Raw genomic sequence first — 144,179 nt, 5'->3', positions numbered from 1 at the left:
TACCTTTATTTTATTTATTACCTTTATTTTACTGAGAGGAAAATGATACTCTGAAAGAAGGAATGACTAACCTTTTTTGCTGGTTTGTTTTTCTTTTTTAAAAAAACAGTATCATAAATATTGCTTTGTAGGAGCCTTTTTTTTTTTTTTTTTTTTTAACCTGCGAAACACGAGCAATTCCCCACGTCATTAGATATTCTTCTACGGCATCATTTTTAATGACTGGTATTTTAGTGTAAGGATATGCCACAATTTATTTAACCAATCCTCGGAAAGCATTTTAACCTAAAATAGAAGTATTACCAATTCTAAGTAGTAAAAGTAAAAACAAAAACAAAAAGCTATGAATCATGGAAACTTCTCTTCAAGAAAATGAGTATTTTGTTGCCTTGGTACAAAGACTTAAAGCTGGCCCCCCAGTGTCGCCTGGCAGAGCCCCTGGAGTTTTGCTTTGACAGCAGATGCTCAGTACCTAGGTGAGCATGATCTGCATCTAAAAGGAAACCACGAGGTTCCCAGGCATCCCTCTTTGTCTTCTCTCCTCTCAGTCCCTCCACAATCTCATTCACCCTGCAGCTTGATTTACCCTAAAAAACTAACAGCACATACCAATTCTCTACAATTGGTGTGATGTACGTCCCTTCTTCACCTGGCCCGGCCCACCTCTCACCTCAGCTCGCTTCCAGAGTCCTGTACTCCAGCCCCTGTCATCTTCCCACGCCCTCAGGTCACTTTGCAAGCGCTGATGGCTTTGCTGGCAGCCTATCCCCCACATCTCACATGCCTGTCTTTCAAAACTCAGCTCAGATATTGCTTCACCTGAAGGCCTTCCATGACGTTACACCAACCCCGACCTGGAGTGGGCCGACGCCCGCACCCACCTCTGCACTGTGCACACCCTGTGCTCTCTCCAGGACTCATCACATGAAGTCATAATGCTCTTTCCCTGCCCTTCTCACCCACTCATTTGTAAATCCTTGAGGGTACCACGATCCTCAGCATCTTGTGCATGTCTGTGTTCAAGAAATGTTTAGTGAAGGAACTCAAACTGCTCTTTTAAATTTCTCACCCTATTTCATTCTTTGGCTCCCTACTGCCCTGAGTGCAAACATCCTGCCTGGTTTTCAGTATCCCAGTGGGCCCATCCCCAAATCCTCTTCCCCTCCACTCCTGGCACACATCCTCCCTCAGCCGGGCAATCTGCACGTCATCCTGACCCCTAGCCTCCTCATTCCTACCGCTAAGCGGCTATCACAGCCCGGGTTGCTCTCCTCATAGACACATCCAAGGGCAAATTCAAGACCTTTCTCCTACTTGAAGTTTTCCATGATGACTCTTTTCAATTTGTTTGTTTAGTGATAATACAAGCCTTCTTTAAGATGGTCTGATTTCAAATACTTGCTTAGTAATCTTTGATTTGTGTCCTGACATTTTGGTCATAAACCACACTCTATTCACCTGGCCCTCTCTTACTCTTACTGAGATTTCCTTTGAATCAGCACAGTGTTATTTTCTAATTTCACTTTATTTTGTAAATATATAAGGTCCAAATAAACGTAATTTCGGACTCACTTGTTGCTCCACGGGTTTATCAGATCGTCCCGTATAATCACGTCTTCCCCTGGAGGATGAATCTTCCTTGTACATTCTGTTATCGCTCCACAAAACTCTTAGAATAGTGTTATGCCCATAATCAACAATAAATTATTACCTTATTCATTGATTTTAGGTAGTTAAAACATTTTGCTAAATGTTTTAGAAAAGAATCATTCAATATTATAAAATAATAATAATTAATTATATTCTGTTATAAAAGGTTATAAAGGAAAAGTTCATCCTACCCCACTAACAGGATTTATACTTATTCTAAATCAATGGAGGCCAAAATAATGAGGTTTTACTTTATTTCACAGAGTCTTACAGTAGGAGGGGAAAGTCAAAACTACTTAATCCAATACGCCCATTCAACAGTCTTCCCCTCCATCAGCTCCACCATGAAGCTTTGCAGCAAAACCCACCGTGACAAGGAGAGCCCTACGTTCTGAAGGCAGCTCGGTTAGAAAGCGCTTCCTCGTGCTGTTTCCCTGCAACCTCCTCCACTTGTCCTAGTTTTGCCCTCTGGGGACCAAACAGAACAAGTGCACTTCTTCCACAAGACGGCACTTCTAGGATTTAGAGACAGTTATGATGGCCTCTCCCATCCCTCCCCCATCACCTTCTCTAGACTAAATCTCCAGACTCCTCATATGGTGCCATTGTTTCCATTTCTTTGCCATCTGTGTGTTTTTTCCTGAATATGATCCAGTTTGTCCACATTCTTCAAAGGGTGAGCCTGCATTACTCTTGATTAGGGGTTGCACATTCAGATACTTCCAGGGACCAGACCCGAACTAAAGGCAAACGTGTGGCTATGGCCCAGCGTCACGACAGGAGTGGTGGGAGCTGGACTTAAGCCCTGAGTTAAGGCTTTCCTATTCAAAACTCTAAACCCACCTGCTGGCCAAATAAGATTGGGACACGAGAGCCATATTTGCCCTTCCGGGCCACCGGGTATCTGAGGAAGGTAAAGCTGACTTTCACCTCCCTGACAGTAAAGAGGCAGCTGACATTATATTACACTAGCTATTACATGTGTGTGTGTGTATCTATAATATATACATGTTGTATGTAATATATATTTCATATAGAATAGCTATATATTATAATTATAACTTGTATATTATGCATTACATAATTTATATATTATATAAATGTTGAATTTTCCTGATCCCTGTGATCCTGGGAAACCAGGAAGGTTCAGAAAGCTCCCCCTCTTTGTGTTCTGGAAAAAGGAACCACCTTTCCCCACAGGGCTTCAATAAGACTCAGGGATGCCCCCCTTGTTTACAAGGCCAAACACAGACCCTCAAAATTCTCTTTCTTGGCCTCGTAAATGATTAGCTGAACTGCTCTTCCCAACCAAACTTTAGTTAAGCCTCTCTCCTTCCTCCAGACCCCTGCCCTTTGGCCCACCTCAGCATGAGCCAGCAGACAGCCCTCCCTCTGGAGCAGAGACTAGCCTCAGGGTGAAACACGCTCCTCTACTGCCCCGTCAGGCCTCCCTTTCCTCCCCGTCCCCTCCCCTAGGTCTTTGTTCCCCTCTCTCCATAAAGGGAAACTCTCATGCATGACTGTTCAGAAGCTTGCAGACCTTATGGTCCACGTGTTCTCCCTATTGCAATAGTCTCTTTCCCTTCCTTGCAATCATCCTAATAATGAGTATCTCCTTACCAAGTCCGGATTGGTGTTGTATTTGACAATATACATTATATTAGCTATTAATAATATAGTAATATTATTATCTTAGCCCATCTAAGTTTGTATTCATTTTAGTGATGACCAAGGTACACCACTGAGTCACAGTGACTGTAATTCTAAATCTCTTCCCAATATGCTGCTACTAAGTCTCAGTTTCCCTCTTGGAGCATATCCTCTTATCAACGGATTTTTTCTCTTTGGCAGATATCTCATTACCTCAGGCTAGTCAAGACAGTTTAGGATCCTGATTCTATAATATCACTGAGGTAAGTGTTTCCCTATCATTTCCTAAATTGGTCCAAGAACTTCCATAGCTTCATTCATGTTGTCAGTAAAACATGTTCATGAAACAGGACCAAAAACTGAGTCTTAGGGAATGCTTAGAAACCTTTCTCCTGGTCCGTTTTATTAATAGTTAATGTAGAGTTACTCTATAGGGAAATACAGAGCTAACACATTAAATGTGAAAAGTCATTGGCACTTCCTTAAGGCAGAGGCACTTAATACATATTTATTGAATGAATGGTTCAAGAAAGAACCACGTTTCAATGTAATAATATTGTTTCATTTAATTGAGCATTTTCACTAAGTTTTATCCTTATGAATTAAACAAAATACTAGTATACTCCTGAAAAAAACAACTGCCAACCAGCTCTGATCCACTTATTAGTCTTCTGAATAGATGATAATAGAACCAGTTTTTTTAAACTTTCATTCATTCATCGAACAAATATTAATTTTTATTTATTGCCTACCTACTGGGACCAGACACCATTCTAGGCACTGAGGATAAAGAAGTAAACTAAACCGAGTTGCTACCCTTGTTAAGCTCACATTCTAGTAGGGAGCAAGTAATAAACAAGGCAACCAATAAACACATAACATAATGTCAGCTTATAATGAGGGCCTTTAGAAAAATAAAGCAGGTTAGAGGAGAGGATGACGGGGTGGGGGGTACTTTAAACGGGTGGTCAGAGAAGAGATCTCCGAGAAGGTGACATTCGAGCAGAGACGTGAATCAGGGTAGGAGCACGCCACACAAACACATGGAATAGAGAACCCCCAGCCAAAAGAGCCGCAAAGGCAGAGGCCTGAGATGGAAACAGGGTCAGCTTCTTTGAGGGACAAAAAAGAAGGCCAGCGTGGCCACAGCTGAGAGAGGAGGGCAGGAAATGTGAGAGACGGGCAGGGCCCAGGTCACACAGGGCCTGGAAAGCCATAGTTAGGAATTGGATTTTGTCAGAGGATGACTGGAAGCCCCCGGGGGACTGAGAACGGCAGCAGGACACAGTCCACGCTTTGCTCTGAAGGATGGCTTTGGCTGTCGGCCAGAGAATAGACTGAACATGCTGAGAGGAACAGAGAGGACGTGAGCTTTTTCTGTGTGCCTTTCCTGTATCTCTTTTACAACTCGGGTAAGGACCTTTTTAGAGTTTTTAAATATTTCAGCACCAGTGAAATAGATGGGATTAGTCAAGTGTCCAATCAAAGATGCATGAGCTTTAGAATAGTCGCTTCAAAAGTTATTGTAAAGTTCACCCATCCATGAAATGTGAAATGCTTAGGTTGGAAATTACTTCCAGCTGTTCATGAAGATATACGTACCAGGAAACTAATGTAGTTCTGCTAATGTCAGAGCCCTGGAGGCAAACGGCTGGGGCTAGTCTTAACAATGCTTCTTTTAAGAAAATAGATGCCGGGGCTGGCCCAGTGGTGTGGTGGTTGGGTTGGCACACACTGCTTTGGCAGCCTGGGGTTTGCAAGTTCGGATCCCAGGCATGGACCTATACTCCACTCACCAAGTCATGCTGTGCTGGCATCCCACATACAAAATAGAGGAAGACTGACACAGATGTTAGCTCAGGGCAAGTTTTTCTCAAGCAAAAAGAGGAAGATTGGCAATGGATGTTAGCTCAGGGCCAATCTTCCTCAAGAAAAATGAAAAAAAGAGAGTAGATGCCAATGGCCATATCAAAGAAAACTGCATGAAAACTATAAAGCTATCGAGACAGAGGTAAAGAAGCAAGCGGAAATAATGTAGTAAAAATCTCTGCATTTTTAAATTAATATAACTCCAAGGGTGGGGTACTCTGTTTTTGATGGTGTAGGATGGTTGACTATTTTTGATGGTGTAGGTTTGACTGCTGTACAAATAGAATTAAGAGGTTCCCTTCCCTGGTGCATTGAACGTCATAATAACTCTGCACCATCAAATAAAAGTATTTCCAAAAATATGGGGTGGAGCCGGCCCTGTGGCCCAGTGGTTAGGTTTGCGCACTCTGCTTTGGTGGCCCAGGGTTTTGCCGGTTTGGATCCTGGGCACAGACGTGCCACCACTCATCAGGCCATGCTGAGGCAGCATCCCATATAGCACAACTGGAGGCACTCACAACTGGAATATACAACTATGTACTGGGGGGCTTTGGGGAGAAGAAGGAAAAAAAAAAAAAGATTGGCAACAGATGTTAGCTCAGGTGCCAATTTTTAAAAAAGAGATTTAAAAAAGTCTTAAAAAAAATATATGGGGTGGACACCTAAAGCAATGTGTAATCAAACAGTTATCATTACTACTGGTATGTGGCTGGGAAAACAAGACAAGACCATGAAAGGGGCCTATGCCTCTCCTCAGGGGTGGTGTGGGCTTGTGGTGCCCACAGCTGGCCCTGTCTGCCCTATAATTGGACCAGCAGATGCACCTGGGGGCGCCCCTACATCCCTGCACGCATCCTGTCTTGCCTTCAACAGCTTCCTTCTAAGAGGGAAGCAGTCCGTGCACGCCGTCGTGTCTGACATACTGCAGGGTGGTTTTACCCCGTCGCCATCTTTTCTCCACAGGCTGCGGCTATGGGTGTAGAATGGCAGGTGTCTGCCTTAGCCCAACATATGGCAACCCTCAATAATACCTGACATGCAATAACTCTACTACATGAAGAAATTCCCGGATGAGACAAGTAGTGTTACAAAATAGAATGGCCTAGGACATGTTTACCACAGCCCAAGGGGGGACCTGTGCCCTGATCAAAGTAGAATGCTGTGTTTATATCCCTGATTATGCCCACAATATTTCCTCCGCAATGGCCTTCTCATGTGCTCACGTACGGGCCACTGACAACCAGTCCACCCACCCAGCATCCGCTTGGATACAATCCCTCCCCTCCACCTGGCGACATGTTTTCTTTGGTGTCCTTGTCTTTTTACTGCTTTTATTTTCATGTTGTGCTCTCCATTGCTGTCGTGGACTCCCGCTACAGTGCTCCTCTCTGTGTCTGGCTCGAGGGAAGCCGCGGAAAAATGGCGCAATAAGACTGTAAGGGCCATTCGGGCACATGGGGCGTGGAGTGTAGGGGCATTAGCCCGCATGCCCCTTTAACGGCCATGTGTCCTTGAGGCTTCTTATCCGGGTACATGCCAACACTCAGGATGATAGCAGGCCTGGGCTTGGCCACCCCAGCTGCTTTCTCGTGCGATAATTGGTACAAAGACCCTCAAGGTCTCGAGGAGGCAGTGGGGTAGAGGGGGGGTTCTGGTCCTTGGAATGCAAGTCATACAGGAATGATCCCCCTTGGCAAGCATGCAGCCTTTGTTCCTCTGCCCACTTAAGCAAGCTTCTCTCAGGGGCCAGCAGCGGGTGCACATTGCTGTCCAGCCGGCCGCCACTGGACCTTCCCTGTACATAACTCCCAATAAACCTATACGTCTCATTAAAAACAAAACAAAACAAAAACTCTGCATTTTAAATACGCTTTGTGTGCTATTGACAGTAAAAATTACACTTGTAAATGTATTAAATTAGAACTCTATTGTACAACACACTCTGCTAGTGATTACTCAAAACCTACCACCATCCTCCACCTTCTGCCTTGTTGACAGAACCCTGATTTGGTTCAGAGAAGCAGTGTATCCAGTCTCACATGGATCAAAATTGGTCTAAACTAATCATGATAATCCTTCCTTGCTTTTCCATCTCCCTATGCAAGCGGAGGTGGCCATGTGACCCACTTCTGGCCAACGAGGCATAAGCAGAAATCTGCTGGGAGTGTGGTCTGAGAAAGCTTTAGCCTTCCTGATAAAAAGGGTTGAACATACCCGGCCTCCTCCCCGCCCTCCTTCTTTTTGCCCTATATTTGGGCATGTTGGCTACTATTCAATGTACTGCAACCATGGGGCAAGGCCAAGAGATTTACCACAACACTGGCCACCATCTTTAGCCACCAGACCAACACCATCAGACTCCTATTTCCAGACTTCTTGTTAAGTAAGAAATTGAAACTCATGTGTTTAAGCCTCTGTAAACTGGGTTTTCTGTTACTAGCAGCCAAATACATTTTTAATTGAGACCCTTTAAATCACCAATATTCTAGGAAAATAAAATCCACCATTATCATTTATAATCAAAGTAAGGAAAATATACCTGCCCACAGTCAGTACTAATTGGGAAATCTCACTCATGCTAACTTCAGAATATCATCAAAAAGCATCTATCCTGAACTTCCAGGCTTCTCTTAGATTTGTTCTGGCTTAATTAAAAAAAAATAATAATGGCCTATTGGGAAAGACAGCTAACTATAGGGGGGTTTACTGCCAGGCTGAAGAGGGAGTGAGTACCCGGTGTAAAGAGAGGGACAGACTCCAGAATGAACTCTCACCTGCTTTGACTAGGTTGGCGAGTTCAAGCCCTCGTACTGTGACAGCAATTAGTCGCATATCAGCCCGTCTCTATGCTTGGAATTCCCAGTCTGATTGTAGACTTGTGAAGAAAGAACCTCCAGGACAAGAACACCCACTTTGATGAGCTCAGACCTAGGAGAAAGAAGTACAGAAACCTTCTGAATACAGAACATATGTTATGTATACTCTACTGTCACTCGTGCCAAGTGAATAAATACTTATTACTTATTAGCATTTGCTTTCTCTTACCTGGTTGATGTGGAAGGGAACGAGGTGCACACTGGTTCAAGACTGCCTTTTTCTCTTTGCTTCCTTTCTTTCTTTCTTTTTTTTTCCGTGGCATCTGTAAAGCATTTCGCTTTCTAATTGTGGATCACATAGTGCTTTCATGGCTCACGTTACTGTCTTTCAACTTTCAGCCCCTCTTTCCACCCCAACTCTTAAATGAGAAATAAAACAAAATGAAAAAGGAGGCCAGTTGGAATTTATTTTCCTCTCTCTGTAGCAGATGTTAAATTCAAACTTCTTAAATGAGGGAATATTAAAAGCAGCATCTTTTTATCCCAGAGCAACTGCCCCTGCATCCTAAGTGCCAGCCTCGGGAGGAAACCTCCCTGATCTTTCTATCCATGGTGCAGAGGACTCCGAGCTCCCACTGGCTCAGCCTGTGTCCCCTGCGGGCCTTGGGCAAGACTTTGAATCCCTCTGGGTCTCAGTTTACTCATCGGACGGGGTCAGATGAAAGAATCTCTGAAGTTGTTCCAGCTCCTAAGAGTCAATGAATTGCCTCAAAAATTTGAATGTAAAACCTCTGACGGTTTTTATGAGAAAAGTCACTTTCCCTCTTTTTTCCAGTTCCTTTCCTTAATAACCAGGGATCATCTCATTACTTCGGTTTTATGAGGGGTTTGTTGCTAATCTCAGTCACTTGCGATGAAAGCTCTCTGTTAAAGTAGGTGTTTGAGAAGCTGCCTTTCAATCGGATACACGGTTTTAATCGGTTTAGAAAGCTTCTCACGACAAATATCGGTACTTCTCTGCTCTGCTTCCACACTTTTGATGTCAGAGCTCCTTATTGCTCATAGCTGACCACAGCACCTGTGTGCTATTAAATTCTCTTTCTCTATTGCCCTCCTCTCCCAGCCTCTCCACCTCTGCCCCTCTGTCTGTCTCTCTCCCTCCCATATACACCCACACATTTGTTCTGATCCTTCTGGCTAATTCAGTTTTCCAAACTGAGGTCAAGAATCCTTTGACTTCCGTCCTGCCCAGCAGCTCCATCTGATTCACAGGCATCCGTCCTGTGTTCTTTATTCTCTCCGATAAATGTCGTCACCTCACAACTCTCAGACAACAGATCCTCACAGATGGAACTTTTCGAATGTGCCTTTCTCGACAACCAGCTGGATCCTTCTCACAATGGTGGGTTAGAGACAAGGTGAAGGGTTAGAAAGAACTTTCTTTGCTCTTTCTCCTTAAAGGCTAGAAGTGAAGATATGAGCACTATGGCCACCATAGTGGGGGACAGTAAGAAAAGGTAAGATCCACATTCACACAATTCCTCTTCTTTGTAACTCCAGAAAATGCCTGAGGCCAATTCACTTAAGACATTTAAATTTTATAGCCCATTTTACCGCATCCTAAGCCTCCGATTCTGCCCAATTTCGTCATATTTTGACAAATGAAAGGTGATTTTGCTGTTAAGCGGCCTAAGGAACAGAAACATTTGCTCCAGAGAAACACAAGAAGCCAAGGAGCATCGGCTTGGTTCGCATTTCTCATCGTTATCACCCAAGAACATCTAGCACACTTTTTTTCTCCTTCCTTGTGGGGAAGCCGAAAGCTTCAAGGCCCAACTCCGAGCCACATGGTTTTCATTTCCTGGCCTCCTCCCTCAGCCCCCACAGCCCCCGCCGCACACACAAGGCCCCATCCTCTGTTTGCACACTCAAGACACTGTCACTTGTACATTTTTCACAGAAGCAAATGAGACATAAAAAGTCACCACTCCACATACATATCAGCCCAAATAATAAATGGCTGCCTGCTGGCCCCATGCATTCCCTTGATTAGTATTAACCCTTACGTTTGTTCAGAACTTCACAGCTCACAAAGCACTTTCACATTTACTAATCTCACAGAGTCCTTACCCTAAGCCTGAGAGAAGGGCACACCCTTCTCTTCACATTACAGACAGCCAAATGGCCGTGTGAAGAGGTGAGGTGACAGGCCAAGGCCACACAAGTCAGGGGCAGATCCAGGACTCAAACCCTGGCCTCTGACTCCAGGTCCAGAGTTCATTTTTCTTCCCTACAGCTATAACCTGTGCGACGTTCTCTCGTTAGATTGGAGACAAACGTGAATCAGGGCCTGACTGGGCAATGGTGGGTTCCAGAAAAGGTTGTCTTAGAAGACGCACTGTGAAGTGGTGCTAAGAAGCTGGGCTGTGGAGCCAGAGAGGCTACATGTGAATCTGGGCTCTGTCTCCTAATAGCTGTGTGATAGTACATGATTCCAGGGCATTTTGTTTACACTGGGCTTCATGCGAATCACACTGCTGTGTGAATAGTGTCCTTGGAGGTCTTCAGTGAAGTTGTCCTGGGAATTAGTTGACTTCCTTGTGACTCAGTCATCCCACCTGAGAAATGGGCATAATGATACCTACTTCCAAGGCTGTTGTGGCAACTGAATAAAGCATATGAAGAGCATATAAAGCCTGGCCCAGTGACAGACACCTCACAATGCTCTGTCCCCTTTGGAGACTATTCTCCTCATCCCCATCTCCTTGACTCTGTCTCCCCCCATTTCTCTTTCTGCGGAAACATTTGCCTCTAATGAAAGTCTTCCCCTCATATCCTCCATGCTCTCTGCCACTCCCATGGCCAGGACACGTCATGGCAGTCTGTCATTAACAATCAAGATGACCCACAGGCCCAGGATGTCCCTCATCTAACTCATCTACTAGCTGAGGTTTCTTAATACCTGTCCTGTCCCTTAAGGGAATTGCTCTCTCTACAAATGGGATGAAGCTACTACACAAACAACAACAAAAAAAGATGAAGTCAACGTAAGAGGCTCCGAGTTATTATTCAAAGAAATGGTCAGACTCTTATTAACTGCCAAGAACCCAGTTTTAAAATCCACCTCTGAAAAGTACAAACAGAACCTAGGAGACAGAGATGTGGACAGAGGTCTAACCACCAACACAGAAAGATGGGAAGCCTCACGGAAGGAAGGGACTGCAGCAACGCTAGAAGAGGGACAGGAGGGAATTAGACTGAACCGCCCTGGGATTTCCAGACTGAGAGGAGGAGGACATCAGAGCACCTGAGGACACTCTGCCGACTTCTTTTGTATTCCTGGTTTCAAGCTGACCCTGTGGGCTGAGGGCCAAATTTCTGCCAACCAGATCCAGCCCAGCTGCGGGTCTCTTACCCGTGCAAAGCCACCAGGCAAACACATGGAATCTTGCCCCTTACCTTTTGTCTGCTCTCCTCTGCATGATTTTAAACCATGGAGCATTAACAGAGTCCCTGAAGTTAGACCTGGGACAGTCTATGCCTAAGCTCCTCACCCATGTCCACCGATGGGACAAGTAGATGTGATATACAACTTGGGAACACCCCTGGAGAACTTGTAGGTGATCAGGCCAGAGGTGTTCGTTCAATTCCATGCACATTTGCTGGGCACCTTCCTGCCACACACTAGGCCCCACACTGGGCATTGGCCTTAGAAAGCTGTGTAGGGCATGAGACTGGACCCCAAGGACTCATGCTATGATGGGCAGGGAGGCACGAGTTCGGCTCTAGCTATTTGCTTTAGTTATTATCTCAATTGCTTTCATTTTTTTCTCTTATTTACTTTGTCTTTTTTTTCCCCAAGGGGGATGGGGAGGACAGACCCAGGATCTGCTAATAATTTGCAAATCTTGACACTCTGATGATACCATCTGGAAATATCTCATTCCCTAGCATCATTTTACAAGTTGCTGGCAAAACATAAGCACCCATCTTTTTTAAGACTTTGCAATTGTGAAATAATAGATGTATATATTGGCCTCTACTCCAGTTCCTAGCACAGAGATCCTAAAACTCTTGTAATTTCCTAAGCGATAAGAGCATTAGGAACATCTTTTCTATTGATATTTGGTCTTTGATTCTGTCCCTGACACAGAACTCGTATATCTCTTGGAATGTCCTGGGTGATAGGAGCATCTTTTGTTCTAATGAGGCGATGCTTGGTGGGCTTCTGGCTGGGGGCTGGTCACCAGAAAGACCAAGCCATGATTAGAAGCTTGGAACTTTCAGCCCCCTCCTCGATCCTCCAGGAAGGGGAGAGGGGCTGGAAATGGGGTTAATGATCCATCATGCCCACATGACGAAGCCTCTGTAAAAGTCCCAAATGTATGGGGTTTGGGGAACTTCCAGGTTGGTGACACGTGGAGGTGCTAGGAGAGTGGTGCACATGGAAAGGGCATGGAAGCTCCGCGCTCCTTCCCACATACCTTGCCCTACGCATCTCTTCCATCTGAATGTTCATCTGTACCCTTTATCATGTTCTTTTATAATAAACCAGTAAATATAAGTGTTTCCCTGAGTTGTGTGAGCCATTCTAGCAAATTATTGAACCCAAGGAGGGGGTTGTGGGACCCCTGATTTATAGCCACTCAGTCAGAAGAACAGGCGACAACCTGGGACTTGAGATTGGCATCTGAAGTGAAGCCTTGGGGGACAGTCTTGTGGGACTGAGCCTTCAACCTGGGGGATCTGAAGCTATCTCCAGGTGGATAGTGTCAGCATTGAATTGAATTATAGGACATCCAGCTGGTGTTGCAGAGAATGGCTCGGTGGGGGAAAACCGCCATACATTTGGCGACCAGAAGTGTCAGAAATGAAGTGTTTTGTGTGAGTAGTAAAAGAGACAAAAGGAGGAAGAGTGAGTTTTTCCTTCTCAGTCATAAAATGAGGGAGATGATTATTTACATTTTAAAAATAATAAATTATTTTTCCTTAAAAAAAACCCCAGTAAACCATTTGTGGTGCCTTCAAAGAATATTAAATTAACAAAATCCACCTTTAGCTTAAAGTCTTTATTCCACAGTGAGGTTTGTCAGGTATCAAGGGCTGTTTTCTGCCGAAAATTGTCTAGGGACTGGCTCCAAAGGTTTGCAAGCCACCAGTTAAGGAGCTGGCTTTTGTTTTCATGGGTTCTGCTGCCCCCTGTCAGAAGCTAAGAGTGTCACAGGAAATAGAAGTTTTTGAATAAAGGTTTTTACAGAACAACGGTTTATAAGATTTCCTCAATCACATGATGAAATAGGATATTCTCACACTTTGTGAATTAAAACCAGAGAACTATTTGCTTAAAAATGTGCCTGTCTGCTTTGCTGCCTAGAAGTTCTTGCGCAAAAGAAATAATAATCACAGTGGCAACAATCTGTCTGAAATAATCCAGGCAGCTGAGCAGCAGACAGGTGCTGGCCCAGCCCACAGGCTCCTGCTTTTCCCCGACCACCGGGGAAGACACCTGAGCGAATGGGCGACTTCACCACAGAGCGAGGAGGGGCATGTGGGTACTAGGTGCTGGGGGAGCACACGGATGCAGCACCTTAGCCTGTGGTTTCCCAATCAAGTAAAAGGAGTCCATTCTTGAAGAAGGAGCAGGAGCCAGCCCAGTGAAGTAGGAAGCATAGGGCTTTTCCTGATAGTGGCAATTGTATGTGCCAGGGCAGGGAAGCCCAGGAGAGGGTGGCAAGTTCAGGCCACAGCAAGAGGGGAAGTGAATTATGTGGTGAGCTTATGCCCTGCAGCCCAGCTGCCATTCCTCTGCCTGACAACTGCCGGCCCTGGGGCCACTTCATCTCACTGCCTCAGAGTACAGCCAGACCACAGGTGAAGAAAAAGGAGAGCAAGGGATTCCTGAGGTGGACAGTTGAGCAAAAAATCTCACGAAAGTGCGAGCAGCTGCCCTGTGTTCTGCATGAGTTCCATTTACATCCATGAGAGGTGAAAGATTGTGCTAGCTAACTAAGCCGCCATCTTAAGACTTGAATCAGGAAAGGGAGCCATTAAAGAGCCAATAAGGATTTGCACATAATCAGAGCTACTGTTCCAAGACAACAGAAAGAAACACCTAGGAAAATCCTCAGTGATCATCTATGGATTTGAAAACTCAACCTATGGAGATACTTAAAATTTAGTGCTCCTTTTCCCTCTTTCCTCTCAGTGCTGGGCATATTGCTTCACCTCAGAGAGAAGTTTTGTCAGAATACACACCCACCAATCATTAATCATTTACAGTTTTCCATTATTTATCTCATTTCCATTTAGCGCATCATCTTTCAATGAGTCATGTTTTCCCTTTGATCAGCCTTTAGGCAAAATGTTTCCATTTAATTTTTTCTCTCCCTTTAGTTCACTCTCCATCAAACATTAAATATGCATTTACTCCAATGCGCTATAATAAGGTTTTCCATTCTCCTCGTCTCCTGGTCACTCCTTTGACTTTATCGGTCCTAAAGGATTTTGGTAAGAAAATGATACTACTCCAAAAAAATGATAATTTTCTCATTAGTCTAGAATAACAGGGTCAAAAACTAATTTTGATAGTTAAAATGGTTAAAAGTAACACTACACACATGCATCAGTGGAAAGAGTATAGGCTTGGAGTCAGACCAGCCATGGTTCAAATAATGGCACTGCCACTGTAACCTCCCTGGGCCTTCACTTTCTCCTCTATACAATGGGCATAATCAACGTCTACTTCATAAGGCTGTTGTAAGGAACAAATGAGCAAGTAGAAGATAAAATGTTTTAGAAATTACAAGGCACTAACCATATGTAAGGCATGTTGTTAAATTGCTTATCGAATGAATTAGGTTTCATAATTTTTCCTTTTGAACACCAAGGTTCTAATCATGAGCACATTCTTTATTTGCACGTATCTCACTGTTTTAGGACCTTGCCAAAGCCAGGAAGGATTCTCTTCTCTTTGCTAGACTCCGGTTAATTAAGTGATTCTTATAAAACTAGCAAGATAAAAATTTCAGCACACAAGAAACCAGCATTGCATTCAAAAAGGATTTTGCTTCATGTCTTTTTTATTTTTTATCCAAGAAAATATTAAATAATAATTAGTTATCATCCATCCCTTTTCAGACCACTTTTTCTTCCCCCAGAAGTCCAAATGGTTTGGGACCCTTGAAGACAGAGAGAGAGCTCAGGTAGGGAGGCCCTGGTAACCTCTGTGGACTGGACCCACTGACTGCATCGATGGACTAGTAGCTTGATCCCTTTAATAACATTTCTTGGACAGAAGTGATTGACAACGTTAATATCTATTTACAAATTTTTCTTATAAGAGCAAGAAAAGGCTATTTTTAAAAAACTTTAAATACCATTTATTTTTCTTTCCCTTTACCCCTCTACCCTTTATCCTTTGACCTTGTGCCCATCCCCCAACCCCCTTCCCCTCTGGTAACCACTAATCTGTTCTCTTTGTCCAGGTGTTTCTTTATCTTCCACATATGAGTGAAATCATATGGTGTTTGCCTTTGTCTGGCTTATTTCGCTTAACATAATACCCTCAAGGTCCAACCACATTGTTGCAAATGGGATGATTTTGTCTTTTCTATGGCTAAGTAGTATTCCTCTGTATATATACACACCACACCTTCTTTAACCATTCATCAGTTGATGGGCATTTGGGTTGCTTCCATGTCTTGGCTATTGTGACTAATGCTGCAGTGCACATAGGGTTGCATAAATCTCTTTGAATTGTTGATTTCAAGTTCTTTGGAGAAATACCCAGTATTGGGATAGCTGGATCATATGGTATTTCTAATTTTTTGAGAAATCTCCATATTGTTTTCCATAGTGGCTACACCAGTTTGCATTCTCACCAGCAATATGAGTGTTCCCTTTTCTCCACATCCTCTCCAACATTTGTTATTTTTTGTCTTAGTGATTATAGCCATTATAACAGGTGTAACGTGATATCCTAGTGTACTTTTGATTTGCATTTCCCTGATGATTAGTGACGTTGAACATCTTTTCGTGTGTCTGTTGGCCATCTGTACATCTTCTTTGGAAAAATGTCTGTTCATATCCTCTGCCCATTTTTTGATCGGGTTGTTTGTTTTTTTGTTGTTGAGTTGTATGAGTTCTTTATATATTTTGGAGATTAACCCCTTTTTGGATATATGATTTACAAATATTTTCTCCCGGTTGGTGGGTTGTATTTTTGTTTTGTTCCTAGTTTCCTTTGCCTTTCAGAAGCTCTTAAGTCTGATGATGTCCCATTTGTTTATTTTTTCTTTTGTTTCCCTTGACTGATTAGACATGGTATTTGAAAAGATGCTTCTAAGACTGATGTCAAAGAGTGTACTCCTATATTTTCTTCTAGGAGTTTTACGGCCTTACATCTTACCTTCAAGTCTTTAATCCACTTTGCATTAATTTTTGTGTACGGCAAAAGACAATGGTCTACTTCCATTCTTTTGCATGTGGCTGTCCAGTTTTCCCAACACCATTTACTGAAGAGACTTCCTTTCTCTACTATAAAGAAGAGGCTATTGTTTTTGCTCTAAGAGAAATATTAAAAAGTAGGATCCGTGGATAATTTCCAGTGGAAACAAAGAACTATTATGAAAATTTGCAGAACATTAGCTGCTTGTTTCCTTACCTTGTTAATGACATGAATACATGGTCTCTTGGGGGGCTGGCCAGAGTGCTGTAATGCCATATACCAGGGACCACACTGACAGCTCATCCATCCCAAGTCTTCATGTGGAAAATTCCAGGAAGCCCCTCGGCCTGCCAGTCAAATCAGCCATGGTCTTTTGGAAGCTTCACTATTAACCATTTCCCCTGAAAAATAGAGAATATTCTAGATCCCTTTGTGGTATAAAAAATCATTTTCCTAATACCTTCCAGATCCCTAAAGATTAGATTTTTAGGGAAAGACGCAAACAAGCAAGTAATTTGAAGAACATGAAACCAACTCGATATCGCTTCCCTCCACAATTGGCCCATGTTCTCCTGCACTGGTTGGCCAGCACTGAGGCCGAACCCAGCAAAGCCACAGTTACAGTTAAGGAGATGGGAGAAAGGTGTTGGGCGGGGGCCACAATTTGGTCAGTCTGAGTGTCTTCTTGGAACTAATTCTGTTCTGAGAACACTTGCTGGATAAACTCTTTGTATAAATCTATGCTCTGGGGCAAGGAAATGAGCTAGGGATATTGATCTTCCTGCAACATGGTTCTGTTCATGCTCTTTCCCTATTTTAAAACCTTCAATAAATATTTGTTGAATAAATGAATGTTGAATACTCAGTGGTTACCCATCGCCTATAAAGAACAGCCTTGGAGGCTTTCCATAAACTGAAGCCAAAGTACATCTCATTCGTTCATCTGTTCAATACATACGTACTGGGTACCCAGTAAGAAAGGAACCGTACTTGGTACTGGAGCCTCAGATTTGAATAGACATGTCACATACTGGCCCTAACTTCTTGGGGCTGCATCTGATCTTCTACTATTTCTTATTACTAAGGCTGCCCCCAGTCCACGCTTTCTTAGACACAACCCAAGCTTCCACTCCTTTGTCAATGCTCTTCATCCTTCCCTTCCAACACCGTATGTGCAATTCTAACTTTTCCCCAAAAGTTAAGCTCAAGTGCTCCCTCCTCCTTAAGCTCCCTCTTAACCACACTTTCTCTCCTCCCTCTCCCACATGAAGGAAGCTGTCCTCTGAACTCTCTGAGAACTTGACCTGCAGCTTTGTTTTAGCATTATCTCCTCTATTACTGTTACTTCAATATTCTCCCCACTATCTTTCAGGGAAGGACCTTGTCAACTATACCTACAGCAGCTCACCTTTAAGAGGTAGGCACTTGGTAAATATTTGTCAAGTAAATGAGTGAATGAAGGAAGTCCTCATGACTTAAGTTGCAGATACTTTGTTTACACCCCTGAGAATACATTTCACAAATACCCTTAAATGCATGATTTCATAAACCAAAAAGGCCATTTGTTCAAGATTATTCAATGCAATGAAAATGTAAAAATGCCCATCCAAAAATGAAAATGTGTTGAACTGCGAATCTCATTAGTTAAGTATTTGAGGCAGAATCATGTCACTATCTCCAGAGAAATAAAGTTTGAGGAGTGTGCTTCTGACCACTGAATAACACCAGTTCCTTCTAAAACGATTTAAGGTTTGAACAGCAAATCTACGCTTCCAAGTCTTCAACTTGAATCCCCTACTCCTCTCGCTCCTACTATTGCACCTCCACTTTCTCCGTCCACCTGGGCTGGCGAGCGACAGTAGAGAACGCCTGGGAATTTCTTGAGATTATCAGGCAATCTTAAATGTCCCCAAGGAGTTCCTTCTCTTATTCCCTCGAGTTGTTTCCAGGGTGCTTTTCCTCAAGCCACTTACCAATCTCCATCCCCTCTAATTTCAGCAATGACAACAGCGATCTCCTCTCTCATGAACTATATTTACAGCAACAGCTGTTACCTTTGTCAAGCACTATGCTTAGGCATTTTACCTTATAGGCATTATCTCAGTTCATCTTCCCAAGGACCACCACTTATTGAAGTAGGTACTCATATTATCCCCATTCTACAAATTAGTAGACTGAAGCATAGAGAGATCAAATAACTTGCCCGAGGTCACAAAGCCACTAAGCAGCATATCCAGGTTATGAATCCAGGACTTGGCTATGACAAACTCCAGAGCCAACTGGTAAGCCTGTACTATCTGGACTCCCTGTTCTACTCTTCTCTTGGGGCTTGGTAACGGCAGGGAGAGGATTCTCAACAGGCTTCTGGCTCTAGCCCCAGTCCAGCTCAGACCAGCTCAAGAGAGTGAGCCTCTATCCCTTCAGTCCAATGTTCTCCTACAACCCATGTCAACTAGAAGGTAGGAGGAGAAGCAATGTGTATATACACCTATGAGGTTTATTAACTACATTGACCTAACCAGCCTGTCTTAGTCAGTTTGGGGTGCTGTAACAATACCAAACACTGGGTGGCTTAAATAACAAACATTTGTTCCTCACAGTTCTGGAGGCCGGAAGTCCAAGATCAAGGTGGCACCAAGATCCAGCATCTGGTGAGAGCCTGGCTGCTTCCTGGTTTACAGATGGCCATCTACTCATTGTGTCCTGACAAGGCAGAGTCGAGAGGGCTAGTTATATCTTCTCTTAGGACACGCATCCCATTCCTGAGGGCTCCACCCTCGTGACTAAATTACCTCTCAAAGACCCCATCGCCTAATATTATCGCATTAGGAATTAGGGTTTTAACCTTTGAATTTTGGGAGACACATTCAGTCTATAGCGCAGCCTTATTGGAAAAACCAATTGATTTAATACAACAATTTCTCCTCTTGTCCCATTTTGATTTCACCCAGGTTTCAGCAAAGTACCATCCTGGGAGTGTTCTGATCACCTCTTGGCCATCTATGTCGATAGGCCCAGTTGCTTCCACACCTAAATAAGCACTTCTGTCCCTTTTATTACCATATCATTACCACAATGGGAATGGAGTGGTGCCCTAAACTACTGCTTCTCAAACTGTAATGTACGCATAAATCACCTATGATCTTATTAAAATGCAGATCCTCATTCAGTAGGTCTGGGTTGGAGTCTAACGTGTTTCTAAAAAGCCCCCAGTGAGACCACTGCTGCTCATCTCCAGACCACACTTTGAGCAGCAACCACCTAAACACTTGGTACATGAACTGTTTCTTCCTTGGTGATCATGTTGATGCTAAGTGATTTTCTTTCCGAACGTGTAAATTATATTCTGCTTTGGTGATCAAAACCACGCAGATCATTCAGTTGCATATTACATCTTTTAAATATTACATACTATAGACACCAGTTGTTCTTTACCAGGGTTTTCAATTGTTTTGAATTTTTTGTACGTCTGATTTTCCTCCTCTAGGTCTGTTTCTAATGTAGCAATAAAACTGCTTTTCTGTTTTGAGACTCTGGCATGCCACGGACAAACTTTGCATGCCTACATCCCCCACCCGCATTGTCTTCCTTTCAGACTCGGAGAAAGATGTTTCTCTTCCCATTGAAGAAAATCCCTCCCTCTAGGGACTGACTTCTGTTTCCATCTCATCAGCAGCTCATTCAAGTAGCTCCCTGCTTTCTTTCGCTCATCAGCCTCCTCTATTTCATCTAGCCCCAAATTTCTCTACAGTAATACTGATAGAGAACTGTCTCATTACAGTATTTAAAAACGTATATACAGCAAACGTACAAAAAATTTAATTGTTGAATTTAGAGGGAGAATATACAGGTGTTCATTGTACTAGTCTTCCAACTTTTCTCAATATTTGAAAAACTTTACAAAGTTTGGGGGGAGTTAGACATAGGAACAATTAACAATTGATCCTATTTGCAAGTTTCTTCCTAGCACAAAGATATTCCAGGATAACACTTCAAACTAAATCCCCTCTAGAGCCTCTCACTCACTTGCTAAAAATCTCCTTCCAAAAAAATTTAGTATTAGGCCATAAAAAACAAAGTCTATTTGTCCCACGTAACATTCAAGTATGTCCTTTTATATTCTTTTTAGATTACAAAATAGACTATTAAGAATAAATTTTTTAAAGTTTTTCTAGCGTGAATGCTAGAAATGTCACTGACCTATACTCTAAACTTACTCCCTCCTGCCTATAAATCTTGACTACCTTGCGAATCTAAATTCTCTGTCAAGTTGCCTTAAATTCTATGGCTTCCTATCCATGTTTTTTTAAAAGTGTCTCTGTGCCCTGCCTGCCTTCCTCCTCCAATCATACCATACACCCCAGCCCTCACAGGTGACAACCAGGCCCCTGAACAACTGCATTCCAAAAGGAGCATCAAGCCACCAGTGCTCCCACCCCTGCGCTGTGCACCTGGCTCCAACTGTGCTGCAAGAGGCTCTGAGGACCAGAGCATCGACATCTTACATGTTTTAGCTTGCTTTCCCCAGGACTGATGCAGAGCTTTACCCAACGTAGGTATTCAAGTATTTGTGAAATAGTACTTCAAGTTACTTCCTAGGCAACTGCTGCCTAAAATGATACGCTTTATACATCATGCTTTAATTTTATTAGACATATAAGAGTCCTGCTCAGTCTGAGTGGTTTTCAACCTAGGGAGATTCTGCCCTTCAAGGGACGTGAGACACTATTGGAGATATTTCTGGTTCTCACAACCAGGATGGGGGTGCTACTGGCAGCTAGTGGACAGAGGTCAGGGAAGCTACTCAACATCTTACAACGCCCAGGGCAATGCCATTGCAATGAAGATGTATCTGGCTCAAAATGTCAGTAATGACCACTGAAAAGCCCTGTGACGGCTGTGGTTAACCTTATGGGATTTAAGCAGCATTAGAAACCAAAGAACCAAACAAGTGAAACTCTAGCTACAACTGTCTTTTTCAGTTTCTTATTTAATAAAAAAAAAAAAAAGTCCTTAGGTTTTTCAACATTAAGTTCTCGTTTGGAAAACAACCCCAAGAGCTCAATATTAAAATGGCACAACCACAACAAAGTGTAGTCCAATAACAGAGTCAACTAAGATTAAAAACTGGGCTAAGACTTTAGATATATAAGTTTATTCATCTGGTGGTACTTGATGCTCACAGGGCACCGTACAACAAATTTAAAAAATACAATACGAAAAAATTGAACAGCCAAAGAGATCAATTCCATTAGAGGGCCCACAGAAAAACCAACAAAAGCCCACAGAAAAACCCACCCACTGTCCCTTTAAGAACATTAATTTCTTCCTGCTTAGTTTGGCTTTAAGAAACACTAAAAGAAAATGAGAAAGAAAAAGTCCTTGAAAGATAGGTAAAACTTCACATAGCGTCTTTCACGTGAGTATATCACAAAATGCTTCCCTTATTCAATAAGCATATAAAACAATCCAAACATCTTTGAGCCTCTATTTGGTCCCAACTTTTAAGGCTGTAGCCTTCAGTATGTCTGTCACATCTCTGTCCTCAGATTATTTGAATCAGTAAAAAGTCACGTAAGCTGCAGATGTCTCCTTCACTCTTTGCCACTTTTCATAAATAGCAAGGGCCCAAGAACACTGAAGTCACGCAAGTATCTGAAGTGAAAATATAACTAAATTTTCCCAAGACTGGTTTGGGATCAAATTTTGACTTTGAAATCTAATTATATCCTTCAGTTTTCATGATTAGTTATTACTGAAGGTCATTTGATATCAACTATAGAGAACAGCAACATTTAAAGTTGCATGGGGGCTACTGTTACAAAAACTTCTAATAGAAACATGATTTTGGAAATTTTTTAGTACACATTGACATGTTGTCACAGTTATGTCACATAAGGGACAATGAGGAGTTAGAAATTCTGCCTGGACAATCAGTTAATGCTCAATATCAATTTTGTAGAAGTCAATTACAAGCTGTTTCTCATGTAAGCCTCCAAACGGGGAGCCCCAAGCGTTACCAGTTCAAAGAACCAACCTCCGAGTCCCAGTATAACATTTTCCTTACAGAGGCAGAGCCATCCCAGGCTTACGCTGCTGCAGAATCCCATTTCCCGTCAGAGTTCACAGAAGTACCAACATAGGGAGACAAAACAAAATAGCTAGTAGTAAAAGGACTAAAACTAAGAAATTCGTGGCCAGAAAATTAGGAACAGCTGAAAATAAAATAGTTACCAAAAAATCTAAGTACTGCCTTAATACTTGGTTCCTCTAGAATTAAGTGGTATTTTGGTTTATGCTTAACACCTCAACTTATTACCTAATTACTAAACGTACAACTACGCAAACGCGGACATTTTAGCTGCTGCCATTGTGTACTATCACAGCACATAAGCACTATGTAACTAGATGGATCTCCCCTTTACCATCATACTGCATTTCTTAAGGGCAAGGGGCAAGTCAAAAGCACCTTTGAATCCCCTATTCTAAGCACAGTGGCTGGTATACAGTGGGTGCTTAACAGGTATTTACTAAATACATTGTTGAGTAGTGGCCTATGACACGGAAAAGAACCCAAAGATTGTCTTATTCTATTAGCATTACTTAGGTGGCCTCACTCCCAATAGGCAGAAGGCAGTTTTGAAATCAAGATACTTTCCCCACTTTCTAAGCACAGACTCGTTAAGAGCTGGTGACTTGAATCACTTCCCTTAAACATGTTCATAAAGCATTTTGAGAAATCAAGAGATGAAAGGCGCTATGTAAGTGCAAAATAATATTCAAGACAGTTCAGCACAGGTGCTATATTTCCTAGGGTGATGGAATGGTTGTGCTAGTCTGAGGTGAACACTCCCACAGCTACTCTTCTCATTGTCATTATCAACAGAACAATGGAATTTTGACAAAGATGCCATCACTCTATATAATCTGTATTCTAACTACTTTCTATAAGCCAAGTGACAGAAAATGAAATTAAGCCACTTATTCTACACAAACCAATACTTTATCAAAGTTCCGCATTTTACAAGTCATGTTCAAAAAACACACACAAGTTAGCATTTTGTACACAAATGTTTATTTCTCAATTAAACATTCCCTTTAAACACAAGGAATGAATTCTAAATATTCATAAAGATGAATTAAAAATGAAATCCCTCCAGAATAGTGTGTGTAATCACTGTGTTCTTGGTCACTACTGGCATTTACTGTTTAACATCAAAAACAAAGACAGGTTATTTAAAAATCATGCTACTGAATTTCTAGCTCTTCCTCTATGACCAGTACTACACTGATCCGCAATGTTTAAAAGTTTACATCACCAAATTGAAGCAAGTTTAAGGTGTGAAACAGCTGTGCATTGAACACAAAATAAACAATAAAATTATAAGATATAGTCAAGTTCGTAACGAATATAGGTGTTCTTATCATCATTGTAGATTCTTGGGTAATGTGCTATGAGAGCATCCTGTGAACCAATGTAGATGGAGTTGTAAATTTTCCAGTACACATCTCTGACTTTCCGGGCTGGGTGAAACAAACCCTAAAATAATTAAGAGGTTATATTATTTCAGTTTCAAAAACATACATAACCTTAACACAACTAACAAACAAACCATAAAGATCTGATTCCAAACATTTCCCTTTAAGAGAAAACAACCCTGACAATTGCTTAAAACTGCAGTAGGCAAAGACAAAATCTAAGCCCCCTCTCCCTACAACTGTTTTCCCATATGGCACAATACAGCTACTATGATTAGGAATAGGGATTTAATTTATCCAAATTACTTTTTTCATTGAGTAATCTTTTGAGAATCTTTAACCTACCTGTAAACAGTACTGCAACATTCTACATGGTCCAATAGCAACTCTCAGGCCCTCCAGAGCTCCCATAACTGCCTGTATTACATGGGGAGATGTCTCAAACACATTGGGCCATACGTAGTTCAACAAGTGATTCAGCGAATCTTCACAACCAAATCCATAAACCCCAAGTGACATGTGTTGCACCACCGCACTAGCCGTCTGTCTGTGTACAAGGTCCCTGTAACGGAGGGTGGATGCTTCGTTAAGATACAGTCTTAGTTTAATAGGAAATATTTGCCTGTTCATTAGAAACTAAGTTAGAAATTCAATGCATGGAACAGATGCAGAGTCATCCTCACACCTCATGTATCTGATATAAAATGCCTTTAGAATGACTAGGATTCTACTTGAGAATTTTTGCTTTGATGACTCAAACCTCACCTTGGCTCAAAAATAAGCTGTATTTTCTAATTAACCTTTGAAAGGAATATGAGCAAGAGAGCCCTATGCAGTACTTTTAGTATGCTACTAAAAAGGGGATACATGACTCTTACATATCAATAATTAACAATATTTCATTTTAAACTCTACAAATTTTAAATCTTTGAAAGTAATTTGACACTAGTATACAACAGATAACTAAATTAAAATTAAATCCCTTCCCTTGTAAATTTTGTTTCATTGAAGAACTCAATTTGGGGAAAAAGAGAAGAACCATCAATAATTTTTTCAAACCTACAGAGATAAGAACTCTAACATCTCCCATGTTAACTGAATTTATGTTTCTTACAAATCACTGAGTTATTCATTTCACAATTACTCAAATGAGTATGAATATAAGATAATGGGTTTGTGATGGGTATAAAAATGATTTTATGCTCTTTGCCCTCAAAGGTAGTAAGAGTACCTTAAAGGTGTAAGAAAAAAAAAAAATACTTGAACTTACTGGTATCTTCATTCCTTATTTACCATAATAATGTTTAATCTATTGGGCATCATAGTGAAGCAGTATATTCTTCATTAGTAAATTTCCCAAATAAAGTACTGTTTCTTTTCATTTGGTAATTTTTGACAGAGTTACTCCCTCAGCTTACTGGTGCACAGAACCTAAGCTTCAACTGCAGGTCACATACATCAATGACTGCACTATGATGCTGAGGCACATCTCAGTGAGGAATACGGAGCGAGTATGAGTATGATTTACTCGTACTGTACTGGGCCCCAGGTGATAGGCTTTTACAAAGCACAATTCTTACTCTGTTTCCGTATCTTGCACATATACCTTGTGATAACTTGCTGAGTCCTGTTAAGTCTCCCTTTTGAAAGGTCATTAATGAGTAATTTTAATCTGTAGATAAAAGTAACTGAATGGGGTCTAACTTGAGTATCTTTCCTGAAATCTTCCTGATATGTTTGATAAAGACATCTTCCTGATAGCTTTCCTGAAAAATAAAGAGCCAACGAAACAGTCCTTTCCCTTACTACTCGGACTCGAACTTTCTCTTACACATTCTTCAGTTACTTTTGTGTTTACTGCTATATGTCAGTCTAGATGGTTAAAGACATCAGGAAGCTGACTGTCAAATAACTCAAGCAGTACTGTATCGGCTGCCACCATCTGAAAAACAGGGCCTGCAATGGCATCGTGTGGCTCTGGCAGGCTAAGTTCAATAGTTCAAAAGCCTAACAGATATTTTTGCTTCACCTGAATGACAAAAATGTAGAAAGATCAGGACTCTTTGCTACAGCAAGAAGTTCATGCTCATCATTTCCTCTAGTTATATTTGACTTTAATTTTTAAAACAAAAGCCGATCGATTACTGTTTTTTGAAATGAATTTAGCCTAAAAGAGGGGGCACTTGGAAGAGAAAATTTAGGGAACTACTATATCATACATATGAAGATAACAATAGTCATATTTACAGTTTTATAAAAAGCCAGGCAGTATTCCCCTTCTTTACCTGCATCACAAGAAATTGGTCATACAGTAATTATTTCAGTAAGTTCTAAAAGAAAGGAAGAACTGTAACTACTTTCTTACATTTAGTGCAAGTCACTTACCTATCCATTAAAGCATCTTCAAGTAAGGGTGTTACAGCATAAATGTAGTCCTTTCCCATTTCACCAATATATTCAAACAAAAAGGAAAGTGATTTCAACACTCCATTTTGGACATTCAGTTCAGGAACTCTGTATTCATTCATTAAGGCAGGTAGTACTGTGAAGGGTGAACATGTTTCGGCGACAATAGCTATTGCTACAGTGGTACAAACTCTGTTCTGCCTTTCCTGAACTTTGAGGTTGTTTAGAAGTGTAGCCAATACATCGTGAGGGCTGAAAAAAACAAATGCGTCAGCAAACAGATTACAAGTCAAAATTTCTTTGGAAGAAAAAGAAAAAATGCAAAGGAATGAAACTTTATGGTAAGCAATCACTGGGAACTTAGTAACTTTACAATAAAATACAATACTTTCAAGTCACCAGCCATTATTGTCTCTACTTAAGAACTTTAAATTAAAACACCCATTTTAAAGAAAAAAATTCAAATGGATTCATTTTCAAATGTAATTTTCAGTCTTTAGCAAACTTCCTGAAATATAAAGAAATTGAATGTTTAGACCGAGTAACTCTTTGAGTGGTCAACACATTGCCACTAGAGCCAGGCAACCTTACAGTAGCACCCAAACTGTGGTCTCCAGGCTACAACACACAAATCTATTTTCCTCTTCTTATCTTTCCTTCCATACACCTTTACTGTATCTATGCTCCTTCTTTAAGCATTTATTTTATCACAAACTGAGAGGGACACAGGACCTAAAAAAGTTAGCACAACAGTTAACTGTGGCCAATTTCTTGACTACATCACCACTAAAATAAAGATCACTGCTACCAAAAAGGGGAGGAGGGAACTAATTAATCTGACTTTTATGTTTTATTGCTTAAAAACATTTCCTTTGTTATTAAGCCACACGTACATGTGTAATACCTCATTTTCTACAACGACTGTTTCTTCTAGTGTGGTTCTGATGGAGTGGAAGCAAATAACCACAGATTATCTAATAAAATAGCTATAATTCAGTTGTCTGTTGATTAATTTTAGAAAAATATTTTAAAAACACTTAAGGCATTAGCATGAGGCTTAAATTATGCTGTTTTAAGAACTCGCCTTAATGTTTTAAGAAATTTTCAAAAAAGGACCAACAAAACTTTGAAATTATTCTGAAAACTGTAGCTTCTCTCTCTGTTACTATCTGGTGTGATTAAATAAAATTTTACAACTTCCCATCTATTTTAATTCAATTGAAAATTAAAAAGAGAATTTCAAAAGCTGAAGGTCAGTGGTTAAACGAAGTGCTTTCTCAGCTGCATTATTCACACCATGCCTTAAAAGAGATTTCTACAGAAATAGAACCATTTTTCAACACCAGAAAGGGCTGATTATAAAGTAAAAAAATACACATATGGAAGTAAATACTCACCCGATGGCCTTTGCAATATAACCAAAAGTGTTGACTGTGGCTCTACGAATAGCTTTTTTGTGAGCCTTTAAGAGCTCTAAAAGCTCAAAGCAAATCCTCATCCATTCTCTTGCAGAGACATATTCAGCTCCCCTAATTTAAAGAAAAAAAGTTAATTTTTTTGTGACAGAAGTTTTAAAAGGTAAATTTGCAAATTCAGTTCTCAAAACATGATCCAACTCATTTTGAGCATTAAGTAAAAATACTATTACCTCTTCAGAAAGGATGATTTAGTCTTAAAATTATATTGCCACCTCCCCCATTACCACCCAAATAGAAATTTCACGGAAAATACTAATACTGGATAGCCTGACCATATATAATTAGGTTAGCAACATTAAGCAAATTTGCAATGTGAAAACCAAAACTGCTTATAAAAATGTTAGGTAATCTGCTTACCTGTCAGCAATACGTCCAACAAGATCAATACAATTCTCTTGTACTTTTTCATGCCTGTTCTTTAAGATGGGAGTGAGTCTAGGCAGCAGATCCTTAATTGGGGGCGTCATCTTATGCATACCTATTTAATAGAAGTCAACACACTATCAACATTTAAACTGCAAACTTTGTTCATTTTACCTTTTATTTAGTAATGTAATATACATGACTAGGCATAAATATAAACTTACAGCTGCCTATGGAAAAAAAAAAGCCCCAGATTCTGACCAGACTCAGAATTGCTTTTAACGTTTTATTAACAACTTCTGATTATGCACAGAAATGAAAAAAATTAGCGAAGTGATTTAAAGAATGATGGATACTCAACAACAAAAAAAGTTTTATTTGGTTCTGAAATGTATTTGTACACTGATATTTAAAATATGGGGACAGCTTATGTTCCGGCCATACACAACAATATATGCCAGAGGTAGACATGTAAATTAAAGCAAAATTTTCCAGAAAGGGCCCCCTTACCCTTTAACTGCAAAACAAACAGATCTCCAGTCTCCCTGCAATGCAGGGCATACTTGGATGGTATTTACACCTATGAAGAGAGAAAAAAGGAGGCAGCTGGCAGGGGCTCTTGCTCTAACTAGAACTGCTTGCTCTGATTCTCTCTCCATTCTTTTTCCCATGTTTCCCTGGACCAACAATATGGTTTATAACTCCCTGCAAACCAGAGCCCCACAAGTGGCCACGTAACTGATTTCCAGCAAGTAGCTATCTTCAAGTGTAGAGGACAGGGCTGAACTGGGGATTATACATAAATGCAAAGGTTCAAAGATCTCCTATACTGCATAAAAACCCCTTGCTAAAATGAGAAAAACACTGGCTATCACAGCCAGCTACGTAACCTGCTAGGTTGTTGTGCCCTCTCTAAACTCCGCAGAAGTTACTTTTGCAACAGTCACGCTCAATCAGAATAAAGGATTAAACACAAGAGACTATTTGTTCACTTCATCATAAAGCCCTTTAAGAATAAAATCTTAGCTCTCCATACCTAAAAGCATTTGAAATATACATGTTTTACTTTGAGTTAGAAAACTGAATGGACAGTTTTAAGGAACTGAATAGAAATAAAGATAAGATAATCTTGAGCAATTTACTTTTTTCTCCCTGGTTATGTTCCTGGAACTTGATTATCAAGCACAAAAACCTGCCATAATCATTTACTAGTTCAAGGTTGAGTAAATATCTACTCTTTTGTCCTGAAACTTATGAGCGGTCTTCCCCCTATCTACACAGAATATGTTTCAGGTGAGACGCTAACTTTTGTTAGGGTCCTCTATTCTATGACTTCAAAGATTTTTCAGTTGTGACTATTCCCACCTCTCTTGCAGGTCCTAAATTTGCCCTCTTTTCTCTTAAAGTAAAATATAAGTGGAATATAAGGGAGACTTTTGTGACATCCCCTGACTTAACTAAAATTTTCAAGTGCTTAAAACAAAGCATCAGAAATCACTACTCAACTCCTAAATTATGATTCTGTATTTTACCTTCAAAAACCAAAGAAAGTTAAAAGACAAAACAAATTCTTACATGACCAGCAAACTCCATACCTATTACGTTTACAATGGCCTTCAGTGCTCCAAGAATGCTGCCCAACACTTCAGGGTACTCTTCACCCAAATACTCATACAAAACAACACCCAAGTGCCCCATCAATTTTTCCTGTAATAAAACAAGTAATGTTAAAATGTTACTATTCACATTAAACCATCTGGCAAAGAAATAAGAATCTGATACAAAAGTTTACCTCTTGACAAGTCTTCATGACAACAGCAGTTCGAGAGATCAAGTCAGCTGCCTGCTGCCTAACTTTGGCTGATTTGTTATTTAATCGCCACAAAACTGTACCACAGATCTGAGGCAAGTAAGGTTTGACTCGTTTGCCAAGAGCATTGACCACTGTGCCAAAGCCGTTCAACATTACTGAGTCCTAAAAAAGAAAAACTAAGTTAAATTAAGAAACTACATTCAGTGGAAACTAGAATTCAGTTTGTGACTAAAGCTGAAATATGTTTAGTTTTTTAAACAAAACCGTATCTAAAAATTTGAGGTAGGAGAATATTTCCTCAAAGCCAAGTGAGTAAGAACATGAGCATTTAAAAAATTCTTTCAAATTAAATTGCTTTTTAGTGACAATATTTGCTTAAAAAAGTAATATGCTTTTTTACAGACATGAAAGTCAGTGGTAACTTGCCATAAGAATTAGTATCATTACCTCTGTAGTCTGTTCTTGAAAAGCATAAAGAATACCATCAATCAGTTGTTCTTCAAGTTTATGATCAATATCTGCTGCTCCCAAGTTGCCCATAATTTTCTCAATTGTCTCCATCACCATCTTTCTGTACTGTTCGGCTTCATCTTTCAAATCATCCACAATCCTGGATATAATTTCTGCTGCACCTACTTTGTTTGCCAACTCCACAGTAGTATCAACTAACTAAAGAGAGGAGGAAAAAGTATTTATTGCTCTCTCAAGAAAATAAAGAGATATTACAAAAACTGAATATTCAAAAGTACTATCCAGCTAGTAAGTAAGATGAGAAGGATTAACTCCAATTTTAAAAACCTTAAGAAAAAAGTGACTAAAAAGTTTGTTGTTTTTGTTTTTTTTTTTTTTTGGTGAAGAAGATTGGCCCTGAGCTAACATCCTTTGCCTGAGGAAGACTGTCACTGAGCTAACATCTGTGCCAGTCTTCCTCTATTTTGTATGTGGGATGCCTCCACAGCATGGCTTGAGCAGTGTGTAGGTCTGTGCCTGGGATCCAAACCTGCAAACCCTGGACTGCCAAAGCAGAGCACAGGAACTTAACCACTACACCACCAGGCCGGCTCTGAAAAAGATTTTACTGTGAGTCTAAATCAAGGTGATTAAAATCAAGATAAGACTGTACATCTGTTTCACATAGCCAGACCAAGTGTTTCATTTACTAGACAAAGACTCAACTCATAACTGGGTGTTTATCGTAGAATGCAAAGTCAAAATGGAAGTTAATTTGCTGACTAAAATCCATCTCCATTTTACAATCAAGCACATACAAACTGTGAGGTAATCAGGGCAAAAAATTATGTGTAACATGCATTCAAATAGACTAGAGAATCAGCTGAAAGAACTTCTGAAAATACTTTTTACAATAAAAGCTCACCTGTCGGTAGTTTCTTCTATCCAAAGCCATTCTATGTTGCCAGAAATGTTTAAAAAAAGGAGGAAGGATCTCTGTTTTAATGTAGTTTGCTTCTACACCATCTGTTCCACAACACTGCTTTACCACCTAAAAGATTAAGAAATTATATTAGTAAACACAGTCCAGATTTAATATACAATAGTTTCGTTTTTTAAAAAATGCTTTAAAATTCTCTTTGAACCATGAAACACACCCAATTTAGATGAACAAATCTGGAGCAACAACAATTTGAAACAATTACCTTCAGCACAATTTTCTTCATTTCTTCATCAGGAGACTGGAATTCTCGAATAAGGATTAACATCACTTCTCTAGTATAGTAGTTAGCATATTCTGCATCCATGAGAGGAATAAGATACCCAATAGCCTTTAAGAAAGCAGCCAAACCCTATTTCAAAATAAAATATGCATATCCTTAGTATATTACATTTAGGGCACCTCAACATCAGTGAGTAGACATCAAAAGAAAAATAAAATCTAATTGGTCGATCTACCTTTCCTCTGTGTTGGCGGATACCCTTCCATAGAGGTTTTAACACAGAATCAAAAGATTCGATACCATAAGGAGTTGCTGCTTCAGCCAAGGCAGCAATGGCCAAAGCACTAATGGTCCGAACTTTCTGCTGCTCATCCACAAGACCTATAAAACCAAACACAGGTTTTTTAACTAAGCAACGTTACCTAACTGCCACAACATCATTCAAATTCTAGCAATATATCTAACCATTTAGTCAAATTGCAGAATCTGTGCACATTAGACAAAATTCAACAAAAGCCCATATGAACCACAGCCTATTAGCAGATGTTACAAATCCCATCGTAAACTATACGGTGTTTATGTAGTTAAAGCCTTTCCATTTCTCTAAATCAGCAGCCAAAATTTCAAAACACCTATCTTACGAAAGATAGACAAAGTTATATTAGAACTTACCGTGTTCAATGATTTCAACTAAACTTCTGAGATGTGGCAAGATGGCACAGCCCATAAGAATAGCTATCTGCTGTACAATCTTAATACCAGTGTGTCTTGCTTGCCAGGACTTCTTGCTTTTGCACACAGCTTTTAAGAAAGGCAATAATGAAGGAATGCCCAGGGCAGAGGCTACAACAGCAAAAGCTCTAGCTGTTGTGTTACGGACATATTCGTCCATGTTATCTATATCAGGTCTCATGGTGGAGATCATAGTAGCCAGACCAGCAGCCTGAAAGGCCAACGAAAAAGGACACGGTCATGAGCTGATAACATTAACCCTCAACCACTTCCTTCTATAACCAAATAATCCCATCAACAGATATAAAATTTTCTTCTCTAGAAATACAATTAACATAAATACCTTTGCCAAATTAGAAATAATCTCTCGGCCTTCCACTCTAGCATAGTAATCTTCATCAATCAACAACGGTTCAATGACGACAAGGATCTGAAAAAGAGAAGGAGCTATGTTTTCACACAATTACTGACGCCATACTCATGTAACAGAATTAAATACATATAGGGAATATTCTTATCATAGCATATCATTTATGTAATTTAAAAACACAAGTATACAAAACCATTTTACTAGGAAATTTATAACTACAGGACTTTGTTAAGAGACAAATTAAGAATTTTAATTATGCAATTTTAAACTCCACATAAAGATGAAAATTTGGGAGAACTGTTAACCACATAAACTAACAAATATTCAGTATTTTAAAAAAGATAACTTACACATCTATCCGCATGTTACAACTGTAAGTCGTAATTACCACAAGCAAAAAAATGGTTCTTAACACTAAATGGACTAAATGGTATGCTATAGAAACATTTTCTCATCCTAATCTAGTATCAATAAAAGCAAAGGAAAAATATGAATAATACAAACCCATTATGGTAAAGACAGCAAAAAGTCACATCTATGTACACTTCTGTTTGTCTATGTGTGATGCATGCTTGTGCAAAGAAAAAGGTCTGGGAGAACTTGTAAATTTAACATGGGTTAACTCTGAGTGTTTTGCACAAGGGGGTGAAACTTCCCTTTTTATTTTGAATGTATAGCATCGGCTATTATTTTTTTAGAATTTTTAAATTTCACAAATACACAAAATAAGCTATTAAAAAAAAAACCCATGAATTCCTTTTATATTAAAACATACCAAACCATGAGAAACTCTACTTGAGGACAACAACAAACCAACCTTGTGCACATACGGTCGAACTAAGTCATCAAGTTTGTATAATATTCTATCAATAACTTTCACAAGTAAATGACGCTCTTGATCCTCAAGTGTAGGAGACATCAGTAGAGGAAGAATCTGATTAAACAAAGGACCAGCTCCAAATTCACGAGCTTTATCAGTAATCTGACGCAATGCAGCCTGGGGGGAAAAAAAAAGAGTAAAAGGTGTGTTTCTTTATAATTGAGCATTTTGAATGCACAAATTACTCCATGATTTTCTGTTACTCAATATTTTAGTGTAAACTTCACAGACAGTAGTAGCACGAGTTTGCTCCCATCAAAATTACTCTGAAGTGTGAACTCCTATGACAGAAGTTCAATATTTTCAGTTAATTCCAAAAGAGTAATTTAGTAGAACAGGAGTCACAGGGACGTGACATAAAACACCCTCTTAACTTCCCCTACAGAATCGCCCATCTTCAAGCCACGTATGATGCTAATATACTTCCTCGCATGATTCCACTAATTGTCTTAGAGCCTTCAGCATGTTTTCATTTTTAAACATCCTTATGAGCATAATATTCTTTGATTAAAAAGCCAAATCCTTCATACTGCACATCTTTCTTTCCCTCATTCTATGCCCTTGGTAAAGGTGAAGAGGTTAATTATAAATTTCTAAACAGAATTACAAAGAACATGATGATTTAATTAACTGGTATTTACCTTTCTCATTGGAGGTGTTCCATTCTTAATTTTTAAAAGCAACTTCATTATTTTTCTCTCTTTTTGCTCTTCTGGACTAAGTGTTGATTCATCAACATCAACCTAATAGTAAAAAGAAAAAAATTTAAAGATAGCTTGAGACATTACGATTTGTAACTCCTAAATAAAAAATATTTTATTTCTATTATCACTTACCAAAAGTTTATCAAAGTACTGAATATCATCAGGCTTCAAAAATGGAAGATTTCCAGATGGCTGGTCATTAACACTTTTCATAGTTCTATCTTCAGTTTGCATGTGGAAACCAGTCATACCACCCAAAGGTGTTGGAGTTGCTGTCAGCTTTCGAGCTGGAGTTCGAATAGGAACATAACCAGCTGGAGGGGGAAGTACCTAATACAATTAAAAGACAGTTTAGGATTTTCTTGACTTTATAAGGTAAGGAATAACATAATGAATAATATTTGCACTTAAAATATTTTAGTTTACTAGCTAGGAAGCTTTTTGCTTGGAGACAAGAATTAACATCAAGCCTATTTTTCTATGTTAATTGTAAGACTAAAATATGTATGACAAATACTCATAGTCCTCAACTGCTAATTAAAATTTGAAGTATATTATGAGTGCAGAGAAATGAGGAGATACATGAAGCAGGCTAATAAAATTCTGATCATTTTCAACTATCAATTTACATAAACACGTTGGGGAGCCAACACATATTAATGGAAATAAGCTCACAAAATGCACATAAGAGGTTATATTTTAATAACAAAATGAAAAATCATTCACGTAAATTTCTGAACTATAGAAGTAAATCTTAATATTGAAGTCACTCTATAGAAATGAGTTAAGTGCATAAAAACTAAAACCAAAATATTTACAAAAGCCCTGTAAAATAGACATCATTTGATTAAAGCAAAAAAATCATTAAAGATTCACTAAGGAGGATATTTCCTTCCTATTTATATTAAGGAAATCAATGACTGCAATTGAGACACACTCAGGCAGTCAACAGTCATGCACTGCATAACAACATTTCCGTCACTGACGGAACACATATACAACAGTAGCCCCCGAAGAGGAGTACTAGATGTGTAGTATGCTATACCATCTAGGTTTGTGTAAGTATACTCAATGATGTGCACGATGAAGAAACTGCCTAATGATGCATTTCTGAGAATGAATCCCTATCATTAAGCGACGAGTAATTATGGTAGGTTGCAGAGTGTCTATACCCACAGCATCGTGTGGACGCTACAAGAAGTTATAAACAGACATTCAAGCATACTTGAAATAAATACTCTAATACAAACCTAATGGGGGAAAAATACAAACTATTAAAAAATAATAGGAATTGGCAGAAAAGGCTCTGTAAAGGCCATCAGATGACTCAGGTTCTAGGCCTGGTTAGGACACCAGCTATATGACCACAGACTACCTTTAGACCAGCAAATGGTCCCTGAGTCCCAGTTATCTAGAAAATTTTATAGTTCAAAAGAAAACTCTTCAAGCTTCTATGGTAAAGAGAGAATATTCTTTTGTGCTCATTGGCAATCCATGAACTTAAATACACAAAACTTTGTGAGGTACCAAGTAAAATAACTTAGATCTAATGTGAGCTTAACCCTGGGAGTGCTGATAAACTGAAGCAGCAAGCTACTCCATACCCCTAAGGCAGCAGTTCTCAAAATATGGTCCTAGAAGTCCTTGAGATTTCTCACCTTCTCAAAGTAATAAAAGCTTCAAGTCATTCCTTTCTTTTCATCTCTATTACTTTTTGGAACTGAAATATACTTGGAAACAGCTAAAAGAATGGAATGGTAGCAGTAAACTTGGGCAAGGCAAACGTAAACTTGACCAATTAATTTTTCAAAGAATATTTAAAATAAAATTCACACCCCAAACACTACCACATTCATATTGACTGTTATTACCTTATACCCTTCTGGGAACATAGCATCTAATTCTTCATCAGAAAGTGGGCGATTTCTCTCATCAATTTCTCTCTCCCACCGCCAAGCCTGAAGCTGTTCAGGAGTCATACTCATAATGTGGCCTACCAAAAAAGGAAATTTCTGTAACAATCTATAATGCAAGACTTTATCCTTACTGAAGTGCTTGGGATATAAGACAGTTAAGATCAACTCTAATATTTAACTGCTTTTATATCATAAACTTGAACCAAGATTTCTTTTTATATCCTGTCATTCTTGCTAAAAATAGGCATTAACAGAGCACAGAAAACCACAAAAAAAAAATTCAAAATATTTCTAGGAAAAAAATATTATTTTCAAGGAGAGAGTTTCTTTCTACCTGGAGTAGGGGTAGCCATGTTCATGGCTGGTGTGCCAATTGGTGTTTTTCCAGGGGTCAGAACAGGAGTGCTTCCACCCATCTGACTAGCTGGTGTTTCATCCCAACGTGATTTTCTTTTACTGGCTCCAGGAGTTGGTGTTTCACCAATTGAATCTCCACCTCGATCTGTTCGAGGAGTCTCAGCCCATCCACTTCCATGTCCAGGAGTATCTTTAAAGAAAAAGAGCGAATAAGTGTAAAATTTTAATGATCAGCAAAAAATTACTGTTTACTCTCAAACAGCTAACATACTCAAACTGATCAAGTTCAAAAACAGGAGATTTCTAAAATGGAGATCCATTAAAAGTTTCAGTGTTTCATTTCATATTTATCCTCCTTCACTATTTTCTGTTTGTTTTCCACTGATTACAAAAACAATACACAGTAGCCACTGAGGAAAAGGACAATAGAACAAAGCACTTTTATCGCAACCCAGAGATAGCCACTTTCTGTGTCCTGAGCCGCTTCTCATTTGCCCATAGAGATGGGATTACTCTACACACACAATTCTACACTTCTTCCTTCATCCATTACAAATTCAACACTCTCCCATGTCATTAAAAATTCTTCATGAAATTTTAATATAGGAAATGTACTATTAAATCTTAACTTGCCAAAGCCAATCTCATAAACGGTAATGAAATACAGCTTCCGACAGTTTACACAAAAAACAAGACACTGAGACAAGTTTATACATAAAGTAGAACAGAGGTTCCCAGGGACTAGGAGGAGGAGGGAATGGGGAGTTATTGTTTAATGGGTACAGAGCTTCTGTTTGGGATGATGAAAAAGTTCTAGAAATGAATAGTGGTGATGGTTAAACAATACTGTGAATGTACTTAATGGCAATGCATTGTACACTTAAAATGGTGCAAAGGGTAAATTTTATGTGTATTTTACCACAATAAAAAACAAAAGGTTATGGTCTACAAACTTGACTTTCTCCTAATGTTCTTCCTAAAATAAATCTTAAACATGTTCACAAAGTGAAAAGAAATAGGCATATGATCTACCCGTCCACCCAGAACAAGAGGGCAAGCTATCGGCCTACAAACATACTCTTCAAATCAAGGTTTCACCCAAACACACACTCAGACTCCACAAGAAGTACCTCTTTCTGTTTTGGGGGTCTCATCCCATCTGTTTTTACGAGCACTGGAAGTTGCGCCTCCATGGCCTGGCGTCGCGTGGCCTGGTGTATCACCTCGTCCAGGAGTAGCAGCTCCCGCTGGTGTGTGACTAGGTGTAGGATCCCATATTTTTGAGCCTGGGGTTGCTCCAGGAGTCTCACTTCCCTTTGCACGACCTGGTGTCTCATCCCATCTTAAGGAAGGGGTATGTCCGGGTGTCTTAACAAAGCAAAAAACAAAATTATTTCAAACACCTACACACTCACATAAAAATAACTAGAAAATTTCTGTTAAATTCTAAAAAAATAAATGTTTCAGTTCTAGTCTCTATGAATTAGAGTAGATTATCCTTCTGCTTAAAAGATACCTACTTTCTATCAAATATGTTTATGGCTAAGAACAATTCATAAAGTCTTAATTTGAAGCAGTGAAAAATCTCTAGATACAAAAAAACTCCTAAATACAAAACAATGTATTTTGGGTATGAAGCTTGGATATGCCACTAATGGCTCCATAACTTTGGGAAAAATCACTACGGCTTCTCTCTGTAATCTGTAATCAAAGAATTTCAGCTTTAATTGTATCAATGTTTAATTGTACCAACACAGGGACGTATACTGATGAGTCCTCACTAAGAAATAACTATTTTTGTGTTTTCGTTGAGTGTCTTTAATTAACATAGGTATGTTCTGGATGATCTGGGTAAATTATTTTATAACTAGATACTGCCACATGATTTCAATCCTTGATATTTTACATTTACAATATGTGTGATACTATTACTCTAACTGATGCTGGAAAAATTAGTGAAAAAAGATTAAAAGTGGATTTAAGTAATCAAAGGTTCCATTGCAGTTCAAATAGAGACAAGCAGAACATGATGTAGGGCATCAGACAGCACATGACAGCAAAAGAACCCGCACAGTGTCATATCAAAGTAGCAGGAGATTTAGTGTAAGCAAAACAAAATTTGAATTTAAATAATAGCTCATAAAAGTATGCATAAACCTATACTCATTAGTATAGATTTTGTAATATACTTTTATGTATTTGTTTTAAAGTTGGATGCTCTATCCAACACAAGAGTTTTATCTAACTTTATGCTTGCAAATGTGCATAAATACCAGAACAAATTTATGACGTGGTATTTTTTTCTTTAAAAATGTTGAGAAATTCTCAATTAGGTGGGTAAAGCACATAAATTGTTCAAAATCTCATTTCTGGCAACTGCCCCTCCTATTCAATCAGGTTAGAAATAAATTCTTCCTATTATCCATTATAATTCCCACAGTCATGATTAGGATAGAGTTGTGTTAAATGAACAGAACAAAAGAAAACATGGTTTGAATCTCTAGTTTTTATAAGACAGACATCTATCTTGCGTCTAATTATCACGAGCATACAGTTAAACAAATACCAGCAGGACAAGTTTCTCTTTCCAAGTTTTTTTTTTTGAGGAAGATTAGCCCTGAGCTCACTGCTGCCAATCCTGCTCTTTTTGCTGAGGAAGACTGGCCCTGAGCTAACATCCATGCCCATCTTCCTCTACTTTATATGTGGGATGCCTACCACAGCACAGCTTTTGCCAACTGGTGCCATGTCCACAGCCGGGATCCGAACGGGTGAACTCCGAGTCACCAAAGCGGAACATTCGCACTTAACCACTGCAGCACCGGGCCGGCCCCCCAAGTTTTTAAAACTAGTGCTGAATGTCAACCACAGAATTGAAGTTAATAATAATTCACAGTCTGCAGAACCAAATCTTCTCACAAGTCAGCAAGCAAATGGGAAGTCCTCAGGAACTATCTTAAACTAAATTATTGGGAAATTATGTATTAAAGTTTAGTATTTCCCAATTCTGGATTTGGGAAAATACTGCCATGGTCTGACAGATTGTTCCTGATTTGTAAATAAATCTGCAGTAGTCAAGCCATGCTAGAGTCAATAGTGGGAACAGTACAGAGGTCATGAAAAGTGGCTAGATTCTGAAGGTATTTAAAGGTGGGGCCAACTATGGATAGGATAGGGGGTAAGAGAACTAAGAAAGGAGTACAGGACGGCCCTGAAATGACTCCTAAGGGTTTGGTTTGAGCCGACAGACAGGGGTGTAGGGTGGAGAGGGGTGAATGAGTAGAGAAAATCAGTAATTTTATTTTAGAAATGTTGACTCTGAAACACTTACTAAACATCCAAGTAAACATGTCAGGTCCAAGGAACACAGAATTAGGGGGCAGATTTGTAAATTTGGGAGTTGTCTTACAGAGACAGTATGCAAAGACAGGAATGAGATCCTACAGAGTGAGTTTAGATAGAAAAGAGGTCCAAGGACTGAGCCCTAGAAGACCACAAAGTCAAGCAAGCTGAGGAATATCCAGCAAACACGACTGAGGAACAGCAGCCAGTGAGGGATATTAAGAGAATCAAGAGAGGGGCCGGCCAGGTGGCGCAGTGGTTAAGCGTGCACGTTCTACTTCTCAGCAGCCCGGGATTCACCGGTTCAGATCCCAGCTGCGGACATGGCACCCCTAGGCAAAAGCCATGCTGTGGTAGGCGTCCCGTGTATAAAGCAGAGGAAGATGGGCACGGATGTTAGCTTGGGGCCAGTCTTCCTCAGCAAAAAGAGGAGGATTGGCAGTAGTTAGCTCAGGGCTAATCTTCCTCAAAAAAAAAGAGAATCAAGAGAGACTGAAGCTAAGAAAGAAAAGAGTATCAAGGAATGTCAAATGCTACTGATACGCTGGGTAATACGAGGACTGAGACTTGATCTTTGGATTTAGCAACAAGCAGGTCGAGTAATCTTGACAAGAGATGTTTTGGTGGAGTAGTGCAAGCAAAAGACTAGATAAGCCAAGAGAGCAAGTACAGACAACTGATTCAAAGCATGAGTTTTTGTGGCAAAAGGAGACAGAAATGGGATGGTAGCTGAAAGGGGATGCGAAAGTCAAAGGACGGTTTCCTGCAGTTTTTTGTTTGTTTTTCTTTAAAGATGAAAATGGGGGACCAGCCTCCTGGCCTAGTGGTAAAGTTCAGTGTGCTCTGTTTCAGCAGCCTGGGTTCAGTTTCCAGGCGCTGTGGACCTACACCACTCGTTGGCGGCCATGCCGTGGCAGTGACCTACATACAAAATAGAGGAAGACTGGCAAAGACGTTAGCTCAGGGCCAATCTTCCTCAGTAAAAAAAAAAAGAAAGAAAAAGAAAAGAAAACGGGTAAAATGTTTTTATAGATGGTAATAACCTAGAGTACAGAGGAAAAACTGATGCTACATGAGTGCCCTTGACTAGTAAGAGGGCATGGGAAACAGCACAGAAGCGGAAGGGTTAGCTTTAGATGGTCAACCTGCACCAACCGTTCATATTTTAACAGAATGGAAAGCAGAGTAGATGAGAACAGACAGAGGCACACTGGTAAATTTCATAGAGGAAACATGCGTAAGTTTTTTTTATTTTTTCTATTTGGGGGAAAAACAGGAATCAAAGTCACCAACTAAAAAGGAAGCAGGTAGGGACGTATTACAGGTTTGACATAACATAAAGAAGTTCTCCGAGGGGAGGGAAGAGTTACTGCTTAAGGATTACAGAGTTTCCTTGAGGCGAAAGTTTTGGAAATAATTAGTGGTGATGGTCGTCCAACACTGTGAGTGTAATTAATGCCACTGAATTGTACACTCAGTGATGGTTAAAATGGTAAATTTTATGTTATACGTAATTTACCAAAATAAAAAATCCAAAAAACCCAAAGAAATTCTCAAAAACAGTAAACTGTCCAAGGAAATGCAGGAGCGTTGCCCATTTGACACCTGTGGTCACAGGCTTAAATTATCCATCTAGAAAATGAGGAAGACCACTCACTATACTGTCCTCGACCTCCACAACGTGATATACTTACACATCTATCTTTATTATTCCAAAAGAAACATTCTTTCACTCCATGTTATGGACTGAACTGCCTCTCCCTCAAAGCCGTATGCTGAAGCCCTAACTCCCATGGTGCCTATTTGGAGACTGGGCCTTTCAGTGAAGTCAAGAGGTCATAGGGTAGGGCCCTTATCTCATAGGATTGATGTCCTTATAAGAAGAGAGGAGACACCAGAGCTCCCTTGCTCTCTCCACGCAAGCACAGAGAAAAGACCAAGTGAGGACACAGCAAGAAGGCGGCCATCTGCAAGGCAGAAAGGGACCTCTCACCAGACACCAACCCTGTTGTCACCCTGCTCTTGGACTTTAAGCCTCCAGAACTGTGAGAAAATAAATGTCTGTTTAAGCTGCGCAGTTTCTGGTATTTTGTTATGTCAATGAGAACAAACACACTTCATGAGATTAAAAATAGTATAATAAAAAATAAGAAATTACCTCTGCTTGATCCCAACTTGATAGCTTTTTGGGAGTGGCACCAGGAGTCTGATCAGCTGTTTGATCCCAACGCCGTTTTCGTTTTGAGGGAGGCTGGGACGCTGCTCCTCCATTGACGACTTTTAGTTCCCCAGCTTTAGCTTTTTCTGCTAGTTGCTGCCTAATTTCTCTCTGAAAAACATTTGAATAAGCAGTGAACATCTTTAAAACATTTTCAATATCTTTTTATATCATTATTACAGTCATTTCTGGTTCATGTCATTTTGTTCTTCACTCATTCTCCTTTCTATGCTACTGGTAGTCCCATTCCTTATTTTCCCTCTCTTTTTCGTATTTTCAGGGGGTTTTTTGGTGTGTGTGTGAGAGGAAGATTGGCCATGAGCTAACATCCATGCCAATCTTTCCTCTATTTTGTACATGGGTTGCTGACAAAGCATGGCTTGATGAGCAATGTAGGTCTGCACCCAGAATTGGAACCTGCGAACTTGGGTTGCCAAAGTGGACTGCGCTGAACTTTCACTACTAAGCCACAGGCAGGCCCCTATATTTTCAGTTTTATACAATGTCTTTCTGCACAACAGATGAGCAAGTACTGAATTTATAACATAGACCACCCTACTTTATACAGTTGGTGAAGTAAAATCTTCAGTCAACGGTAGAGAATCAAAATACTTTCAATGAAAAATAGTTTTATTTAAAACTCATACAGCAATTAAGACAAGGGAGCAAGATAGAAAAGTGGTAAAAAGTGACCGTAACTATGTAAGTAACGTAGTCATAACAAACACACTTAATTTACGCCATGATTTTAAAGCAGGGATCCATTACCCCATTTAATCCATACAACAGACAAATCTATTATATATACACAATAAAGTTTGGAGGCTATTAAAACAAAATGGAGCAATCTGTAGGCCAACAGGAATTGTTCAGAATTCTCCACCCATATCCAAACTGAATCTTAGGGTAGAATTACAGGTTTTTCAAGGAATGATTTAACTATGACTTTTCCCTTACACACTGGTTTCAGACACACACCACTATACATCCACTATAAGATAAGTATGTATATATATGTGGCTAAGGGACGAGGGACTAGAAAAGGATATAGAAATATGAAAAGTTTAATTTGGGAGGGGACAGAATTTTGAGTAAGGTTCTTTCTCAACTCAATTTTTATTAATACTATCAAAGTATTACTTCTACAGCAAATAAAAAGGAAATAAAGTCTCTCAATCTCTACTTTCTTTACATTCTTTCACAACCATCAAAATATTAAGCAGGTTCACATACCTCTTCTTTAGTCAAATGCTGTTCTCGCATCACATCCATGTAAGTCCTAGCATTCATTTTAGGATCAGGGGTCTTCCCTCCTGCAGAAAAGAACAGCAACAGGACAAGAGTACAATAAATAAAAGATAATTAGGTTCAAGTGATTTATCTGCCCTGCTCTAATATTACGTTATTCCATAATCATTTAATTTATTTTTTGATGGAAAACTTTAATAATTATACATCTTACTTTTTATTGAGTTTGCTGATCAATTTAACCTGTTTGAACACAAACATCTACAGCAGTTTAAAACAAATATTTTAATGCATATAAAAACAAAATGACAGCACAGTTTAGTCTTCAGAAGTGATGGGTTCCTGGGTTGCTAATCCGGAATACGTACACTTTCGTGCCTTTGTCTCCATCAGCAGTTCTGACTTCAAGCAGCAGAATAGAAGCCTAGAAAATTATCTCTTTACCATTAGTAACACTTTGGAAAGATATTTATATTCAAAACATTACCTGTTGCAAGCTGTTAAAATCCTGACTACAAATAACTATGACTAGGTAAGTTCTTCATACAATGTTTTAAAACAGTTATAGTTCAGAAAATCTGATTTTTAAAAATATACCTATAATCTTATTCTGATGCCATGTTACTAAAAAGGGCTTCATGCTTTTTACGTTTCGTTGACCCAGAAACATATTTTTACTTTCTTAGAAAGTATAAATTACAACTGGAAATATATTACTTGAAATATATTACTTCTACCAGTTATTATGATGCACACAGAAGAAAAGTGGTGTACAAAGAGATGTGTTAGTCTCTTGGTTAAAGTTTCAGTATTTGCTTTTCAAACTTCAAAATATCTTAAAGAAGCCCAAACAGTATATAACACGATTCACAGAGGCACACTAGTTTTAGAAATGTGATAATTAGCTATACAAAGTAGTATAGCATCATAATTTAGGAAAAAATAATAAAATTCTAAGACATTTCCTATGCTGAAGATCATGCCCAATTGGTAGTGTCATTCTTTCTGACACTAGCTCTGATAAGACTTCCTTTGGAATACTTTTTCACCATAATCTAGAGAGGATGTGTTGAACTGCACCCTTAAGAATGCAGACAGGACTGGCATATAGCAGTACTGCTGTAGGAAAGAAATTAAGGACAGTTAGTATGGGCCTGTGAATTCTGACATACATGTTTAAATCAATTACAATTATGCAAGTAAAAAAAAGAATATCCCTACTAATTCATGCAGGCTGAAAGTCTAACTTGTAAACCTGCAGCAGAATCTAATTTTAAGAAACAGGCACCTAATTTTGATTTTGAAACTCACTCACCTGAGGAAAGCTTCCATCAGGCTCACTATGCCCCTAAAATTAGCAAAACAGACTCCAACTATTAAAAATATCAAAGTCTTTGTATACATACTTTTGTCTTAACTTTATGCTTAAAGCAAAGTAGGTGCGTTTACTAAACTATATTTAGAGCAATATGGGGGGAGCTCTAATGTGAGAAACAGTTTCTCAAAAGTAACAATCCTAAAAATCTAGGATTTGGAATGGAAACTTTCAATAATTTGAAAGCATTTTGAGCAGAAAAACACATTTGTTCAAAGTATAGAAAGCGTACCCAAAACAAAAGTAAAAGAAAAACCTTTAAACCCTTTGCGTTTCTATGGCATTGGCTCATTATTTTCTTGTCCTTCTACCTGGAAAGAAAACTTGCATTATAAAGATGAAGAATATGGCATCTGTGACTTCAACCAAATCTATACAAATCTATAAGGGGGATTTTAAAAAAGAAAAGCAAATTCAGAAGCATGCCAAAAAAAATCAAAGGGCTAAAGACAACTTAATACAAATAAATTTCTGAATACTTATAGAAAAGTGGGAAACAATTACCATCTGCAAAAGGATCAAGACGCTCTGGGGAAATTATCATGGTCCGTCTGTGCTTTTTGTATTCATCTTCACGGTCTGCAATCTTTGGAGGTCGGTGCTCGGCAAATGGATCATACTGCGAAAAGATATGTCTCACTTAATACTCACTTTATTAAATAACCAGAGTATGATAAACAAAAACCAGAACATTATAAAACATGTAAAAATGTTTAATAAATGCCTACCTACTGATAAAAAAATATGCTGTATCATTTTATGGATAAATGTTAATATGAAAAGATAAGGCATGTGGAAATGAGACAATATGCATGTCCACATTTCCAAAGTTTAAGTATTTATGAAATGATTACCTTTATAAAATAAACTATTATTTCTAATTCTCCCAAATCAACTCTCCTCAAAACATTCTAATAACTTGATTCCTAAAATATGAGAACTTCCATGGGAATTGAGACATTCAGTTTTCTTTCACTGAATAAACTCTGGCTTTAATAAAAAAAGAAAAAAGTCACCTGTTCTGTTGACTGTGGTATATCATTGAGCAATGCCACAGGGGCATGATATCCCGGCTTCTTCTGACCAAGCAAACTTGTAGATGATGAGTAGTCATCGTCATCCTGCAATGAAATGCCCCCAAAAAGCCACAAACAAAACATCAGAACTTAAAAATTAGAAAGAATAAAGATTCTACATGAAATCAAAAGACTTACTGACAGTGTGACTGATGTCTAAATCCTTGTTCGTAAAACTTATAAATACTTGGGTTTTCTTCTCAACTCAAAAAGCTATTAAAGAAATTAAATTTAGTTCTCTTTATTCTTTTAAAAATATTAAACAAGGAATGCTTTCTGTGGAAGTTAATTAAAATAAAGGAGGTACAGAGTAGAAAAACCTGAGCATTTGTTTTCTCACAGAAGGCATGATGAAATTTGTTTTTCAAAGTTGGAAACTACAAACAGATTATTCAGAGGTCTCCAGTTTCCGTGTTTTCCTAACTCATGGTTTTTTAACATGATTTAATCACAGAAACAAAGAATATGTAATTAATTTTAAATGTATTTGCTTCCCTAGTAGCATGTCTTAACACAATACTGTTGGTGTTACTTTACTAGTATAAAAAGTGCAACGGTGGATAACTCACAAGAAGATCTTAATACCTCATTTATTTTATTTAAAAATGAGGGCTGGCTCCATGGCCGAATGGTTAGGTTCGCGTGCTCTGCTGCGGCAGCCCAGGATTTCACCAGTTCTAATCCTGGGCGCAGACATGGCACCGCTCATCAAGCCATGCTGAGGCGGCGTTCCACATGCCACAACTAGAATGACCCACAACTAAAAATACACAACTATGTACCGGGGGGCTTTGGGGAGAAAAAGGAAAAAAATAAAATCTGTAAAAAAAAATTAATAATAACTTCCCCTCAGTTTCTGGAACATATAGCTGTCAATGTCTCCTACCATTACGGGATGATAATGCAAAACAGAAGTCTGATTGGCTCCTAGAAATTTTACCTTCGGGACTTTGTAATTTTTCTTTTTTGTTTTCTTTAAAAAGTGCCAACTACAAAATAAAATGTGGCTTGAATTTCATAAAAATAAAGTTTGATAATCTGTATATCTGTTTTATCTGTTGATAAAAACAGATTTATCTGTTGATAAAATGTTTGTTATTGAATCACACTAAAATGCATAGCTATTTCACCAAATTTGGATGTGTGGGATGGTCTGACAAAATACAAGCCATGTGGAATATATAAGAAACACTTTGAGGGATGTGTTTCAAAATGAGGTGACCATCCTCCAAAGTAACTGGCACAAAAATCCCACTAATATCAGGAACAAGAAACATTCCATTCATATTAAGGTGCCAAAGGGAAAAAAAACATCATCAAGAACAAGTGAGAAATCAAAAGTCACAAGGACAAATGACATTACAATGAAGTCACTTCTCACATGGACTACTACAGATAGAGCTCCACAGGTGACAACAGGGAGTTACTGTACAATGGTTAATGATTTGCAGGTGCTTTGCTGGATAAACAAACTAGCTTTAACATAAAGATTCAGAACTGAGCACTTCCAGAAGCTTCTGAACTTCAGAGAGGAAGGACACGTTCAACAGCTTTATCCTCCAAAAGAAAGATCTCGCAGTCTCCAAAATGTCTCCCCAGATTAAATCAGATGACTCAAACACAAAATTCCTCTGTATCTCTTGCTCTCCATCAAAAAAATACTCGATTCTTGAATACTTTGTAACTTACGTCTTCAAGTTCAGTAGCAGCAATTGATGTCACATATCCAGCAAATCTGCTGTCACTTCCACCATAAATTTCCTGGTCATAATAACCTGTAGAATCAAGGCCCACTCCTTGAGCTTCATCAAGGGCTGCCTTCTTGCCTTGAATTTCTCGAATCTGTGCTTCAATATCTGTAAGAAAGTTAATACAGACTTTCTTAATAATTTCATTTTCCAAACAGCACTCAAAACAATGCATTTCTCTATTAGGTATTATCAAAATACTCTTCTAAATACAGAAACTTCAAAATAATTATACCATACAAGGAGTTAGTAGAACTATACCAAGTACTGATTTTTAATATATTTAATACATTCTCCACCTCAACAGACAATGCTCAGGTACAGAAGAGATGCTTACTATTTCATCAACTGCAAATTACTCTTACTTTCAGAGTGGGTTACTGAAGTTTATTAAATTGTTGTTGAATTCTAAATCTTTCCCCAACTGAAAAGATACTGTCGATGTTGATTAGGGACCAAGAACAACACTCAACATTAGTTAAACTCAACACTACTAGAAACATAAAAACAACAGTACTATGGAGAGTGGTTCTCAAACTTGAATGTGCAACAAATCATCTATGGATTTTGTTAAAATGCAGTAAGCCTGGATCAAACCCAAGTTTCTGCATTCCTAACAAGCTCACAGGTGATGTCCTAAACATCTAGGATCACACTCTGAATAGTAAAATAATAAAGGATAAAATCTAAATTCTTTACCACGGAATTCAGAGTCCTACACAATTTAGCGGCAACCATCATCACATTAGTTTTAATAAGAGTCTGAGCTCTGGAATCAAAATGTCTGCCTTCAAATCAAGGCCCTTTCTCTACTAATTAATACGTTATTTAACTTATGGGTCTCAGTTTCCTAAATTATAAAGTTTTTTTAAGGATTAAATGAGACAACGAACATGAAACACTTCAAGCACTCAATGAATGAATGAACTCTTGCCATCTCTCACCCTCCAAAGCACTATGTTCTACTGACATTTACAAGACACACACTTGGTGAAGGACATATGAACTCTTCTCAAGTGCTTCCCAAACTTCCGTCCAATTTTGAATTTAGAATTTTTCCAAGACTAAATAAAAATTTTAAAAGTACAACAATGAACACTCACATGCTCTTCACCTATATTCATCAACTGTTTCTGTACGTAAGAGATAAAGCAAATCTATGTACATATAAGTTTTCTAAACCATTTAAAATCCCTAATATCTCAGCATGTTATTTCTAAATCTAGGACATTCTCCTGTGTAAGGACAACAGCACTAACATGCTCAGAAATTAAACCTTGATACAATATCATCTAATATATTATCCAGCTTCAAATCTCCCCAACTGTCCAAGTAACATCCTTTATAGATGTTCCCTTCTTTGACTCATGATCCAATCAAGAACCAGGCACTGTATTTAGTTGTCATGTTTCTTTAATCTCTTTCAAATAAAGGCTAGTCTTCCAACTTTTTTTTAGTGTTTCTTAACACCAGGTAACAGGTGTTTACCTATCTGTACCTGTGCACCACAGGTTTGTAGTTTACATTACAAACTAATGTTTCATTTTAATAATGTGAATAATACATAAGTGTGTAAAGAAACAAAGAGTTTCTATTGCCAGCGATTTCTGTGGCCCAACAAATAGATGTTTCGATTCTTGCCAGCTCATTACCTTCAACTGAACTAAACCCTTTGACCAGGTACTTTAAAAAGCTCATTTACGGGGGCTGGCCCTGCGGCCGTGTGGTTAAGTGCTGCGCTCTGCTTCGGTGGCCCAGGGTTTGGCTGGTTTGGATCCTGGGCGTGGACATGGCACTGCTCATCAAGCCGTGTTGAGGCGGCATCCCACATAGCACAACCAGAGGGACCTATAGCTAAAATATACAACTATGTACCACGGGTCTTTTGGAAGAAGAAGAAGAAAACAAAGAAGATTGGTAACAGATGTTAGCTCAGGTGCCAATCTTTAAAAAAAAACAAAAACACAAAACCTCATTTACTAGTTTGCAAGGACCAAAAGGAAAAGATTCAAATGGCATAACGCAAATACCCAACCTCTAGTCCCAGCTAAGGGAGAAAACCCTAATGCCTCAAGATGAGTGTGGTTTAAAGCAGAAAACGTAATAACATTGTCCAGTCCAAGGCACAGCAGGAATGTCTGGTAAGAGCAGGAGGAAGTCTCAGAAGCTTAAAATAATGGAGAGGTTCACTACTGAACTTAGCAGCCCCAGTTTGTAACCAGATCTCAAAATAATTCTAGTGTGTCACAGCACTACCATCCCCATAGTTAGTACTTTTTACTGCATTGCTCCCTCAAAACTTTAGAGCAGCCCAAGCAGCGAGGGGCCTCTACCATTATTAATCACAGAAAGAAACACCCTCATTGAGCTGGGTGCTTCATTTTATTATTCTACTTGTTTATGTTTAAAGCACTATTTTTTTGAAGTTTTAAATCCATATTTGCTACCCTACCCCACCCCACTCTTTTTCCTGGAATACAGAAGAAACTTTCCTCTCAGTGGTTAGCAAGATTGGCTAAAGGGTGAGTGTAGATTCATTCTTCCTTTTTTTTCCTTTCTGAACATTTTCATCTCTGAAATGCTTGACACTTCTTTTAAAAACCACTAGGTGCATGGATCACTTTTAAGCAAGTAAGTTCTTTTTCAGGACCACAAATGCTACTGCCATCAGGATCCAGGCAGGAAACACAAACGGCTGAATCACGGCAGACAAATAGTCTGAAATCTCCCCTTTACAGCATCACTGTATTCTACTGACCACCTACACTGAAAGCACCTGTTAGGAGAACAGACTCCTAGGCCTCAGAAACACCAAGTCAGAATGTCCACCTTAAGAGCCCAGGTTTCTGCATTATTAACAAACACCCCCAGGAAACTGGTACTTAGCCCTTCACCGCTCCATTTCCAGACCCGCCCCATCCTTACCAAAATTTCCAACTTAGAAGATCACTACACTTTTTCCTAGGTCGTATACAACTAAAAACAGGAAAGGGGTATCGACTCACAGTAATTGGCATACTATACATACCACTGTGCGGCTTGATTTTCCCCCACTTAATATATCACAAACAGCTTTCTTATTTTCCTTCTAAAGAATTTTTCCACTCTTAAGTTGTCAGCGGCCAGTCCTTTATTTGGATAACACATTTAATTCAGGAGCTACCTTCATATACTGAATTTTACCTATTGATTTCACGTACTTATTGATCAGCAACAGAGTTTTCTACCTATGAATGTACTGAATTGAATTAGTGTTTGTATAAAGCTTATGTATATCATGACTGGATTCCTATTAAACAAAAATTTAGCAACAAAATTACCTAGCTCAAGGTCTTCTGGGGCTAGGCAGCTATTTGTAGTGAACTAACTCTGAGGGGAGTTCACTACTAAATTTCTACACGCTGTATAATTCAATGTTTCTGTATCTGCTTGAAACTACGGACAAAAAGTCCAAAAAACTAGTTGGTTTTGTTTATGCATTGTAAACTGCAGCACATTTACACAAACATGTTATCCACAAAATTAAGACAACAGATCCCATGAAACTCAGCAGTTTGTTATGCAAGAATAAATAAAAACTAGAAAAATCAGTAATTATTTCTTAACAAACTATGTGCCAAAATACCAAAGCACTCAAATGCTTATGAACAAATATATCATAACATTCATAAATAAGGTAACTTTGTGTTTGTCATGTTTCATTTCCAAAATAAATAAAATCTGTGGAATAAACATGGCAAAATTTTAAGAGCTGGTAAACCTGGGCAACGGGTTACACTGTGTTCTTTATATTTTTTCCTACACTTTTCTACAAGTTATACTATTTCATAATAAAAAGGCAACATTCTATCTGTGGAAATCATTAAAAGTAATTTTCCAAATTTTTATCCGCTCCATCCACGCCAGCAGTTTTCTAAAATTCCAGTTTCAAATTTTATAAACATTTTACATCTCTGGGAAAGACAAAAATGCTCTAACTCCTTATTTCCAAAGCTCTCTAACACTAAACTATAGCTACTGATATGTAGGTCTTCATGTACTTTCTTAAACACGAACTGACTAAAGATGAACAAATAGATAATTTCTGAGAACAAATGATCAACACATAAGATTTACTGGCAAGTATGAAAAAGAAATGAGGGGGAACATACCAAAAAGAATAGCTAGAAGTGCAAAATATTAAAGACGAGGAAGCAGAGAAAGGAGGACATGATATATGTTAACCTCTCCTTATTTCAATTACGACCAAGAAGAACAAATCCTCGGATCCTGCCTAATCCTTTCCCAATTTAGACTCCCTGTAGTTCGATATTTAGATGGACGATAAAAGAAAAATGGATACAGTCTGCTAGGAACTGGACAAGAAGAGACAAGGATCTCCTAGTGGCCACATAGTACAACTGCCAAGAGCTGGCAGTCTTTAATCCATCCGAATCCATAAATATTCCAGTCTTCAGGTTGTGTGTATCAAAAGTTTGTGCCTTTTTATTATCAAGTAGTATTCCACTGTTCTACAGTGTGTTTATTCTCTATTTGAGTGGCATTCAGGTTGTCTGCAGTTTGCAGAGGCTACAAATAAGGTTGCTGTAAACATCTGTGTACAAGTTTTTGTGTGAACATGGGTTTTAATACCATATGGAGAAATACCTAGGAGTAGGATTGCTGAGTCTTAATAGTAAATGTATATTTAATTTTTTAAGAAACTTAGAACGTCCGTTTGGTGGATTTACTTATACAAGTTTAAAGGCAGAAGAGTTGAATTATTCTGAACAAGAGAGCAAGAAAAATTCTGAGAGATGAAATGGGAGAGAGAGATTAAGAGAATAAGTAAAATGAAAAAAAGCTGGGATAAGTGAGATTAGTAATTCCAATTTTACGGCGTTAAAGAAAAGGGTATCAGGAGGCAGAAATACCTAATATGAATTTCTAAATTACCTGACTTTCTAGATGAAGGCCTTCTGTTCCCCACCCAAGCTGACCTGACCTGACCCACATCTCCAGTAAAATCTGTGAAGGGAAGAGGCATATATGGTAGGACTCTTGGTTACTGATGCTGAATATTTAAAAAAACAGCAGGGTGGCTAGCCACAGGGGCAAGTGGTTAAGTTCACATGCTCTGCTTTGGTGGCCCAGGATGCGGACTTAGCACCGCTCATCAAGTCATGGAGAGGCATGCGGCATCCCACATAGCACAACCAGAAGGATCTACAAGTAGAATATACAACCATGTACTGGGAGGCTTTGGAAGAAGAAGAAAAAAAGAAAGAAGACTGGCAACAGATGTTAGCTCAGGCGCCAATCTAGAAAAGAAAACAAACAAAAAGACAGCAGAAATTCTCTATTTTGACAATAGATTCAGAATCCTAAAATTCAAGTTAGGGGTAGTCCTTCAAATCTCCAGTTTATGCCAGGAAGTGGTTAAAAAAAAGTCTTAGATAAGAAATCAAAGTACTACTTAAGTATCAGACCTGTATTTACCAGAGCACCTGCAAGAAAGAGCCTCACTAAAGGAGGAGCCTTGAGGCTAAATTGTCAACAATGAGGTTTTTCTTAAGTTGGTATTCCTATTTTAAGGTACATGTATCAGTAGGACTCACACAAAAAAGTATTTCAGGTAGCAGTTAAGTTTGTTGGAAAACTGTGAGAAGCACATTCATTGTCATTAAAATTATAGTGGGAGGGCACCTGAATTTGCAAGTCCTCTGTTGGATTTCCTTGCCATGGCTAGCCCAACCTAAACCTGAGGTATGATTTCAGAACTGTGCTCTTCTTGGAGCTTCCCTTGCTTGTGGGCCTCCTGACAATCTTGATGGCAGCAGTAGCGGTGGGAGAGTCTAAGAGGAAGTCCTGGGTGTTTTTATTGCCCTCTCCCCCTTTCCCTCCAGACCGGGGGGAAACTACAGGACACGGGTGCTGCAACAAATGAACTGCAAGGAAAAAGAAAGAGATGGAGGAGGAACATAAAGATTTAAGACTAATTACAATGTACAGACTTTATGTGGAACTTGACTGAAACAAACTGGGAAAAAAAATGTTTATAAGGCAACTGGCAAAACTGAACCCAGACTGGATATATTCTTACATTAATTTTAGATGCAATAATGGTATGTTTAAGTCCTTATATTTTAGAGGTACACATTGAAAAATGAATCAATAAAACGATACATCTGGGATTTGCTTGAAAATAATGGGAAAGGTGGAAGGGAATAGTGTATACATTAAACAGAAGTGGCCCTACATTTACAACTGTTGAAGCTAGGTGAGGGGAAAACACATGGGTTCACTTCCCTATTCTATTTCTGTATATGTTTGCAGTTTTCTATAAAAAGTTTAAAAAATTGTAAGCACGGTTTTCTTAAGTTTTCACCCTTTTTTTCCCATTCCTGGTTCTTCTTTCTTCCAGCCCCTTGAAATCAAGACCTCTGACTCCACACAACAGAAAATAAAAGCTCTCTCTTCTCTGAAATGGAGTCCTCTGCTACACATAAAAGAATTTTTAGCTCTTTTATGTAATACCTTTAACCTTAAAAGTTCCAGCACCACTGAATCTTTGTCATCTTTTTTCTTCTCTGGTTTTACTGATCTTGCTAATGGTAATGTAAAGTCTTCTGAATGTCAGATAGAAACATACATTTTAGAAACTAAATTTGCTCCAACAATCTACAGAACAAAACGTCTTTATTCAACTGAGACTCCTCTTTCTGGAGGGGAATTCTGATCCTAAGAATACTTTCAACTATCAGAGAATAAACCCTTCCCTAGAAGACAGACGTTATTTAACAATGGGAATCAATGAATAAAATGTATTTGTGAACTAGTCCATCTGAAATCTCAATACATTCAAAAAATAAATTTCCAGGGCCAGCCCCGTGGCTGAGTGGTTAAGTTTACACATCCAGCTTCGGTGGGCCAGGGTTCATGGGGCGGATCCTGAGCAGGACCTACTCACCGCTCATCACGCCACGGTGTGGTGGCATCCCACATACAAGAACTAGAATGACTTGCAACTAGGATACACAACTATGTATCGGGGCTTTAGGAAGGCCAAAAAAAAAAAGAAGAGTGGCAACAGATGTTAGCTCAGGGCCAACCTTCCTCACAAGAAAGAAGCTTTAAAAAAATAAACACATTTCCATTTTTAATTTACTTAAAAATTACCATATTACTTTTATAACCAGAAAAATGTAATAAATGTTAAAATTACAAAGATTTTCTGACATAAATATATCGAATGTTTTATGTGGGAATTGAATTTGATATCAAAAAAGAGTACTGGGGCGGCCCGGTGGCCGAGTGGCTAAGTTCACGAGCTCTGCTGCAGGTGACCCAGGGTATCGCCGGTTCAGGTCCTGGGCGCAGACACAGCAACACTCATCAGGACATGCTGAGCCGGCGTCCCACATGCCACAACTAGAAGCACCTACAACTAAAAAATACACAACTATGTACTGGGGGGATTTGGGGAGAAGAAGAAAAAAATAAAATCTTTAAAAAAAAAGTACTGCAGAACTGGGGGGCTTTTTCCAAGTGGACAACATCTAACCTACTGTTTATATTTTAAACTAAGACCTAAATATCAAACTCTGAGATAAACTACCACAGGTCACAGAGATGGAAATATTTACCTAATTCCCACCATTTCTGTCCCTCTACTGCTTTCCCCTTCTGTACCTTTTCTTTTTTCTGCGTCTCAGATATTGCTAAGCCCAGCTTGTAGCAATGTTCTGATCACTGTCCCTTAAGTGTTACAGAGGTCTTCAGATGTTAACACACAATGACACCTTTTAGTCTGGTCCATAAGTGACATCTATTCTCCACCAGCCAGAAGCAAAATGTGGAGCAAGGATTTCTCAAATATGAGACTACTAAAAGATCCAGAAAAATAGAAAGTATATTCCCTATGCCAACTCTCGGTCTGTTCCTTAAACAAAACCCCAATATTACAACTAACTATAGTGGTAAATCATTTTACTGAACACTACAGACAACAATTCCTAAATGATTGATTACTAACTAACATTAATTAAATCAATTCCGAAATAATCCTACAGGAAAAAAACCTTTTTCAAAATCTTTAAGCAACTTCTCCTCCTTTTTATTTTTACTAGCAACATTCATAGTTGAAGACTACAAAACCAAAACAATAACTATTCCAAACACAGGAAAATAAAAATCTCAGAAGCAGAATAATAAAATGACTATTCCAGCCATATTACAAGCAAAGAATTACGGGAAAAAACTTTTTCAGTTGTGTGATGTCCCCAAAAGTCCATTTAAAGAATAGTGGCAAAACAAGCCAATATTTGTGATTTTTGGATAATCCATTTCCCCCTTTCCAAAACAGAAAAGAGTGTGTTCCCTTGTTTGCCAAAGTCAGCAATACCTGAAGAACTGCCGGATGGCAAGATTATGCACATTAATAATTGTATACATTTGACACAATTTAACATGCAGAAAGGTCCAAAAGATTATACTTGATTTGAGTAAGTCCAGCTCTCTTTTGTACGTCAATACTGAAAAGCACAAGGCACAATGACCAGGGTAAAAAATAACTGAGTTAGTTCAAGAGGATGTCAAGGGCTGACCCTAACAGAAATATATGAAAGCAATACAACAGCAAGAAAAAAATTAATCAGTTTGGCTCATGCAATAACCCAAGAAAAGAACCATATAGGAAGGTATAATAATCAATATTATTACCTCACAAGACTCAATTACAAACTACTGGTGCAGCCATAACTTTAAAAATAAATTACAAAGTACAACAAAGAAATGTCTTTACCAGCAACATTTAAGATGAAAATATTATATAATAAAGCAACATGATGATGGACAGCTCCAAAACAAAAATTAAACAAGTATTACACATTTTTAAAAGTTGTTCCAGTGAGATTCAAATTCAAGTCCTCCTCTCAACTACTTCAAAAGCCTAAGAATGGTTGCTCTTACTCTAAGTCATCCTTCATGCTACAACCAATGGTGTTCCTAAAACACAGAAGTAACCTGTTACCTGGGAAAAGGAGGAGGGCACTTTATTCTGTAGTCATTGGAAAGCCAAAGTCAAACCTAGCTCAGCATTCAAAGCCGTCCCTAATTTGATACTACCTAACATTTCTTCATCTCAGCTCAGGAGATTCCCAGTATATTAAGAAGTCTTACTTCCCATCTATCTCAGCCAAAGAGATGTACCCAAACCTACCCAATCATTCAAAGGCCAGTTTAAGTGCCTCCTTTCTGTGAAATTCTCTGAATACTTTCAGTATAATCTCTCAATAAATACTCATAAGATATTCATCACCCATTATGTACCAGGTAGTGGGGATACTAAAGTACAGTTCCTGTACACAATAATCTCAAAGTGGAAGAGAAAACCTTAATACAATAGAATATTCTAAGTAATACAATAAAGATTTATAGAATGCTATAGTAGCACAAAAAAACAAAAAAAACCCAAGGAACGAATTCTGTTCCAGGTTATCAGAGATGGCTTAGTGAAAACAGAGATGAACCGTGAACGACTAGAGTTCTCCAAGAAAATGTCACGAGGAAGGGAGCAAGAAACTATGTAAACACTATGTCTATTTGTACTAAACATTTATCACCCTCTGTGTTACACTCGACAGGGATGGACAGTGTCTTGTACAGATAGTGCTCAGGTGTTAAACTCAATGTTCTAATATTTTCTTTATGGCATCAGTTAATTTATATTGATGCATAATCCCAAATAAAATCATCTTGGCCAACGAAGTGCAATCTTCTGTAGACCAAAGGTTTTAACTAGGTTTATAAAATGCAGGAAAACTGATCAGAACTTTGATTTTCCTGTCCTAAAGTACTGTACCATAAAAATATCAATAAACGAGTAATCAAAGCCAAAAAATGCCCCAAATGAATAATCTACTCCTGAATGAACAAAAATAGCAACATCTTTACATTTGCTAATATTCTGCAGAAAGTATGTTTGAGATAGCCTAAAGACAGAATAAGAAGTACCTAAAAACGCTTCTGGCTTAACCAATGTTTAAATCCTAAACACCAAACGAGAATAAGAATATTAAAGTCATCGCCAATTCATTAGCATGTTTCCTAAGTTGCAGAAAGCTGGACTTCAATTCGTACGGGCTATGCAACTATTCAATGCCATTCACATTCTGGTCCCAACCAATCTTTCCAGATTCATCTAATTTTTCCCTCTTTGCACCCTCTTTTCCTGCCACAGCCAACTACTCAAACACACATTTCAGCACTTACTGCCTTGATACAAGATGTTCCGTCAGGCTCAAATGTCCTCCCCTAATTTAAAACCAATTGATCTTTTTAGACTACGGCCACCTCCTCTACAAATAACTCCAAGCATAAATTAATCACTCCGTTACCCAGGTTCCCAGAACAAGCTGCTTCTACTTTTACTTAAGCATTCATTTGCCTCATAAAAGAACGAAGAAGTACACACACCTGTTTCCCCACTAGACTGTAAAACTTTTGATGGCCTTACTCTCTGTTACATCTCACAGACCTAACACCGAGCCGTGCACCTAGAAACGACTTGTGAAACAAAACTCGTGCTTGATGAAAATTTCAGATTCCAAGTCAGAAATCAAGGAACGCAGCTCCAACTTCCCATGCCTCATCTTTTCTGAAAAGTGATCCTATTTCCTGCCACTTCTGGATACTCCCTGATAAGACTCCAGCCTATTCCCAACATTTTCCTAATTTTGTATACTTCGTATTCCATAAAATGATCAACTATTTCGAAAGCTTTGACCATTAATACAAGTAATGTGCTTTTCCCTCTTCCACCAATAATCAGTATCCCAAGAAAAAGACCAAAATTATACTAAAAGCGATCAAGGAAGGAAAAAACTACCACATTTTATTCCCAAATCATTTTGTTAAAAAAAAAGAAGAAGAAAGTATCTTAGACGCCTGAAGACACAGAAAGCAGCCGAGGCGAAGAGCACCGGGCCTGGGCTGCCCGAAGACGACCCAGGGCTGCCAAGCGCGGCCGCCGCCACAGCTTCCCGACTCGCCTGTGCGCAAACTGCGCCGACGACAATTCTGAGAGACCAGTGACCCTGCTCGCATGCCCGCCTCCCGAGCCCTTGCCTGGACGCCTCCCCAGCGGCCGTGTAAACGACGCCCCTGGTCAGAGAGAAGAAGCTACTCCGAAGCAGCGGCACCCAACACGGAACAAAGCGCCTGTCGGGGTGTACCAGGAGGACGCCATTACGCGGAGCAGTGGCCTGCGCCGCTGGCGCCGAGGAGACGAGCTGGGTCCCGAAGCGCGGGCTCGGCACCCACCAAAGCAACCACAGCAAGACGCAGAACCCTAGGAAGACAGTCTTAGCCGGCTGGGCGGCGGAGAAGACGCGTAACTAGGGGTAGACCGCTTACCTTCGTGAGTCTTGGCGATCTTCGCCATTTTGTCCACTCGAACACACAGACGGAACTGGCGCTCCCAAGAACTTCCGCTCGTCGCCGCTGCCACGAAGAAAAACAGCTGGGGCTGCTCTCTGCGCATGCGCCATGCGGGAGCGCGCTCCGCCGGGCGCCACGAGTCAGGGCAGCCACCTATAGGGAACGGAGAGGTGCATTGTGGGTAGGGGGAGGAGTCAGGGGCCGGGCCGGTCCTGAGGCGATTTTCGTGGTGATCCTGGAAAGGACTAGGTGTTCGGTAGTGGGTAACTTTGTCTTGGAGGAAAGTGGATTCCACGGGGACAGTTAAGAACAGTCACTGTCAGAAACACTACGGTTTCAGGGCGGGAAGAAACCCCCCTTTCTGCACATTCACGGAAGGTGCCTAGGGGCCAGACAGCAGCTTTCCCGAGCGTCTCAGCTGTTGCAGCGCCTAGTTACGGAAACAGGCCGAACAGTCTCATCCTTCGCACAGTACTTCAAGGGCATTTTTCTTTCTTTTTAAATAATTACTTACCATTTGGTAGGAGTTTCGTTTACAACATATGCTCCCAAACACTACTGAACCTCACAAATAGCCCAGTAAGGTGGGCAAGTTGTTGTAATTCCTATTAAGAAATGAGAGAAAAACTAGGGCGGGGGTATGTATAAATTGTGCAAGGTCACACAGTTAAGTTACAGAGCAGGAACTCTGCCACCCTTTTAAAGCCTTTTCACGTCATGAGTTCTTAGAAAACCACTGATCGTCAGCATTAACACTGATGAATGCCTCTCTTAATCCTACACATCATTCCTAAATCGAGAATTTTAAAAAGATCAGAATACAGGCGGTCTCTTTTTTCCACGCATCAATTATACAGTACTAGCAAACCTTGGACTGTCACACTGGCCTTGGACTTTGAAACTGAACAGAAGAATTTAGAAGTTGGTACAGGAAGCAGCCTAGGAAAACAGGTTGGGATCAAGGTTAGAACCACCACAAGGAAAACAGTTTATACCTTGCAGTGTGGTCAATTCACAACACAAATACTTAATAGAAACTTTACTAACAAAAAAGTGGGCTTTATGGGGCTGGCCAGGGTGGCGTAATGGTTAGGTTCAGGTGCTGTGCTTCAGCAGCTGGGGTTGCAGTCTGGGATCCCAGGCAGCTACGCATCCACCACTCATCAAGCCATGCTGTGGCGGCATCCCACATGCAAAATAGAGGAGGAAGACTGGCACAGATGTTAGCTCACAGCCACTCTTCCTCACCAAAAAACAAAACAAAACAAAAAACCCACCCCCGCACACAAACAAAACAAGAAAAGTGGGCTTTATATTAGCATCAATGAAAAACTATTTGATGGGTTAAAATTTTCAAATGTTTAATTTGATTTGATTATTTTAATTTAGGTTAAACAATATTTGGGAAGGGGATGAGATAGGAGAACAACATGTAGATTCTTACATAAATTATTGATAAATTCTAGGTCTTAGATTGGCAGAGGGTCCATAGATATTCCTTATCTGGTTTATAACCTACACATAGATTACATGTATTCTTTTATATATGCAAAATAGCATATTTTAAAACAATAAAAGGAAAAAAGAATGAGAAATAAGAAATTAGTGAAGGATATTTTTATTACCCATCAATAGTCAAGAAACTAAAAGAATTCATACATGTTGATGAAAAGAATCACAAGGACTTTGCATTTCTTGGCTCATGTTTTAAAAAATGATAAATGTGTATATATGAAGCAATCAGTCATGTAAAAATATATGCAAAGAAAAGTCACCAAAATGTTAATAGTGGATGTTTATGAATGATGGAATTAGGAGTGTTTTTTCCTTTATAATTTTTAGTATTTTCCAGATAATCTGCTATAAGCATGTATTATTTTTATAAACAGGAAAAAAATGTATTAAATAAATAAAAAGCATCTGCAAAGTGGGTATCACATGTCCTTTGTCTTTCCAGGATAGAAAGAAGCTGCGCCTGCTGGCCACTTTGTCTTCTGTGCATACTTCTCTAGGTTCCCAGGCATTAAGTACTTTGGTAGGGCAGGGGCAAATATGGGATAGTGAGATGTGAGAGACTTTGACAAAGATCAAGGGAGACTGCCTTCTCTCAGTCTTCTTCTAAAGACTAATTTGTCTTTATTTTTTTTAAGAGATCAATTTTATTTTATTTTTTTTATTTTAATTTTTTTTTGAGGAAGATTAGCCCTGACCTAACTGCTGCCAATCCTCCTCTTTTTGCTGAGGAAGACCAGCCCTGAGCTAACATCCGTGCCCATCTTCCTCTACTTTATATGTGGGATGCCTACGACAGCATGGCTTGATGAGCGGTGCCAGGTCCGCACCCAGGATCCAAACTGGCGAACCCCGGGCCACCAAAACGAAACATGTGAACTTAACCACTGCACCACTGGCCAGCCCCTAATTTGTCTTTAATATAACAGTGACTTGGACATTCAGACAGTAAGAAACGAGGGTTTTTCAATAAGTACCTTTTACTTTCCATTTTTAATATTAATAAATAATGAGATATTACTTAAAATGAGTTTCCTACCCTTTTCTAGTGAGGGTTTTTTGCTTCAAAAGTCAGAAGGGGGGCCAGTCCTGTGGCCGAGTGGTTAAATTCATGCGCTCCGCTTTGGCGGCCCAGGGTGTTGCCAGTCAGATCCTGGGTGCAGACATGGCACCGCTCATCAGGCCATGCTGAGGTGCCATCCCACATAGCACAACCAGAGGCGCTCACAACTACAATATACAACTATGTACTGGGGCGCTTTGGGGAGAAGAATAAAAAAAAAAAGATTAGCAACAGATGTTAGCTAAGTGCCAATCTTAAAAAAAAAAATGTCAGAAGGGATGATCTGCCCCTTCTCTTTTATAACCTAGATAATGGACAATGATGACATCCAATTAAAAGAAAAATCCATTCCTTTTCTTATCAGGGGCACTTAGAGGCTGGCTTTTCCAAGTCTCAAAAAAATATTACAAAGTAGCAAGCATACATAATTTTTCTAGACAAAAACCAAGATATAATAATTTTGCAGAATGTTAAATGCTAGCTGTAACTTGCACAAATTACCTTTGGGGATGACACTATAAAGGCCTTGAAGTTCCGTGCTATAGGAAAACCAGTGACAGTTTATCAAGCCCTCTTTTCTGAGGTAAAAGAAGGACTGTCAGGGGATAAATGGCCCTTAGTCTTGATCTGTAGTGTTGAGTTTTCCAGAAGTGTCTTATATCAAAGGGATATCAGACTCTATCTACCCCAGGCCAAAAATCTATTTACGTCTGCCTACCAGTTATGCCTACAAGTCTAAAACTAGAGTTTTAATTCTGAAAATGTAAGGCATTACTCAGTTAAATAAAAGATAACTTGAGATGACGTTCTGAATATGTCAGTCAATGTGCCTGTCATGTCTGACTTTCCCTTCTAGCTTCAATATACCTGACCAAACTCTGCTCAGGGAAATAGCACTGGGTTTTCTCCTGGAAGAGACAGGCACCTGGCTGGCTACCTAGAACCTGGCCTAGAATACAGGACACACTGCCCACAGATGACAAAAGTTATTGGCTGACCCAAGATTCCTTCTCTTGGAAATTTGGACTGGAAGTATGAAAGGAACTTGCCAGTTGCTATTGAAACAGAGAGAATCAGAGGAAAATGTCACTTTAATGACAGAAGACAAGAGTGAAGAATGAGTCCCCACAGCCACCTGGAATCCAGAACCACCTCCAGCTCCAAGCATGTGAAGGCCCATTCTTTAAATAATACTGCTTTTCTTGAGCTAGCTTGGGTGGATTTCTCTTCCTTTCAGCTAAACCAGGCCTAACTAGAACAGAAGAGCAGTATACCAACATCTTAGTGTGAATTCATTAACTAGCTTCTTTTTCTAGTTAAAAGTCAGCCAAGAGCTCTCCTTGATTCACAATGGTGAAATATCTAGATTTACAGCACATATAAGTCAAGTCTGAGTCGGTGTTTCAGACAGCCAAGGGAGTTGTGGCACAGAAGCATCAGATGCCTGGAATGCTGTGATGGTCTACTATGTCAGCTGGGCTAAGCTACAGTCTCCAGTTATTCACACAAATACTAATCTAGGTGTGGGCTACGAACGCTTTTGTAGATGTGTTTTAAGTCCATAATAATTGACTTTAAGTAAAGGAGATGGTCCTAGATAATCTGGGTAGGTCTGATTCAATCAGTTGAAAGGCCTTAAGAGCAGAACTGAGGCTTCCCTGATGAAGAAGAAATTCCACCTGTGGACACAGCTTCAGCCTGTGCCCAACAGTTCCAGCCTGATGGCCTGCCCTACAGTGCCTACAATTGCATAAACAAATTCCTTGCAATAAATCTCTTAATATGTATCTCCTACTGGTCTGTTTCTACAGTTGAACCCTGATTGATACAAATACCAAAGGGAAAATTCACCATTCATTCAAAAAATATTTATTGGGGCTGGCCCAGTAGTGCAGCAGTTAAGTGTGCACGTTCCACTTCCGTGGCCCAGGGTTCACCGGTTCAGATCCCGGGTGCAGACATGGCACCACTTGGCAAGCCATGCTGTGGTAGGCGTCCCACATATAAAATGGAGGAAGATGGGCACAGATGTGAGCTCAGGGCCAGTCTTCCTCAGCAAAAAGAGGAAGATTGGCAGCAGATGTTAGCTCAGGGCTAATCTTCCTCAAAAAAAAACAGAATTCTGACTAAAAAATTTTTTTAAATGTTATTTATTGAGGATCTATCATATGCCGTACATTATTTATTTCTGTTGTTTTTTACTGGCTTATAATATTATATACATTTCAAAGGTACATTATATTTCGACTTCTGTATAGACTGCATCTTGTTTACCACTAAAGTCTAGTTGCCATCTAGACATTATCTTAGATGCTGAGAATACAATGTTGAACAAGACACTGTTCTCATGGGGCTTAGAGTCTTTGAAGGAGAGAGATTAAAAATCTATGTGTGTGTGTGTGTTTGCATAATTTCAGGTACTGTCAAGTGCTATGAAGAAAAATAAAGCAGAATAAGGGGAGAGTGGGCAGGATGGCAGGACAGGATGGACAGAAAAGGTGGGCTATCTGAGGGGATGACATTTGAGCAGATAACTAAATGATGTAAGGGAATGAGGATTTGGGGGAAGAATATTCCAGACATAGCCAATGTAAATGTGCCAAGGTGGAAATGAGCTGGGGGTGTTCCAAGAACAGCAAGAAGGTTGGTGTGTCTAGAGTGGAGTAAAGGGGCAAGAGTGGCATGAGATGAGGCCAGATACCTGTGGTACCTGGCAGTACTACACTGTTGAATGAATGAATGAATGTTGAATGAAGGAATCTTCCAAACTTCCCTGCTTTCTACTGCCTCTCAAAGAGACCTGCCACAGAATTTTTGCTACTGGATTCTCAATGATAGATGTACAACACAAGAGCAGGAAATATTGTCACTAATGATTCAGCTTAAGCTGGCTGTGGTCACTAGCTGAACTGGGAAATTGGTAGGAGGTGGAAGAAGGTGGGATGGTCATGACCAGAGAAATAGGATTTGTGAAAGAGGGTAAGGGATGTTGGGCAGACTAGGGTTCTGGGGTCAGTGACAGATGCTCTATTGTAGGCAGGTACCAGAATCAACCTAGAGAAGTTGGCAGTAATAGTAACAACAATAGCTACAGTACAAAGCCAGCAGTTCTTTATGCCAGCCAGAACCCAAAGAGACCTATTAGTACTTTCTTCTTAGTGGTGGGAAGTATAAGGTGCAATAGTTTGTCCTTTACTTTGGAGGGATGTCCAGGCCTGCCCCAGTCCACTATGCCCCTACATCAGGTCTCACGTGGAAGTGACTTTGTCCCCCAGGGATACCTGGCAATGTCTAGAGACATTTTTAGTTATCACAACTATATCCTCTTTTCCTTGAGGGTCCTCCTTCCTATTCCCCTCCTCCTCTCCTCTACTCTCTTTCACCTGGCTAACTCCTTCTCATCCTATAAGACTGACTAGATGTCTCCCTACCCTGGAAATCTTACCATAGGAGTGAGATATAGATAGCATGCTTTGATATTGCTATGCTGTGCTCCTAAAGTCCCACTAACATCTAACTACTCTAACCACTTTGTATTCTAACTGTTCCTATGTGTCTTTCTCCCTGAACTGGACTGTTAACACCTAAAGCAACTTAAAGGGAGAGATTACTGGCATCTAGAGGCCAGGGATACTGTTCAACATCCTATGTTGTACAGGAAAGCTCCCCACAACAAAGAATTTTCTGGCCCAGAATGTCAATAGTGCCACCACTGAGAAATCCTGCCCTAAAAGTATCACTAATGGAGCGCTCCCTTAATTTTCACTGGGTGTCCCCTCCACCCTCCGGAGCATCTGCGTCTTTCCAACCTCCAATGTACTTACCATTTCCTGGTCATCTAGTCTGATTAATGTGATTAATACAATGCCATCAATATGATAGACTAATAAGATGGTCAGCTGTATGTTCAAGTCCCTTAAGACTATATCATGAAAGAGTTATTATTTTAGCCTATCTTACGGGAGAGTTAATAACATAATCCAGGGGTAAAACTTAAAATGTATACTGTTGTCCAGCCCAAAAGAATGCACACTTTTAAATCCTTATCGTTAGGGATGGAAAACAGCTCTTTCATCAAATCAATATCTGCTTACCATGTACTTGAGGTCATGTTAATCTGCTCTAGATACCACATCTCGCACAGCAACTGCAACTGGGGCTACTACTTGGTTGAATTTGTGATAGTTCACTGTCATCCTCCAGAATCTGTGTAGCCTTTGTAAGGGCCAGACCTCAGTGTAGATATGATAGGGACAGCCATCCTTGCATTCTTTAGATCTTTAAGACACTAATCTCTGCTGTATTTCCTAGCATATGATAATGATTTTTTAATTTACTATCTTGGCAGGGTGTGGAGGGAACTATTCAGTAGCCTTCCCAACTATGTTCTTATTCCACAGGCCAAGGAACCAATATGGGAGTTTGGCCAACTCCTAAGTATGTTAATTCCAATTATACATTTGGGAACTCGGGAAATGACACTTGGTACTTGGAGCCAGACCTGAGTAAGGACTCCATTTATGACCATATACACCCCAACAAGGGCCACTATGACACTTTGGGTATCGATGTCAAGTTGGACACTGTGTCCACAGCCCTCAAAACATTAGGTTATTCCACTTTTCCCAGTATATAGTTGCCAGAGCAAGTGCCTTTGGGGAAGTACTAGGGCATTCATTAACACATACTTACCATGGTGTTACATCATCCTTCTTCCAGGGGACCTAGCTTCTCTTTCAATCAAATGGTCTGAAATCAAATAGTTCTAGGTCTGAAAGTTAGTTAAAGGATCACTATCTTTTTTTTACTGGAATAGCTGCCTTCAACCTCCTGAACATCCATCCCATCCTTGATTTCTCTTGGTTGTATAGATTGAACAACACCCTCATAGGCTGCCCATCAATCCTGCTTCTAAGCACACGCTGTTGCATTAACCATCTCCGTATCTTTCTGTAGGTCAGGACCCTCTGGGCACACATCCCGACCTTGTGCTGGTTGTAATTGTGACCACTTTGCTTCTGACGGTTAAGCATCCCCACTTGGCTTCCACTTTGGACTCTCATCATCCCCATTGCTATCATGGAGCTCAGCTCTGTAACTATCTGCTGCTATCACCTGAGGCCTGTAAAGGACAGCCACCATGAGTGACAGTGCTGAGCTGAGCCTTTTTGGAGTCTGAGGCAAAAGGAAAAATCAGTAATATTGATCCTGTTGTTATTTCAAATTTTGATGTCGTGTTCATCGTGAATTTTTCTGCATTAATTTTGATTTAAATTTTTTTCAATATTAAAATGTTATTTATCTTAGTTACTGAGCTTTTTGGCACCCCGTTAAATTTTGCACCTCAGGCAAGTACCTCACTCACTTCAACCCTAGTCTCGGTCCTGTTCAGGGATGCTGGTGCCCCTCTCACTTTCCTTGTTGTTTAAGGGAACAGTGTCCTCTGAGCCTTCCCGTTGAACACAGTCATCTGGTAAGTTTTCTAGCCTTAGCATAGAATATCTACTCTACCATACTCACTTCTCTGAGCCTTTTCATCACTGCTTCCACTATCTTCCACAGTTCTGCCGTTTCTATACCACTTAATGTGGGCTGTTGCTTTCTCTGAGTGTCTAAGAGCTATCCTAGTAGCGTGTTAGCCTTGCCTCCCTGGATCCTCATCAGGGTATTCCATATCGTGGATAGTGCTCCCATACTGATAAACCCTCCCTATCCAACATTATGTTCTACTACCCACCCCTGCCCCCTGATCTAGGACCCTCAGAATTTAGTTCCTTATGTCATCTTCCAGCTCTTGATGGTACATATTGGCTAGGTCCTTCAGCTCCTTTGAGATGTCCCTTTCCTCCCTTAGTAGGCCCAGCATTTCCTGGGCCAACTGATATATGACTTAATCCCAGTTATTGATCTGATGTCCAAGAGGGAAAGTAAGGAAAGTTCCTGAGAGGAACACCTGTTGTCTTATAAGTCAGAGGTCTCTGTATCTTCTTCAACAGAAAAGGAAGCACTAGCTTCGTAACAGGGAGGATTAGGCCACTTCTGTAGGCCCAGAGGACTCAGGGGAATCTAGGATTTCAAGTTTCTTGAGTGCACTGACCCAGATGTCCTTGTCCTGTTTCTTAGGACTGTAATCCTTCCCAGTCAGGGCCCTCACTTTGTGTAAGAGACATGCTGAGGCTGGAAATTTTGTTCACTTTTGGAGCTCTATTACTCTCTCTCTCTCTTTGTTTTTGCTGAGGAAGACTGGCCCTGAGCTAATATCTGTTGCCACTCTTCCTCTTTTTACTTGAGGAAGATTGTCGCTGAGCTAACTTGTGTGCCAATCTTCCTCTATGTTGTATGTGGGACACCCCCACAGCGTGGCTTGACAAGCAGTGCTAGGTCCACACCCAGGATCTGAATCCACAAACCCTGAGCTGCTGAAGCAGAGGGCGTGAACTTAACCACTATGCCACTGGGCTGGTCCCTGGAGCTCTGTTACTTTTTGTGTGTATGTGAGGAAGATTAGCCCTCAGCTAACATCCACAGCCAATCCTTCTCTTTTTGCTGAGGAAGACTGGCCCTGAGCTAACACCTGTGGCAATCTTCCTCTGTTTTATATCTGGGACACCTGCCACAACACAGCTTGATAAGCAGTGTGTAGGTCTGTGCCCGGGATCCAAACCAGTGAACCTCAGGCTGCCAAAGCAGAAGGCCGAACTTAACCAATACGCCACTGGGCCACCCCCTGGAACTCTGTTACTCTTAATGTTAAGTCCTGGACCTGACCATCAGCTTTTTTATTGCAGACAATGAAACTCTCTTTATATGCTACTAAGGATGCCCTCCAGCTTTTACACAACTTTTAATTAGTGATTAATCACTCCAAGCTCTCAGTGTCTTTCTCCCAAGATCACAACAGGAGCTATTAGTGCTTCGCCCATCACCAGTGAGAGGGTCCTCACTGCCAGCCAGACTGCACGTGATCCAGAGCTCAAAACCCCATTTTAGTGTATTCTTTCTTGAATCACAGGTTGGGTTCCCTATGAAGCAGACTCTGAGGTGGAGATCTGCATGCAATAAGTTTGTCAGGGAATCCTCTCAGGATCAACACCTTTAAGGCACTGAAGGAATCAGAACTGGGAAGACAGGGCCAGCCTCGTGGCCCAGTGGTTAAGTTCAAGCACTCTGCTTCGGCAGCCCAGGGTTTCACTGGTTCGGATCGTGGGCACGTACATGGTACCACTTATCAGGCTATGCTGAGGCGGTGTCCCACATGCCACAACTAGAATGACCCACAACTAAAATATGCAACTATGTACTGGGGAGATTTGCGGGGGGAAAAGCAGGAAAAAAAAAAAAAGAGAGAAGGTTGGCAACAGTTGTTAGCTGAGGTGCCAATCTTTAAAAAAATAAAAAGAAGAAAAAGAAGAAAAAATAACTAGGAAGAGGAAGAAGTTGACCTGCCACAGTTGCAACAAAGACCTCAACCAATTCTGTGGGGAACTCTGGAGATGAGATGGCCCTTCACAGTTGTCCTAAACTGAGGCAAGAAAGTTGGGCTCTTATACTCCCATATCAATAAGATTTGGGGTGTGCGCTTCCCCAGGAAGAGGGCATGACCTTGGGAGAGGCAGCTTTCTTTTAACTACAAGCAATCCCCAGAAAGGGATGCATCCGAGAGCTGTCCTTGACAGAACTCCCAACAGCTCTGGTTATGAGGGGAGAAAGAAGGGTCTCTGGGCAGCCCACCATATAGCATCGACTACAAGTGTACACAAGTGTCTCCATGGGATGACAGTGATGCAGCCAGAAAGAGATGACACTATCCCCTAAGGATATAAACCTCAAAGAAATTTGGTCTTTCACAAAAAGGTGGGTAAACAGTGGTCTTGAAGCAGTAGTGAGGAGTGAGGGACACACTGGTCCTGCTCTCTTGACCTTCAAGTACATGGATAGTACATAGGTAGCACATGGGTTGGCAAATGCCCCTTCCCAAAATTCTCAAAAAACATTTGCTTTCTTGGAATGGTGACTAATTGAAAATAACTTTTAAAGTCTCTTTTTCTCCTTCATTGCAATTTATAAATGGTTATGCCTTTCCAGGAATCTCTGTCTGTGGAATTTGGCAGGGGGCAAGGTGGGGGGAGTAGGGGGGGGTCATAGGGAGGGCACACGCCTGTGCTGCCAGTTCTGAAACCTCCTTTCTCTCCCACTAATGCAGATTCTCAAACTCTAAGAGCACCCAGATCCCCTGAGGAGCTTCTTAAAAGTGCAGGCTGTGAACCCAAACTCCAGAGTGATTCAGGAAGCTTGAAGTGGAGCCCAAGAGCTGCTAATTCTTTACAAGTGGCCTGCTACCATGCACTGCATATCAAAGCCTCTTTTCTCATCTGTATCTGAATTCTGGGAGAAGGCAGACAGATCCCTACTGTTCCATGGTCAGAAAAAGAAATAAATGTGGATGTGTTCACCAATCTAGAATCTCTCTGCACCACACACTATTGGGGTTTTATGGAGGCTTCCTCACACAGGCATGATCAATGATTAACTCCATTTCCAGCCCCTCTCCCCTCTCTGGAGAAGTGGAGGGCAAGGCTGAAAATCCCAAGCTTCTAATCATGGCTTGGTCTTTCTGGTGACCAGTCTCCATTGAGGAGCCATCCAGAAGCCCACTCAGTCGCCTCAATAGAATGAAAGATGCTTGTAGTGCTCTTATTGCTTAGGAATTTATAGGGGATTTAGAAATCCTGTGTCAGGCACAGGGTCAAAGACCAAATATTAGAACAAGAGATACTCCTAGTGCTCTTATCACTTAGGAATTTACAAGTGTTTTTAGGAGCTCTGTACCCAGGAACCAGGGACGGAGACCAATATATATTTCTATTATCTCACACATAGAACAGGAGAAAATATTTGCAAATCATATATCTGATAAGGGATTAAATATCCAAAATATATAAGAACTCCTACAACTTAACAACAAAACCCAACACAATTAAAAAATGGGTAAAAGACTTGAATAGACATTTCTCCAAAGAAGATAAAGAAATGGCCAATAAGCACATGAAAAGATGTTTAACATCCCTACCCAACAGAGAAATGCAAATCAAGACTAAAATGAAACACCATTTCATCCCTACTAAGACAGCTATATTAAAAAACAAAACAGAGGGTTTGATTGGTGACATCAGCAAAATGGCAGGGTAAGCTGACCTGGGATGACTCTCTCCCCTCCAAACTACAAGTACAACTTGGAACAACTGAATTTCAACCAGTAACTCTAATACAGAGATTGTCAGAGACCCACAGCAGCAAAATGACAGAGGTCAGAGAGGCTGAAGCCGCCCTTGGAGGAGCTGGAACGGGGTAAGAGAGAACTTCACTCCCTCCCCTAGAGACTGGGATCGCTGCCGCGGGTGAGGGAAGGAGCTGGGGAGGGGCCACACGTCCAGGGATCATCCAGGACTCCCACCACCTGTGCAGTGGAAACCTGCTAATTGGGGAAAGCTTCTGTGTGCAGGGACCCCATCAAGCCGGGGCCCTGGGAGACCAGAGAGGGAGAGCTGACTGGAAGCCAGGTCAGCCCGCGAGAGAAAGTGACCCTCCTCCCCCAACCCACAGTGCATGCCCGCCATCACAGCTCAAGGTGGAGGGCTCAGAACACAAGGCTCTCAACCTCCATCTAGGGGCGACAGACTGTAACTGCAACCAAATAATAGCAGCATGCGCAAAAACAGCTCCTCTACCATCCAGCAATTTATAAAAGCTCCAGACCAGAAGGAAAGCAATAAAAACACAGAAGTAGGTCCTGAGGACTTGGAAATAGGTAAACTAAGTGAAAATGAAATCAGAGTAGCTATCATCAAAAAACTCAATGAGGTAAAGGGAAATATAGAGAAACAAGTCAACAAGTTCTGGAATTACTTCACAAAAGAGATAGAAACTATAAAGAAGAATCAATCAGAAATATCAGAGATGAAAAATACAATGGATCAGATAAAACAGAATACGGATTCCGTGAATGGCCATGTAGACACCATAAAGGAGAAAATTAGCATAATCGAAGAGAGACAGGCTGAATGGCTCCAGAAAGAGGAAGAAAGAGAACTAAGAATTAAAAAGAATGATAATAATCTCCAAGAAATAGCAGATTCAATGAGGAAAACCAATTTAAGAATTATCAGAATACCGCAGGGTGTGGAAAAGGAAAATGGAGGAGAAAGTGTGCTTAATGAAATTATGGAAGAGAACTTCCCAAATCTAGGGATTGAGGGAGAAATGTGTGTGGAGGAAGCTTTCAGATCTCCTAGATTTGTTAATGTAAAAAGACCTACTGCAAGGCATATAGTAGTAAAAATGGCAAAAATGAATGACAAAGAAAGAATACTCAGGGCAGGAAGACAGAAGAAAATAACCTACAAAGGAACTCCTATCAGGCTTTGGGGAGAAAAAGGAAAAACAAAATCTTAAAAAAAAGATAGTGAGCCAGCCCTCATGGCCTAGCGGTTGGGGTCCGGTGTGCTCCGCTTCGGCGGCCCAGGTTCTGTCAGTAGCCATGCTGTGGCAGCAGCTCACATAGAAGAACTAGAAGGACTTACAACCAGAATATAGGACTATGTCCTGGGGCTTTGGGGAGGAAAAAAGGGAAAGAAAGGGAAAAGAAAAAAGAGAAAAAATAAAAGGACAGGAAGAGGAGGATTGGCAACAGATGTTAGCTTGGGGTGATTCTTTCCCAGAAAAAAACGCAAAGCAAAAGAACAAAGACGGGTTTCTGAATAAAATTTGCAGTGATACACTTAAAAAAAAAAAAAACCCACAGAACTCCAATATTTCAGCTGCTTTATAGTCCAGGTCAAGGAGAAAGACACATAGAAGCAATTATAATACAAAGTGTTCGGAGTAGTTAGAGAGATGTTTGTGGTATTCTAGGAGGACTGTACAGAAATATCAAACCATGCTACCTATGTCTAATTCCTAGGGTGAGAGGACAGTGTAGTCAACAAACACCACAGTGTCTGTAGAGGATCTAGAAGCGGTTCTGTGGGGCTAGATGCCACAGTGGGTGGCAGGGAGTAGCAAAAGAGGAATTCCAGAACTACATAAGAGGCTGGTCACACAACCAGGAAGAATCTGCTTTCTTGATAAACTCTGAGTGCCCTGAACTAAAAACTTCTGGGTCTGGAAATCTGAGAAAAGCCTCTAAACTATGTTGTCATCCTTTCTGGCCCTCCCAGGGTAGTCAATCATCTTTTTTTCTCATGATCAAATTTCTAGTTTGAATCACTTGCTCAGATTTCTTATTTGGACTAACTCTAATTGAGTTGGGTTTTTTAAAGATTTTATTTTTCCTTTTTCTCCCCCAAGCGCCCCAGTACATAGTTGTATATTTTTTGTTGTGGGTCCTCCTAATTGTGGCATGTGGGATTCCGCCTCAGCATGGCCCGATGAGTGGTGCCATGTCCACGCCCAGGATCCAAACCAGCAAAACCCTGCGCCACCAAAGCGGAGCATGTGAACTTAACCACTCAGCCACGGGGCTGGCCCCTAATTGAGCTGTTTCAAAAAACAGTTGTAATATTTCAGTATTACAATGCTGCTGCTACATCTTTCAAGAAGTCATACAGCAGGGCTGGCTGGGTGGTGCAGCTGTTAAGTTCGCATGTTTCACTTTGGCGGCCCGGGGTTTGCCGGTTTGGATCCCGGGTGTGGACATGGCACCGCTTGGCAAGCCATGCTGTGGTAGGCGTCCCACATAGAAAGTAGAGGAAGATCGGCACAGATCTTAGCTCAGGGCCAGTCTTCCTCAGAAAAAAGAGGAAGATTGACAGCAGATGTTAGCTCAGGGCTCGTCTTCCTCAAAAAAGAAGTCATACAGCATAAAAGAGCATTCTGACTCTAAGTCAGAAAACAAGGGTTTACTGGCTGGCTGCACTGCTTGCTAGTTTGTGCAAGTAGCTTAACATTCCTAAACTTGTTTCCTAAGGTCTTAGTAAATGTGTGCTGAAGGACTGATTCAAACAGGCCTCAGATGCACCCATATCAACCAGTGTTTCCTCCTCAGAGAGTGAGTCCAAGCTCTGTGGGGTTTGGCAGTAGGGGGTGTGCTCCTCCACACTTCTTAGGCACTAGCACCAGCCAAGCAGTGCCCTCACCTCAGAGATCAGGGTCCAGCACTGCAGGACCCCTCCACCAAGTTTCTAAGTTCGAATAACCACAACTTCTTCCTTGTTCCCCCAGCCCAGAGCAGCGTTGCGGGGAAGAGACAGGCCTGCCAGCTATCCTTTGAAAGACCTGCTTACAAGGTTGGCCTTGGGCTGACATTTGGGAACTTGGATTTCAGGTGGGTTGCCACCATTCCCAGAACTGTCTCGCTGTGCCTAAACTGTGCAAGCAATGTAGGTTACGCTGAACATCAGCTTTCCTTGTGGAGTCTGGAATTTGGCTACGTGCCAGGTAGAGGGTGCCTATGTGATCAGCCCCCACAAACACCCTGGGCACTGAGTCTCTATGAGCTTCTCTGGTTGGCAACATTTCACACACACTGTCAGAACTTGTCAGAACAATGAAGCATGTCCTGTATGATTCCAAGACTTCACTGGGAAAGGACCCTTGGAAGGTTGCACTTGGTTCCCCCAGACATCCCACATGCTCCTTTTCCCTTAACCAATTTTTCTTTGTATTCTTTCACTGTAATAAATCATAACTATGAGCACAACTATATGTTGAGTCCTGTGAATCCTTGGCAAATCATCAAAACTACTGGTGGTCTTGGGTACGTGGGGTGGTACCTACTCCTTGTGGTTATTATTGCTTTCTTATCTCAGCATCCCATTTTTGTCATGATAGTTCTCCAATTCCTGTTTAAGAACATCCTTATATTTAATTTCCTGTTTAAAATGATTGGTGTACTTTTCCTGACTGGTCTCTGACTGACATGGCCACTCAGTAACGGCAAATTGTCTAGTTAATCCCCTTTGGTAGTCCAATTTTTATCAGAAACTAACATCTGTAATAGCACTGGCCTCTTGTAACTTAGTTCTTGATTCAGTCAAGGAAGGTGTTCTTTCAACCAAACGTTTTACAAAGGTAATCCCTGTATGAAATCATTGAGCATGCTGGGAAGATTATTCTACTGATCTAAAAGCTGCCAGTAATGAGAGTGTTAACTTTAAAAGCTTGCTTTATTTCAGGAAAAAAAATATAAGTGATGTTCAGGTAAAGGTCTTGTTCTGTGGTTAAAATTCAGCCTATATTTGTTTTGACTATAGGGTTGATTAAAAAAAGTATTAACACAAAGTCATAGCCATCTCTATTTACCTGAAGCCTTTCTGGTTTTGTTCAGTCTATATTTGGGGTTCTGACGTGAGCAAAAAGTCAAACAGTATGATTCTAAGTGGAAGTCAATCAGGAGGATTTCATTTGGAAAGATCACATGAAAGGCAGGAACTAAATATATTTATACATAGTTTTATTATGGAAGATTTCAAACATCCATAAAAATTAGATATAATACTATTATAAACTTCCCATGTACCCATAATTCAGTTCAATAATTATCAACAAATGATCAATTTTGTTTCATCCACTCTATTCTTCCACTCCCAGTGGATTATTTTAAAGCAAATCAGACATATTTTACTCGTAAAATCTTCCGTATGAATCTCTACTGAAGTAGAGATTTCAGTTCAATTTCCCAGTCTTGTATATGTCTTTTTATATTTGGTTTGTTCAAAACAAAATCCAAATAAAGCCTCTTGAATTTTGTAAACCTACAAGAGTTCTCCACTTCCTCCTTCTTTACTTGACATTTATTTGTTGAAGAAAATGGGTCATTTGTCCTGCAGAATTTCCCACTTTCTGTATTTGGCAGATGGTAGACCCTTGGTGTCATGTAATATGTTTTTCTATCCCCGGTGTAAACCGGCATATCTAAAAGCTTGACCAGATTCAGATACAATTATTTTGGCAAGAATGCCTAATTTGCAGTGTTGTGTCAAATATATTTTTGACAGTATAGTTGGTTTGCACTCTTAAGATACTGTTTCCCACAGGTCTCTGCTCTGCTGGGCTTTAATTTTACTACCCATCTTTTCATATTGTACAGACAGACGTTTTAACCCCCAGTTTATAGAAGCAGTGTCATCTACTGAAACTGAAACAGAGTTTATCACCCTTAAGCTTATGACATTTTCTTTTGAGAAGTCAAATGAGTACTATACACTGTCATGTTACAAAGATTCCTTTATTTTCCCTTAAAAATGTTTTTATTTGGAAACTATTCAATTGGGTGACTCAACTCAGTAGGTGTTTTCATATGTCTGAAGAGTTGAATAAGAAAATGTTTGGTGAATTTAATAAAAGAAGGCCTTATATTAAGTACATAAGTATGTCATGTATTGTACTGAAAAATATGTTTAACAAGCCTTTTAGTTAACAATACCAATAGTTTGAAATAGAATTTAGTAGGAGGTGGCAGTGTAATGCCTATATTTTGTAGACACCTGGTAAGCCCTGTAGTTTGGTTTTTTTTGATGAGGAAGATTGGCCCTGAGCTAGTATCTGTTGCCAATCTTCCACTATTTTGTATGTGGGACGCTACCACAACATGGCCTCATGAGCGGTGTGTAGGTTCACACCCAGGATCCAAACCCACAAACCCTGGGCCACTGAAGCTGAGCACACGAACTTAACCACTATGCCACCTGGCTGGCCCTACCACTGTTTTTTTTTGAGCAGGGGTAAAATATGATGAAAATGAGTTCTAAAGGAAGACCTTACTGAAAATATTGAAGATTTAAGGCAAGAAGAGCAGGGATTGTGTATCTGAAGGCAATCTGATATAGAATTGTTTGGATGCAGCTACAAATAACCTCAATCAACATGTACATCCTGTGCTATATATACAGAAAAGTGTTTGACAAAACTTGTAGCTGGTGATTTCAACTCATTCCACAAAGCATCCAGTAGGGGATGACTGCAACGAACAAAGCAAGAGTAGAAAATAATAATCACACATACACACAGCAGCTGGAAAATTTCTGTAAATATAAATCAGATCAAGTCACTCTTCTGCCCTCAACCTTGAATGACTTCCCCTTGCACTTAGAATACAATCCAAAGTTGGTCCCATTGCCTCCCAGGCACTATGATAAAGCCCTCACCACCTCTGACCTCGTTTCCTACCCCTCTCCTCCTCCCTCACTGTGATGCAAAGCCCCTGCTCTGCATAAAACAGGGCAAGACTGTTCCTGTCTGGGGCCTTTGCACTTGCTGTTCCCTCTACCTGAAGTTACTTTGCCCCCAAATATTCACATAGTTCACTTCCTCACTTCATTTAGGCCTCTGTTCAGTATCACTTCCTCAGAGGCCCACCTGACTACCCTATATAAAACAGCACCCCACCTTACCCCTCTCCACCACCTTATCCTGCTTTCGTTTTTTCCTACAGCCCATGATTATCTGACACCGTATTATATACTAGTCGATTTCCCCACTAAAATATAAGCTCCATGACGGTAAGGACTTTTGTTCACCTACCCAGCATCTAAAACACCAGAAGTGCCCAATAAATATTTATTGACTACATTTAACCAACGATCTCATTTACTGCTCAAAACTGTATGCAGTAGATAGCATGGCTACCCTCATTTTACAGTTTACAGGAAGCTATGCTGTACAAAGGTTAACAAACGGAGGGAAAGAACATCAGGACTTGATGACTGACTGCTTTCTGAAACGGGTCAATCAAAGCAAAGGCGTCGGCTTTGTAGGGAATAATGGAAACGCAAACCATCCGCGAACTCCAGTTAACAAGGTGGCCGGCCACGCAGGCCCAAGGCCTAGGGCACCGAGGCCCGTCCCCGGGGGCGTGACCCTGCGTGGCCCTCGCACCACGCCCAGGGCCAGCGCGGCAGGGCCCGTATCAGGCCGTCGTCACAGCAGGGCTCCGCGGCCAGACCGCGCAGCCGGGAGCGACGGCGGAGCGGCTCACCACCCACCCCGGAGAGTTACCTGGTTGACAACCAGGCCCTCGGGCTCCCTCCCGCCCTGGGCGGGGCTCACGTGCCGGGCCTGGCGAGCGGAAGCAGCTCCCAAGAGCACGGCAGCCGTGGGCGAATCCGGGAAGAGCTCCGGCGCGGGAGGCGGGGCGGGCGGCGGCGAGTCTCACGCAAGGCGCCCGAGCGCGCGGCGGGAACTCGAAGGCGGCGGGGGAGAGGGGGGGGCGTCCAGACGGCCCTGCGCCCCCTCTGATTGGCCCACAGGATGACGTAGGGAGTTTGCAGTCGGCCCTACGCCCGTGGGAGCTTGCGTCAGAGGTGCGCAATCGGGAAGGAGGGAGGGGCGTGTCGGGAGGCTCAGGGGGCCCGCCGATTGGCTGGAAGGCACGGGAGCCGGGCGGCCCGGCCGGGCCGGAGGAGGGCGGTGCCGTGGGCCCCATCCAGGAGGTGGCCGCCGGCTTCAGTGAGATGATCATGGCAGCTCGGACTGGTCAAAGGGCCCTGAGAAAGGTGGTGTCGGAATGCCGTCCGAAGACGGCGGCGGCAGCCGGAGCCCAGGCTCGGGCGCAGGGGCCGGCGCGGGATGTCAGGTAATAAACATCGCGGCGTCGCGACGAGGGTAGTTTTCTGCCTGGGCCTACTGAGTAGAGGGATCGGGGCGGGGGGCTGGGTTGGGGTGACGGAAGCCGAACGGGATGCGTTTCCGCGTCGCTGGAGGTTCGGCATTTGAGGGATTGGGGCGCCCCGCATCACCCGGAGCGGAGGCTGGCCGGCCTGTCCCGAACGCCCCGTCTGTTTTCGCGGTTCTCTGCTCTCGCGAGAGGCGGGGAATCGTCGGCAAAGCGAGTTTGGAAGCAGCTGATAAAGGCGCTCTGCGAGCGGTGCCGTCGGGCTCTTCCAGTGTCTTCCCCTGCGGCCTGCTGCTGATGTCGGAGTTTCGCCCGCGGCGCGGGGCTGCCGGCTGCTGGGCGTGTGGGAGTTTGTGGCCTGGCGGTGGCCCCCTTCTGTCCTTCCAGCGTCCCAGGTGGCCAGCCGTGCCTTCCCAACTTCTGGTAGAGGTCTTTGCCCCGCCCTTTGTGCTTTCAAAACTGAAGGCAGCCGAAGTGAGGCACTTGGATTTTTTCACACTGCACCGTAGCCAGAGGCCTCTAACCTTGAACGAGAATTGCTGGTTGGTTTCTGTTTGGTGGTTGGAGGTAGAGGCATGAAGGATTTCATACTTCCACCACTTAGTTTCCTGTTACTAATGATATTGTAATAAATTATGCTCGGAAGTTAAAGTTAGTGTTTAAAATGAATTCAGTTGTAAACAGTACGGGATGGAGGGAGAAAGCACAAATCTGATTGAGCCCCAGGACATTTGGATTCGATGAAGAATTTTTAAAATACCACCAACCCAGCCAGCTCCAAATCCTTTTAGAAAAATATTGGTTGAAACTGAAATAAAATCATCTCCTATCGTTTACTCCTGTTTTAGCAAATAATCTGAAAAAGTAGTTCCAAGCACAACACACCATACTTTAGATCTGCTTGTATTACTCTTATAAAATGTTGGCTTACCAATAAACAAAACTGTTACTTTTGAGCAAAAAACAAATACGATTGTTTTACTCATCAAATTAAGGCTTAAATTCTAAGATAAATGTTTACTGTTTATGATGATGAACAGGGAGGGAGTTGGTGAGTTCATTGCAAGGCTTAAGCATTAACTTAGATTCAGGGCTTATAACAGAGTATTTGAGATGTCATATTGTGACAAAAAAGCTGTCCTTCATCTGGTCTAGTTTTCATTTCATGGTTTAACCATGTGTATGACTGTGTGGCTCTTCATATTACTGTTGAAGACATATTCCTCTTTTTTTTTTTTCTTTTTTGCTGAGGAAGATTCGCCCTGAGCTAACATCTGTTGCCAATCTTCCTCTTTTTGTATGTGAGCTGCCAGCACAGCATGGCCACTGACAGATGAGTAGTGTAGGTCCACACCCAGGAACCCAACCCAGGCTGCCACAGCAGAGCACACTGAACTTAACCACTAGGCCACCGGGGCTGGCCTCATATTATTCTTGATAGTGTGTGAAAATAGATGTGCTGTCCAAGGTATTGTAACCGTAGTATGCAAACTTATCAGGAAAACTATTAGCTTTCTATAAACACAGGTATTTTTCCCTTATGATCATAATGAGATTGTGTAGGGTTTCTTTTTGGGAGTTTGGTGGGCAGTCTTACATGAACCTGGTACTAAATTCAACACCATATACATACATATGTATACATACATAAGCTTCCTGGTCAACCAGGCATCCAGTTCACCTCTTCAGAAGCAAGGGTCTTATCTTTTTTTAACTAAAGGTTTATCTCAGAGATGCTACCTTTTCTGATACTGATTTATCATAAAATTGTTAACAATTGTGCATAGTATCTACCACATAATTGGCTTCCCATAATGAATAACAGGGTATCTATACAAAAAGTGAGAAAAATAGATAAAACTTTTATAACTGTTAAAGACATCTAAAGAATGTCTTTTTTTTTTTTTAAGATTTCATTTTTCCTTTTTCTCCCAAAACCCCCCCGGGTACAGAATTGTGTATTTTTAGTTGTGGGTCCTTCTAGTTGTGGCATGTGGGACGCTGCCTCAGCATGGCTTGATGAGCAGTGCCATGTCCACACCCAGGATTCGAACTGGCGAAACCCTGGGCCACCGAAGCAGAGCATGAGAACTTAACCGCCCTGGCCACGGGGCCGACTCCCAAAGAATGTCTTAAAAGGGAAACAGATGATTAGGCATTGTGTACATCAGATTTGGTTTTTGTAATCAATGTGACTAACAGAGATCCTAAATTATTTTTTGTGGTTCTTTTTAAAGGAGGAAGCTAAATTAACTAATTATTTTATTTGCACTCTTCTTCATTTAGCAGAGTAACTGTTACTCATTTTTATTGGTATATTCCCACTTTTAAGCAAACTCTGTAGGTTTACTTAAAAAAAAATCACAATAGGCTTCTCCTAAAATTCTCTCTGCCTTTAAAATAGGTTTCACATAAAATCATGTTTTTAAGGATTTTAGGGAACATGTAACAACGCTCTTATTCTCTATAGATGAATCTATCTAAAATATCTTTTGACTAAAAAGGAATATCATAGATATCTTTGAAATATGCTCTTACCTTCATTATAAAATCAAATACAACTTGTGATTTTACAGAAACCCTAGAATTCACAAAGCCATCTTGCTTTACCATATTTTCCCTGTTACTCATTTTTTGAAGTTGTTTTTTACAGCTGGATACATAAGAATCCTAAAATCTTAAAAGGGGCCAGTAAGTCCATCCATGCAGTTCATGTGTTTGATTCTTTTCCATTACATTTTAACCAATAGTCATGCAGCTTTTAGCATAACCATTTTCATTGACCTCTGTTTCATTGCCTCTGGAATAAGCTCATCCAATTTTTACAAACAGTTTTAATTGTTCAAAAGTTGTTTCTTGTGTTATGGAGCCCAAATTTGTCTCTAACTGGGCTTTTCTTTTACAATTCGGAGCCATATTCTCAGATAACATCCCTTATCTTCTGGCTGCATATTGTAAATTTCTTCATTGTTTGTCTGACTTGATTTTCTCTTCCTCCCCAGCCAGACTGTACGGTTTCAGTGTCCTTAAAGAAATTTTATTTCTGTATAAATCATGTTTTATATAAATTAAATATTATATATAATAACATAAGGAGATTTCACCGGGCCTCCACAATCCTCTTTTAAAAAGTGATTTGAAGACTTGATTTAATGAAATAGCCCTCTCTTAGTTGGAACTCTTCAACAGCTTCTCCTTGAGAATAAATTTTAAATTGCTTTTCCTGGCCAGTAGTCTCCAGGATGATCCAGCTCCAACCAGTTTCCCCAACATTATTTCTTGGTACTCTTCTCCTGGCTCGCTATACACCCCTGCTTTTCTGTTAGTCTGTTTAGTGTCTGGATATTGCCAAGCTCATTCCCTACTACCTGGAATGCCCCGGTCTCCCTCTCCTCCCAGATACGTAGGCACACGTGTGTGTGAGATTACATATATAAGCACACACACTTGTTATGTACATACATACCTATTTCTCTCTGCGTGGCTGAATCCTCTTATCCATTATGTCTCAGCTGAAACATAACCTCAGAGGACTTCCTAGACCACCCTATGTAAAGGAGGTCCTAATCACATGTCCCCACTCCCATTTCTTTTTAGCACTTTTTTCTGAATCCTCAGCTAGAATGTAATCTTTGTAAGGTTCGTGTTTGTTTTATTCATGAATGCATTTATTCATGTATTATTAAAATGAATAAATGTATTCATTTATATCCTTCCTGCCTAGTACACAATAGAAGCTCAATAAGGATGTGAACTAATGTGTGAATCATAGTATAAAATAGTTATGTGATAGTTTTATTAGGGAAGGGCTAAAAATAGTTAGATGAGCAAGAGTACATTGGCATCTGTGTTTAGAAGTACTGCCAAACAATTAACCTTCAAATTACCTTGACATATGTTTTTACATATATGCATTGCAGTGGAAATTGGAAGGTAAAATAGAACAGAGCAACAGTTCTGACAGGGCCGTCAGATCTCTAGACCAAGAGTGAGACCTAGTTTCAAGTCTCATAGAGTAGATTAAGAATTAAGGAACCTCAGGGCTGGCCCAGTGGCATAATGATTGGGTTTGCGTGCTCTGCTTTGGTGGCCCAGGGTTGGCAGATCCTGATCCCGGGCATGGATCTAGCACTGCTTGTCAAGCCACCCTGTGGTGGCATCGCACATAAAATAGAGGAAGATTGGCATAGACGTTAGCTCAGCGACAGTCTTCCTCAAGCAAAAGGAGGAAGATTGGCAACAGATGTTAGCTCAGGGCCACTCTTCCTTACAAAAAAATTAAAAATAAAAATAAGTAAAAATTCAAAAAATGTATTGTTGAAATAAAGGAAATTAAGGAATCTCTGTGGATTCAGCTGCAAAAACAACCGGGGTAGATGAGATTTTAGTTGAAAAATAAATGATAAATATTCAAGCAAGCATATGGCAGGAATATGTTGTAACACATGACTGCAGACTGAAAGCCAACTTTCTGGGAAAGAGACCTTTTGTGCTGGAAGCTTCTAAGCCTAACTGTAAACTGTTATTTTTAGTTTTCTTTATGGTGCTTAAGCAGCTTATTTTTCTCTGTATCTGTGCCTGTGTGTGTGTGTATTTTTTCCAGGAATGTTCTAAAGTGTGCCAGTTATTTTACAATCTCTATAATTTATGTTTCCTCTTAATTTTCAGTGTCACTCTAAATCAGGTGATTTTTGTCTTTTAGATATTTAGCGTCCTGTGGTATACTGATGAGCAGAACTCCTCCACTTCATGCCTCGGTGTTGCCTAAGGAGATGTATGCAAGAACTTTCTTCAGAATTGCTGCACCATTAATAAACAAAAGAAAAGAATATTCAGAGAGGAGAATTATAGGGTTTGTATATAATAATAGTTCTACTAAAAGAGCACATTCGTAATTTTCTATAGAGCATTATGACTCTTTTTTTCCTGGATTTTCTTCTTAATGACTCAGCTCTGGTTTTTCTAGGTTGGCCTTTCCATACATAGCCCTTGCTGTTTCATAAATATTTGTTGAATGAATATAATTACATGGTAACTTTACAGGATAGATTTGAACCTTGACATGTAAAGGAGATAACTCAACTGTTTATGACCTGCATTTTTATACACTGTTCTTTTCTATAGTGGCAACATTATTGAGATGTTGGGCCAAACATGTTTATATAGCTCCCTCACATGCACACATACATAAAGTACATAAAGACATGCTAACATCCTACCATCAGGAACAGAGCTTGGCAAACTTTTTTCTGTAAAGGGCCAGATAGTAAATATGTTAGGTTTTGTGGACCATACTGTCTCTGTTGGAACTACTCAGCTGTGTCTTTGAAGGCCAAAAGTAACCATAGACAATATGTAATAAACAAGGGTGGCTTTGTTCTAATAAAACTTTATTTACAAAACCAGGCAGTGGGCCAGGTTTGGCCACTGATTAAGGGGTATTTAGAGCAGAGGATAGAGACTCTGCAGTTCTGCTAAAACAGAAATACAGCATCCCTTCATATAGGAATTTCTACAAGGGGATCTTACATCCCAACAGGCCATTAAGTATTATATGAATTCTTGTAAAAGTGCGTTTAATTAATTTTGTTCTGTTGCTTTTCCCCTTCTGATTTTTCTGTAGTAAAGGACTTTTGGCAGATTCATAGCTTTTGTCACTAAAGTTACCTTTATTACTGGCTAGTCACTGTATTAGTTAAGGTAATGCTAGCAGGTATACAGATAAAGCCCAAAAGTTCATTTCTTTCTCATCTAAAATTCAAGGGGGCGTTCCAGACCCTTAAGGAGCAATTCTCCCAAGTAGGGAATCAGGAACCTAGGCTCCATCCATGTTGTGACTTTTGTAATTCTTTAGTCTTCAGTCTCTTAAAAAGATACTCCTGCTTCTTTTTTTTTTTTTTTTTTTAGACAAGTTTTTTTGTTTTTGTTTTTGTTTTTTAAAGATTTTATTTTTTCCTTTTTCTCCCCAAAGCCCCCCGGTACATAGTTGTGTATTCTTCGTTGTGGGTTCTTCTAGTTGTGGTATGTGGGATGCTGCCTCAGCGTGGTCTGATGAGCAGTGCCATGTCCGCGCCCAGGATTCGAACCAACGAAACACTGGGCCGCCTGCAGCGGAGCACGCGAACTTAACCACTCGGCCACTTAACCACCATTGGTCTGGAAGTGACACACAGTGCTTACTCTCAGATGTTGTTGGCAAGAAGTAGTCATGTGACCACCATCTAAATGCAGGAGGGGGACTGAGAATTGTAGCCCCCTGATGGGCAATTACTTCCCAGCAACAGCGCCATGTCAAGCGAGCCTAAGTACTTGGTTAGGTAGACATCTTTGCCACAGCTGGCATCTGCTAAAATGAGATAAGGCAGTGAAAAGATAAGAGGTCAAATAGTGAATTCATCTGCTTTACTTTTGAATTGCTACTATCTATCTTATACTGTTTACCTGCCATTTGACAGGCACTGCTACCCATCATATTTGTTGTTTCATTTAATTCTCACAACAGCCATGTGGACTAGATGTTCTTATTCCCATTTTAGAGATGAGGAAACTGAGACTCAGAAAGATAATGTACATTGTCTCGTGACTCCAAAGCTTATTTTCCCCACCGTAATTACTTATTCTTACTTGCTGCTTTATTCTTTCTCATGCTAAAATTCTTTTTATTAGAAATTGGCCTAATCTAACGCTCTTCATCTTATCTTTTTCCCCCATATTTGACATAAACACATAACAGCTACTACCATTTATTAAGTGCGTATTAAGCATTGTGCACTATGCTGAAACTTTCTTTTTTTAAGATTTTATTTTTCCTTCTTCTCCCCAAAGCCCCCCGGTACATAGTTGTCTATTTTTAGATTTGGGTCCTTCTAGTTGTGGCATGTGGGGTGCCTTTTCAGCATGGCTTGATGAGCGGTGCCCAGGATCTGAACCAGCGAAACCCTGGGCCACTGAAGCGGATCGCGCAAACTTAACCACTGGGCCATGGGGCCGGCACCTGAAACTTTCATTTAACCCTCAAAAGAACCCTGTAGAGGTATTTTTCAAATACGGTTGAAGAAAATGGAGTTGAGAGGTTACTGTGTTTTAGAGTTGATGTTTGAACAGTCCTTTCTGACGAAGTCTGTCCCCTTGCCCGCTATGCTGTACTGCTTTCTTAGTCGTTGTAAACTGCTTTCAGGGTAATCAGCTTCAAGGCTACTAGGTTTCATACTTTTCCATGGGACTTATTTTAGCATTTATTTCAAAGTGTCTGAAAACCTGGAGATGGGAGCTCCTCCACCCCAACCCCAGCTGTAGGTCTCATTTCACGATCATGAAGATTACTTTAAACATGTAAAGACTCATTCTGTCATATTCTAAAGATACCCTTTTGTAATTAGGTTGTGAGTGTGATTGTTTAAATTACTGTATCATTTTAAGGCGAATTGCGTTTTAACGGTGTTGAATCTTTATAACCAAACATAACGTGTGTCTGGCTCTCGTTATTCAGTGGTTTTTTACATGTATCCATAGAGTGTTGTTGTCGTTTGTTTGTTTTTTCATTTAAACCCTAAAGTGTTTTTCTTCACTTTATTTCTAGGTATTTTGTGTTTCTATGCTTCTTGTTAGTATAGGAAAGATATTAATTTTTATATATTTTGTAACAAGCTACCTTACTGAATTCTGAATTGATTCTCTTTGGAATTGATAGTTATATCACTTGGTGATTGATAATTTTGCCTAATTCTCACCCACACAGATGCCTCATATTTCATGCTCTGATTTAATTACTTTGATACTTTCAGAACAATGTTACATAACAATGATGATAGTCAGCATCTTTGTCTTATTTTAACTCTAATAGGAATTTTTCTGGTATTTGACCATTTATGGAGGGAATGATAGAGTTTTTCTTCTTTTGGCTAGTCAGTGTGGTTATAATAATATAATTCTTAGTGTTAAACCTCCCATACATCCTTAAGTGAGTTGTTTTTGATTGTTGTTGTTTTTTTTTTAAAGATTTTATTTTTCCTTTTTCTCCCAAAGCCCGCCGGTACATAGCTGTGTATTTTCTTTTAGTTGTGGGTCCTTCCAGTTGTGGCATGTGGGATGCCGCCTCAGTATGGACTGATGAGCGGTGCCATGACCACGCCCAGGGTTTGAACCGGCGAAACCCTGGGCCCCCGAAGCAGAGCGCGCAAACTTAACCACCTGGCCACAGGGCCAGCCCCTGATTGTTGTATTTTTGATGCATTGCTGGATTACATGTGTCGGTGTTAGGATTTTTGCCTCAATGCTCACAAGTCATGTTGGCCTATTGATTTTGTTTTGTACGTTCTTTGTCAGGTTTGGGTTGCCAGAATGTTATGCTGGCTCATAAAAAGAATGAAGTTTCCTTTCTTTGTGTTCTAGAATGGTTTCTTTTCGATTTTTTTAATTACAAAAATATTACGTGATTGTTTAAAAATCTAACAGTAGAGATGTATATATACTATTAGTCTGACTTTACTCCCTCTTTTTCCTGAGTTAACAACTGTTAATTGTTTAATCTGTGTCCTAGGACTTTTTAAATGTATTTTTATTACAGGCATCCTATTAACTTAATTACTTTCAGGAAAAAATAAATACCAAATGTTTAAAATTGAGGAAATATAGTATATTCTTATAATTTTCATTAAATAGATAATAGAATCGTACATAGCCTGTCTGCTTTGTAGTGTGCTTTTTTTCATGTAGTATACTGTAAACCTCTTTGCTCTAAAGTATATGTTTGATCTTAATCCTTTTAAATAACATACCAAGTTGCACAATATGGATATATCATAATTTACTAATCATTTATTATATTAAGCATTTATTAACATCTATCAACTGATAAACATTTAGGTTGCTTCCAGTTTTTCTTCTCTCAAACTCTCAGTTTTTATATTATTATTATTTTTTTTGAAGAAGAAGATGATTAGCCCTGAGCTAACTACTACCAATCCTCCTCTTTTTGCTGAGGAAAACTGGCCCTGAGCTAACATCCATACCCATCTTCCTCTACTTTATACATGGGACGCCTACCACAGCATAGCTTTTGCCAAGCAGTGCCATGTCTGCACTTGGGATCCAAACCAGCGAACCCCGGGCCGCCGAGAAGCGGAACGTGCAAACTTAACTGCTGCGCCACCGGGCCGGCCCCTCAAACTCTCAGTTTGTAAATGCTGGCCACTAATTAAAATTTTAAAATAAGATCTGCAAGCCAGATCCAAGCTGTGGTCTGCCAAGTTACGACCTCTACTGTATAGTGTATTTAGCTCCCTTTTGTTTTCTGTGTTGCTTTGAAGTCATTCCGGAGTGTGGCTCAACATGTGTGCCAAATGATCTATTGCTTCATACACAATAAATTTTATTCATATTCAGTTTGAAGTATACATATACCACGTAACGATACAGTTAACACCTCTCTCTTTTTTTTAAAGATACTCTATGCAGGAAATGTATGATGTAGTATCAGGAATGGAGGATTACAAGCATTTTGTTCCTTGGTGCAAAAAGTCAGATGTGATATCAAAGAGATCTGGATACTGCAAAACACGGTTAGAAATTGGGTTTCCACCTGTGTTGGAGCGCTATACATCAGTAGTAACCTTGGTTAAACCACATTTGGTAAAGGTAATAGTTTTATTTTTTGTTGATTTTAAATATTCCCCAAATATTGATCCTATCCAGTGGGTTAAAGTATAATAGCTTGAAAAGATTTCCCTGAACTAATAGGAGGAGGGAAAAAACCAAACCATTTATTATATCTCCTTTATTTTATACAATATTAGCATTATTCTTTCCAAGTAGAAATTTGACTAGAATATGGAAATAAGAAGTTCTTTCTTTTTTCCTTCTGTTGAGGACTCCTGACCCACAGGAAAGACTGGGCCACACAAGTGAGAAGTTTTGTAATTCAGTGTTTGCACTAGTTCTTCTGAAGTTACGGAAGGGAAAATGGTGAGAGGATATGAAGAAAGGTAGAAAAGATGTAAATGTGGAGAACATAAACATTTCTGAGGGCATCCTGCCTTGTTCTAGGTACTGAAATGCCAGGTACTGTTACCTGTGATGCACTGTGTGAATCATCTTACCCTTGTCAGAGGAGGGTATGCATATAGAAAAGTACTCAGACTTAGACACATAAAAAGGCAGAATTCCATAGAGTAATACCCATTTCTTTTGAATTCCTAGAGTGTGATGACTAAAGACTCTAAAAGCTGAGTTATGTTTTGTGCCCACGGGATTTAGTGGTGATGTCATTTCTTGGTTATTGGCCAGAGCTAAATGCCTTTGTCAGCTCTTTGTCAGGCATTCAAGGACATGCAGCTCCCATACCAGAAGAGTGCACTGTCCGCTGAAGCTAAGACCTTGGAGTCCACCCTAGTCTCTGTCTCGAAACTTGAATTCTGCTTAAAAGGCTCCGCCCCACTCTGGGACTTTGCCTTTCTAATGAATGTTTTCACCATGGTTTTGGAGTTTTTACCTACTGCACTGCACTGCCTCTCTTAGACCAGCTAAGATTTATTGAGTTCTTTGTGGTGCTTCATGTAAATTACTCACTTAATCTTCGCAACAGGCCCTTGAGATTCAAATGTTATTACTCTCCATCTCATTGTTGAGCAAACAAAGGCTTAGAAGAGTTAGATAACTTGCCCAAGGTTACACACAACCAAGGTTCTAGCTCAGTCTATTCTGACCCCTAGGAATATCTCTATAATCTTAAAATGTCTTATATTCCCTCACCTCAATCTCTTAGGATTCAAACTCTTATAACTTAAATGTTAATATATTATGCTGTGTCTAACTAAAAGAATTCTTTAAAAAATCTAATTTTCTCCCCCTGGCTTCTTAACACATACAGGATACAGTCAGCTGCTTTATCACTGCTCATAGGCTCATGCAACCTCCCTCACCCCTCACTCCCAACACCACTCTTAATGTTCAAGCAATACCATACGTCCTTTTTTTTTTCGATTGACACCTGAGCTAACATCTGTTGCCAATCTTTTTTTTTTCCCCTCCTTCTCCGCAAAGCCCCTCAGTACATAGTTGTATATTCTAGTTGTGGGACCTAATACCATACGTCTTAAAGTCATTTGTTGTCCCTAGGATATACCAGCAGAACTGAAAACTTAAGGCTTCATTGAGGAGCGAGTATAGACTTTGAAATAGCAATTTGGAAAATGGTGTGCTGCTGAGGGAAGGTGATATGTATTCTTGAGGTCAGTTGTCTACTAGGATAATAAGGCCCAGGTGGCATCTTAGGTTAGTAAATAAAGAAGCTGTACTTCATTCAAGGTATAATCAGTCCTAACAATGGACTAGTGACTATAGTCTGGCCACCATTTTTCACACTGCAGGAGGCAACTCTTTAGTGGGTCTCAGTCAGCATCTTTTTAATGATGTAGAAAGGGAAATATCAAGATATACTGCACATAGTATTGCTAAATCCTGTGTTTCATCGAGTATACACACATAAAGTATGAACACTGCAGAGATTAGAGGTCAGCAAGCAATGGGTTGGGGACAAGGGTCAGGGCCAGACTTTCAGGAAAACTGGAACCGTAGAGGCCTCTGGAAATGAAGAGTAGCAAGTGAAGGAAAGACTAAATATGATTGACAAGAGAAAAATCTTCGGGTAGGAAAGAAGAATTATAGCATCGTGCTAGGGATTTGTGCCAGATACCTTATAAATGTTTTAGCCAGCTCTTACTGATAGTTTAAATAGGTATTATACTCACTTTACAGATCAAGGAAATATGGTACAGGGAGTTAACTTGTTCAGCATCACTTACAAGTGGCAGAGCTGGAAATAAACTTCCAGAAAATCACACCCTGTTTTGCTGCATGAGGAGAGAATTCTGAGTAGCCCAGTGGGTGACAGTGGAAGAGAGAACGGGCAGTCCTGGGAGCCCAGCAGAAGAGAAAAGGGCTTGTACTGGCAAGAGGTCGCTTCCTGGTACTAACTCAAAAATGAGATATCTTTATCACCTGTGGTCTGACCTGTTAAAGTGTTTACTTTTCGAAGAAATCATCCTCAGTCCTAGATTCTGGACAGTCCCAACGGGCCTTCACTGTGGTTTTATGTTTCATTTTGTTCTAGGCATCGTGTACCGATGGGAGGCTCTTCAATCATCTGGAGAGTGTTTGGCGTTTTAGCCCAGGTCTTCCTGGCTACCCCAGAACTTGTACCTTGGATTTTTCAGTAAGTCTCTCATAAAGCCTTTGATTTCTTCCAAATATCAGGTGAAGTTGGGAAAGAAGGAATAATCTATTTATTAGAACCCAGATGCCGTAACTAATAATCTTAGGTGCATAGCAATTACTGAAAGACGCTTTTAAAAAATCTGAAATTTCTAAGTATCGGATACCTTTTTCTGTACTGACTTTATAAGAAGGAATGCTAATGAACCTTACCCTTTTTCTGTTTTTTGAAACCTTGAATAGTTGTTCCTTCTCTATTTTCTTTTTTTTAAAATTTTTTTAAATATTTTTATTTTTTTCCTTTTCTCCCCAAAGCCCCCTGGTACATAGTTGTATATTCTTAGTTGTGGGTCCTTCCAGTTGTAGCATGTGGGACGCCGCCTCAGCGTGGCTTGATGGAGCGGTACCATGTCCGCGCCCAGGATTTGAACCGACGAAACACTGGGCCGCCTGCAGTAGAGCGCGCGAACTTAACCACTCAGCCATGGGGCCGGCCCCCCTTCTCTATTTTCCAATCTTTACAAGTCCATAAATAAGACACGTGCTGTGACTTTCTACCAGCTTAATAACAGTTTAACACCAAGTGAAATCTACACATTGATCTGTACTTTATGAGGCAGAAGTAAAGTGCAAAGGGGAAAAATATGTTTTTAGAATCTGGGGACTAGGGGCCGGCTCCGTGGCCGAGTGGTTAAGTTCTCGCGCTCCGCTGTGGCGGCCTAGGGTTTGGATCCTGGGCACAGACGTGGCACTGCTCGTCAGGCCACATTGAGGCGGCGTCCCACATCCCACAACTAGGAGGACCTGCAACTAAGATATACAACTGTGTACCAGGGGCTTTGGGGAGATAAAGCAGAAAAAAAAGAAAAAAAGATTGGCAACAGTTGTTAGCTCAGGTGCTAATCTTTGAAAAAAAAAAGAATCTGGGGACTATGGTATTTTCTTATTCACATCACCTCGTTATAAAAAACTTAAAGCCACTTGTGGCTTTTTCTTTGCCAACAGATAATATACGAATTATTTCTGTATTTGCAACTCAAGCATTACATTTTAAGAAATGGTCATAATTTTGATTATTACTGTATGCTGTTTTCATCTCTTGAGTTGCTTTCATTAAATAATTAGTGGACATTGGAGCCGGCCCCATGGTGTACTGGTTAAGTTCATCGTGCGATTCGCTTCAGCAGCCTGTGGTTCGAAGGTTCAGATCTCGGGCACAGACCTAGCACCGCTCATCACTGTGGCAGCATCCCACATAAAGTAGAGGAAGATTGGCACAGATGTTAGCTCAGCAACAATCTCCCTCAAGCAAAACGAGGAAGATTGCCACAGATGTTAGCTCAGCGACAATCTTCCTCACCAAAAAAGTAAGATAAAATTAGTGGACATTAATGGGACAATTGGGGAAATTTGAATAAGGCTTGTGTAGATTAGATAATAGCATTACTACCTAGTAGTATTAACTCCCTCTGTTAATTTCCTGATTTTAATAATTGTGCTGTGGTTATGTAAGATATTAAAATAGGGCAATCTGGGTGATGAGTGTATGAGAAATCTTTGTACTGTTTTTGCAACTTTTTTTTTTTTTCTTTTTTGAGGAAGATTTGCCCTGAGCTAACATCTGCCAGTCCTCCTCATTTTTGCTGAGGAAGCCTGGTCCTGAGCTAACATCCGTGCCCACCTTCCTCTACTTTATATGTGGGACGCCTACCACAGCATGGCGTGCCAAGCGGTGCCATGTCCACACCCAGGATCCCAACCAGCGAACCCTGGGCTGTTGAGAAATGGAACGTGCAAACTTAACTGCTGCGCCACCGGATTGGCCCCGCAACTTTTTAAAAAATCTGAAATATTTCAAAATGAAAAATTAAAAGTTTTAAAAGTTAGTGATTATTTGGTCCTTAAAATACTATTTCTCAAACCATTTGCCTTGAATTCTATCTTGAGGGGATACAAATAAAGTTCTAAATCACTGTCTCCTTTAAGATTGAACCGCCTACCCCTCTGTTTTGTGGATCAATATCATCTTCCTACTGTTACTTCTCATGGGAATACCTATCAGAAGGATCACTTCCTTTATTTCATTTTGGGAGGTAGAGTAGATCTAAAAGGGCACATTAATAAGAAGCCAGAATGATAAAAGTGGTATTCATCAAAGCTTTTTTCTAGTTGTTTTTTTTTTTAAGATTGGCACCTGAGCTAACATCTGTTGCCAATCTTATTTTTATTATTTTTTCTTCTTCTCCCCAAAGCCCCCAGTACATAGTTGTATATTCTGTTCTAGGTCCTTCTGGTTGTGCTATATGGAACGCCGCCTCAGCATGGCCTGATGAATGGTGCCATGTGCATGCCCAGGATCCAAACCAGCAAAACCTTGGGCCGCCGAATCGGAGTGTGCGAACTTAACCACTCGGCCACAGGATTGGCCCCTCCAGTTTTAACTTAATAAAGGCAGACTGCCTTGAAATGAGACTCATTGGCCTGGCTTCCTTAAGCTCGTTGTGCCTGTAAAGGGTTGTGCTCACTGCAGTTAATAAGACTGTCTCTTCTGAGGGATGTTAAAAATCTCAGCTGGGGGGGCTGGCCCCGTGGTGCAGCGGTTAAGTTCGCACATTCCACTTCTCAACGGCCCAGGGTTCGCCAGCTCGGATCCTGGGTGCGGACATGGCACCACTTGTCAAGCCATACTGTGGTAGGTGTCCCACATATAAAGTAGAGGAAGATGGACACGGATCTTAGCTCAGGGCCAGTCTTCCTCAGCAAAAAGAGGAGGATTGGCAGCAGATGTTAGTTCAGGGCTAATCTTCCTCAAAAAAAAAAAAAATCTCAGCTGGATATACCCACACAGCTCTGCCTTAGATACTGAGCCAAGGGACCCATTTCACAGTGTGAGCACCACTACCCTAAGTAGAGATTTAGTAAAAGAAAGATCTTCCTAAAATAATTATTAACATTTTCCTACAGATTTCTTTTGAATTTCGCTCACTTCTACATTCTCAGCTTGCCACGTTGTTTTTCGATGAAGTCGTAAAGCAGATGGTAACTGCCTTTGAAAGAAGAGCTTGTAAGCTGTACGGTCCAGAAACAAATATACCTCGGGAATTAATGCTCCATGAAGTTCATCACACATAAAGAGAAAAAGAACTGGTCACCTGCTTGTAACTTTAGTTTATTCACTTTTAGGAAGTACTTTCTTCATTTGCTTTCAGAAGTCAGAAAGCATTTGTTAAACCCAGCTTTGATTATAAACCTGCACCGTGGAACATTTGCACTTGGAATATGGAACCACATGTACATAGAATTCAATCAAGTGTAATTCAAAGCAATATGTACATTAGCATATTTACAGTTATGGGATCACTATTGCTAGAATAGTGACATCACTCTTCTGAACAGAAATTGAAACTGTCAGTTTAAACCTTTTAATTATCACCTTACCTGAAAGGTTAGTTGAGATACTCACATAGTATGTATTATATTAACCATATCACATTTAAGTTATTAAGTTCAGACTATTTATAACTTATTGTCATAGGGCCTGCCTCATGGCTTAGGGTATTTGAGTAATCATCAGATATTTAAAGTAGAAACTTTGACTTAAAAATACTGTTAATGAAGGTTCCCTGGCACCTTTCTTATTTTTAAATTGTTCTTACGAGTAGCAGTAGAGAATTCAGTGCTTTGGGGAGGTTAGCTCTCGGATGAAGTGAGTAGTTTTTTTGGTGAGTGGTCCAGAACTTTAAGCTACTTTTCTCACAATTTCCAACTCTCTCACAGGTGCTTTGACTGCTCTTTGAATAATGGTCATTGTGTGTCAGATTTTTCTGTAACAGTGGGCAGCAGATGAAGATAAGTCAGTTGATGTGTCCCCAGCACCATGCATCCCTATTTTCTATTTATTATGTGTCTTCACTTTCAATAATATATTTCAGACTGATATTTTTATAAACAAATCAATGTAAGGGCTGAAGCTGTAACTTAATAAAGTTAATTTGTTTATTTTTTGTACAGTTATTTTGCTTATTGAAATCCTATAGTGTTTCAGTGTGTATTTACATAGACACAGTAAAAGTTAATTATAGCATTTTATGTCTTAAAACACTTTCACAGAAACAAATCCGGGCAGAATTCAGTCTTCTTTAGTGAACACTGACCTCCTTCCCTCCATTCACACCACACCCAGCAACCACTTACATTGCCCTTTCGAACACAGTGCTATTCACTTTGTTTCCTCAGATCAACAAGGAGCTTCAATAATTACTGCTACATAAAGGCGTGTTTACATCATTTTGTTCAGTAAATGTGTTTTGAGTACCTGCTCTCTGCCAGGACTCATACAGTCTACTCACATGGAGCTTGCCTTTGGCTTCACACAGGTAAAGCACTGTCTTCCCACTTACAGATGAGGTATCTTCCCAGAGCATAGATAGTTTGTGTATAATTATATACGTTTTAAATAACAAAGCTTTTAAAATATGGCAAAGATAAAACCCAGATACTTTCATTTTTCCCTGTACAGTACTACTCATTTGATGGAAAATAAGAACCTATACTTTAGCACTATGCTTACAAATGCCATGGGAAGACTCTTAGGTTAGAATCTCACCTAGTGGTGGGAATGTAACTGGGCTGGTATTATGATAGTATGTAGATGGCATCTTGGTGAGGGAGCCTAGGAATACCCAAATACTGCCATCCTAGCCATCCCTTTGACCCAGGAGGTTCCCTAAGTGTGGTGAGAACCCAGGTCACAATAAGTGGTAAAGACAAGATACAAACCCAGGCATTGTGGCCCCAGTATCTCTGCTGTTGCTTTCTCTAGTACGTCAGTGTGGAAGCCAAGACCTGTGGACTTACTTGGCGTCTGTGTTCTCCATATTGTAAAAGGGAAAACACCACCACCTTTAGGAACGTTTCTTGAAGTGGCATCTGGTCAGTGGAATCTGAGGGGAAGCCCGATGGGATGGGACTGCTAGGTAAGATTTTTCTCCCTGTGGAAAGAAACTTGGAAGAGAAACTTCTCTTCCTTGGTTTTTGCCTGATTGCATGAGGGCATGAAGTTTGCAGCTACATCTGCCGTCTTTTCACCAAGAGGGAAGAGGCGAGATAATTCCAGAGAAGTCAACTCAAAAGTCTAACATCATCCAAGGTTGAATGAACAAGCTTGTAGTTGTCCACTTTGCGCTTCTGGTTACATGAGGTGACAGGCCTCTGGTGTTTCTTGCTTGAAGTCAGGGATTCAGTTACTTGCAGCGGCTGTGTCCTGCTCCAGTCTGAACCGGTCGCTCTCTAGGCTGTTGTGCAACTGTAATCCTAGGGCTCCCCTGTAGTCATCCTGAATCTTTGGACTTCCTTTTTGATTTACTCTCAAAATGTTGAGGAAATCTGGTGGCTTCCTGAGAAAGAGCAGATGGGAGCTACATTTTTAGAATCCCTGAATGTCTGAATATGTCACTGTTTTATACTCCCTCTGGATTGAGTATACATCTCCACGTTAGAGATGATTTCCCGGGGCTAGCCTGGTGGTGTAGTGATTAAGTTTGTGCGCTCCACTTCAGCAGCCCAGTGTTCACCGGTTCCAAACGCAGGTGTGGACCTAGCGCCACTTGTCAAGCCACGCTGTGGCAGCATCCCACATAAAGTAGAAGAAGCCTGGCACAGAAGTTAGCTCAGCGACAATCTTCCTCAAGCAAAAAGAGGAAGATTGGCAACAGATGTTAGCTCAAGGCCAATCTTCCTCACACACAGAAATAATAATAATAATTTCCCCGCAAAATTTGAAGCTCTGACTTGTAACGGCATCCAGAGCTGCTCTCAAGAGGTCTGTGGCCATTCTTATTCCCAGTCCTTTGTATAGCGTTCACTCTCTTTGTCTCTGGAAGCTTTTAAAATCTACCCTTTGCCCTAGGTAGTCTGAAATTGCATGCTGATCTGCCCTGTTGCCCTGTGCTAGTTAATTGTGCTGGGGCACTTTGTGGGCCGTTTCAGTCACAGGCTCATTTCCTCAAGTCCTGGGGAACTTCTTTGAATTATGTGTTTATAATTTCTTCTTATCCATATTCTCTGGTTCTCTCATTCAGCAATTCCTAAGTAGTTAGACATTCTACCTCTTGTATTAAATATTTATCTTTTTTCCTATTGTCCATCTTTTTGGTCTGCCTTTTAGATTTACTTAATTCTATCTTCCAGCCCTTTTTGTTAATTTTATATTTGCCATAGTTTTAATTTCCAAGAATGTTTTATAATTGTTCCTTTTTGTTTTCCCGAGGAAGATTAGCCCTGAGCTAACATCCATGCCAATCTTCCTCTCTTTTGTATGTAGGTTGCCACCATAGCATGGCCGCCGAGGAGTGGTGTAGGTCTGTACCTGGGAACCAAACTCAGGCTGCCGGAGCAGAGCACACTGAACTTAACCACTAGGCCTCAGGGCCAGCCTCTAATTGTTCCTTTTTTATAGCTTCCTTCTTTTGTGGAAACAAGACCTCAACTTTCTTAAGATATTAATTAATTATGATTTTTTTTAAGTTTCCTCTAGGTCCCTTCTGGGTTTTGCTGCCATCCTTCACATTGACGGCTTCCTCAACCGTCTAATGGTTCTTGTTTGTCCATTAATATTTGAAAGCAAGGTACTAAAAATCTTCCTGGAATTAGGTGGGGTATATAGACTGGTGAGTTTTGCTGTAAGGTGATCAGATGAGCCAGTCTTTTCAGTGGGGACTGGCAAATGGCATAATCTAGAAGTCTTTTCTCACAGTTTTTCTACATAAGGATTCTCCTATCTCTCGCCCTAGAGGAATATAGGGGAGAGGGACAGGTGGAGTAGAAATAATGCCTGGCTGCTGGCCTTCTGTAAGGTTAGTAAGGGACTGATGGTCCCGCAGTTTGGAATGTAGGCTTTCCCTTATCTGTTTTTAGCTCCCTCTCTCACCCTGGCTCTCTGCTTTCTCTGGTGTCTCAGGCTGAGTCATTCCTATCAATTTCCACAGAGAACTGACCCATTTCCAGGGGCAGGCAACAGTCACCCGGTAGTGTGGGAAAGGAGGAGACCTGGGGGTCCAGTACCTCAGTAATATCCTTCTGCTAATTTACCCTTGTTTCCAGTCCACACTTGGCCTCACCTGACCCCCACCACCCTCAGCATTTGGTGAGTCCAAGTGGTAAATCTCTGGGAGAGTTCTGTGGGACTCTTGTTCTTGCATGCTTCTTGTATTCTTCAGGTCCTTAGGTTGTAACTATCTCAACTCACGTTATCACTTATCCGGCCATTTACTAACTTCCTAGAGATCGCTGATATCCGTCATCTACAGTTGTCTCCACCTTTTCTTTGTAATTTACTTCATCACTGTTTAGTGGGATTATGAGAATAAGTAATAAATATGAATGGCGAATTCACGGGTTTGTATGTTTAGTATTTTTCTTTTTAAAGATTTTTTTTCCCTTTTTCTTCCCAAAGCCCCCCCGGTACATAGTTCTGTATTTTTAGTTGTGGGTCCCTCTAGTTGTTGCATGTGGGATGCCGCCTCAGCATGGCTTGATGAGCAGTGCCATGTCCCAGCCCAGGATCTGTACCAGCGAAACCCTGGGCCGCCAAAGCGGAGTGCAGGAACTTAATCACTCGGCCACGAGGCCGGCCCCTATTTGTTCTTAGTGTTGATAGTCAAAATGTTAGAGATCAAAATCTGGTCCTAGGGAAGTACACAAGAATTGGTGATGGGCACAAATGCTATTGCTGCTGCTACTGTTATTGTTAGGCCATTTTTTGGTGACAGAGTCAGAGATAGAGATCATTTGTTACTAAATTCAGAATAATTATTTTTAACTTGACAGTTAACTTCACTCCATTTTTCTTGTATTAACATGTTTCATCAACCACTTACTCCAACACAGACAATCCTTTACATTTAGCCTAGTTCGAGAATCATCAGGTAAGGGTACCAGGAATGTACCCTTTGTCACGTGCCCCAAACCCTGCTTTTCAGGTTTGAGGTTCTCCAAGACCTGAGCCTAGCTGGGGCTACCTGGGTTGCAGTAGAAACATTCCATTTTTTCAACTCTTTTCCTGAAATAGCAGGATCTGACTTTATAGTGACATTCTTTTTTCCTTGGTTATTTTGTCTACCCATTTTTCAAACAGATCCAGCTGCATTTTTAAAAGTTCACCTCCAGGGCTAGAGCTAAATATTGGATCAGTGTTTGCGTCCCTTCCCCCATGCCCTTTTTTTCTTTCAGGCTCATGCATTCATTCTAACACACTCCTGCAAATTTTGTCTTGGATGGGCCCTCCATGGGTCCCTACTGTTCAAATAAATCCTGCTTGCTTTCACAGTAACTAGGCAATTCCATCCTGCCAACTTTTTTCCATTTTTCAGTCCAACATCTGATTGGGGCCTGGACATTATAGTTTGTTTGGTTTCCCAAGGGATTTCCATGAACATCCTAAGCATGTTTCCTCAGAGATCTACATTCCTGCCTCCTCACCTACAGTCACTGGCATCTTTAATCTTCACCAAACAATGTTTGAAGGAACCATCTTCATCCTTAACACCCCTGCTCATCTCTGGACTCTCTCCAAAACTGCAATCATCTTGTTCAGTTGTTCCATTCAAGAAAGGAAAAGGGGATTTCCCAATGTATTGATTTCTCTGGCTGCAGCTTTTGGAGGGTTTCTTAGAATTGTCCAGATCCTGGCTTAGAGGTTCATTGCAGGCTTGCTCTTTGGTGTGAGTTTAAGCTCTTCAGTCAAACCCTGTTTCAAATCTGGGGTCTACCACTTATTAGTTCTGAGTTTGTGTAAGTTATTTAACCTTTCACAGAGCCTCAGTTTACATAACTGTAGCATTAATTAGTCCCTAATCCAAGATTGTTCTGAGGGTTAAAATAATGCACCTACTTAGTTGTGTCCAGCACATAACACTGTAACTTCTGTTAATCTCTTTAGGCTCCATTCTCTCTGATCTAATAGCAACTAGAAAGCTTTTACAGTCCAGCTATTTCTCATTCTTTAACTTTTCTTCTCATCACCTAGCTTGGCCATTAGGATATAAACTACATCAATCTTTGCCCTAAGGTTTCTCTTTTCCTCCAACCCTTGATAATACTAGCTGGTTTGCCTTTTGCTACTTCTACATTCCAGGCAAGTTTTGTTCACTTACAGAGCCTTTTTATTCAGCCCCTCTAATCTGTTGTCAGTATGTTTCTAACTCAACCAAACCAAATACAGGTATTTCTAGGAGCAGAATTTCAAGTGACTTTGTCTTTTGATCTGTGATGGACTTTTTCCCTCTATTTCTATCCAAGCTACATAGACAAGGTAAGGACAGCAGGAACATCTGCCTCAATGCCTAACTTAACTTACACCTCTAAGCAGCATCCCCAGGGCCAAAGTGAGCAGACTGGAATTCCTTCCCACTTAGATCCAGATTCCATACCTCCAACGTAGACTAGGTCCTAGGCACAGGTCAAAGTAAAAACTTACATGTTGTGGTTACACAAGATCTTGTGCCTTCACTTTATAACATAGCAAATCTAGACAGCAATGTTACATCTTGCAAATCAGTATCTACCCCCAACACACACACACCAGGTACTCTTTTAGAAGCAAGCCACACTTCCACACTATATTATCTAACAACGACTAAGTGCAGTGCACCAGAAACATATTTCCTTTTAAGTTTTTAATAAAGGTGAAGACACTGAGCTGTGCCTTTCAAGTTTGGATGCCCTTTCCCACTAACCATTAAGCTTCAATGGCCCCTCTTCTCCCCCTTCCACTGAAGTACACTGACGCTATAAACCCTGCCCTCCTCACTTGTGGGTACCTAGCAGGAACCCCCAGCTCATCTGTTAGGCTGAGGCTTTGGAGCAATAACCATGTCCTCCAAGAAATGACAAGTTGCCCTTTTCTTTATGACCAGAACTCAAGACAATATTGTTTCCACAGGTTCCGAGTTGTCACCTTTTAATGTAATAATGTAATTCAATCTGCAGCAAAGAGAAACACGAAAATACTACAGATGGAATAATGTTTACACACTTATACCAAACCCTACCCCTCTTCAATTGGCTTTGATTTCTCATATCTTCTACATCACAGAAAGGCTGACACAATTAACTTTCAACAAATTTTTATTACACAAAGGTTGTCACATAATTGGGTATTTCTCTACTTTATACACAATTATACTCTCCACAGAAAGGCTGCTTCTTAACTTCTCATCTGGTGACGGCAAGCACTAAAATCCTGATTTTAACAGAATAGTAGTAAAAATGCCTCAGTGATTTTTAAGTTGAAAGCAGTACATTGGTACATGGCTCTTGCACTCAATTATCAGGAATGTACAAATGTCTTTTTATTCAAAAATACAAAATAAATTATCTGTAGGCATGGACAATGACAGCAGTAAACCATTATATGTTGTCAACTGAAACCAGTAACTGATGGTTATAGTGATTTTCTTTAACATCAGCCAGCCTTTTCTTCAGTCATTTCCTTCAACTGACTTCTCTGAAGTTATAGGTGAGGAGCACTGCCCTCGGCTTCCTCTCACAGTTCATTAACAATGCTAAAGCACTATTCCAGGGGTTAGAACATGCCACCTCCCATCCCACCGCCCATTCCGCCCATTCCGCCCATCCCGCCCATTCCAGGCTCCTTCTCTTCCTTAGGAATCTCTGTGACAACAACTTCTGCTGTGGTTAACAGAGAAGCCACTCCAGCAGCGTCCAATAAGGCAGTTCTTACAACCTAGGGAAAAAGTTTGATGAAACATTACATTTCCTTAGTAAAAAGTGAACAAGACTTACTGAAGAGTTCTTGAAAGAATTTTTAAAAAGTGGTCAACTATTTACCTTAGTTGGATCAATGATTCCTTTTTCCACCATATTCACAAAATCTCCAAGCATAGCATCATAACCAATTTCTGAGGAACTCTGCATAATCTTCTCAACTATCAATGATCCTTCAACACCTGCATTCTTAGCAATGGTCATGGCAGGGATTTTGAGTGTCCTTTTAATAATTTCTATACCTATAAAGAAAAATTTTAGGAAATTATTTCTTTTGTAAATATTATGACACCATTCTACTTGTGAGAGTATTGATACAGAAAAATTCCAACTGGGAAATAACAGAGGTCAAATCGATCAACATCAGCGCTGTTGTACCTTTGTTATTCTAGAAATTGCTGTGTGATGTGTTGTTCTATTTAGTGGGCAACAGAAAGACTCAAATCAGGATGCAAATAAATTTACTTGTAACTTTTTACCAATTTTTTGATCTTCATTAGCTGGCTTTATTGAGTCCAAGGCTGGAATGCACCGAAGCAAGGCACAACCCCCTCCCAGAACAATGCCTTCTTCAACAGCAGCTCGTGTAGCATTGAGGGCGTCTGTAACTCTGTCTTTCTTTTCATTCACTTCAACATCACTTGTCCCACCAACCTAAAATTTAAAAGAATTCTAGTTAGTATGGCTTCTCTCATTCAAGATGCTGACTGCCAAGAGTCTTCACAAAAGCACCTAGTTTAGTCATAGAAGTCAGACACCAGGCTGATCGTTAAGTTCAAATCCTGGGCACAGACATGGCACCGCTCATCAAGCCATGCTGAGGCAGCATCCCACATGCCACAACTACAAGGACCCACAACTAAAAATATACAACTATGTAGTGAGGGGCTTTGGGGAGAAAAAGAAAAAAAAATCTTTAAAAAAAAAAAAGAAAAAAAAAACATCTTTTCCATAGTAACTCCCTGATGGAAGTTCAATTTTGGTTTTAACGAAGGAATATTTCAGTAAAGAAATTTTACATAATAAATATCTCCATGAGGAAATTAATTCCCTAAACATTTTGGTTAGCTGGCACTATTGTGAATACCACAGAAACAAAAATCATTCTTGGGGTCAGAACCCAAGAAGCTTATTCACAACAACACATCTCACCTTCAGCACAGCTACTCCATCTGAGAGTTTTGCCAGACGTTCATTCAGTTTTTCCTTTTCATATTCACTAGTTGTGACATCTAACTGCTCGATGATTTCTTGAATACGTTTTTCAATTTGAGCCTTGTCACCTTTTCCTTTCAAGAGCATGGCATCATCTTTGGTCACAATGACCTCTCCAACTTTTCCTAAGTCATGAGGCTGAACATCTTCAATATTTAGAGTCAATCCTTCTTCTCCAAACACCTACAAAAACATTTAAAAAATGGACCAGTTACAGCATACGGTTGATTCATCAGATCAGGCTTATTAATACATCATGCAGGTGTTTTTGATGAGACAAACATCTTGTAATACTGTATTTCTTTGAAATGTGAGATTTCAAGACCATTGCTAGTTAAGACTTGAATAGTCTTTTATTGCCCTTCCAACTTCTACTTAATCCTCAACTAATACTAGCTTTATTAGAGAAAAGTGTAAACTCAGAAGACTCATCCAAGTTCACACTTAGGGTGGAAACAGGACTAGATTCTAAGCCTCGACTTTTAAGTCCTATGTCTTTTCTCCTATACTCTTGAAAACAGATTAGTCACTAAGACCATTCCTGAGCCAGACTCATGGCAAGTTACAGAATAAAGGGACTTTCTTCTCTTCCACTTCCACTTCTCTTCCAACTTCCACTTCCCAAACATCCAAAAGAAACACAGATTAAGTAAATAGTTCAGGTGGCAGCATCTGATTGTGAAAAATATAAATTTTGCTTATAAATTTTAGACCTAGAAATGTAAATAACATTCAGTAAACCCATATCACATTTATTTTACTTACCGCACCACCAGTAGCGATAGCCATGTCTTTCAGCTGGTTCTTTCTATTGTCACCAAAACCTGGAGCTTTGACTGCTACAACCTGAAGACCAACTTTTAGCCTGTTAAGAACAGTGATTAATGAGATTTAAATTTAACAAAAATGCCTGTATACTTCTTCTTAAGTTCTGGCTACAGCAGTGCCCCCCTTATGCACAGGGGATATGTTCCAAGACCCCACTGGATGCCTGAATCCATAAATAGTATGGAACCCTGTCTATACTATGTTTTTTCCTATACATATATATTTGAGGTGCAACAGCAAAACTAGCACAAATTTCTTTCTCCTTCACAATTTCACGGATAGAAGATTCATTCTTACCTTAGATCTTAGCAACTTGAGGATATGATTTTTAAAATTTTCTTATTAAGTCAATAACTGTTGCCTTTTCACTTAAAGGAAGCACTTTACAACTTCTCTCTATTTAGCATATCTGAATTGGCAGCATCACCCCTATGGCACTCTGGGGCTATTATTAAGTAAAATAAGGGTTACTTGAACACGAGCACTGTAACACCGATCTGTTAACTGGAACAGTTACTAAGTTACTAACAGGTGGGTAGCGTATATAGCATACATAAGTTGGACAAAGGGACGATTCATGTCCCAGGTGGGATGGAGTAGGACAGTGAGCAATTTCATCACACTACTCAGAACAGTGTGCAATTTAAAACTTATGAATTGTTTATTTCTGGAATTTCCCATTTAATATTTTTGGACGTTGGGTAAATAAACCTCAGAAAGCAAAAGTGAGGATGAAGAAAGACTATTGTACTAAGGTTACTTAGGAAAACTGTACTTTTAAAAATTTGCTTCCTAGCAACTTTTGGTCAAATTAAGACAGTAAAGAGCAATTTTCCATTTATCCATATTTGCCAGTATCTAATTACCTTCTTAACAAACTGCTGACCTTACAGTCTAGTTGAACAACTAGACCCAGAAGTAAAAATATTAAGCTAAACACAGTGATAACAGTTATTTTATATTTAGTAATAACTACTTTTATATATTGAAAATCAGAGTAATTACTAAATATTAAATTTGACGCTCATCTAACGCTTATTTACCCCCATCCCATGGGCTCCATTTACTTTATCTTTTTTTTTTTTCAGTGAGAAAGACTGGCCCTGAGCTGTTATTTTGCCAATCTTCTTCCATTTTATGTGGGATGCCATCACAGTGTGGCTTAACCAGCGGTAGCAGGTCCACGCCCAGGATCCGAACTTGCAAACACTGGGCCACCAAACCAGAGCATGCAACCATAACCACCACCCCACTGTGCTGGCACCCTCCATTTAGTACTGCCTTGCTATTAAAGTTAAGCTTGAGCAAGCAGTGTTTTTAATTTAATTCCTTTATATTGGGGCTGGCCTGGTGGTGCAGCGGTTAAGTGTGCACATTCCGCTTCGGTGGCCCAGGGTTCGCCAGTTCATATCCTGGATGTGGACATGGCACTGCCATGCTGTGGCAGGCGTCCCATATATAAAGTAGAGGAAGATGGGCACGGATGTTAGTTCAGGGCCAGTCTTCCTCAGCAAAAAAGAGGAGGATTGGCAGCAGATGTTAGCTCAGGGCTTATCATCCCCCCCCCCCAAAATTAAAATAATAAAAAACGTTTAACTCCTTTATAAATGTTAATATTGCTGACAAGAGCATTAAGCTCACCTGCAGTTTTGTCAGATAATACTTGGAACATCCAATCAAAGAAGCATCCACCTGAGACCAGATTGTAAAACGGAAGGAATATACAAACTTCAAGGCAGAGCTGTTCTATTTTATTAAGGAGCCAAATAAAAATCAGAGAATAGCTCTGATGAGTATGTCACATAAATCAGACATCCAACTTCACAACTACCAGTAAAATGGCTCAATGAAAATTCTGTAGGCCTACTGTTTTTTTAGTTTGGCTTCAAATTCCACAATCTCTAAGGCTCTTCATAACTAGAAAAGGAAATCCAGCCTAACAACACTGCAGGATAAGTAAACTCACTTAGAGCTTTCGGAACAGGTCACAGTATACAATCTCTAATCCATACGTGCTATTTCATTTGTGCATTTTCATTATAATAAAATTGTAAAATCTCACTTCTGATATATCTCAATTCTAAGATTATGAAGAACACGTTTTAATAATATCCTAAGATTCTGTTTACCACATTAACATTACCTGTCTTAAAGTCAAAAGTAATACATTAAACTATACATTAAAAAATTTTAAGAGACCTCAACTTATTTCAGGTTGAGTGCCAATTTCTGTTTCAGAACCATTCATTTAATTTTTCTTTTACAGATGATATAAAATACTGACTGCTAAATACACTTACATGTGAGGTTTTTAGAATGGTAGTTGTCTACTCATCTCTTCCCATGCAAAACTGTAACTGTGAAAATATTTTTTTCCAAAAAAACTTTTTTTTTTTTTTAAAAAAAAAAACACAACTCAGCTACCTTCAAAACTGTAAACATTTATAAGAAACAGAAAGACACCACATACAAAATTAGGCTATCTTATGAGAAAGTTGCACAAAATATTAAGGACTTTGGGGCCCCAGTGAAAAAGACAGAACCATTCTAACTGGACTAAGGGTTCATAAATCACACGTATGTTATAGACCACAACTCTAGATATAAACACAAGTGGTTCGATGGGGAGGTACATAAGAGAGATTTCAAACATCACTAGAAATAATTGCCTTTCATCTGGAAATGTAACCCAAATACCACTGCCTATTACCTATTCAAAACGAGTGTACTTAGAGCTTCTCCATCAACATCTTCAGCAATTATGACCAAGGGCTTACGGTGAGCATTGGCAATTTCAAGAGCAGGTACAATGGACTGGACACTAGAAATTTTCTTTTCGCTCAATAGAACATAGGCATCTTGGAATTCACATTTCTGACCTGCAAAACAAAGAACATTTCAAAACAACTTTAAAACATTAACATTACTCTGAAAATGACCGTAATTTATTTAAATAAAAAAGCTATAAACCAAAGTTCTAGTAAATGTTAAAAGTGACTGATGAGTTCACGTTTTTCCTCTTTCACTTCTCGTATACATTCTCACTTTTGGAACATATGAATTTATCTTTTTAGAAGTATGGCATCAACTAACGCCTACAGTTTGACCCATGGCAAACTGTATTTTAAAAATACTTCAGTTATTGACTTGCTCTTACCTTTTGATGTATTAATAAAGTATGGAGAAATATAACCTCGATCAAACTTCATGCCTTCAATAATTTCTAACTCATCATTCAGTGTTTTTCCATCCTGTGAAAAGTCAAAGAATTAGCTGCATGAATTTCATTAAAGGAACACAAAAATTGTAATTATAGACCAGATTAATAGACCCCACTGGTCATAAGGGATCTAGGAAGTAGCATGCAAATGCCCCGGGGCATCCAACTCCACTTCAGCAAAAATTTCTAGAACGCATATCTGAATTAATTTTTAGAGCTAGAAGACAATATCATTTAGGTTAGGATGGATTCATTCCTGACAGCAAAGGCTAATAGTTCACACAAAGCACAGTAAGCACTCTTTTACACAGGTGCTGATGTTACACACGAAGGAATAGACTATACTTGTGTGTGTGTGTGTGTGTGTGTGTGTGAGGAAGACTGGCCCTGAACTAACATCTGTTGCCAATCCTCCTCTATTTTTGCTTGAGGAAGATTACCCCTGAACTAACATCTGTGCCAGTCTTCCTCTACCTTGTATGTGGCATGCGTCACAGCATGGCTGACGAGCAGAGGCAGTTCGTGCCTGAGATCTGAACCTGCAAAACCCAGGCCGCTGATGTGCAGCACGCGGAACTTTTAACCATTTGGCCATAGGGCTGGCACCCTAGAATATACTTTATGAAACACATATGATCAAATTTTTGTATTTGGAAAACTCAGTTTTGATCATGGGACATCTCATTTCAAGATATCATTAAAAACACACTTGCCTTTACTGTGATGACACCCTTTCTTCCAACCTTTTTCATGGCATCAGAAATGATGTTGCCAATTTCTTTGTCTCCATTTGCAGAAATTGTAGCCACCTGAAATAATCAAGTTATTCTTCCAAATTAAAACCTTAGGCTGGTGCCTCAATCAACTCCCCTTCCCTTTCCTAGCAGCTCCCTGACTGATACATGGGAGGTTGTGGGGGACAGGACAGAGAGTCTTTATGATATAATGGTTCTAACAAAGTATTTGCTCTGTTTTCACTTCTTTTTTAACTCATTATTTGGCTACATTTTTCAAAGACATGAAATAAACATGCAATTATTCTCTTAAACAAAAACAGTAAAGAAAGAAAGGCAGGCTGACCCCATTTTTTTTTCCCCTTGGCAAGCATGGCAATATTACAACACGACAAAAATCACACACCTTTGACAAACAGCTCAAGAATGTTGTCCAAATGTACAAAACAGTTTAACCAAGAGCGATTTAGAACTAAAATGACATCCCATTAAGACTCACATTATGGTCAACTGCATTATTTCCAAATGTATTAGCTGTAAGAAAAATGCCTCCAACATTGGTGTCTGGGTAGAACTGCTATTCTGACATTGGTGTGTGATTATGAATTAAAATCACGTTACTAAAATTTTGTTAAATTTCATCAGAAAATGTGGAAGATCCTCACCTGAGCAATTTCTTCAGGGGTTGTCACAGGTTTAGACTGCTTCTTAAGTTCAGCAATTACAGCATCAACAGCCAACATCACACCTGGTTCAAGAACAAATGCCATCACAACGCATATTCTTTCACGGCTCCATGTCAAGTAAAAATTATGATTCATGTTAGATGTTTTACTGACTTAGCCTACACACTGCTTTTGCGCCAGTACTTTTCCTAATCACATTGAGTTGGATGGCATGCACTGAAACAGGAATTTTGATAAATAAATGAACTCCCACAATGACAAAATTATTGTGAAAATTAGACTATAAAAACTCTCGATGTACAACTTCAAGAATGTCACCATTCAACTCATTCTGTGTCAGTCATTGCCAACCCAATCATGTTGCTTGTTTCCAACAGGGTCACCCAACAATTCTCCCCTCAACTGAGTGACACAAAAAAGGTCCAAAATAAATTACAGTCCTTTACTTTCAACAGGAGGTATAATTCTCAAGGATGAGAAATTTCTTGTGGCTATGCCCCTGCAGGTTTTAATTATCTGAAATTTCCTCATTTAATATGCAATTATGAACTAACAAAATATTTTTGTTTCAACAGTCAACAGCACCCCAATACAGATTTATGAGAACCCCATTTTGTTCGACTGAGACTAGAACTAGCTCTTCCCTTATTTTGAGAAATGTTACTTCAAGAAAAAATCCAAAGCAAGGTGTAGAGTAACAATGACTTTCTTTGGGAACTATTCTCTTTTTTTTTGAGGAAGATTAGCCCTGAGCTAACTACTGCCAGTCCTCCTCTTTTTTGCTGAGGAAGACTGGCCCTGAGCTAACATCCGTGCCCATCTTCTTCTACTTCATATGTGGGACGCCTACCACAGCATGGCATGCCAAGCGGTGCCATGTCCGCACCCAGGATCCAAACCCACGAACCCCAGGCCTCCAAGAAGAACATGCGAACTTAACTGCTGCACCACCGGGCCGGCCCCTGGGAAGTATTCTTAATAACCTCAGTGAATACTTGTTAGTGACTTACAGTCTAACTGTTAATGCAACACATTCATTTGGACCTCAAATGTTGAAATGGACAGGATGATATATCAGTATGGCCTAGGATGCCAATTCCAACAAAATTAACAGCATCCCCCAAGTCTCCTAGTTTGGAAAATAACATACCCAAGAAATACAGAGCAATTCCATTTTCAAGATAGGAAAACCAAGTGCTAGTAGGACACAGCTAAATAAATGACAAGTGCTAGTAGGACACAGCTAAATAAATGACAAGACTTGAGTCTGTATCACCAGGACCCTCATGCTGACATCTTTAAATTGTGGTGCATACGTCACCAAACAAGCAACAATAAAATGGAGATCAGTAACATAGCACATGCTGTTAAAAGAAAAAGCTGCTAAAAAAACCCCAAAACCTTTCTGACACCTGGGTGACTCAGTTCCTTGTTCAGCCCTACTTTCCAAATAAAGTAAAACATCAAAACTATATAATATCTCTCTGCTCTAATCCCCACAAGTTTACTATTTTCAAGGTACATAGTACATAGGTATACTCCAATAAACTTCGCTTTCGGGGGGTGACACACGGGACAGACAGAATACAGGAAATGTCTTAGTCACATCTCCCTCCGTAACAGCTAGTACAGTGCCCACCACAAGGCCAAGCATTCAATCACTATTTGCTAAAGAAAAACTCAGTCTAAGATTTTTTACGAGAGGAGAAATAAGAGGGAATCAATTTTCTGGTATAACTTAATAGTTCAAAACACTGTGGGAACAATGGAAAGACATTCCTACCTCTCCTGATTTCCACTGGATTAGCACCTTTGCTAATCTTCTCGAAGCCTTCCTTGGCAATAGAGCGTGCCAAGACAGTAGCAGTAGTAGTACCATCCCCAGCCTCTTCATTTGTGTTATTGGCGACATCTTGAACAAGTTTAGCGCCAATATTTTTATATTTATCTTTTAAGTCAATGGACTTCGCAACAGTCACACCATCTTTGGTTACTTTGGGACTTCCCCAACTCTGTTCAATAATCACTGTTCTTCCCTATAATTGTGGAGAGAAAAAAAATGTGACAGAATCACACTTTAACTACTATTTAGCTTAAACCAGAACAAGCAGTTTTTATAGCCACGCGCCACATAACCACATCTCGGTTAACGACAGATCACATATATGACTATGGTCCCATGAGATTAATATCATATAGCCTAGGTGTCTAGTAGGCCATACCATGTAGGTTTGTCTAAGAACATTTTAGGATGCTCACACAATGACAAAATTGCCCAATTTCTCAGAATGTATCCCAATTAAGTGGCACGTGACTGTAATGGGGCAACTACTTAAAAGCCTCAATGCAAGTTGTCATTTTTATCAAATCGGCAGCATGAATCTCAAGGGCATGTTCATCAGTGTTCTTAGAGATAAAATGACTTCTCTGTTGCCAACTGATTAACTCTGAATGAGGTATTATGGGAGATAAAAATCCTAGAGACTAAGAGATGTCATCTTATAAAACAAGAATGCGAGATAAACCAACAATTTGGTAGATTATAATGAAATTCCAGAATATTCTTCACATAATTTATACTTAAGTTTTGTCCGGTGCCTGCTAACTTTGAAAGTAATGTGGAAATTTACTTTTAAGGTTAAAAATTAAGTTACTAAAATACTAACTGCAAAGCAAATACAGCCCACTCTACCAAAACAGTTCAACATTAAATCTCCAACATGGTGCAAATAGTACTGGCAGCTTTTGGATTTGAACCAAAGCTGCTACCTGTGAGTCATGCAAATGCATTAACTTACACAGTTTGGATTACTTTGGTATTTGAATTGTCTTCAACCTGAGCTGTCTTCAATTGTTCACCACCTTCAAAAGCCTCCTCAAATTGTAACCCCTCACTCACCAATCTCTTCGAGTTAAATGAGACTTAACATTTGAAATGTGCTTTGGAACAGACGGAACAACAGAAAAACATTAGGTGAAACTAGCACCTACAAGCACATACTTGAGGTATTATGGGAGCTAACTTACACTCTTCCCTCTATGCTTGGTACTAACAACTGGGAAAGAATCCAAAACCTAACTCAAGCAGGCAGGCAAGAGTAATTCTACATTGAGTTTCAGAATCCACCCTGAGCTAGGAGTTACCACTCGATTACATCACACACTGTACAAAATAAAGTTTCGAAAACTTGGCAGGGACTGTTTAAGACCATTATATATCCAAGCCAAAAAAAACACCCAATAATTTGGAACTCTCAAATGTAAAGTGATTTCTCTCAAAAATGGATACCGAAGTACTGTTCAACAGTTGAGCGTAACTATTTGTCAACAGCAAACTATCAATCCTTAATAATATTATAAATTACAACAAAATAACACTGTTACCTTTGGCCCCATAGTAACGGCTACAGCATCGGCTAAAAGGTCTACACCTTGGAGCATTAAGGCTCGGGCATCTGCACCAAATTTTACATCTTTGGCGTAAGCCCGAGTGAGATGAGGAGCCAGTGCGCTGGACACTGGCCTAATCCGGCGAAGGACTGCAGGTAATCGAAGCATTTCTGGGGGGGAAAACAAGCAGATCATCAGGACAATACTAGCACTACCCGTGGCGCGTTACAGCACAAATATGACACGTGTGCAACAGAATAAAAAATGTTCGATGTGAGCCGTGCTGACCTCTGCCAGCCACACCTGGGCCCCGGAACGCGCCACAGCTTCACACCACCAGCTATCAGTGCAAGCCTCAAGATCAAGAGGCCGCCCCCACGCCTGACCTACAGCACCCGCACAACGCAGGCCCATCTTCTTCCCCATGGCCACCTACCCCTGCCGCTACACACGAGTTAATCTTTCACTGCTAAAGGGGCCTTGAGAGCGAACCCACTCCAAATGCACCCCCAAATAAGCCCGCAGGAAAGGGGAAGGCTATAAACCCGGGAGGCCAAGGGAGAACAAATATGCCTGACGACGCAGAATTGCGCTTAGTAAGATGTGCCTTCATGTATCCTCTCGGGGATACAGTATCAGAACAGCCCGCAAGGCCGCGGCGCGGGGGGCGGCGGCCTGGCCCACTCGGCGCGGCCCCACGTGCCTTTCCCTCAGGACGCCCCGAACAAGGTCAAGGGTGGAGGCGCCGGACCCCAGCGGTCCGCGGGACCAAAGGCGGCTTCCACGCGGCTGCGACCACCCTCGCCGGCGCCCTGCAGTGCAGGAGCGGGGCGCACGGGAGGGCCCCTGTGAACACTGCCCCGAGTCACACGCACTCCCGGGCAAGCCCTCCCTCCTGCGCCCTGCCGGGGCGAGCGAGCCACGCGGCACGTGACGGGCCCGCGCGCATGGACCCGCCGGGCCTGCCAGCGGGCCCGGGGCTGCGGCGCCGGGGGAGGCCCTGGCTCTCGCAGGACGGCAGCGGGGGACGCCGGCTCCGGGATCCGCGGCCCTGGGCGAGGCGGCGCGGGGCGGCCGCGTACCTGCGCGGCGGTGGCGGGGCGTGCAGAAGGCGAGGCAGGCCGTCGGCGGCGAGTGAGGGACAGAATGCAGGGCGCACACGGCAATGAGCCCGTGTCCCCTCCCTCCGCCACTCCCCCGCCCCGCGGCACCGCGTGTGCAGGCGGCTCCCGCCCTCCCCGGCCGCCGGCCCGGCAATCTGCATGCGCCGCGCGCCAGCCCCGCCCTCCCTACCAGCGCCAGGCCCGGCCCGCGGGCTCGGCCTCTCCGGCCGGCGTAGGCTGGTTCCCGGGCTGCGCTCGATTCCAGAACTTTCCGGGGGGCGCCGCGCTCCCTGTGGGTCAAGGGTTAACCCGCGTCATTTCCGGGAGGAGGGCGAAGGGCTGGTATTTTCACCTCGGCGAGCGGCCTAGAAAAGCCTAGAAAGGGCTCCTTTTTCCTTCCGCCTCGCGGACCTCGCGTCAGGGGCCTGCGCAGAGCCCTCGCGGCGAATCGCGGCGCGCGCTGCTGCGGCCGCCCCCTCGCGCGGGAGGGGCGGGGCGGGGGCGAGCGCGCCTGCGCGACGGGCGGCCTTTTCTCCGGTTCACGTGGCCCGAGGGCCGGTCTGCGGGTCTCTGCTGGCGGTGGCGGCGGCGGCGGCGGCGGGAGAGAAGAGCGCGGACTGCGGCGGCCGGAGTCATGGTGAGGCCGGCGCGCCCGGATCGGCCTGCGGTGCTCGGGGAGTCCGGACGGCGCTCTCTGGGCCTCGCAGGGGCGGTAGGGGTCACCGAGTGACCGGCGCCCGCGGAGCCCCGGAGAGGCGAGGCCAGCCGAGCCTGTCCCGCGCCGAGGGCTCTGTGCACGCGCGCGTGCTGCAGGCGTGGGGGCCGGGGCGGGGAGCCGGACGCGTGCGCTGCGGCCGACCCGCTGTTCCTGCGGGGCCCTCGCGGGTGTGCGGTGTCTCGGAGAAGGCATGGCCCCAGGCGCAGGGATTGACTTCAGTGTTTACCGAAAATTTCTAGAAAAACTCGAGGAAGGGTAATATTTGACCTTGGAATAAACTTGAGGTTACCCTTAAAGGTGGTCTGCCTGCTGACCAGAGGAGCGGCAAAGGACCCTCCCCCCCCCACCACACATAGGGAATGCGAAATTAAACTCGGGGTGTAGAGCAGACCCTCCACATGGGGTTCCGGAATGAATAATGCGAGGCTGGACATTATCTTAGAAAGTCACGTGTGACGTGTGATACAGAACGCGTACGATTGCATTGCCTGTTTAGAAGACAAGTACATGTTGTTTTCGTGTCACATCTCAACATTTCTCTCCCTACAGGCAGGACAGGCATTTAGAAAGTTTCTTCCCCTCTTTGACCGAGTATTGGTTGAAAGGAGCGCGGCCGAAACTGTAACCAAAGGAGGCATTATGCTTCCAGAAAAATCTCAAGGGAAAGTATTGCAAGCAACAGTAGTAGCTGTTGGAGCAGGCTCTAAAGGAAAGGTAAATGGGAGCTAAAATGCACCTATTCTTGGATGAAGCGGAGGGGAAAAAGCAATCACTGGTTATTATTAAAAATAGCCTTTAAAATAGCTTACGTTATGTTCAGGGTCATTCCCTAGTTCCGTAACATCTAATCTTTCTCTTTGATGGAAATGATTGTAAAATAAAATTGCTTATTCTATATGATGCAGAGTTACAGAATATTAAAGTCAGTAGCCATTTGGTAGCCTAGTATGACTAGGTTTTTTTTCAAATTCTAAATTTTTGATTAAAAGACTATGCTTAAATGTAATCTGTGGGTACTTTTAAGAATTGAGGGGAAATTTGAACACTCGGTCTAACCTCTAAAACACTGAAATTGCCCTAATCCTTTAACCACTTTCGGCCTTAGTTCGGCTACCTATGAAAGGCAGTTTGGATTATCCCTGTAGGCATTCTCCAATTAACTGGTTAGACCTCAGACCTCTAAAAGTGTCAGCCAGACTACATATTAAGTGCCCTTAGGGTCAGATATGTTAATTGCATTGTCTAGTTGCGCCTAAGAAAGTTAGTTCTAGCAAGGAACTATCCTGGAGTTAGGAATAGGAAGGGTTTGGAGAATGGGCACTTTGCTTCAGTCTCCTCCCCAAATCTATTCTTTGGAGGAAAGGAAATTGAATCACGAAAGAAGTGTATGTTCTGAATTCTGAATGCTTCTCTTGAATTTTCATATGTTGAAGGAAGTTAGCCACGACCATTATGTATACAGTTTTTAAAACTTGTTTGTTTCACATAGTCCATAGGTTATGTTAATATTTAACAATTTAAAAGTTAGCTTAAGTTCGTTTTACCAGTATAACTCCTTGAACTTTTACACTGAAATCAGGTTTTAGTTTAAGCCATTGTGTGTGCATTATTTCATGTGTGACTCTACAGTGATGTTTTTCAGTGAAGAACTACAATTGTATAAATTACATCACTTGGCCACCAAGTTCTTTGTTAACATTTGATTTGAGCATATTCGAGTAATAAGAGTTAGGTGTGAATATTTGATGAACTAGATGTCTTTACTAATAAACCTTTTTATTTTCTTAAGGGTGGAGAGATTCAACCAGTTAGCGTGAAGGTTGGAGATAAAGTTCTTCTCCCAGAATATGGAGGCACCAAAGTAGTTCTAGATGACAAGGTGTGTAAACTTAAGGATTTTTATTAAAAGTTAAGTATTTGCTATTTTCTTAACTAATGGTTTCTCTATTTGCAGGATTATTTCTTATTTAGAGATGGTGACATTCTTGGAAAGTACGTAGACTGAAATCACTATTGAAATGGCATCACGTGAAGCTGCCCATTCCACTGAAGTTCTGAAATCTTTCATCATGTAAATAATTTCCATGTCTCTCTTTTATAATAAACTAATGATACCCAAACTAATGACATCCAGTGTCTCTAAAATTTAATTTCACTGTACTGATATAAACATTTCCAAATAAAAATATATAAATGAATGGTTAATCTTTAGTGATTGAAGATGGTTTTAGAGTTTTCCAATTTATGCTTTTTTTCTTTATTCACGTAACCAGAGAATTATGGGAAACAAGGTTTCTAATTTTCACATTGAATTTGGCTTTATTACATAGATAATTGATGTTGATACAAAGCCATCAATTTACACTTAGTTATATTTTAAGAAAGTCAAGTAGCAACAGTTTAACTTCATACTTAAGCTTATGTTGAAGTTCTTCATTTATGGAATCTAGTCTTTTATATGTCTTGTTTCTTTAGTACTTAGAAAAACTTGACATTTTTTTTAAAGTTAATATTACCACTACATAATTTACTTGGCAAAAAAATCCAAGGCAAAGTGTGCTAGGTAACATTGGCTGAGTATCTTCTATATCCCATGGTAGGCACTGTGTGATAGTCATTAAAGCTAACTTTTCAGGAGCATTTTCTTGTACTGGGTACTCTTGTAGGTACTTTGCATGTATCAGTTGGTTTAATCTTTAATGAACCCTGTGAGCTAGGTACCATCATTCTCATCTTTTTGCACAGAGGGTTTAAGTAATAACCAAGGTCACTCAGTAGAAAGTGGCAAAGCGAGGATTTGGACATGGGCCATCCACCTTCAGATGCTGCCGTTGAAAACTTAATCCTTTATGGCATCTGCCACTTTGTCAAAATTCTGAGCACCTGATACACATTATTTCAAACTTGATGATTGCCTTTGTGGTATGGGGGCTGGGTGGTACCTAAGAGTGTCTGGCAATTAGGTATCTAGTATACAGTTCACTGAATTTAACAAGTAGGAAACTGAGTAACAGAACTGGATAAATAGCTTGATTTAGCTTTAGCAGCTCAGGAGAATTAAGATTTGAACCCTGACAACCCTACACCAGAGTTGATTACCAACCCCTAAACTTGACTACATCATCTACCGGCTATTTCTGTCCTGGTCAAATTTATTTTCTAGTTTTACTTTCTTATAAGTAGTCTGTGATCACGTCTTTTAAAAGTCGTGTTCCATGTTTATCCTGTGGAATTGAAGTCTAAATGAAGTTGTAAATAGCATGGAATAATGGTCTCGACTTTTGATCATGTCCCCGTCAGTAAAGTAGTATGGATGTGTGAGTCCCATTTGGTATACTAAGGCTTAATTTGTGTCATATTTAGATACAAGAATTACGATTAAAAGTTCTGTTTACAGAAGCAGGTGGGTCATCAGTTTCCTACTGTGTCCCAGGCACGGCTAGATAATGTGCTGTGCACGTCATAACCTTGTAAGCAGAGATTTCCATCTGTTTTACCAATGTGAAAACTGACTCAGAAGAGATGAGGAAACTCGGTCAAGGCCATGTGGCTGGTAAATTGCAGAGTTAGGAATCCAGTCCAAAGGCCATCGCTTTCCCATTATTCCCTGATTCTGTTCCAAAGACCCAAGCAAATGAGTTTTGAGATCCATAACCCACTAAATCAGAAGGGTGGGAGAAACTTTTTTGTACCACAAAAGTAGTCCTATGATGCTTGTCTAACAGAATTGCTAAAGAAATAATTTTTTTTAAATGTAGATACGTAAATGATTTTTTTACTGAGGTAACATTGGGTTATAACATTTGAGGTGAACACCATTATATTTTGATTTCTGAAGAAATGTTAGATTGTGAAATTATATTCGGAATTAATAGGGAAAAATTTTTAACAGAATAGTTCAAAAATAAGGGCTTTGGGGAAGTGGAACCACGTTTAAGAACAGTATGTTCTCATTTAGCTTTTCAACAAAAATAAGTAAAGTAAAATAGGTAAAATTCTAACTGGAATTTTCATGGTAATACCATTTTTGAGTGCTTGCCAGGTACTGTTCTAGGCACTTAACGTGTAATCTTGCTTAAATGTATGTAATCAGCAGTCCTGTGAGGCAATATTCCTTGCCTCATAGGTGGAAGATGCACAGAGAAGTAATTTGTTCAAGATGACACAACTTACAAGTCATGAGTTTTTTGGGCTGGCCTGGTGGTGCAGTGGTTAACTTCACACATTCTGCTTGGCAGCCCAGGGTTTGCCGGTTCAGATCCTGGGTGCAGACATGGCACCGCTTGGCAATAAGCTATGCTGTGGTTGGCGTCCCACATATAAAGTAGAGGAAGATGGGCATGGATGTTAGCTCAGGGCCAGTCTTCCTCAGCAAAAAGAGGAGGATTGGCAGTAGTTAGCTCAGGGCTAATCTTCCTCAAAAAAAAAATTCTATCAACAGTCCTACCAGCAATGTATGAGATGGCTGATTTTTTCCCCCTCTTAATAACACAGGATGTTATGAAGTTTTTATTTTGCAAATCTGGTAATTTTACTTTTACCGTTACGAATGAAGGTGAGCGTCTCATGCGTTTAAGACCCATTTCTATTTTCTTTACTGTTAACTGACTGTTCCTATTGACTGTAAATATCTTCTTGCTTTTCTAGTGGGTGACGCCTTTTATGATTTGTGTGATATCTTTATTTAGTTCTTTGTGATAAGTTTTTCCTCCAGTTTGTTATTTGGCTTTGATTTTATTTATGCTTTGAACTTGCAGGAATTTGTTTCTGCTTAAACTTCATTTTAGCATAGTTGAATTAATAAATATTCTTCATTATGGCTTCTGGATATTATGACAAACTCTGAAAACTCTTCTCCAATACTTAAAGTTTTTTCCATGGTTTCTTTAGGTATTTTTATAGGTTTTTATTTTTTAATATTTCAATCTTGGCTTGATCTGGAGATTTTCCTGTTATAAGAGATAAGGAATGGATCCAACGCCCCTTCTCTTTTACAGATTAAGCCTCGTTCTTTAAGACATGTTAAAATTTAGCCCATGTCTTGCAAAATGCTCTTTCAGTCTCATTTAGCCTGGAGACTTGACTTGAGTGTCAGTTCAAAAAGGCCAGTTTGTTATACTATTTTTAAGTCATTCATCTTTTCAAACATCGTGCCAGGCATTGTTCCAGGCACTGGAGATACAGGGATGAATAAGATGGGGGAGGCCAAAGTAAACAACGAAATTATAGCCTAATTTTAGAGATCAGTGTCATCAAGCAAATAAAGAGAGAAAATGCTGCTACCTTCATGAGAGTCATTAAGTGACCTATCAAAAAGAGGAAATGATAATAGTCTGTTGTGACTTGTCTCCTCTGATCACATCTTCTCTTCCTGAAACTTCAGGAACTACTGTATTAGTTATCTATTGCTGCATAACAAATCACTCCAAACTTAGTGCTTAAAACAACAGTAGGGGCTGGCCCCATGGCTGAGTGGTTAAGTTCGCACTCTCCACTTCGGTGGCCCAGGGTTTCACTGGTTCGGATCCTGGGTGGGGATGTGGCACCGCTCATCAGGCCATGCTGAGGCAACGTCCCACATGCCACAACTGGAAGGACCCACAACTAAAATATACAACTATGTACTGGGGGGATTTGGGGAGAAAAAGCAGAAAAACCCCAACAGTAAGCATCTCACACGACATCTGTCAGTCAGAAATTCAGGTGCAGCTTATTTGGATGGTCCTAGTTTGGGGGTCTCACGAGGTGGCCATCATCTGACGACTTGACTGGGGCTGGAGGTTATACTTTTAAGATGGTTCACTCATATGTTGACAAATTGATGCTTGCTTTTGGTGGGACCCTCAGTTCCTCACCACGTGGACCTTTCATAAGGCTGCTCGAGTGCTCTCACACACGGCAGCTTTCTCACCCAGGGCAGGTGAGCTAAGAGAGCAAGGTAGAAACTACAATGTCTTTTATGACATAACATCACAAGTTACACAACATCATCTCAGTATCCTATTGGTCATACAGGTCAGCCCTATTCAATGTAAGAGAGTACCACACAAAGGTGTAAATACTAGGAGATTAATAATCACTGGGGGCCATTTTAGCAGCTGGCCACCACAATCACCAATTTGGCCAAATATTCTAGAATTCTAGAGAGGAAAATGAAGTGCCGTGGGAGTTTAGTATCTCACTAAGCTGTAGTCAAAGTTGTCTACTTTTGAACTCAGCAAAACCCCTAAAATTTTGTCTACAGCAACTTTCATAAACAGAAAATTTTCAAATAATATGTTGAAAATGTATAAAACCATATGTAGGTTTTGAACCATTTGTTCAACCACGATGCTTCCCTTTCCTTGGCCTGCAATGAAATCTGCATGTCTACACAGAAATGCTGCCTAAACTTTAAGGTTCATTTCAACTACTTCTTGCATCCTTCAGTGTGTCAGCTCTGCTCTTAGCCTGGCTTCCTTCAAGCCAAGATGGTTGATGCAGTCTTGGCCACGTTCAGGCAGAAAAAAGGGACCATCTCTTTTGGTACCTCCTCAAGAGCAAGAAAACCCTTCCCCAAAGAGCTCCATCAGATATCCTTTCAGATCTCTTTAGGCTAAAATGGAGTCACATGCTCACCCTTTAACTAAATATTGGCTTAGGCCAATTGGGATTTATCCTTCAGCCCGAGATGGGTTTACCTTTCCTTGGTCATATAGGGAGAGATGGATACTGAGCAAGATCAAAGTTTGTTTGCAAATGAGTGTAGCAAGCAGGCAACCAACAGGGGCTGCTTCAACACTTCAGATGTTTTGCTTTATAGTATGGTAATCTACATATACCCCCTTCCTATGCATTTTTAAGCTCTTTGAGGATAGGAGCTTATATTATTTATATTTCTCAGCACTTGCCTAGTGCCTTACATATAATGAGCATTTATTATTTTACTAGGATTTTAAAATTCCCCAAAGAGAATTTCATACTGGCTAAATATTTTTGAAATTACTTATGATACTTTGGAATTATAAAATATTTTCTTCTAAAACTTTAAAAGACTTCCAGAAATATTTACTTTTCTATTTGCTTTCATACACTATGAAGTAGAAAGACCTGCTGTGCACTACTTTCATTACAAATAAACTTTTATTTGATAGCTTGTTCAAAGTCAACAGCTAAGAGAATCTAGATTTTCTGAATCCCGGCCCAGAGTTATTTCCATTTGTCCACATTACCTTTAAAAAAACTATTCCTTCTTTAATCGAAATATTCAAATAATCCATTATTTTATGTAACTGTTATTACTGATCATGCTTTTTTTTTCTCCCTCCACCCACCTGGTTATAAAATTGTTTTTGGTTGGTGATCATAATATGTTTACTGATGGAGGAATTTAAATGTGAAGGTTAGAGCTAGAGATATTTCAACCCTAAAGAACAAGGTTCTTCCTGGGAACAAGGCCAGGGTCATCATCACAATGCAAATTTATTGGACTTTTCAAAGAGATGAATGTGTATATTGTTCCTGAATTTAACACATACTTATTCATTTCTTCTCTTGTGTTTTTTCAGATGGGCTGAAACAGTATAATAAAGCTGGACTTAGGAGAACATTAAGGGGACCAGCCCTGTAGTGTAGTGGTTACGTTTGGCGCAGTCTGCTTTGGTGCCCCGGTTCCTGGGCTGGGATCCCCGGGGTGGACCTACACCACTGTCAGCCATGCTGTTGCAGGATCCACATATGCACAAAATAGAGGAAGATTGGCACAGATGTTAGCTCTGGGCGAATCTTCCTCAGGGGAAAAAAAAAGTGAAGATGAGCCCCTTCAACTATAGGTAACTGGTATTTACAGCTCAGGGACACTACCACACAATCTGGGAAATTTTAACTTAATCCTTGAAGTGAGGTGGAGTTGTCCACAGACCAAGAGGCCACCCTAGGACTCTGCTCTCCACAGACCCAACCCATATCTCTCTTGGAGAGGCAACATTTGGGTGCTGCTTGTCTTAGATTCTCACCATATTTAATGAGAGAATTGGTGATTTGCATGTTTGTCTCCAGACTCTAAGTTGCTAGACTCGAAGCAACTTATAGTTAAGGAATGAGCCTTTTCATACTTGTACTTCAGTGACGCACACACAGAGGAGCTTAGAAATATTTGTTGAGGGGCAACCGGTGGCCAAGTGGTTAAGTTCACACACTTGGATTCGTGGGTTTGGATCCCGGGTGCAGACATGGCACTGCTCATCCGGCCATGCTGAGGTGGCATCCCACATAGCACAACCAGAAGGACCTACAGCTAGAATACACTCCTATGTACTGGGAGTTTTGGGGGAGAAGAAGGAGAGGAAAAAAAGAAGATTGGCAACAGATGTTAGCTCAGGTGCCAATCTTTTTTTTTTTTTGAGGAAGATTAGCCCTGAGCTAACATCTGCTGCCAATATTCCTCTTTTTGCTGAAGAAGACTGGCCCTGACCTAACATCCATGCCCATCTTCCCCTACTTTATATGTGGGATGCCTGCGACAGCATGGCTTGCCAAGCAGTGCCATGTCTGCACCCAGGATCCAAATCAGCGAACCCCAGGCGGCCAAAGCAGAACGTGTGAACTTAATCACTGTGCCACCGGCCGGCCCCAAAGGTGCCAACCTTTAAAGAAAAAAATAGTTGAATGAAAATTCTTTTGATATCTAGGAGGTAGTGATGGAATTAAGAATTAAGTCTTTGCTCTTGCAAAGTTACCAGTCTACATCTTCCAGAAAGATGAGATCTTACTTAAAGACAACCAACTTCCTGTTGTCAAACCCATTTGAGCAAAGTTCCAAGGCACTGATGATTATTCAGCTTTGCATTCGCTCAATTTAACCAGCCTCTCCTCCACCCCTCACTTCCATCTTTGGAGGCTGGCTGTGACGTAGGTCTCCTCTCAGCCTTCTCAATACACCTTTAGGTGTATTTCATGGGATATGTGTTTTCTTCTCTTGGAAATCACTGTACTGTAAGCACTCTTTACCCTCTGAACTATCTTCCCATCTGGTATCCTAAGTCCTCATTCATTCTAGACCAAAAATTTAAGGTTTCTAAGCAGGAAATAAAAATAAAGTTTGCCAAAACTGCCGTGATTTCATGACTTAGGAGAACACATAAAACTTGCAACAAGGGAAATTTGGAATCCTGTAAGGTGTACAACTCCCATCATTTACCAAGGGACATTCATTTTCTCCTCCTGCTTCTGACTTGCAAAAAACACGAGCTAATTTTGTCTGCCTGACGCACAATACCAGACGTCCGTCCACTCTGTCTCAGATAATTGCCAGTTGGGTCTTTATCTACGCAAACAAACTTGTCATTCAAAAGGTCCTTGGCTTTGAAGTCAGTGGATGGCGGAAGTATCATCTGACGCTCTAGGCCGCAGTCTGATTTGAGATCGGTCGATTTCATTTAGGGTCTGTGGAATTTTTCCAGACTGCTGGCCTGTTTTCCACTTTGCACGCCTAGGTGGATTTCGGGACAGAATTACACTTCTCTAGGTATTTGCTTGCACAAGGGTTTACTGAAACAGTCGCCTGTGTGTAAGCTCAGTCCTTCCACCTTAACGAACGTCAGCACAAGGAGATTCACCATCGCGCACGCAGACCTTGCACACTCCCACTACAATCCTCTGCGCTGGACGGCGGCCTCTCCCGCAGCCACTCTCGGGCCCCGCCGCCCGGGTTTTCCCTCCCCGCACGTCACGGCTGGCGCTTGGCCGGCCGTTCCTTCCATCGTCCTCCTCCCTCCGCCAGCTGCGCTTTCCCCCGACTCCTCCCAGTCCTCCCGCCCTGCCCCGCGCGGGTACGGTTGTTCCGTCAGCCGCCGCCCCTCCCCGGCGCCCGGACCCAGGCGCCGCTCCGCCCCGCCCCCCGCGCAGGCCGCCGTCCCTACATCCGGGTACCGACTCCAGCCGCCCAGACTCTGGCACTATGGTCATGGCGGAGGGCACGGCAGTGCTGAGGCGGAACAGGCCGGGCACCAAGGCGCAGGTACAATGTTTGCACCTTCCCTGTGGGGGGACTCGCGGCGCCGCGCCGCCTCTGGCAGCCGGCCGCCCCCGAGAGGAGGTTGGACCGGGGCGGCAGGCCGGCGGGCGGGGGCACGGGCCTTCCGGAGCCGGAGCACCTCAGCCTGGCTTTGGCGGCGGTGGCGGCCCGCGAGGCCTGCGGGGCCCGGACTTGAGGGTGGGCGTGAGGGGCGGGGGGTGGCCGCGAGGCCCGGGGCTGGGAGCCTGTCGGCGGCGACCGCTTGTTCTCGCCTCTCCGCTGACCCCCGGCTGACCCGCGTCGGAGGGGCGCGGCCGGCCAGGTGGAGAGGGACCGGAGGTTTCGGAGGGTCGGGGCTGCCGAGCGGGAGGCGGTGCACACGCAGCGCACCTCGTCTGGGCTGCCGGTTCCTACCTGGCTGGTGATGTACGTGCCCGGCTTCTGCAGTCCGGCTTGTCTAGCCGGATCCGGGTGGCGATAATTGACTTTATCCTCTTCCTCCTGCGTTTGCCTTTGACCACTGCTCGCTGCAGCTGTTCTCTGGTCCAGCAAGCTTTCAGCATCAGGTTGCGACTTGTTAGATGTCATTCCTTGTGAATTTCCTTGTTATTACGTGTGAAGCATAGTCGGGGAATGAAGGGATTATAATTTTATGAACCTTTAGTAGGACAGTGTTTGGGCTGAGTTGGTGCTTGTTAGGTAGGTATTGGTTCTTGGGCAAAAGATGGGGTGCCTCTGATTAATCTGCCGGCTGAAATGGCTTGCTACTGAGTAGATGCTCTAAAATCAGAAGAGGTGTGTTAAAATGTAATTTTAAGAAAAAGTGATATGAGTGAAAAAAGCAAAACAACCATGGAGCTATGACCGTGTGCCAGAGACTGGTTTTTAATATCTTGCACAGGATTTTGGAAAGGGAGTCCTTTTGAAGGGATCTTTTAGATCCAGACACCTTCCCAGATCCATGTTACAGATGAGGAAACCGCATTTGCTCAAGGTTGCCTAGTCTCCGGATTCTTAGTTCACTGGGGACCTTTTCTCTAACGACCTGCTTCTAGTACTGAATTTTAGAGAATGTAGTTGACAGTCTCATTATAGAGTCACGTTAAGCTGTCAGTTACTTATGCCAGTTTTGTGGTCATAGTACTGGGAATTTATATACTATTCTTTATTTTACCCTTTCCAAACTTACTTTCTTTATAAATGCTCTTTCCTCGGATACCCTTACTACTTACTCTGTGGAAACATTATTTCTGATTGTTTTCTTAAGTGATCAACTTTTATATTTTTACATTCAGAAGTGGACTTTTGTACTCACATGCTGAGAAGCATCACCTATTTTTATTTACTCAAAAGTTCTTAATGTTGAAAGGTTAGAACATAGTATATTTTAAGTTAATATTGTAACACATCTCTTTGCCATGTCGTTAGGAGTAAGTCAGATCAGAAAGCCCCTTTGCTTGTTGCCATGTTGTCATAGATCAAGGTTAAGTAAAATCTAACAGAGAAGGTTAAGATTTAAAAAAAAAAAAAAAGACAGTTTAAGCAGCATTCTGTCCTATCCCTTGTCTGTCACACTAATTTCTTTCAGTGAAATGGGTCTATTCTAAAATGATTTATTTAGAACTATAATACAGTAGGTAGGATATCTTCCTACTTATTTTTTTTTAATTGGTTAGATTGGGATATAGGCACATAGTTGGTTTTCCATAAATGTTTATTGACTGAATTAGATGAGAATGTTCTTTAATCTGCATTTTGGTTCCTCTTGTAAGTGTTTAAAGTATATCACAGTTATGATGAGGCAAAACATTTAATTCCCAATTAACTTTTTTACATCTTTTCTGAATATAACTATGTGTGTTTTCTAATATTTTTACAACAAAATATTCTAGAAACTATCTAATTTTTTTTTCTTGAGGAAGATTGGCCCTGTGCTAACATCTGTGCCCATCTTCCTCTATTTTATATGTGGGATGCCTGCCACAGTGTGGATTGATAAGCAGTGCATGGGTCCGCATCCGGGATTGGAACCAGCGAACCCTGGGCCGCCAAAGTGGAACGTGTGAACTTAACTGCTGCACCACTGGGCTGGCCCCTGAAAACTATCTAATTTTTTTTAAAGGAAAGAATAGGCAAAATGTATTGATAGAATATATTTCTGTATAAGTTATATAGAAGGAATTTAAAAACTACTCTTTAATAATGTTTAGGTGATGTCTAGGAAAAGACATCCTGGAACAATTTCCAGAAAGCTTTTCATTCCTGACATTTTTAGTTAAAGTTAGTTCATTTTCATTCAGATAGGGCAACTACGAAAAAAAAACAAAAGGAAGTATTTAAGACCCTTAAAAAGGTATACTGATCACCTACCTTCAGAACTAAGACATTATATAGTTGAATCCCTCTGTATCACGTTCTTCTGTCTTCTGGCCACTCCTCCCAGCCAATAATGGTGGTATTGTCATTTCTTTTCTTTTCTTTATACTTTTGCCGTATATGCGTTATATCCATAAGTATGCTTTGCACTTTCTTAAACGTGTATTCCTATGGTATCATACACTGTATTCTCCAGTTTGCTCCAGTTTTTGCTCAAGGTATTTGGAGACTTATCTGTATTAATTGATAAAGGATTATAGATCATTGATTTACTACTACTTTTTCCCCCAGAGACATTTACTGAGCACCTACCACATGTTAGGCATTGTGCTCCCTACTAAGGATATAAAGGTAAACTTTGCTGAGAAATCGGTCAAATGGAAAGATTCTTAATCACTTAGGGGAGTGTCTATGAACTGGAGTATCTGTAGAGGAATTCAGAACCAGTGCAAGGTGATCCACAAAAATATCCCCCTTAAAAGAAGACTTTTTAGTTGGATGAGAAGTTTTTGATGAAGCTCATATTTTGATTTAGAAATTTAAAACACTATTTGGAATTGGAATAATAATTTGTAATACCTGTCTACAGTAACACTTATGGAGCAGTAACTACTACTATTGCTACCACTACTACTACTAACACTAGCTATTCTCCTTAGGTAAAAACTGATTCAGTTTTTTGCTGCCTGGGGATTTTTTTTCAGTGTAACTTTTTGAGAGATAGTCAACCATGATAAACAAAAAAGTGATAGACGTATCTCCTCAAGTAATATACCTAATATGGAAGCCATATTTGAGGAGTTTGTGGTTGAAAAAATATATTGCTTGTAATTCAATTAAATAAAATCTTGGTGTTCCTTTAAAAACATTGAATAAAACTCCTTTAACTTATTCACTAATAATCACATTGTTTGTGCTATGAAGGTTTTTCTTCTCCTCTAGTGTAACTTTGGATCTTTATTAACAATTGAAGTTAATCATAATAGTATTGCATCTTCTTTGTAACTTTGTATGTGCTTTAACCATGAATTTTTTTTTATAGGATTTCTATAATTGGCCTGATGAATCCTTCGATGAAATGGACAGTACACTAGCTGTTCAACAGGTAATAACAATAGTTTTTCAACTGCATTAACCTAAGCATTTTACCTCCGTTGGCATAGTTAAGTGTTCCTATATCTTTTAGCACAAACTGGAATCCATGGTATTAATGGAATGCCTGTTTAAAACTTTTATCAACCCTCATTTAGTTTTTGTTGTTTTTTTTTTAAGATTGGCACCTGAGCTAACAACTGTTGCCAATCTTGTTTTTTTTTTTTTTTTCTGCTTTATCTTCCCAAACCCCCTGTACATAGTTGTGTATCTTAGTTGCAGATCCTTCTAGTTGTGGGATGTGGGACGCCGCCTCAACGTGGCCTGACGAGTGGTGCCATGTCTGTGCCCAGGATCCGAACCCTGGGCCACCGCAGCGGAGCGCGCGAACTTAACCACTTGGCCACAGAGCTGGCCCCAACCCTCATTTAGTTTTAAGATGACATGTTAAACTATAATCAAACTTAAATACCTTTTAATATCTGTTAATATGTACCAAATTAAGGTACCAAATTTGATTTTAGAATGAATTTAACTCAAAATTATTGAATACTAAATTAGAATAACAGATAATTAAGTAAAAGAAATAGCATACTCATTTGGTGACTGAAGACTTGAGAACACATATCTAAGCTTTACATTTTATTTTTTATTTATTTTTTTAATTTTTTTTTTATTGGGTTAATGATAGGTTACAATCTTGTGAAATTTCAGTTGTACATTATTGTTTGTCAGTCGTGTTGTAGGTGCACTACTTCACCCTTTGTGCCCACCCCCCACCCCACCCTTCCCCTGGTAGCCACTAATCTGTTCTCTTTGTCCACATTTTTAAATTCCTCATATGAGTGGAGTCATACAGAGATTGCCCTTTTCTAAGTGGCTTATTTCACTTAACATAATTCCCTCAAGGTCCATCCATGTTGTTGCAAATGGGAAAATTTTGTTCTGTTTTACGGCTGAGTAGTATTCCATTGTATATATATACCACGTCTTCTTTATCGACTCATCTGTTGATGGGCACTTAGGTTGCTTCCATGTCTTGCCTATTGTAAATAATGCTGCAGTGAACATTGGGGTGCATAGGACTTTCGGAATTGCTGACTTCAAGCTCTTTGGATAGATACCCAGTAGTGGGATAGCTGGGTCATATGGTAGTTCTATTTTTAATTTTTTGAGGAATCTCCATACTGTTTTCCATAGTGGCTGCACCAGTTTGCCTTCCCACCAGCAGTGTGTGAGGATTCCGTTTTTCCATATCCTCTCCTTGTTATTTCTTGTCTTTTTATTTATTTACTCCTTTTTATTTTCTTTATTATTCCTGAATACACTTCACTGTGTTCACTCCCAGTAGTCTAATTTTGTCCCTTTCGCACACCCCCTAGCCCACTTCCCCTCTGGTAACCACTAATCTATTCTCTTTGTCCATGTATTTGTTATCTTCCACATATGAGTGAAATCCTGCTGTATTTGTCTTTCTCTATCTGGCTTATTTTGCTTAACATCACACCCTTCAGGTCCATCCATGTTGTTTGCAAATGGGACAATTTTGTCTTTTTTTATGGCTCAGTAGTGTTCCTGTGTATATATCTATACACCACATCTTTTTTCTCTGTTCATCAGTTGATGGGCACTTGGATTGCTTCCATGTCTTGGCTATTGTGAATAATGCTGCAATGAACATAAGGGTGTGTAAGTTTCTTTGTATTGTTGATTTTAAGTTCTTTGGATAAATACCCAGTAGTGAGGTAGCTGGGTCGTCTGGTATTTCTATTTTTAATTTTTTGAGAAATCTCCATACTGTTCCCCATAGTGGCTGCACCAGTTTGCATTCCCACCAGCAGTATATGAGGGTTCCCGTTTCTCCACAGCCTCTCCAACATTTGTTGTTTTTTGTCTTGGTAATTATAGCTACTCTGACCGGTGTAAGGTGATATCTCGTTGTAGTTTTGATTTGCGTTTCCCTAATAATGAGTGACGTTGAGCATGTTTTCATGTGTCTGTTGGCCATCTGTATATCTTCCTTGGAAAAATGTCTGTTCATATCCTCTGCCTATTTTTTGATCGAGTTGTTTGGGTTTTTTTGTTGAGTTGTATGAGTTCTTTATATATTTTGGAGATCAAGCCCTTGTCTGATAAATGATTTATGAATATTTTCTCCCACTTGATTGGTTGTCTTTCTGTTTTGTTCATGGTTTCCTTTGCTTTGCAGAAGCTTTTTAGTCTGATGTAGTCCCATTTGTTAACTTTTTGTTTTGTTTCCCTTGCCCAAGTAGACATAGTATTGGAAAAGATGTTGCTAAGACCAATGTCAAAGAGAGTACTGCCTATATTTTCTTCTAGGAGTTTTATGGTTTCAGGTTTTACGTTCAAATCTTTAATCCATTTTGAGTTAATTTTTGTGCATGGTGTAAGATAATGGTCTACTTCCATTCTTTTACATGTGGCTGTCCAGTTTTCCCAGCACCATTTATTGAAGAGACTTTCCTTTCTCCATTGTATGTTCTTGGCTCCGTTGTCAAAGATTAACTGTCCATAGATGTATGGTTTTATTTCTGGGCTTTCAATTCTGATCCATTTATGTGTTTGTCTGTTTTGGTGCCAGTATCGTGCTGTTTTGATTACGATAGCTTTATAGTATGTTTGAAGTCAGGGATTGTGATGTCTCCAGCTTTGTTCTTTTTCCTCTGGACTGCTTTGGCTATTTGGGGTCTTTTGTTGTTCCGTATAAATTTTTGGATTCTTTGTTCTATTTCTGTGAAGAATGTCATTGGGATTGCATTAAATTTGTAGATTGCTTTGGGTAGTAGGGTCTTGTCTTTTTAGTAATAGCCGTTTTTATGGGTGTGAGGTGATATCTCTTTGTGTGATTTGCATTTCCCTATTAGTTAGTGATGTTGAACATCTGTTTGTGTGTCTGTTGACCATCTGTATAGCTTCTCTGGAAAAATGTCTCTTCATATCCTCTGCCCATTTTTTAATCAGATTGTTTGCTTTTTGTTGCTGAATTGTGTAAGTTCTTTGTATATTTTGGATATTAACCCCCTATTGGATATGTGATTTCAAACATCTTCTCCCAATTGGTTGGTTGTCTTTTTGTTTTGCTGATGGTTTCTTTTGCCATGCAGAAGCTTTTTAGTTTGATGTAGTCTTATTTGTCTATTTTTTATTTTGTTTTCCTTTGCCTTAGGAGACATATTCAAAAAGATACTGCTAAGACTGATGTCAGAGAGCATACTGCCTATATTTTCTTCTAGGAATTTTATGGTTTCAGGTCTTACATGCAAGTCTTTAATCCATTTTGAGTTAATTTTTGTGTTATGGTGTAAGAAAGTTGACTACTTTCATTCTTTTGCATTGGCTGTCCAGTTTTCCCAACATCACTTATTGAAGAGATTTTCCTTTCTCCATTGTCTGTTCTTGGCTCCTTTGTCAAAAATTAGCTATTCATAAATGTGTGGTTTATTTCTGGGCTCTCAGTTCTGTTACACTGATCTGTGTGTCTGTTTTTCTACCAGTACTGTGCTGTTTTAATTGCTATAGCTTTGTAGTATACTTTGAGATCAGGGAATGTGATGCTTCCAGCTTTGTTCTTTTTTCTCAGGATTCCTTTGGCTGTTTGGGGCCTATTGTTCCATATATGAAGTAAGTTTCTTGTAAACAATTGGATCATGTTTCTTTGTTCTTTCTGACAATCTTTGTCTTTTTTTTTGAGGAAGATTAGCCCTGAGCTAACATTTGCTGCCAATCCTCCTCTTTTTGCGGAAGACTGGCCTTGAGTTAAGATCTGTGCCCATCTTCCTCTACTTTATATGTGGGATGCCTACCACAGCATGGCTTGCTAAGCATTGCCATGTCTCCACCCAGCATCTGAACTGGCGAACCATGGGCTGCTGAAGTGGAACGTGCACACTTAACCGCTGGGCCACTGGGCCAGCCCCCAATCCTTGTCTTTTAACTGGTGTATTTAGGCTATTTAATGTTAATATAGTTATTAATATATATGTTTATATTTAGGTCTACCATTTTATTGTTTGTTTTCAATTTGTTTCCTCTGTTTTTTGTTCTTCTATGTCCCCTTTTTTTTTTTTTTATTTTATTTTTTCTCCCCAAAGCCCCCCAGTACACAGTTGTATATTCTTCCTTGTGGGTCCTTGTAGTTGTGGCATGTGGGACGCTGCCTCAGCGTGGTTTGATGAGCAGTGCCATGTCCGCGCCCAGGATTCGAACTGACGAAACACTGGGCCGCCTGCAGCGGAGCGCGCGAACTTAACCACTCGGCCACGGGGCCAGCCCCTCTTCTATGTCCCCTTTTCTGCTCTTTTTAAGTGTTGTTTGAGCATCATTTTTCTTTTTCAGTGTATTCTCATTTTGACTATCTCTTTATATAATTTTTTGATGATTGCTCTAGAGATTACTAAATACATACTTAGCTTTTTGCAGTCTACTTAGAATCAGTATTTTACCACTTTGATTGAAATGTAGAAACTACCATCATATAGAACCCCTTTACCCTCCCTCTTTATGCTGTAGTTTTCTGTGTTACGTCTACATACATTAAAACCCCCATCAGACAATGTTAGATTTTTTGCTTTCATCTGCCAAGCGTATTTTAAAGAACTTAAGAGGAGAAGGGTTTATTTTATTTACACCCAGATATTTGTAGTTTTTGTTGCTCCTGATAGTCTGTTTTCTCCTTGTATTATTTTTCCTTCTGTCTGAAGAACTTCCTTTGGCAGTTCTTTTAGAGCAGTCTGGGAATTCTCCTTAATTTTCTTTCATCTGAAATGTCTTTAATTTATCGTCATTCCTGAAGGATTTTTTTGTTAGATATACAATTCTAGTTGAGAGTTCTTTTCTTTCAGTGCTTTAAAAACGTTAGGCCATTTCCTCCTGTCTTCTATGATTTCTGATGAGAAAGCTGCCATCATTTGAATACTTATTCTATAGGTCATGTGTCTTTTTTCATTGGCTTCTGTATCTTTAGTTTTTGACAGTTTTGATTATGTATCTAGGCATGAATTTCTTTGGGTTTTCCTGTTTGGTGTTCACTCTGCTTTTTTTTATTGTCGCGAAGTATACATAACAAATTTTACCACTTTTGCTACATTTGAGTATACAGTTCTGTGGCGTTAGTACATTCACTTTGTTGTGCAACCATTACCACCTCCATCTCCAGAACTTTTTTTCCTTCCGCAGCTGAAACTCTCTACCCATTAAACAATAATAGCTCTCCATTACCCCCAGCCCACTCAGCTTCTTGAATTTGTAAGTTTGTGTCTTTCCCAAACTTGGGAACTTTCCAGCCATTATTTCTTCAGATATATTTTTTAGCACCACATTGTTTTTCTCCTTTGTCTGACTCTGGTGACATGACTTTTAAACATTTTGTCGTTGTCCCACGAGTTCCTGAGGCTCTATTTATTATTGTTGTTATTTTAATATTATTTATCTCTTGTTCAGATTGGATAATTCTTATTTATCTATCTTAAAGTTTATTGATTCTTTGCTCTGTCATCTCCATTCTCCTATTGAGTCCAGTGAGTATTCTGTTTTGGTTATTATATTTTTCAGTTCTAAAATTTCCATTTGGCTCTTTATATCTTTTTTTTGCGATACTTCTGTTTCAAGTGTTTGCAATTTCTCATTGTAGCATTTTTATAATAGCTGCTTTAAAGTCTTTGTCAGATAATTCTAACATCTGTGTCATCTTATCATAAGTGTTTTGTGATTATCTTTTCCCACGATAATTGAGATTTTCACATATTCTTTGTATGCCAAGTAATTTTGGATTATATGCTGGACATTTTGAATATTATGTTGAGACACTGGTCTTATTTAATTCCATGGAGAATGTTCATATTTTCACTTTAGCAGGCATTTGACCTGGTTAGATACAGGCTGCAGGTTCCAACCAAACTGAGGTTCCAGTGTCGGTTCAGTTTTCAGAACTTTTGTGCTACTTCTTGAATCTGTTCTGTGTGTGCACCAACTCCTGGTCAGCCTGGGTGGAAGTATAGCCATTAGCTCAGTTCTCAAAGTCTGTCATATGCTAATTAGGACCAGATCCATGCATGCATACATGCACAGATTGGGGTTGAGCCCAGGAGTTGATATACAGCTTTATGGGGTCACTTTTCTGAGCTTCTCTCTCCCTGACACTTTCTCATTCCCTGGGCCCACTTCTTTGGTCCTCTGGCCAGAAACCACTTACTGGAATTGTGCTACAGTGGTGGGAAGGCAAAGGCAGAAGAAGAAACAGGGTTTGATCCCATCACCAAATGGAGAGGAAGGGTTCTCTTCCTCAGAATTTTGTCTCTTGCATTGTTCTGTTGCCAGCTGCTTTTGCTGGCACTGTGGAATTGTCTCAGGCTATGAAAGAATGGAGAAAAGGGAGAGAGAAAAGAAACCAGGGGATTTCTTCCACTCTCTGTGAGCTTTAGGAGTGCCTTTTTCCACTGCTTGAGCCAGAACTAAATAGTTTCTTCTGTATCTCTCTGTTCAGCACCAGCAGTGCTCATTTTTGGGTTTCATCCTGAATTGGGTTCAGGCCAGGATACCAGAGAGGAAAAGAAACAGCAAACTCATCACCAGTTCAGTGGTACTTTGAATTTTGGTGTTCTTCCCTGCTGCTTTTTCTGATACTTGCTTTACAGAGACCTCAGATAGCTGTGCCGTGCATTCTGTCCAGATATTAAAGTTTCGTTGAGTGGGAGAGAAACATTGATGTGTGTTTAGTGCATCTTACCCCAAACTGGAAACAATAAAATGCTTTTGCATGATGTTTTATTGCTATGTATTTTACTTTTCCCAAATGATTTCTAAAAACTGCTTTAGGAATAGTCCTACATAAAATACAGTACTAGATCATTATAATTATTAAGAATTATAGCCCACAGGAATAAATCACTAGAGAGATATATGTCTGCCTTTTTCATAACAGGAGGAGTAAAGATTTCATACCTTCGTTTTGACATAGTCTGAAATCTGGTACAGTAGATTCCTGTACTGAGGAGACTTGAAAGGCCTGGGAAGTGAGCACATACTCACAGTGTCTGAAATGTTAGTAGAGCTTGATCAGGTGGTGGCATCAGGTGGAAGTGGCAGTGTCTTTGGAAGCTCACTGAAAAGGATTGTCTTCAAGAAAGGGTAGTAAGTTAAGACTTTGAAGTTCTTGGAAGCATAAAGGACACTATTGTTTTGAGGTTGTCTTCTCAATTCTTCTGTAGAGTTTCTTAAAGATTTCAAAGCCAGTTTCTTAAATAATAGTTGTTCAATTTATTCAGTTTCAAAAACTCTTAATATTAAAATTTACCAGTAAAAGTTTTAAGAGGTAATGGTACTGCTTTCCCATTTAACTGAATTACTAAGTAAGCAACATATTAAAGATAATGTTGAAAAGGTACTTGGGTATTCCAGCTTTTCATGATAGAGCTAATTCTTGGATTTTTCCTATTTCATATTTGTCTAGTGCTGCACATGAAACAATTAATCTTAGTTTCGATTTACACCCCATGATGTGTAACAGTAGAGAAACATGTTGCAGTTTGTAAACCGTTAGTTTTCACATGTTTGTGAGGAGGATAAAAATAAATTATTGACTGAACAGAAGTTGCTCATAGTTGTAACTCACAAACAATGTAAAAATTTCCTTATGGCAAAAGTTATGTTCAGTGAGCATTAGGACATTTATTTTTCCTAGCTCATTTTATAATAATAGCTGCTTCTGTTTGCATGAAAGTATAGAGGACTCAGTTCAGAAAACAAGATAGGGGCTGGCCTGGTGGCGCAGTAGTTAAGTTCACATGTTCCGCTTCTCAGCGTCTGGGGGTTCACTGGTTTGGATCCCAGGTGCGGACCTACATGCTGCTTGTCAAGCCATGCTGTCGCACGCATCCTACATAAAAAGTAGAGGAAGATGGGCACGGATGTTAACTCTGGGCCAGTCTTCCTCAGCAAAAAGAGGATTGGCAGCAGATGTTAGCTCAAGGCTAGTCTTCCTCAGAAAAAAAAGAAAAGATAACGTTTTTCTTTTATTTCTAAGAATTTCTTCTGTTTTCTTTATGTTTTACATAAACTTCATTAATAGAGGATTCTAGATTCCTTAAAGATTGACAGCTTGTAACTCTACTTATCACAAAATTTTGATAATTATAAGTAAGTTCAGTTACCAAATATGTGGTTAAAGAATTAATATTGATTATGAGCAAACCATTTTACTGAGAATATATTTTCGTGTGCCTAATTAACAAACTGATTTTGGGATCACCAAAGAATGCAAGAGAATTAGGGTCTACACTCTATTTTTGGTAAATTTTCTCAGCCCTAACCCTCCATGGCTTTAACATTTCAGGTAATTACCTATCTTCATCCTTGACTGCAAGTAAGGCAGTTTAGGTGAAGTCAGTAAACGTTTATGAAAAACCTCCTATGTGCCAGCTGCTAATACCAGAATTCAAAACAAAACTAAGTCTGCATTTTCTCTTTGAGGGCGACACATGGAAATAAATAAGTGCTATTTATTAAGTGTGAAATAAATGCTATTCAGAGTTCTGTAGGAGATATAATGGGAGCAGGAAAGATAAGAGTGAATAGACGAATTGCTAATTTAGATTTTACAGAGGACAAATGTGGTAGGAAATCAGAGGAAGTTCTGTGAGGAATCGAATAATCAGGGAAGACTTGAGTGTGTTGGGGGAGAGGAAATTTGAAAAAAATTGGGTGGGGAGTTTGGGGTGGCCACTGGAAAAGGTATACAATTTAGCTGTATCTGTTTGAAGAGAGAATCAGTTCCATGCAAAACTTTGGGATGGGGTCAGAAAATCAGGAGCAGTGGTTGAAATAGAAATTAGAGATTGGGCTGGCCTGGTGGGGCAGTGGTTAAGTTCACACGTTCTGCTTCAGTGGCCCGGGGTTCACCAGTTTGGATCCCAGGTGCGGGCATGGCACTGCTTGGCAAACCATGCTGTGGCAGGCATCCCACAAATAAAGTAGAGAAAGATGGGCATGGATGTTAGCTCAGGGCCAGTCTTCCTGAGCAAAAAGAGGAGGAGTGGCAGCAGATGTTAGTTCAGGGCTAACCTTCCTCAAAAAAAAGAAAGAGAAAGAAATTAGGAAGTCCTTAAAAGTTTTTGAGGAAGCTTTTGACATGAGAGTGATGTTCAAGAAAAATTGTCTGAAAATAGGTTGGGTTAAGAAGGCCCTGTAGTTATTAAGCTTCTATAATCAGGCATTTAATCTAATCTAGCCTATTCAGATTTCAGGGTATTTAAATCACAGATTGAATGAAGCATTAAAAGATCTGAGATTTAAAGTTTAATTTTATTTAAATTGAAAGTGAACCTCCCTGCCTTTTTTTTTAAGCTTAGTTTTTCTGCTAGTCTTTTTTTTTTTTTTTTTTGGTGAGGAAGATTTGCCCTGAGCTAACATCCATTTGCCAATCTTCCTCTTTTTTTGCTTAAGGAAGATTGCCAATCTTGGTGCCGGCCCCGTGGCTGAGTGGTTAAGTTCACGTGCTCTGCTTTGGAGGCCCAGGGTTTCACCAGTTTGGATCCTGGGCGTGGACATGGCACCACTCGTCAAGTCATGCTGAGGTGGCATCCCACATGCCACAACTAGAAGGACCCACAACTAAAAATATACAACTGTTTACAGGGGGGCTTTGGGGAGAAAAAAGAAAAAAAAATCTTAAAAAAAAAAGATTGCCAATCTTCCTCTCTTTTATACGTGAGATACATCCACAGCATGGCTGATGAGTGGAGCAGGTCTGCATCTGGGCTCCAAAACCCATGAACCCAGGCCACCAGAGTGGAGCACGCAGAACCTTAACCACTCGGCCACGGGTCCAGCCCCAAGTTGTCATTTTTAAACGATTTTATTGGACATAATTAACATACCATAGAAATCACTCATTTGAAATACACAATTCACTGGCTTTTAGTATATTCACAGAGTTGTACAACCATCACCACAGTCTAATTTTAGAACATCTTCATTCCCCCTGAAAGAAACCTCACCCCTCTTAGCAGTTATCTCCATTCTCCTTTGTCTCCCTTTCTTCCCCTAGTCCTAGGCAACTACTAATCTATTTTCTGTCTCTGTAGATTTGCCTATTCTAGATACTTCATATTAATGGAACCATATAATGTGGATCACAGTTATAGTTACATTGTCTATATTTTATGTTCGTATGAAAATTATGGTTTGGAGTTTTGATCCCCATTCCAGTCCTGGTATATACCATATCTACACTTACGTAGTAGGTCCTATCCCAAAGAAGTTGCGTTGGAGAAGACTAGGTAAGGGTTACCTCCTTTCTTCTGAATTACTCATTGTGATTCTGTACTTCGTTTCCTATTTCATGTATAACCCAAAAGTTGAACCACAAGAGTGGTTATGTATTCAAAAATTATATATATTTACCATAGGATTTACCATGTAGTATAATATTTTAATTAACTGTAAGAACGTCTTTGTTTATAGTATATTCAACAGAACATAAGAGCAGATTGTTCCAATATTGACAAAATTCTTGAACCACCTGAAGGCCAAGATGAAGGTGTATGGAAGTATGAACATTTAAGGTAGGTCCTTATGATATATCAAAATAGTTATAGTACTTCTATTAGTGAAAATAACCTTTCATATTAATCATGATTATGAATCATAAATAAAATCATTATGTAAGTGCAGACAAGAAAGCCAAATTCTAAAGCTTTAGTGTTTTCAGTGTTATAAAATGTTCCACTTTATTTGCTGATTATTTTCTATAGTTATAGATTTGGGCCTTACTATCTTTTTACACAGTTTTCCTTAGTCATATCCTTTAACCACTCCTTTAACCACAAATGCATTATTTCCATTTACCCACTCGAATAAATTTATTTCTCTGTAGAGGATCATATCAAGGTCCTAGTCTAGGTGTGCTATCTGATGAATTACCTATTAACTACTGTGAGCTTCCAGTCTTCTCTTTGGTAAATAGAGATTAATTGTAATCTTGAAGTAAGGAGTTTTGGAGCTTTTCATAATATCCTTTGAATGAGAAAATTGATGACCAGTGAATGACTAGTTAACTAGGCTTAACTTTAGAAGCAGCTATGTCCTAAAATTACTCCGTTGTTTCTTGAAGTTATAAACTTTAAAGTGTAAATGGGAGCTGGGAAGAGTTGATCAGGTAAATAGAATGCAATGTGAGATATATGTTCTTCAGGGTTTGTTACTTTTGAGTGGATTTTTAAATAATAACTGGAGTAGAAATGTGACTTTTCCTGAATAAATTAGACCACGTTTCCTGTGATGAATGCCTCAACTTGTAGGCAAGGCACTTTTTGTGTGTGTTATGCTGCAGGCTTGTCTACATATTGCTAAGACATATTGTCTTGTCATAACAGTTCACCAGTTTCAGGATGCTAAGACTTCTTTGTACCTGCCAGTTTCTTGGACAAATCACTTGACTACTTGATTTAGTTTTTTTAAATACATCTCAAAGCATGATAATTAAAAGTATAAGTATGTAGATATTTTCCCTTTCTTATAAGATAGAGAGCACTTCAGTATAATATATCGTTTGCCTTATTTTGATCAGCTTTGATAATACTACTTATCTGGTGGGATTAGTGATGAAAATTAGTGAGGATTTTTCTTTTTTACTACAAGCATAATTTCTAGCAAGTGAGGGCTGATTTTTGTTTACAAGGTAATTATTTCAGGTCCAAGAGAAACTTTTCTTCCCTATTTAACTTAGACTATGAAATATGCATTATACAAAACTTAGAAAATCTTTCTCATGCATATTCCATTTGTCCTGGTGCTGTTTTTACTTTTGTTATTTTTTTCTGAATATTAGCCACGTTTTTTGGTTTTATATTTATGTATTATACATCATATATATATTCTTTTGTCTCTTTATCATAGTGTATACATCTTAATAGTTGACCAAGAAGAATTTCAAACGTAGCCTTTTGATTTTTTGCATGTGCTTGATGTTATTGATTTGAGGTTTAATACTTGCTGATATTGGTTACTGTCGTTGATTATGTTATGATGTTATTGGGAATTGGGTCATGACTTCAGTCAGATCTCCCTCTAGTCCATACTGAATCTTTGTAATTAGGAGAAGATGCCCCTTCTCTGAGTGGATGCAGTCGCATGCCAGGATGCATGGCTTAGTGTCTAGAGTGTAGGCTGGATTTCACGTCTGGCTTGTCTCTTCAGCTGCACAACTATGTGTGTTAGCCCTGTATTGAATTAACTTGAAGCTTGAATTAACTTGAATAGGATTGCACTATCTGCCACAGATTTTACCCATAATATTGCCAAATCAGTTGGCGTAATTTTGCTGTTGGCTGTAAGTGGGTTGGACTAGATGAGAAACTTGTTTAGCCCCACTTGTCTTTAGTGGAAAACAAGGAAAAACCATAACATGTAGTCTACAGATATGGGGCAGTGAGGGTGATGTGGTGATTCAGAAATGGTGTTATTTTTGTCATCTAAGAACAGCATTATTAGGCATCTGGAAAGGAACTAAAATTATGAACAACTGAAAATTTGACCCTTTTTATTTGCTGCCTTCTATTATAGTGTACTTTAAATAAATAAGTATAATTTTTCTTTCATATATGTGCAGATTTTTTTTTCCTTTTGGGATTTTCTTTTATCTTCTAATTGTGTAAGCTTTAGCTTTGCATTTTTAGGGAACCAAAGTGTTCTCATTTGTTTGACGGGGAAACATTGTAGTGATTAATTTGATAGGATTTTTAAGGGGAATGTGTTGAGTATTTTGACAGCTATAAAGTAAGTTATCTTTATGACATAGAGGATTAATTGCCTTTTCATATCAAATACGGAGTTTGTCTAAAAATGATGATCTCAGTGTCATGTAATTTACTCCATTCTTCATTTATTCAAAAATATTTTTTGAGCACTTACTATGTTCCAAGCATTGTTCTACGCTTTGTAATTCTCAGTTTGGCAATTTTAGGAGGAAAGTGTATCATGAAAAAATGCCCAAGATTTATTAAGTGACAAGAAAGCAAATTACAAAACTGTGTATGTTATGATCCCAGTGTATTTTAATCATGGAAAATCAAATTGGCATGTAAACGATAATTATCTTTTAGAAGAAGTGGTGAAATTATGGAGGACTTTCCTCTTCTACATATGTATTTGGTCATGTTTGCAGGTTTTATAATGAGCGTGTCGTTTGTAATCAGAATAAAACTTGTAAAATACATGGGAGTATAAAACATCTAGTTTTTTTTCTTTGTATCTGTTTGTATATAGATATATGCACACAATTTTTTATAACTGGAATCTTACTATGAATATAAACATATATCCTTTCTATGTTTGTGTATATACCATTTTACTACTCTCCAATTGCTAATCATTTAGAATGTTTCAAAAAAATTTTTTATGTATGTGTAGTCCTGTGAACATCTTTGTACATGGTATATCTGCCTGCAGTTCTGATTATTTCATTAGAATAGGTTCTTAGGAGAATGACTTAGTTAAAAAATATACACTTCCTAAGCATCTTGGTAAATACTTCCAAATTACTTCTTAGATACATTGTACCAATTTCCAGTGTATAAGAGTGATCGATTCACTGAACTCTGATGTTGAACATTATTAAGGTCGTTTAGTTTTGGGTTTTGTTTCGTTTAGTTTTGGGTTTTGTTTATTAATCTGTATGTCTTTGTAAGAAATGTGCTATGTAAATTCAGGTGGTGTGGATCACAGTGTTGAGGGAGGAAGGATGGTACTGATGGGATTCTGTTTTTACAATTAATATTCTAAAAATAATGTGGAGAATAAATAAGACTTTTCATTTATGTATTTACATTTTTAGGCAATTCTGTCTTGAGCTAAATGGACTTGCTGTCAAACTTCAGGTAATAGTTTCTTTAAAGCTATAATTGAAAGTTCTGGCTTTTTTTTCTGTTTTTGTAACTTAATGTGCTTACAAAGACTTGCCCAGGATTTCTAATTATTGTAGACTTTTACATGCAAATGTAATAATCCAAATAAGCGTTTTCATTATTATTTTACATATTAAGAAATGTAACTATTTTTAACAGAGTGAATGCCATCCAGATACATGTACTCAGATGACAGCAACCGAACAATGGATTTTTCTTTGTGCGGCTCATAAAACTCCAAAAGAGGTGAGAATTTATGAAATAGAATGACTAATAAATTTATCATGACCTAAGTTTCTCCAAGACAGTGGTAGACAAATTTTTAGAGTTTCTACTTCACTGTTTATTTTGCCGTTTGTTTTTTTTTGTGTTTTTTTCCCTAAAGATTGGCACCTGGGCTAACAACTGTTGCCAGTCTTTTTTTTTTTATTCTGCTTTATCTCCCCAAACCCCCCCCTGTACACAGTTGTATATCTTAGTTGCACGTCCTTCTAGTTGTGGGATGTGGGATGCCGCCTCAATGTGGCCTGACGAGCGGTGCCATGTCTGCGCCCAGGATCCGAACCCTGGGCCGCCACAGCAGAGCGTGCGAACTTAACCACTCGGCCACGGAACCGGCCCCTGCCATTTGATTTACAATTTTTTGCTGCAAAGTTATTGCCACAGTGCTATTTTAGGATCTCTTATGATTAATATCATTTTTCATAATTGAGCAATTGCATGGGCTACAACTTACTGGCTATCACAGAATAGCATCTGTCACATCATGCTGATATCTAATGTGTAATGGATGAGATATAACCTGTTTAAATTTTTGGTTCAGTCATAATTTCTTTTGATAGGAATGACTGTTGGTGATTACTAGTTGATACTTAGTCTATTAAGTAGAAATGTTGCTTTTGATCTTTTTAACTTTATAGGTTATTTTCTCTCTACATTTCATTAATATTTCTTACTATTTATTTGAAATGCACCATAATGATTTTCCTCTCCATAACTGGTCCTATATTGAAAAAGTTATTCATGTTGTTTTCTCCTCGTTTAGTTTTTGTCAAGGTGAGAGTATAGGAAGTAGCAGGTGTTTATAAAACGTTTTTTGTTTTAAATAATTCCTTCATATTATCTGATACCCTGTACATTTTCATTTTTCCTTAGTTATTTCAGAAATGTCCATCACAACTGGTTTGTTTAAATTATGTGTTAACATTTCCCTTGATGTTCATTCCCTCTTAATCTATAGTAATTACTTTTTACTTGACATTGACTCATTGAAAATAATTGGGTTAGGCCAGTACTTTAGAATTATAGACCTTCAAATGATCATTGTATTGACAGCCCTCTAAGGCTTGAAGACAAGTGACTCTTTAGTTGAAAAATTAACATCTGATGTTCTTTTGTTTGCAAAAGGTAAATTCTCCAAAATAAGGAGTGTCTGGTACCACTCTAAGCAAGTAGTACGTATTTGCAAGAGAGATTTCATTCAGGGTGTTACTTTTTTGTGTTACTAAATTGAAGCAATATTAAGATTGTGTTTCATTCTACATCTGGGAAAATCCTAGCAGTTTTCATTGATAATTCACTGAAATTGGCTACGTAGTATAGCGTGATGTGATCATTGCAATTAGGAAACTGAATCAAGGTCAGTTTCATTTTGGCAAATAGTAAAGATGCATTATTCTCACATTAGAGTAGAAAAGCTATCCAGTTTGTAATGTATTATGAGATTTATGTATACTGTCATTGTCATATCCACTGTTTTCTTTGATTAATATTAAGTGAAAAATAGGATGATCATCAGCATTAGGTCCCGTGAATGATTCTTAAAATTGCAACATTGCTTGCTGAAAACTGGCTCCATTGAATTGTCCAAGTGCCAAGGGAGGATGATAGTAGAATTTGTAAGCAGTAGTTAAATGGAATGGGATTACTATAAAAATATAAGCAAAAGAGAATCTTGAAAGGACACTTTTTGAATTCTTTTGTGCAGTCAGGAAATAATAGCAACTGATAGTTTAGGCACTAAGAAAGTTGCTCTTATGAATTAAAAGCACTGGGCAGATTCTGAAGTGGAAGAGGCAGGGTACTCAGCACTGGTGATGATTTATTCAGTGTCCTTGGGAATTAAAGAGGCATCGCAGCAAATAGACTTAATTGTACAAATAGTGATTGTAAGTGACAAAGGTTATAAGTTGTCACTATCTGTTAACCCTTTCATTCACATGGAGGTTGTGGTCACTTGTAGCTTTATGAATATATGTTTGGCAAAATATAATTTATAAAAATTTGTATACATTACTGACTATTTTGTAATCTACTATATTTTTCCAGCTTTTTGATGTTACCAATGATGTAGAGTAGGATTAGGTAACTGAGAATTAATTGGGAGGAGATGGAGGGAAGCAGCTAAAACAAGGCAAAACTCTTCCCAACTCCAAAAAAAAATCCAGAAATCAGTTAAAGATCTACACTTACGCTGTCTGATACAGTAGTAGCCATGAACTGCATGTGGCTGTGGAGCACTTAATGTGAGTAGTCTAAATTGAGATGTACTCTAAATGTAAAGTACATACCAATTCAAAGACTTAGTACAAAAAAACAATGTAAAATATCTCATTGAGAGGTAACTGAGCGGGGGGCCGGCCCAGTGGTGTAGTGGTTAAGTTCACACACTCTACTTCGGTGGCCTGGGGTTTGCAGGTTTGGGCCCTGGGCGCGGACCCACATACTGCTCATTGAGCCATGCTGCGGCAGTGTCCCACATATGAAATAGAGGAAGATTGGCATGGATGTTAGCTCAGGGACAGTCTTCCTCAAGCAAAAAGAGGAGGATTGGGAACAGATGTTAGCTCAGGCCCAATCTTCCTCACAAACAAGCAAACAAAAACAAACCTGGATATCTACATACAAAAGAATGAAGTTAGACCCCCCTCTCTCACACCATATACAAAAATTAGATCAAAATTGGGGCGACCTGGTGGCGTAGTGGTTAAGTTCATGTGCTCTGCTTTGGTGGCCCAGGGTTTGCAGGTTCAGACCCTGGGCACGGACCTGTGCACCTCTCGTCAAGCCATGCTGTGGTGACATCCCACATAGAAGGACTTACAACTAGGATATACAACTATGTACTGGGGCTTTGGGGAGGAAAAAACAAAAAGGAAGATTGGCAACAGATGTTAGCTCAGGGCCAATCTTCCTCACCAAAAGAAAAAAGCATAAGAAAAATTAGATTAATATGGATCAAAGACCTATATGTATCAGCTAAAATTATAAAACTCTTAGAAAAATACATAGGTATAAATCTTCATGACCTTGGACTAGGTGGTGATTTGTTAGATATGACACCAAAAGCACGAGCAATGGAAGAAAATATAGATAAATCAGATTTCATCAAAATTTAAAAAATTTTTTTGCTTCAAAAGACACTGTCAAGAAAGTGAAAAGACAACCCACAGAATGGGAGAAAATACTTTTGCAAATCATATGTCTGATAAGGTCTAGTATCCAGAATACATGAAGAACTATTACAACTCAACAATTAAAAGAAAACCCAAATAAAAATGAGCAAAGGATTTGAGTAGGCATTTCTCTAAAGAAGTTACACAGATGGCCAATAAACACATGAGAAGATGCTCAACATCATTAGTCATTAGGGAAATGCATATAAAAACCACGATGAGAATGGATAAACAAAATGTGGT

General features: G+C 40.1%; 5 protein-coding genes across 8 annotated transcripts in view; 3 read left to right on the top strand and 2 right to left on the bottom strand.

Moving 5' to 3' along the window:
- Nucleotides 1-23,483: 23,483 nt before the first annotated feature.
- LOC124233467 (splicing factor 3B subunit 1) lies at nucleotides 23,484-77,725 on the bottom strand. 2 transcript variants are annotated; one of them, XM_046650571.1, is made up of 26 exons: nucleotides 77,596-77,725; nucleotides 59,004-59,180; nucleotides 47,551-47,717; nucleotides 45,802-45,906; nucleotides 45,290-45,404; nucleotides 43,396-43,475; nucleotides 42,103-42,273; nucleotides 37,733-37,970; nucleotides 36,580-36,792; nucleotides 36,201-36,322; nucleotides 34,462-34,659; nucleotides 34,267-34,368; nucleotides 33,563-33,742; nucleotides 32,719-32,805; nucleotides 32,316-32,586; nucleotides 31,879-32,024; nucleotides 31,626-31,772; nucleotides 31,346-31,471; nucleotides 30,418-30,639; nucleotides 29,950-30,132; nucleotides 29,753-29,864; nucleotides 28,152-28,272; nucleotides 27,714-27,845; nucleotides 26,296-26,568; nucleotides 24,256-24,472; nucleotides 23,484-23,971 (listed from the first exon to the last, which is right to left on the bottom strand). In XM_046650571.1, the coding sequence occupies exons 2-26, from the start codon at nucleotides 59,128-59,130 to the stop codon at nucleotides 23,813-23,815; spliced, it is 4,014 nt and encodes a 1,337-aa protein (XP_046506527.1). In that variant the 5' UTR covers nucleotides 59,131-59,180; nucleotides 77,596-77,725; the 3' UTR covers nucleotides 23,484-23,812. The 2 variants fall into 2 exon arrangements, with proteins under 2 accessions (XP_046506527.1, XP_046506528.1); XM_046650572.1 differs by lacking the exons at nucleotides 45,290-45,404; nucleotides 45,802-45,906; nucleotides 47,551-47,717; nucleotides 59,004-59,180; nucleotides 77,596-77,725 and adding an exon at nucleotides 43,779-45,239.
- A 195-nt stretch (nucleotides 77,726-77,920) lies between these two features.
- Nucleotides 77,921-94,420, top strand: LOC124233509 (coenzyme Q-binding protein COQ10 homolog B, mitochondrial). Its single transcript, XM_046650655.1, has 5 exons — nucleotides 77,921-78,172; nucleotides 82,914-83,063; nucleotides 87,655-87,847; nucleotides 90,321-90,422; nucleotides 93,386-94,420. The coding sequence occupies exons 1-5, from the start codon at nucleotides 78,051-78,053 to the stop codon at nucleotides 93,551-93,553; spliced, it is 735 nt and encodes a 244-aa protein (XP_046506611.1). The 5' UTR covers nucleotides 77,921-78,050; the 3' UTR covers nucleotides 93,554-94,420.
- Nucleotides 94,421-100,528: 6,108 nt separating this feature from the next.
- Nucleotides 100,529-112,855, bottom strand: LOC124233460 (60 kDa heat shock protein, mitochondrial). 3 transcript variants are annotated; one of them, XM_046650562.1, is made up of 12 exons: nucleotides 112,735-112,855; nucleotides 111,274-111,449; nucleotides 109,673-109,925; nucleotides 107,869-107,951; nucleotides 107,183-107,278; nucleotides 106,407-106,500; nucleotides 105,960-106,128; nucleotides 103,187-103,286; nucleotides 102,359-102,604; nucleotides 101,686-101,860; nucleotides 101,270-101,448; nucleotides 100,529-101,165 (listed from the first exon to the last, which is right to left on the bottom strand). In XM_046650562.1, the coding sequence occupies exons 2-12, from the start codon at nucleotides 111,445-111,447 to the stop codon at nucleotides 101,004-101,006; spliced, it is 1,731 nt and encodes a 576-aa protein (XP_046506518.1). In that variant the 5' UTR covers nucleotides 111,448-111,449; nucleotides 112,735-112,855; the 3' UTR covers nucleotides 100,529-101,003. The 3 variants fall into 3 exon arrangements, with proteins under 3 accessions (XP_046506518.1, XP_046506517.1, XP_046506516.1); XM_046650561.1 differs by lacking the exon at nucleotides 112,735-112,855 and adding an exon at nucleotides 112,573-112,720; XM_046650560.1 differs by lacking the exon at nucleotides 112,735-112,855 and adding an exon at nucleotides 112,362-112,517.
- A 14-nt stretch (nucleotides 112,856-112,869) lies between these two features.
- On the top strand, nucleotides 112,870-115,224 carry LOC124233462 (10 kDa heat shock protein, mitochondrial). Its single transcript, XM_046650564.1, has 4 exons — nucleotides 112,870-113,019; nucleotides 113,650-113,814; nucleotides 114,890-114,979; nucleotides 115,055-115,224. Exons 1-4 carry the CDS (start codon nucleotides 113,017-113,019, stop codon nucleotides 115,103-115,105), a joined length of 309 nt encoding a protein of 102 aa, XP_046506520.1. The 5' UTR covers nucleotides 112,870-113,016; the 3' UTR covers nucleotides 115,106-115,224.
- Nucleotides 115,225-122,964: 7,740 nt separating this feature from the next.
- Nucleotides 122,965-144,179, top strand: part of LOC124233461 (MOB-like protein phocein) — a 27,678-nt gene continuing 6,463 nt past the window's right edge. The window contains exons 1-5 of the mRNA XM_046650563.1: nucleotides 122,965-123,097; nucleotides 126,513-126,575; nucleotides 137,042-137,142; nucleotides 140,412-140,454; nucleotides 140,641-140,727. Of these exons, the coding sequence (XP_046506519.1) occupies nucleotides 123,038-123,097; nucleotides 126,513-126,575; nucleotides 137,042-137,142; nucleotides 140,412-140,454; nucleotides 140,641-140,727 (354 nt within the window). The 5' untranslated portion in view covers nucleotides 122,965-123,037. The remainder of the gene's footprint in view (nucleotides 123,098-126,512; nucleotides 126,576-137,041; nucleotides 137,143-140,411; nucleotides 140,455-140,640; nucleotides 140,728-144,179) is intronic.

This window comes from Equus quagga, unplaced genomic scaffold (genome assembly GCF_021613505.1).
Source record: "Equus quagga isolate Etosha38 unplaced genomic scaffold, UCLA_HA_Equagga_1.0 203_RagTag, whole genome shotgun sequence".
Taxonomy (NCBI): Eukaryota; Metazoa; Chordata; class Mammalia; order Perissodactyla; family Equidae; genus Equus; species Equus quagga.
This window is presented reverse-complemented; position numbering and strand designations above follow the sequence as displayed.

Excerpts from the sequence above, each read along its gene's own strand:
- LOC124233467 (XM_046650571.1), bottom strand. The coding sequence starts at position 59,130 with ATGCGCAGAGAGCAGCCCCAGCTGTTTTTCTTCGTGGCAGCGGCGACG. Across the intron at positions 42,274-43,395 it reads AGCATTTGACTAAAGAAGAG|AGAGAAATTAGGCAGCAACT; the intron begins GTATGTGAACCT and ends AATGTTTTTCAG. Across the intron at positions 28,273-29,752 it reads GGCCATTGTAAACGTAATAG|GTATGCATAAGATGACGCCC; the intron begins GTATGGAGTTTG and ends TCTATTAAATAG.
- LOC124233509 (XM_046650655.1), top strand. The coding sequence starts at position 78,051 with ATGATCATGGCAGCTCGGACTGGTCAAAGGGCCCTGAGAAAGGTGGTG. Across the intron at positions 78,173-82,913 it reads GGGCCGGCGCGGGATGTCAG|ATATTTAGCGTCCTGTGGTA; the intron begins GTAATAAACATC and ends TTTGTCTTTTAG. Across the intron at positions 90,423-93,385 it reads CTTGTACCTTGGATTTTTCA|ATTTCTTTTGAATTTCGCTC; the intron begins GTAAGTCTCTCA and ends ATTTTCCTACAG.
- LOC124233460 (XM_046650562.1), bottom strand. The coding sequence starts at position 111,447 with ATGCTTCGATTACCTGCAGTCCTTCGCCGGATTAGGCCAGTGTCCAGC. Across the intron at positions 107,952-109,672 it reads TCCAGTGGAAATCAGGAGAG|GTGTGATGTTGGCTGTTGAT; the intron begins GTAGGAATGTCT and ends TTCTTGAACCAG. Across the intron at positions 101,861-102,358 it reads ATGGAGTAGCTGTGCTGAAG|GTTGGTGGGACAAGTGATGT; the intron begins GTGAGATGTGTT and ends TTTAAATTTTAG.
- LOC124233462 (XM_046650564.1), top strand. Across the intron at positions 113,815-114,889 it reads GAGCAGGCTCTAAAGGAAAG|GGTGGAGAGATTCAACCAGT; the intron begins GTAAATGGGAGC and ends TATTTTCTTAAG. Across the intron at positions 114,980-115,054 it reads AAGTAGTTCTAGATGACAAG|GATTATTTCTTATTTAGAGA; the intron begins GTGTGTAAACTT and ends CTCTATTTGCAG.